The following is a 134,943-nucleotide window of genomic DNA, read 5'->3' as shown; positions in this document are numbered from 1 at the left end:
TCCTAGAAATTTGACCATTATATTTTACACTTTATTCGCTTACAAATAATGTATTGTACATGTCAAGGGCTTCCCCAAACTGGCCCCCAAAAGTCCATGTTGCAAAGAGGCTGCAGGATGTCTGTCTGATTCAGGCAGGAGTTGTAGTTACCCACCTGTATTTCCCACACCTGGGAGGTAGACGCATGGTCAGTAATCCTGCTGCTCAGCCCCCCACGGGCACCTCTGCTTCTCCTTGTTCTGATGCTCCATCACGGCTTCCAGCCCCGTCCCCTGTACGAAGCTCTCATCCGAAGCTTAATCCCTGAAGCACAGCTACTTCTTTCCTCCTTCTTAGAAAGTTTATCTCTCTTCCTAGCTAATTCAAACAGCACCTTAAAGATAACTGTCAACCATTCCTCTCCCAATCTTAGAATCAAAACTGTGGATCTGGGTACACCGAATAACACACTATTCAGAAGCAGCATTTAGGGTTCAAATCCCAGCTCTGCAATTTAGCCACAGTCTGATCCTGGACAACTGATTTAACATCTTTTTTCAGTTGTTTCATCTGAAAAATGGAGGTGATGCCAGGCGTGGGTGTTGCTCATCTTTGATCCTGGGACTTGGAGGCAGAGGCAGGTGGATCTTTGCGAGTTCAAGGCCAGCCTGGTCTACACAGAGTTCCAAGCCAGCCAGGGTTACATAGTGAGACCCTGTCTAAGAAACACACACACACACACCCCCATACATATCACCAACACAACAGTCTCCACCTCAGAATGAAGGGGTGACCAAGAAGCAAGGGATCACATGATTTACCATGAAAAGTCAATTGTGAGTCCAAAGAAATCAGCTTAATTTAGCAGTCAAGAGTAGGCACTCTTTGGAGATGTTGACCTTTTGGGTCTTTTGGGTCAAATTAAGGGAAAGCCAATCCCATGTAGAGGGAACCTAGGGGTAAAACACTGAGGCACAAGGTAACATCCCTGAGTGCACACATCTGCCCCATGGGTGGGGTTGAGGGTCGGAGAGGAGTCGGCTGCAGGAAGCAGACCTTTCCCACAAACAGCACTTTAACATGAGAAGCCCTGGGGACTACCAAGTAAGACAGGAGCAGAGCTCTGGTGAAGGAGGCTCACTCTTAGAGCACACGCCAGGAGGGAGCACCCAGAGCAGCACTCTCCAAAACACAGGCTGGGACGAAGCCCAGTGGCAGGACACTGACACAGCAAGGCCTTCTACGAGAGAATCAGTCTATAACCTATAAACTGTGCTGCTTCGTGACATCCACTAACCGTATGTGGCTGCTGAGAACTCAAATGTGGCTAAATTGTATTTAATACTGATCTAAATTCAAGCTGCTACATGGCTACAGGCTACTACACAGGAAAGAGACTTAGTCCAGGTGATGGGGTAGGACAGAGGCGTGATTCCCTGGTTATGTAGGACACAGTAGTGTGTCTCAGTGGGTAGCGAAGGGAGAAAATGCTAAGATTCTGGTGGATTTAAAGCTATGAGAAAGGGCAAGGACAGCGCTCCCCATTCCAGGCCTATGACTCGGAAGCTGCCATGTTTAACCCAGGAGCAGGTCTAGCGCACTGTGCGCCCACGTCATTCTGAGCATGCTCGGGTTATCCAAGCAGGAATTCTTAATGAGTTCTGCTCAAGAGAACTGTCTGAACTAACGGTGGAGTTGAAAGGCTTGTCATTAAAGATGACGGTATGGGTGGAAACCTGTCAAACCCGCAGGCAAGAGCTGCCCAAACGGCTTAAAGGCAGACGGGAGACGGAGCACAGGCAATGCAGAGGGAATCAGAAGTCAAATGAGAACACTCAAGTGGGTCCTGAGGTTGCCAGGCAGGAGGTCCTGGTAAGGTGGCCAGAATCCCACACACAGAAGTTGAATGAACCAGGAAATGAGGAGGGAGCTGGGAAGAGACAAGTCCAGATCCCCGCTGTTGAGAAAGACATTGTGAATGCTTACTGTCAGGGTACAGTATTGAATGGGTGTTCTTTTTGGCTAAGAAACTAAAATAGACAGGCAAAATAACTTTAGGTTAACAGAGAAGGCTGATCAGGTCAAAAGCAATTTCCTTAAACCGAGAACCCCCTGGTAAAATGAGAAACATGCTCCAGTATACACATGGAGAATGCAGGTGGTCTGTCGGTGGGAAGTGGAAATCCAGACCATATTTTGAATGGAAAAAACAAAAAACAAAACCCAAAACGACAGCGCACGCTAGAGATAAAGGTGAGCTTCACTTTTTAAGTCAACCACATTACATATTTAGTTAGCACCCTAAATTTTAATAGGATAAATCTAAGACTGAGAAGAATTAAAGAAACTGGTAAGACTGGCCGCAGAAACTGAGAGCATGGCCAGTGAGTGTCGGGAAAGAATCGTGATTAAAGCAGGCAAAATCTTCGCAGTGGGGGCCTTGCTAAATGGTCTACCTGCACAAGATCAGGGAAGTAACCCGGCGGTAAACTTGGTAGAAGGCAGAGCTCAGGTATCTGCAAGTCTCACCGAGAGCAGTTTAAGGGCAGGGAGAGCCCACAACTCCAGATGTAAACGTCCAATGGGGCGCACCCCACCGCTGCAGGGAGGGGCGCCCCGCAGCGGCGGCCAGGCCCCGCGTGCCCCCGGCGCGGACTCCCGCAGGAGTCGCCAGGCCCCGCCTCAGGCCGGAAGAGCCGACTCCCGCGGCCGCGGTGGCGGGGAAGAGGCCGCGGAGGCAAAGGCCGGGCGCCCCCGCCCCACCCATCGCGCGCTCCCAGGACACCGCGGCGGCCCGGGCAGCCCGCGCCTGCGCACTACGGCTCTCCGCGCGGCCCGCGCCTCCCCTCCCCCAGGCCAGGCACACCCTTTGCGCAGGCGCGCTGTGTGTGTCGGAGGCCGTGGCGGCCATGCTGAACCCGTACCGAGAGGCGAGGGAGGGGGGTGGGGAGGAGGACGCGGGACGGGGGTCGGCCACAGCCGCGCAGGAGGCCGAGAGTTGGGCGAGGCCGCGCGGCCGTCAGCGAGGGCCGGGGTCTCGGGACACGGGCCCGGGCCGCGCCGCCCTTGGGACCCCCCCCCCCCCCGCGCGCGGCCCTGGGGAAACGTTCGGGAGCCCCGCCCTCGCGGCCGCGGCGCCGGCGGGCACGTGACCCGGGCCGGCCAATCCGAGCGCTGCTGACGTGGCTGCGCGGCCCCGATGCCTCCCCCACCCCCAGCGGCCAGGGAAGGGAGGGGCTGGGGGCGCCGCCCCCTCCCCCCACGCCGCCTCGGCTTCCGGGGGGGGTTGACACCCCGGATCCCGTGCTCTCCCCCCCGCCCCCCGGCCGGGCCGAGGGCGACTCTGAAGCTCCCCCCGCCCCACCCCAGCCCAGCCCCAGCCCGCCGTGGCTCCGGGACCCAGGTGAGCCGGGGGCCCCTGGGGCGGGGGCGCCGCCCGTGGTTTCCAGGCCTAAGGCAAAGGTGGGGAGTGGGGAGAATTCTCGGGGTGCAGGGGAGCCTCCGGGGGAGGGGAGGCTTGTCTTTCAAACACCTGGCAGCCAATGGGCGCGTGGACCGGGGCCAGCCCGAGGGCCACCGGGGGTGGGGAGGGGGGGAGGCCGGCCTCGTGCCCGCGTCCCCTAACGAGGGGCCAGGGGGCGAGGCTGCCGGGTCCCCCCTTCCGCCCGTCCCCCGGGGGTGCAGGAGCCAGGTGAGAGGGGGGACGGCGTGGACGGGGGTGGGGGCAGCGCTGCCGAGCCGGCGGGCCCTGGCCGCGAACCGACGGCGGCCCCGGGCGCCGAGCCCGTCCCCGGGGATGGGTGGGTGGTGGGGGGACCCGGCCGGCCGGCGCGCCTCTGGGCGCCCTTGGTCGTGTCGAGGGCAGCGGGCGGGCGAGCCCGCGGCCCAGGGCGCGCTGCAGCGCTGCAGGCCCGGGCGCCGCCGCCGCCGCTCTGTGCGCCTCCCTGCACCGGGACGCGCGGCCCGTGGGGGGCCTGCCGGGCCCACCCGCGTGGGCTCCGCGCCGGGGCGCTGCGGCGTGCTGCAGCCGGGAGCCGGCCTGGCCAGGGCTCCCCGGGACGGCGCCCCCCCCCCTCCCCTCCCCTCCCCCTCCAGTGGCCCGCGCGGGGGAGGGGGCGGGCGGGCAGGGCGACTTCTCCAAACCCCGGAGCGGCCGCAGCCTCCCCGGTGACTCATGCGGGGGGCAGGGAGGGCCGGCCCAGTGACTTTCCGGAATGCCGGGACGGGGCCCGTCCCGCCGCCGCCCCCACCCCACCCCCAGCTGCCCCACCCCCACCCGGGGCCTGCGTCCCGGGTCCCGGCCCGGCGGGCCGCGCGGTGCAGGACCTCGGGGTGGAGGCCGGCCGGGCCTCCGGGGGCAGGAGGGGAGGGGAGCAGCCCGCGAAGGTGCTGTGTCATCGCCCCGCACCGGGCGGGGAGCGCAGGGTCTCGGGTGTCCCCTCGCGGCGCAGAAGACAGGCGCGTGGCCCGCCGCGTCTGAGTGCAGTGATGGAGGTTCGAGGCCGAGGGCTGACGCGGAGGGCGGGTGGCCTGGCCCGGTGGAGCCGGGGTCCGGGGAGGGGAGCCTGCCCTACAGCCCCTCGCCCACCCTTCGCTCCCCCTGCCCCGGGGGCGCGGCCCGGAGTCGCCCGGCCGTCTGACCTTGGGCTCTGGCTTGTTCACCCCTACATGAGTCTCGGGTTCCCGGAGTCCCGTAGACGGGGGAGGGGCGGGGGCCAGCCCGCTCCCAAAATGGCTCCTGCCCCTCCTCGGAGGCGCCGGCTGGGGGAGGGGAGGGAGGGGGAGGGCTGCAGAGCGCCGCCGCCGCCGCCTCCTCGGCTCGCCCTCCTCCCTGGCGCTGACCGGTGGCACGGGCGCTCCGTGGGGAGGATCCCCGGCCCGCGGGGGCCGCGGAGACGGGACCGAGGAGCGGCGCGCTGCTGCCGTCCCCGCGCGGCGCCGGGGCCGGGCCGAGGTAGGTTCTCAGGGCAGGTGGACGGACGCCCCGAGCGTGGTGTGCGGCAGGCGGGGGCGTGGGGAGCCGGAGTGGGCAGAGGCCGGGCCCCGGGGCTCGCTAGCCGCGCACCCGCGGGGTGGCCCTGCTGTTGTGCGCTTGGTGTTTACAGCGGTTCTCGGCCTTCGTCCTGGTGCCTTTGCATCGGCGGAGGCCAGGTGAGCCGTGCACGCTCCGGAGTCGTGTGTTGTTGGGTCATGGAGCCTAGCAACGTTAGCCTGCGTCGCGGGGGTGCGGGGGAGCGCCCAGACTCGGCTCCCGGGAAGCAGGCCGCGGCTGCTAAGATGGCGTCTGTCTTCCTCATTTCAGAGTCTCGGCTGCGGCGGCCTCACTGCCAACACCACCCTCCCGCCGGCCCCGCCCGCGCGAGCCCGCCCGCGCCGCCGCCCCCGCCGATGGAGGAGGTACGAATGGCGCGACCGGCCCGCCGCGGGCCGTCGGCGGCTGCCCGGTGCCTGCAAGCCCCGGAGGACTCCGTGGGACCCGCAGATGGGGAGAGGCTCGCAGGCCCCGGGGAGATGGCGCCTGCACGCCCTTCGGCCTCCTCCTCCTCCTCCCGGGACTCGCCGAGCCCCCGCGCAGCCAATCGGCTAGGAGACATGGCGGGCGGCCCCTTCGCCTGGGCGCTCTGCGGCACTCTGCCGGGCCATGGACGCCGTGGAAGTGGAGCTCGTGACGTCACCCTTTAAGCGGACCAATAGGAAAAGCTCCCGCGAAGAGGCGGTCCTGCCTCCTAGGCTTCGCCTCTTCACGCGCGTGAGCGAGCGAGCACGCGCAGAGGGGGCGGGGGCAGTCGCGAGCAGGGTGGCGCGCATGAGCAGCAAAGCTCCGCCCCTCCGGCTATATATAAAGCGCTGGCGCGGGGCTCGGCGGCGCCATTTCGTGCTGGAGTGGAGCAGCCTCTAGGACGAGCTGGAGGAGCCTGCCTAGCGATCAGAGCCTTCGGGGGCCGCCAATACAATCCACGTCCATCCGCTTGGAAATGGCCTCCGTCTCCGCCTATGGCCGGCCCCGGCGGACAGTGCAGACCCCATAGAAGCCCCTGCAGCTCCCCTTTTCCGGGCCCCGCCCAGTTCTCGGAGTCCGTCCACCCTCTACTCCGCCCTCAAGAGGATTTCAAAGATGGAGGCGGCGGCTCTCTGAAACCCCTTTTGGTGTTCATCCGCCCCCATCGGAGATCTGACGCGGTTTTCGTTGCCCCCGGCGGCCGGGGCAGGAAGCGGGGACCCCTGTAGACCGGCGGCGGGCGGAATTGACGACGGAGTCCAGGATCGGGCACGGTCGGGGTTTGCAGACGACGTTCTCCCGTGGCTCGCCGGCCGGCAGAGGCCGCCGCCATTTTCCTGCTGTCGCCGCCTGCGGAGCGCGCCAAGCTGCCGGCGTCGTGCGGAGGGCGGCGCAGGAGACCGCGTTCGCGCCGGCCCGCGGCGAGGCCGCCGTCTGGAGGGCCAAGGGCAGCGGCCTCACCCCCCACTCCCCGGGTTATGCCTGGCCCGGCGGTGAGGGGAGCCGAGGCCACCCGGACTGGACGCAGCTGAGCGGCGGCGGCGGTTCCCCGAGGTCAAGATGCTGCAGAACGTGACTCCCCACAAGTACGTCTCCGCCGGCCGGGCGGGCGGGCGGGGAGGGGGCCGGGGCGGCGTTCGGGGGCGGCGGGCGCGGCGCGCTTCCGCGCCGCAGCTGTTGACGCGAGCTCGCGGAGGGGCCGCGGCGGTTTTGAAGCGGTGGCGGCGGCCCAGGTACTGCGTCTGAGCGGCCTGTCGGTCTCCGCGGCGCCGGGGCCCCGTCGGCCCGGCGAGCCTGCACCGCGGGGCGGGGGAGCTGCGCACCGGCAGCCTGGATTTGTCATCGTGTTTGTGGGGGGTCTCGGCCACAGCAGTGTCGGCAGGGTTGCCATGGTGACAGCTGGAGGGTTGGCGAGCGGAGGTTCCCACGGAGTATAGAGGATCCCTCCCAAGGCTGGGCTCTGGGTTTGCCTTTGAGCGTCTGCTCCTTTGGCGACGGTGGGTGTGTTTGCATAGCGCGGAGCGAGGACTCGGGCCCGTTCACCTGCAGATGTAAACAATGAGATCTGGGGCTGTCTCGGGAAGCACCTGGTCTGAGGACCACCACGGGGAGCCTAGATGAGAGCCACGGTTGGCCTGTGCGCTCTCCTACCTGGCAGTTGCTAGCGACACTGTTGTGTGGCGGGGCTAGTATCGAAATTTGGACTTGCTGACCTTGACTGGAGGATGTGTGTTGAAGGGGACTTTTAGAGGATACTTTTGTAGGTCTGGGAGCTACTGTTGAAAGGAGTCTGACAGATGGTTGCTGGTCTTACTTTGGGTTAGGGTTACTTTTTGTCTGATTCCTACTGTGGCCTTAACTCAAGATTTTGAAAGATGCCAAGATGAATCCTTAGATTTTTGTGAAGTTTATTCCCACCCCCTTTTTTCCTCTTCACTGGCTTCTCTGTCTCAACCACCATGGCAACCATTAAGTCCCTAGCGCTTTCTTAGCTCCACCCATTTTTGCTTTAGATTCCTCCCCAAAAGGCTGGAGTTGTCATGTGACATCTTGGGGGTTTATTTATTTTAACCAAGCAGCTCATTGAACTCGAGGAAGTAGGAGCTAGATGAAGATGGGCAACCAACTGCTGTTGAGTTTAGTTGATTTCTGGTTGCGATTCATTTTCATGTGGACCTCATGACAGCCAAAGCCTGAGTTTATAGGGTTGCTTAGTGCAAGTTTGCAACTTTCTTTGATCTTTCACGTTATTACCACATCTAATTCCGGCTTCCCCTTTCTGCAGGCTCCCTGGGGAAGGGAATGCAGGGTTACTGGGGCTGGGCCCAGAGGCAGCAGCACCAGGGAAAAGGATTCGAAAGCCTTCTTTGTTGTATGAGGGATTCGAGAGCCCCACAATGGCTTCTGTACCAGCTTTACAACTGACCCCCGCCAACCCACCACCCCCTGAGGTGTCCAATCCTAAAAAGCCAGGACGGGTGACGAACCAGCTGCAGTACCTGCACAAGGTGGTGATGAAGGCGCTCTGGAAGCACCAGTTTGCATGGCCGTTCCGGCAGCCTGTGGATGCTGTGAAGCTGGGTCTGCCGGTGAGTGAGAGCCTGGATTGGGGGCAGGTATGGGGGTGAGCAGGAACGTGTGACTGGGGGTGTGGGCTCCTAGTGTAGGTGCTGCGGCCCCTAGGGAGTTCCCATTCTCTTTAGGGCAAATAGCCACCAGAGTTCTGGATTCTTGGTCCTTTGTGCTTGTTATCTCTATCTTGGCATCTCTCGTTTTGCCCTCCATGTGTCCCTTCCTTAACTTTTGTGCCCTGGCTCCATTTTACAGATTCCCACCCCTGGTTGGGAGAGGACCACGGTGGCCAAAATTCTTAGCTTCTTCCTTTCCCTCATGCAGCCCATGGATAGCCATCCCCAGAGGTAATGTCACAGGATGGGAAGCGTCCAGAGTGGGCGGGAGGTGGGTGGCTAGAGCAAGGTCAGGGACCTCCTAGTGGGAGTTTAAAGAAAACCTTACTCTTAATTTTTCCTCACCCATAGTTCGATTGGGGCCGCAGTGTGGGGAGTACTCCCTTAGTGGCTAGGGTGTGCGTGCGGGTGTATGTCTTTCCTGTCAGTGGTTGCCCTAGCAGAGGCATTTCTTGTGGCTCTGACCTAGCTTCTCTCTCTGTAGGATTATCACAAAATTATAAAACAGCCTATGGACATGGGTACTATCAAGAGGAGACTTGAAAACAACTACTACTGGGCTGCCTCGGAATGTATGCAAGACTTTAATACAATGTTTACCAACTGTTATATTTATAACAAGGTAAGGTTTTTGGCTTTTTAAAGTTTTTTTTTTTTTAAACTCATACTAGCTAGTGAGAAGCAATGCTGTTTCTGGTAGTTTTTAGTTTTAGCACTACTAGAAATGCTATCCAGCTAGTCATGGTCTAAAGAGCCTGACCTCCAAATGCTGCGATAGACAGATGAGTGCTCCTCTGATTAAAGGTTATTTAAGTAGAGCACGGTTCATATTTGGGGATGGTGGCCCTGTTTCTCAGAAAGCTCCAGAGGCCTGAGAAGCGCAGGATCTGTAACTCTTCTGCTGTTGTGTTTTCCAGTGGTGGCAGGTCAGTCAGTGACAGGAACTGGAGGGGAGGGATGCCCTGGGCCTGGGGATAACATACCACGGGAATTGACCCTGTGTGTGTGTGTGTGTTCGTTTGTGTTCCTGCAGCCCACCGATGACATTGTCCTCATGGCTCAGACACTGGAAAAGATCTTCTTACAGAAAGTGGCCTCAATGCCACAAGAGGAACAAGAGCTTGTGGTGACCATCCCTAAAAACAGCCATAAGAAGGGGGCCAAGTTAGCAGGTAGGAAGAGGTGGAGCTGGAGGGTGGCCTAAAGAGGAGAAAGCTGTGCTGGTGATCTGCAGACAAGAATGATTCAAACCTACACTGCTGTTTTCTCTTCCTAGCACTCCAGGGCAGTATTACCAGTGCCCATCAGGTGCCTGCTGTTTCTTCTGTGTCTCATACAGCCCTGTATACACCACCGCCTGAAATACCCACCACTGTCCTCAACATTCCCCACCCATCGGTCATCTCTTCTCCCCTTCTTAAGTCCCTGCACTCTGCTGGACCCCCGCTCCTCGCTGTGTCAGCCGCTCCTCCAGCTCAGCCCCTTGCCAAGGTAGTAGAGGATGGTTTGGGGTGCCTGGGAGGAAAAGGTGTTGATCGAAATGGACCCAGAGTGACCCCTCCCCCTACCTTTCTGCAGAAAAAAGGCGTTAAACGGAAAGCAGACACCACCACCCCCACACCGACAGCCATCCTGGCTCCTGGCTCCCCAGCCAGTCCTCCTGGGAGTCTTGAGCCCAAGGCAGCACGGCTTCCTCCTATGCGCAGAGAGAGCGGCCGCCCGATCAAACCCCCGCGGAAGGACTTGCCTGACTCGCAGCAGCAACACCAGAGCTCTAAGAAAGGGAAACTGTCGGAGCAGCTGAAGCACTGCAACGGCATTCTGAAGGAGCTGCTCTCTAAGAAGCACGCTGCCTACGCCTGGCCTTTCTATAAGCCAGTGGACGCTTCTGCTCTGGGCCTTCACGATTACCATGACATCATCAAGCACCCCATGGACCTCAGCACTGTCAAGGTACCCACTGCATGGGGCAGATGGGTGCTCAGGCAGTGATGCATGTAGTAGTAGATTTTCATTCTGGGTGTCTTGTTTTTTAAAATTGTACAAGGCAGCAAAGGTCAAATACTTTGAAGTCCTTGTTTTTTACGGTAAGGACAAGATTTCAGCAGTACTAAGAGTTGGGCTAGGGAAGATGTGATGTGGGAGAGATGGCCTTGGTCACTTAGAAATGTTTTTTTCTAGACATAGATATCTCTTCAAACCTACCCCAAATACTTGGACTTCAAACTTGAACCCCAGGGCACAGATCCTTAAGGTCATCCCCACTTGTTCCAAGAGAGGGCTGCTCTTGAGTCGGGTTGGCAGGGAAAGATGAGTCTCTGCCTGTGCAGCTTCTCATGCTGCCTCCCTCTGCAGCGGAAGATGGAGAATCGCGACTACCGGGACGCACAGGAGTTCGCTGCTGATGTGCGGCTCATGTTCTCCAACTGCTACAAGTACAATCCTCCTGACCACGATGTTGTGGCCATGGCACGCAAGTTACAGGTGAGTGTACACCTTGAAATTTACACAGTGTCACGGCGTAGGGAGAGGTTTAATTTGTGCTGAGCATTCAGAACATGGAAGCCTTTCTTTCCCATTCTTTATCCTGAGTTGGAGCTAGTGTGCTGGGTGGCTGGGCGTTAACCACAGTTGTGAATCCACCTATCTTCCTAGGATGTGTTTGAGTTCCGCTATGCCAAGATGCCAGATGAGCCACTGGAACCAGGGCCTTTGCCAGTCTCTACCGCCTTGCCTCCTGGGTTGGCCAAATCATCTTCAGAGTCCTCAAGTGAGGGAAGTAGCAGCGAGAGTTCCTCTGAGGAAGAGGAGGAGGAGGATGAGGAAGATGAAGAGGAGGAGAGTGAAAGCTCAGACTCTGAGGAGGAGAGGGCTCATCGCCTGGCAGAGCTGCAGGAACAGGTATCTATCTCACTAACTAGGCTTCGGGCTTTAATTGGGTAAAAACCACAGTGCTCCCAATTGTGTCTCTTGCTCTTGATTTCCTGTTTTGTCTTTTTCTTGCTGTGTAGCTTCGGGCAGTACACGAACAACTGGCTGCCCTATCCCAGGGCCCAATATCTAAGCCCAAGCGGAAGAGAGAGAAAAAGGAAAAGAAGAAGAAAAGGAAGGCAGAGAAACATCGGGGTCGAGTTGGGATCGATGAAGATGATAAGGGGCCTCGGGCACCTCGCACACTTCAGCCCAAGAAATCGAAGAAAGCGGGTGGGGGTGCCAGTGCTGCTGTGCTAGGCCACCCTGGCTTTGGAACTTCAGGAGGAAGTAGCAACAAGTAAGTATTTGGACTGTCTTAGGGTGTTGTCTAGTCAGCTCTGCTCTAGTGAACTCACCAGCGATTGTTTTGTTTTGTTTTTCTATTGCCCATAGGCTGCCTAAAAAGGCCCAGAAGGCAGCCCCACCTGTCCTGCCCGTGGGTTACGACTCAGAGGAGGAAGAAGAAAGCAGGCCCATGAGTTACGATGAAAAGAGGCAGTTAAGCCTGGATATCAATAAATTACCTGGGGAGAAGCTGGGTCGAGTTGTACATATCATCCAAGCCAGGGAACCCTCTTTACGTGACTCCAATCCAGAGGAAATCGAGATTGATTTTGAAACACTCAAGCCATCCACACTTAGAGAGCTTGAGCGATACGTTTTATCCTGCCTTCGAAAGAAACCACGGAAGCCCTATAGTGAGTATACCACGGCTCCACAGAAGTTGTGAGGACAGCAGAGAAGGAAGGTGTGGGGCAGTGTTGAAGGTGGGCTCCCTCAGTTTAGGAATGGAACTTTGGCGGTCTTGGATAAGTGAAGGAGGAGGCAGGGTTGTGTAGTGAACCCTCTGACATTCTTCCCTCTCTAGCTATTAAGAAACCTGTGGGGAAGACAAAGGAAGAGCTAGCTCTGGAGAAGAAGCGGGAACTAGAGAAGCGGTTGCAAGACGTCAGTGGACAGCTTAACTCCACCAAAAAACCTCCCAAGAAAGGTGAGTGTTTCAGACTGCTGACATTGTGCAGCCTCCCCTCTCCTTAGGTTGAACCCTGGCTAGCCCACCTTGGGACTGCTCCTCAAGTGTCTGTGGACCTCATTAACCTTCAACCTTGTTGTGCAGCGAGTGAGAAAACAGAGTCATCTGCACAGCAAGTCGCCGTGTCCCGGCTCAGCGCTTCCAGCTCCAGCTCCGACTCCAGCTCCTCGTCCTCATCCTCCTCATCTTCAGACACCAGCGATTCAGACTCGGGCTAAGGGGCCAGGCCAGATGGGGCAGGAAGGCTCCGCAGGACCGGACCCCTGTACCACCCTTCCCCACCTCTTCCCCCTTGCTGTGACACTTGTTCATCTCACCCCCCTCCATAGGAGAGCTGGCTCTACAGTGGGGAGGAATGAATGCAGGGACATGGACAAGACAAGACTGACTGCCGAGCCCTGTTGGGAACCACCTCTGGGGTGTAGTGTCCCTGTTCAGGATGATGGGGTGGGGCAAGGGTATGGGTGGGAGTGGGCATAGGCCTGGCACAAGGCCACCTGAGGCCGTAGCTGTCCTGTTCACTTCTAAGGGCCCTGTTTTGAGGTTTTAATTTATTTAAGCTAGGTAAGGCTGTGAGGGGGAGCACTGCGGCCCTCCCTCCAGCCTCCATGGGGAGGGAAGAAGAGGGAGCTCCTTTTTTTACGTTGACTTTTTTTTCTACTCTTCCCTTTTCCTTCCACTCCATTTGGGGCCTGGGGATTTTAGTCACCTCTCCATTTGGCCTCCCGGACTATCTTTTCTTTCTCTTGATTCTAACTTGTAAATAAAGAAAATATTATTGAAGTTTTGAGTTATCTTAGATTTGTTTCTGAGTTCAAAGTGGTTCAGAAGGAATAAGATTGTCTTGTTTGTACTAAGTCTTAATACTTGGTGCTGAGAGGATTGTTGTGTTTGAGGTGTGCTGGGCACTACCATTAGCTGGAACCCCCAATTAGCCCCTTTGTCTATCTTTGGAATGCTAGGAATTGAACCAAATCTTGTTCATGCTGAGCAAGGACTGGCACTGAGCAGGTCCCTGTCTGCTGCTGTCTGTAGTAAATGTCATTGAGCTCATAGGTGAGGGCATTCTTACTTGGCATAGATGACTCATTCACACCTTGACAGTTTAAAACTAGATAAGGTAGGCCGGGAAAGGCTTTAACACTGTCTTCTAAACAGAACGAGCACTGGGGTGGTGTCGTTGAGCAGGCCCTTTTGACTAGGTTATAAGGCAATTCTGACTGCCTCATTGGGTTTTGCTGAGCTGGCCTCACCTTCTAATTTTGATGTGTTTCTAGTCCATAGTCCCAAGCTGAGGAGCTGTTGTGTGGCCTCTGGAATGGGCTCCAGCAACAGTTTGCAGATGCTCAGGGTGGAGGTGGTGGAGAAAAACAGCAGTGGTTAGTTACAGCTTGTAGGAGGAAAACCAACTATAGTAAAGTTAGCCAATGAGAAAGCTCTGGTGGCTTTATTCCTGTTGAATCGTAAGTCAGGAGTTCTGCGTAGTGATGATGAGAATTTTACTTGGTAAATAGGACAAAGAATTTCAGTTGAATTTGTGAAGAGAGGGTAGAATTTAAGGTTTAAAACAGTTTGGGGGAAGGCTAGAAATGGCTTGTTGGTGCCTTCATTCCCCTACTCTGCTCGTAGACTGTAGTGTAGGTTAAAATGAACCCCAGTCTGGAGAGATGGCTCAGCAGTTAAGAAGAGCATTGACTACTGTCCAGAGGTCCTGAGTTCAATTTCCAACAACCATCTGAAATGGGATCTGGTGCCATTCTGGCCTGCAGGGATGCGTGCAGACAGAATACTGTATACATAATTTTTTTTTTTTTTTTTTTAAAGACGGTTTCTCTGCATAGCTTTGGATGGAGCCTTTCCGGGGTCTCTAGCCCAGGCTGGTCTCGAACTCAGAGATCCACCTGCCTCTGCCTCACGAGGGCTGGGATTAAAGGTGTGCACCACCATCGCCCAGCAATAAGCCTTATAAAAATAAGAAAAAAACTGAACCCCAACCACCTTGAAGTGCTTAGAACAGAGCTAATAAAGGGCTCCAACCCTGTGCTGCAGTGTTGGAGTTTGGGGTCAGTTTATCTCCTGATGAACATTACCTTCCTGACTGGTTAAAGGTCCTGCTCTGCCTCAGATGTCATGTGTCAGGACTTCATCTTGTTTCTAAAGCACTTGCCCTAGATGTGGGGGGCAGGAGGGGCATATTTACTTCCTTAGGCTGCTGCTGCTGCTGCTCTGGATTCAGCCTGGCACTGGGAGGGAGGGGTGAGTGCTTGCTGTCCCTAGATCCCAGTCCTGCCTTCCTGGTCTGCACAGGAAAACCTCATGACAAGGGCCAGAGATGGTTGGAATTGCTAGTGCAGACTAAAGGGCAGGTTGGCCTGAAGGGGAAGGTGGGTGTGAGGGTGGCTGGGGTGGGGGAGGAGGAACTGATGTCCAGAGTCTCACAAAGGCCCAGCATACTCGCCTGCAGCACTATGAGCCTGTTGCCAGTGTATACACAGGACAGGGTAACAGACGGCTGTAAACAAGATGTAAGGGGTGATGGCTTTTTATGGCAGAAGAGCAGCCATAGTCCTAAAGCAGCGGAAGTGAAAGGGAAGTGATTGTCCACATTGCCAGAATGGGAGCTCAGTAAAGACAGGCAGTAGCTAAGGCCAGTGCTTAGGGTTTGCATCTTTCTCCTAAATACTCATAGTTCACAGGGAGCACTGATTGTGTGCCAAGTACTGTGCCCAAAACAGTTTGGTCATCATGGTAACCTTACGTGAGTCTGTAATCTTTCCCCAAGTCAACTCAGTGGAGGTAAGGTTTGATAGGGCAGCCTGGCTTCAGCATTGACATTGATAGACACTGCATTGGGCTTACTGCTGTGCACTGAAAGTGAGCTAGGAGATGGTAAATCCCAGCTACTAAGGTAGAGGCTGCAGGTCAAAGCTAATTTCACGACATTAGAACAGCATATGTAGGTAGAAAAGCTCCAGCAGTTTGAGGGGACACCAGACTGGCAGGTTGAATGGCATATAGAAGAGGCAGGCCTGAGGTACTTACCTGAGACTACAGGATTTTTGGTGCCATCTGTTGGCCATGCCTGTGACTTCCATTTGGATTTTTCATCAGTAGGTTCTTGCTCCCGTTTCATACCCTTTAGCTTTTGGCAGGATCCTTGGTGCTCTCATGCTGTGGCCGTAGACTTTGCCTTACCTGTGCGAAAAGAAGTCCCTTGTGAAACCTTGCACAATGCTCAGGATTTCTGAGCAACTACCCAGTCTGTCTCTAGACCTTACAGTAGAGCTCCAACTGCCTGATGGTACTGTGCATAGGGCTGCTAACACTCAACATGTCCAGAAAGACCTGCTTTCCAAAAATGTCCTCTTGATATGTTGAGCCCTCACCCCTGCTCCTCATGTGGCTAGGCTGGGTCTGTAATAAACAGATCCACATGTTTGCACACAGGAGCACCTCTGTCAGTTAATCCTAGGGGAGGTACTCATCCTGTGAGCTGGAGCATGGTGGTCCCGCCTATCTCCTCCTTTCCTGATAGGCCGGGCCTTGCTCATCCAAGATATCCAGCTGTAAACCCAGTCTCATCTCCTTCATTCCTGCCATGCCAATCTGTCTTCTCTTCCTGGGATACCAAACCTGTCATTTCAACATGGTCAAAACAATTCCCCACCTTCCCTAGTTAGACGTAAACCAGACTATAGACTTTAAGTGCTTTTGGTCCGTGTGGCATGTAAATACAGTAAGTATTCCTCCTATTTGCCAAGTGAGAATGTCCTCGAACAGTGTGATGCTTTGGGAAGTAATTGGGGGAGGGGTAGTATTAAACCCTGTTCTTTATAACAGGATCTCTGCTATGGACACAGGGCTGGCCCTGAGTTTGTGCTGATGTTCCTTTCTCATGAGCTGGAACAAAATGCTGCGGTTAGCTGCAGCTGTCACACCTCGGAATGAACTGCTAGATCCAACATGAGTCAGTGCTGTTCATTTATGAAATAGTTCTGTAATATTAGTTCTGGAGCTGACTGGCTTTTCCTGAAAAGGTGGATTGTGGAGAGGGCACCTGCAAGAATGGCCATCTCCTTGTCCTATCTGGTTTCTGATGCACGATTAATACTGAACAGAAGACATCCTCTCCCTGGTTTGAAAGGAATTTTAATTCAGGGTGTTTTCAGGTTTTTGAGTTGTCTTATTTGCATTCAGCTGAGATACAGCCACACAGGACTGAGAGCTGGAGCAGCATGTCTGGCATCTTTACCAGTGATAAAATGATGGCTAATCCTTCCAAATCCATTGCTACCTAAAATATAAGGCTTTCCTGGAGGGGGGGGGGGGCTCCTTTGAGATTTCTGTAGCTTAGGATGGCCTCAGATTCCTGGGTCCTCCTCCCACTTCCCAAGTGCAAGTGTAGGATCACACGTGTGCCACTCAGTCCTATATTCCTGATTTGAGGAGCATAATGCTCATCAGTGTCTGTGGTTCTCGCATCCGGTTGTGCCTGTGACTTTCCAAATAAACCCTCCTTATCCAAGTCCCCGATGTCAGATCCGTGTGCCAGTCCTGAGATTGTCCCTAAACATCTGCTTACGTACACTGCACTTTGCTCTGGACCTGTTCTCACCAAGTGGCCTTAGTCACAGATCTGTTGCGGACTCCATCACCTGCCCCTCAGGCTAACCTCAGCACAGCAGAGCCCGACTGTGATCTCCCCAATGTCTTCCCAGCTGAGTGTCCAAGAGGAAACTCAGGGCCAGGGTCAGACACTGGTTCAGAGAGCAGCCGTGTAGTGGAGGGCGAGGGTAGTTAATGCAGCAGCAGGCAGGAGGAAGGCTCCTGTCCTCATCATCAGTGTGCAGTGAGATCACAACAAAGGGTGGTGTGTCCAGGAAGCTGGGTGGCAGAGAAAGCTCTAACAGTGCTGTTGCTAGGTATTTTGTCGGGTAGGGGAGACCGGGGGTTGATCTATAGCCTCGTGTGTTCTAGAAAAGAGCTACCACTGACCTTCAGCCCTAGTTTATTTTGGAGCAGGGTCTCAGTAAATTTCCCAGGCTGTCCTTGAACTTGTGATTCTACTACCCCTGTCTCCCCAGTAGCTGGAATTACAGACCTGGCCACCAGGCCTGTGGTGCTCACTTTCTCTATAGCTAACCTCATTGATTGTGCATTGCAGGCCCACTTTAGAGATGAGGGGATGCCTACTTCAGTGGGTAAGACAGGATGAGACTGACTTCAAAGTTATGTTCTGTATCAGAACTTTCTGGTGATGCTCTAGATATGAACAAACACTTAGACAAGGCAATTGGAAAAAACACCGGGATTCAGGGTAGGGGAGGTTGTGAGGTGGTATGGGGGCTAGAGAGACACACAGTCCACCCTTTTATGTATGTGTATATAATTTAAAATTATATTCATGTGGGGGTGGGGGTTGGTGGAGGTTGGAAGACTTACTTGCAGGAATCGGTTTTCCATGTGTGGGTCCCAGAGATAAAGGTAGCAGACTTGGCAGCTTTACCTTCATGCACCATCCCGCCAGCCCTCTGTAAACACACGGTTTACCAACAAGTGTTGTGTGTGGTCAGGATTTTTCACTAAGCCCAGTGAACTGGATTTAGCTAACAAGCTGTTAAGAAGCGGGAAGGCACAAACAGAAAGAGCCCCTTGATGCTTCTGCCCAGCTATAGGACAAGCTGGACAGAGTTAGGAGTCCCAGTAAGATTTGGGGAACATTGTGTCTTTGCTATTATTTTTTAATCCTGTTGGTTTTCTAGTTGGAATTGACAATATAAATCTCAAACATAGAAAAGGAATTAGGCCAGGCGGTGGTGGCACACATCTTTAATCCCAGCACTTGGGAGGCAGATCTTTGTAAGTTTGAGGCCACCCTGGTCTACAGAGCTAATTCCAGGACAGCCAAGGATATACAAAGAAACCCTGTCTTGAAAAACCAAACCAAACAAACTAGAAGAAACAAAGAAAAGGAATTAGAAGTTAGTTGCAGAAAAAAATGATTTGATGTGTATATCTAATATCTAATGGAATTAAACGTGTTTCCTCCTGATTAAGGCAAAAGAATAAAATTATTACGAAATAGCTAAAATCAACATCATATGTCTTCCCCCCCAATTTATCTCTAATGAGAGCTTACATAAATTAAGAGTCTAGACAGAGTTCAAAATGGTTATAAATCTACTCATGGATTTAAAGGTCAGGACTGAACTGGTGAATGAATTCCCAGGGAACATAAACAACCGAATAGTCAATTAGGAAATGAGAACAAATCACTAGAAAAACACTGAAGGAAAAAACGAAGTGGCATGAAATCGACATTTCAGCAAGTCAGAAGCCCAGTGGGAAGGCTCACACAGGACAGGACACCAGCTTTGAACATTCAGCAGAGGGTTTTTTCCATCAAGGAAATGATAAATGTTGAGAAACACCTCAGTGGAATGTGTGAGATCTTTGGGACACCATGAAAAGACCTAAAGTGTGGATATGGAGGAGAATTCCATGCCAAAAGCATAGAAAATAAATTCAACAAAATCTAAAAGAAAATCCCCAGCTCTGAGGAAAAAGATCCCCATTCAGATACAACAGAACACCAAATAAATGAGAAAAGAAACTCCTATGTCAGTGTAGTCAAATCACTAAATAGACCACAGAATGAATATTGAGAGCTGGAAGAGAGATGGGTCACACCACACACTGTCAGAATAACAGCTGATTTCTTTTCCAATGGTGGTAAAGCCAGAATGTCTCAGGACATTGTGAGAAACCGCAGCTGCCAACCTAGACGACTATACCAAGCGAAATTACAATGGAGGAGAGAATGAAACAGCCCCCGTTAAAAACAGGCTAAAGGAATTTATGAGTACACAGCCAGCTCTACAGAGGGCATCTAAGAGGCCACGGTGCCCTGCTAAGAACACAGCCTACAGAGCCAACTAAGTAGGACTGCAGCAACCATCCTGGACCCTATATGGGTCTGAGCTAGGTCCTCTGCCTATACATTACGGCTGCATAGCTTGGTGTTCCTAACAGTGGGGTTATCTGATGTTTTTTTTTTTCTTTTTTTTCCTTTTTGGCCTGTGTTTAGGACCCTTCTCCTACTGGATTGCTTCATCCAGCGGTGACGTGAGGGTTTGTGCCTAGTTTTATTGTGATATCCCTGGGAGGCCTGTTTTTTCTTTTTTCTTTTTTCTTTTTTTTAAGGGAAATGGAGGAGGAGTGGATGGGGGAGAACGGCAAGGGGCGGGCGGGAGAGGAGAGTGGAGGTAGAGGAAACTTGGTCTGGATGTAATGTATATAAAGGATTAAAAAGGGGCTGGGGATTTAGCTCAGTGCACAAGGCACTGGGTTCGATCCTCAGCTCCACATTAAGGAAAAAAAAAAAAGATGATAACGCCCTTAACACTGGTTAAATGAGGATTAGGAAACATTGTACACAGCAAAATGACATCTGGTGTACACCTTTAAATAACTGGATATTATGGTCTCGGTTCTCCAGTCAAAAGACACGGACTAGCAGAGGGATCCAAACACAGGAGCTCCTCCCACTTTGCTGCCTCCAAGGAACACACCCCAGCGTCAAGGATGAAGGATAGGCATGGCTACCCCAAGCAAAGAGCCCGGAAGCCGGCTTGAGTTGCTAATCTGACAAGACAGAGTTCAAACTAAACTCATCAGAAGAGATGAGGACGTTACAGGCATACATGCAGGCAGAACATTGTATACATAATAAATAAATAAATCTTAAAAAAGGAAAGAAAGAAAAAAGAAAAAGTCACATAGAAAACCACTTTATGGGTGGGGTGTGGTGGCTCATGCCTTTAATCCCACCACTTAGGAGGCAGAGGTAGGATCTCTGTGAGTTCGAGGCCGGCCTGGTCTACAGAGTGAGTTCCAGGACAGCCAGGACTACACAGAGAAACCCTGTCTTGAAAAACCAAACAAACAAACAAAAAACAAACAAACAAAAACAAAAATTAAAAAAAGAAAAACCAAACAAAAAAAAATCCCAACTACTTTATGAGCTAACTAAAAGATATAATTAATTTTTGAAAGTTTGGATATAATGGTGCTCTCAGAAACCATAGTTAAGCCAAAATCATTGACAAGTGTGGGTTATCTCCGTGTGTTGATGGCAAGAAGCCCTGAGAGGCTCTGGGGACAGGGTGGCTCTCGTCATTGCTCTTGTCCCTGCTCTGCTGTGGGACGTCTTTCTGTATGCTGCAAATATGTGTTGCTACAAACAGAAATACAGGGCGGAGAAAGGCGGGGTCAGGGGAGCCGGTGCGAGCCACAACCCGGAAGCGAGATGTAATGGGACACAGGTAAGGCCACAGACTATGTGCCGATGCATAGATGAATAGAAATGGGTTAAGTTGAAAGAGCTGGCTAACAAGAAGCCTGAGCCATATACCGAACAGTTTGTAATTAATACAAGCCTCTGTGTGTTTACTTGGGACCCAGAGGCTGCGGGACACAGGAAAGCTTCCGGCTACACTGCCCTACTTTGCTTTCTGTTACTGTGATGAATCACTGGTCAAGAGCAGCACAGGCTTTGTTTCAGCCTGTACTTGAGGTCACTGTCCATCATTGAGGGAAACCATCATTGAGGAATGCTGCTTGCTGGCTTACAGGTTCATGTTAGGCTAGCTTTCATATATATCCAGGACCACTGTCTGCAGTGGGCATCCTCCATCAACTAACGGCCAACACCATCCCCCAAGACATGCCTACAAGCCACTCTGATCGAGGTAATTGTCACGGGAGGCTTTCCTCATGGGTTAACTAGACTACGTCACATCCACAATTAAAGCTAACTGGGACAGTCACCCACCAGAACTAGATGCAAGACCACATTGCTGAAGACCCCATTGCTGAAGATACTGTGCACTTTGAATGCAGCATGCAAGAAGATCGAGTGAGCCGAGCTGAACACAGCCTCCCTGCTGGCTAGCATTCATAATGCCAAAAGGTGCTGTTCGAGCTGCTGGGAAGGAGAGAGCACCTTGCCTAGCTTGGGCCCTCTGTGGCACAGTCCATACTTTCTGGACAAGATGCGCCCTCTGGTCCAATAATAGCATAGCTGTTTAAGGGGTAACCAACAGCTTTCTGACTGAGTCTGAGGCTTGGGAAGGTATACACACCTGGTACAGTATGTCTGGGTGAAATCTGATGTCCAAGGAGGTCACAAGCCCTGGGGGAGGGGGAGGCTTATTGCTGATGTCAGCTAAATGGTCATATAGCAAAGCTGCCTTCTAACTGCATTTATGTCCCCAGACTAGCACTGCCCTGCCTGCAGCCAGAGGAGATGCTGTTCATAGCAGACAGAGGTCAGGACAGACTCATAACTGGTCAAAGTTCTGGAATGAGTGACTAATGGCTCAGCCCTGAGTGAGACATAGATATTAGCCTGTACAAGGCCTAAGAGACATCACGGAACAGAGGCAGAAAGTCTGTAAAAGCCTGAGGCTGGGGTGGAGGGAGTGCTAAGAAACACCGCCCCCTGGGTATGACATGGTGGATGCAATCTTGAACACGCAGCAGCTGTGACGACCATCTTGACCATTTTCCAGGTGTTATGTAAGAGGGGGACTTGGAGCAGATCCATATGCTAAAGGCCTAAGGGAAGGATGCGGTTATATTTTATTTGTGCTCTAACAAATAAAGCTTGCCTGAAGATCAGAGGGTAGAGTTAGCCACCAGTTAACCATAGAGGTCTGGAGGTCTGTACAGACAGGAGGTGATAAGGTGGAGACAGGAGCTCGGTCCCTTCCGGTCTGAAATAAGAGGTGACTTTGGCTGCTCCTTTGCTTCTCTGATCTTTCAGTATTGACCCCAATATCTGACTCTGGGTTTCTATTATTAAGACCAATTAAAATTCGTGTTACAGAGGAATAAATGGCAACTAGGAAGTCAGTAGGGCTGAGTGGTGTAGTACCCTGGGGGTGGAGGGAGGCAGCAAGCAGTTTTTCAAAGAACAGAAGTCTTAAGAGGTCCCTCCCAGTCAGGCTTCTGCCTACTTGGAGACAGTCAGTGTATGAGGTGATCTTGAACCACAAGATGGAGCCAAATCCCAAACTGTCCAAGCAAGTGTCCTAAGCTGGGGTGAGGTGACAGGCAGTGATCAGGCTTGCCTGTTTGATATACAATTTCACTAAATTGTTCAGGCTCCATTCCAACTTGTGATCCCCCTGCCTCCACTTCCTGTGTACTCAAATTCCTTGTGTTCTCAGGAAGCTAGAGGAAAAACCTGAGGAGAGAGACCTGCCTGTCTCTAAAGACCCACAGGACATCAGGAGAGTGAGAGTCGGGACCTGAAGTAACCAGCATTGGCCATCGAAGCCAATAAGAATCAGAACCACGGACGTGTAAGTAGATGGCGAGTTGCGGACGTTGGTGTTAAGATCTTGGTGGGAGGCTTCTGAGGGAAGTGTGAGTGAAGAGAGGTGAGAGGCAGAACCATGCAGTGCCAGGTCACAGCCTTTTTGGCCACTGTGGGATTCATGTGACACAGGAACAACATGGATGAGGCAGATTTCTTCAGTAACCCCAGAACACAGCCATTTCCAGCATCACCCCACTTCTTCCTGTCCATTTGTGCTGAGTCTGCCAACAGAAGTCATTTATGGAAAGGGGTAAGCATCCTGGGCCTTGGCCAGCACTGTGCTGTCTGTCTGTCCCACGGGGATGGCAAGTCTTCGTTTGCTTTGGGCAGCAGAGGTGCAGGAAGGAATCAGAGCTTCCCAGACACCTCAGGCAAACCATGTAATTTGAATGGTACTTTCCTCCTACGTGAAGTGGGGATGGTTGTAAGGATGGGGAGTGGGGCCTATAAGGCAGAATAACACTTGTCCCTGATCTCTCCTTGTATTTTGGTCTGTGACACAAGGCAACAGTGATGTCACCTCAGAAACCCTCTTTCCTCTTCTGGCTTTGAATTTTCCGAAGCCTGCTTACTACTAACTACATCAGTTGTCCTAAACATGGGTGAAGGCACCTTGGAATGTAAGGCAGAGAGGGAGACCCTCCCAACCCAGAGTATACCGTGGTCTGTAGCTGGAGTTTTCTCCAGTCCCACCCGGGCCGCAGCTGCTCAGACCCAATTAAATACACAGAGACTTATGTTGATTATAAACTGTATGGCTGTGGCAGGCTTGGTATCTAGTTCTTATATCTTAAATTAACCCATTTCTATTAATCTGTAAGTTGCCACGTGGCTCATGGCTTACCAGTACTTTACATCTTACTTCTCATGGTGGCAGCAGCTGGCAGCGTCTCCTCACTCAGCCTTCCATGTTCCAGAATTCTCTTCTCTCTTGTCCTGCCTATACTATACTTCCTGCCTGGCTACCGGCCAATCAGCATTTTATTTATCAATCAATCAGAGCAACACATTCACAACATACAGAAAGACATCACCCATCATGGGTCCTAACAGCCTGCTCCCCCTCAGCACCCATGGCAGATGGGGAGGCCCCAGGGGAGAGGGAGGGCAGAGGCTGGTGCATCTTTGCAGGCACTAGAAACCACTGCTCACCAAATGCTTTGCCTGCCTCGAGTCCAGGAAATAGTGGCCAAGAATCATGCAGGTTTGGACACAGCACGCCCCTGCTTGGAATAAGTATCAGCATCCTGGAATAAGCTCTGAGAGGCAGGAAGAGAGACTTCTGGGGGCCTCAGTACTTTGTGAAAATTGGGGAACAGACCCTTTAAATAACCATGGGCAAGAGACAACCCAATAATGAGAGCCTCATGCTCTAAGATTTAAAGATGTTTCCAAATTCTTGACTTTATGAATAAGATGTAATGTCACTACATATGAAGAACACTCACCATGCTGAGCCTGGAAACCCAGCTACTGGAGGCTGAAGCCAGATTTCAAGTTCAAGGCCAGCCTGGGCTGCAGTGAGCAAAAGCCAGCCTGAGCAACTAAGGGAGACCTTGTCTTAAAATAGAAACGAAGACAGAGCTGAGTGGAAGAGTATTACCTAGTGTGGCTCCGTCCCTAGTGAGAGACTCATTCATCACATGGCCTAGACTGTGTCAGTCAGCATGATGAACCAGTGCAGGCCAGTGGAAGCAGGCTGAGTGGGAATGAGTAAAGCCGAGTTAAGCAGACTGTGCCAAGGGTTGGGAGTGCCAGGCACAGACCTTCCTTGTTCTAGAGGAGCAGAAAGTGTTGAAAGGCAGACACACCAATGTGTTACGTTCCACAGAGAGTCAGAATAGGGTGCTGGGCGGGGAGAAGGTTTCACAGTACTGACATTTAATCTGGGCCTGGGGACCGCCAGGCGGGGTCTTGGCAGAAGAAGGTAAATCTGCTGTACAGAGTAGCAAAGTCAAACAGACAGGTGAGGGTTGTGGCTTATGCAGCGACTATTTTGGGGGGAGTTTCTGGAACTAAGGTTAAAGCTGTGGCACTTCAAGAAGGATCTTCACCCCATGGGGAGGGGGCGCCCGTGTGAATGGGAGACAGGAGGAAAGTGCTGCTCACACTCACACCGAGTTCCAGAACTCTGTCCTTTGGCTTTTCAGCCAGAAGCTGAGTGGCCAGAGACACGGCTTAGACGATCTCATGGGAATTATTTCCAACCTTGACCTTTATACTGCTCGAGGTACTGTCCAAGGGTGAGAGTGGAAGGAGACCATGTTCCTCCACCCACATCACACAGAGCTGGCCTCCTTTGCATGCACTCTCTGAAGCGGGGGGGGGGGAGGGGTGGGGGGAGCATGTGACCCGACAGAATGAGGCACCAGCCCCTAGAAGGTCGGTGACTGGAGACAGGAATGAGAGACCCTGAGGCGATGCCAAGGTGATGGCTGTGTCACCGAGGACTAATTAGTAAGAGCAGGCACACTTCTGGGAGTTGTCTTCACCTGATCAAAAGTTGGGAGGGCACCTGATGTGTCTGAACTTTGATTGGTTAACGGCAGGCACACCCAAAATCGAACAAAAAGGAAATGAACCAAGTCCCCAGGGAAAGGGGAAATCCTCCAGAGGAGAGCTGGCGGTTGGCTCTACAGCTTACTCCTTGTGGGCAGTGATCTAACCGGTGAGCCCTGAGCCAGCCAGAGTCACAGAAAACTGCTGAAAGTCAAGGTTGGAAGGGGGAGTGTGAACCTGGACGATGGTGAAAGCCAAGCAGGACTGTCTCCAACCCTACCGTAGTAGATAGATGTAGCAGGCTTTTTCTTTGGGCTACTACCCAGCTCCCAAATACAGACATGGGGGACTTATTCTTAGTTATGAATGCTGGGCCTTAGCTCAAGCCTGTCCCCAGCTAGTTTCTCTACTTTAAATTAGTCTGTTTCTCTTCATGTTTTGCCTCAGGCCTTTTTACCTTTCTTTCCTTCTGTATGTATCAATTTCCTGCTTCCTTCAGGCCCAGCTGACTGGTCCCTGGCATCCCCCTTTCTTTCCCTTCTTTCTTCTCTCCAGCCTAGATTTCTCCTCCTGTTTATTCTCTCTGCCCTTCAGCCCTGCCTATCCCTTCTCTGCCTAGCTATGGGCCATTCAACTCTTTACTAGACCAATCAGGTGCCTCAGGCTGGCAACACATCTTTACATCATTAAACAAATACAACATAACAAGTGTACACATCTTCACATGTTTAAGTAATATTCCACAGCAGAAACAAATGTACACATCTTCACATGTTTAAGTAATATTCCACAACAGAAACAAATGTAACACCATTACATAGTTAGAGTTTACATAGTTCCACAGCAGAAACAAATGTAACACCTTTACATAGTTAGCGTTTACAAAGTTCCACAGCAGAAACAAATGTAACACAGTTACATAGTTAGAGTTTACATAGTTCCACAGCAGAAACAAATGTAACACGTTTACATAGTTAGAGTTTACATAGTTCCACAGCAGAAACAAATGTAACACGTTTACATAGTTCCACAGCAGAAAGAGAACACACAAAACCTAAAGCTAAAGAATTGAGATATATGCTGATGTACCTCTGATCCCAAAGGAGGCTGACAGGTCACTGTGAGTTCAAGGCCAGCCTGGTCTACATAGCCAGTTCCAGGACAGCCAGGCTATGTTTCAAAACAAAAAGAAAATCCATCAAGATGTAGTAATGCATCCATCCCATGTGGTGTGGACAGGAGATCATTTCTAACTGCTGTAGTCTGCTTCCCATTAACCAAATGCTATCATCCTTTCAAAGATTTATTTAGTTCATAGTTCTGGAGCATCAAGGACATGATGCCAGGCTCTGGTGAGGACCCGAAGACGAGGAAGAAGGGAGTGTGTGGGAGAAGGAGAGAGCACACTGCTGGAGAGAAGTCGGGATCAGGCTGCCCATTACAACCCACTGGCCAGAGTGCCTTCAATCCTTCCCTGGGGCAACGTCCCCAGTGACCTAAGAACTTCCCCTTGACCTCATGTCTTAAAGGCCCCTCTACCTCACCGTCACCAACTCTGAGGACCAAGTTCCACACCATGGGGTGGGGTGGGGGGCAAACCACACCCGAATCACAGCAGAGTCTATTAGGACAGTTGAAAGTTGTTGTCTCCAAGGGTGAACCCACAGTAAGAAAGGGGGCGTGGTGGGGTTTGGTCACAAATCCTGTAGAGCTTTTAGACCTTTAAGCTGTGCCCAGAGGGGCTCTGAGGAAGCCATTGCAGAAATCTCAGTGAAACTGGGGGGGGGGGGAGGACAGGACAGAAAGGGGGGTTGGTGCTGTCATTATGTGGGTTTGTTACCTATAGGAAAGCACCCTGTGTGGGGGAGCTGGAGCCACAGGAAGAATGAGCCCAAAGGGAGTCAGTGAATGAATATGGAGGGCAACTGTGCCGTCTTCCAAGAGCTAGGCTATCTGCTCTTGCTGCAACCCACCCTCACCTCAGCCCAATGGGTACATTTGGGGCTGTGCGATCTTATCTCTGCTCTAAGTAGATTGGACCAGGTTGGATGCCCACCCCAGGTTTGGCTAGTTGTTCATTTTCCAAGTATTTGAAAGAATGACTGGGAGTTAGTCCTGTGAGTGGTAATGACAGGTGCGGATTGTGACCACCATGCGGGCTGAGCACAGGGGACAGTGGCCACCATGTTGGCTGAACACAGGGAACAATGGCCACCATGCGGGCTGAGCACAGGGGACAGTGGCCACCATGCGGGCTGAGCACAGGGGACTGTGGCCGCCATGTGGGCTGAGCACAGGGGACTGTGGCCGCCATGTGGGCTGAGCACAGGGGACTGTGGCCGCCATGTGGGCTGAGCACAGGGGACTGTGGCCGCCATGTGGGCTGAGCACAGGGGACAGTGGCCACCACGTTGGCTAAGCACAGGGGACAGTGGCCACCATGTGGGCTGAGCACAGGGGACAGTGGCCGCCACGCAGGCTGAGCACAGGGGACAGTGGCCGCCATGCAGGCTGAGCACAGGGGACAGTGGCTGCCATGTTGGCTGAGCACAGGGGACAGTGGCCACCACGCGGGCTGAGCACAGGGGACAGTGGCCACCATGTTGGCTGAGCACAGGGGACAGTGGCCGCCATGCAGGCTGAGCACAGGGGACAGTGGCCGCCACGCGGGCTGAGCACAGGGGACAGTGGCCATCACGCCGGCTGAGCACAGGGGACAGTGGCCACCACGTGGGCTGAGCACAGGGGACAGTGGCCACCACGCGGGCTGAGCACAGGGGACAGTGGCTGCCATGTGGGCTGAGCATAGGGGACAGTGGCCACCATGCGGGCTGAGCACAGGGGACAGTGGCTGCCATGTGGGCTGAGCACAGGGGACAGTGGCCACCATGCAGGCCATGTGGCCCAGCAAGAAGACAGGCTGAGTTCTGCCAGCCTGTCGGGTCCCAGCTCTGTTCCCAGGAGACAGGACCAAACCCGCCTAGGTTTGGTGTGCCGCCCCCGTGCCTTTATGGTAAACAGCTTCTCCTTGGGTGTAGAAGATCTTGCTGTTGCTGGCAAACAAAAACTTTGACTTAAGACAACTTTGCCCACTTCCTTGGCATTTTTTTGGTAGTCTTCTCCTAATCTGCTCTCTCCTGGACAGCTACAAAGTCTTTCCTCATCAACCCTTTCCTTCCCAGAACCAAACTCACAGTTTAAACCAGAGTTTTGATTCTATTTATATCTTCATCAACTTCGATGCTTTAGCAAACCATAAACCAAGTTTCCCCAGAAGGATTGGTCCAACTCAGACCTCAGGGGGCCCTGCCAATGGCCCCTGGTAGCACCTATGTCAGCCTAGGATCGGGACAGTGACGTTAGAGTCATCTGGAGTGTGTTAAGAAGTACAGAGTTCCTGTCACTACTTTCTTAACCCGAGACCCTAATCCAGAAGATCCCAAGAGACTCCTAATGACTCCTAATGCTTGGAAACCCCAAATCTGTGTCACTCATTTGGTGACTGATATGAATGGCCTGTATGTTCTTTGTATGTTCAGGTTTGCTCATGGTTAAAATCTTCTGTATCACATGGTTAGAGAGAGCTGGTCTTTTTGTTTGTTTTTGAAGATTTATTTATTTATTATGTGTACAGCATATATGACTGCAGGCCAGAAGAGGGCATCAGATCTCATTATAGATGTTTGTGAGCCACCATGTGGTTGCTGGGAATTGAATTCAGGTCCTCTGGAAGAAGAGCCAGTGCTCTTAACCTCTGAGCCATCTCTCCAGCCCCCTGTTTGTTTGTTTTTTGAGACAGGGTTTCTCTGTGTAGTTTTGGTGTCTGTCCTGGATCTCACTCTGAAGCCTGGGCTGGCCTCGAACTCACAGAGATCCTCCTGGCTCTGCCTCCCAAGTGCTGGGATTAAAGGCATGTGCCACCACCACCCGGCTTGGTCTTTTTTTCTTTTAAGATTTAATTATTATTTCAATTTGATACACATTAGTAAAGTTTTGCCTGCATGTATGTCTGTGCACCCCATGTGTACCTGATGCCTGGGGTGGTGGTGGCAGAAGGGGACACAGGATCCCCGGAACTGGAGTTACAGATGGTTGTGAGCCACCATCTGGGAAGTGCTGGTAGGTGCTGGGCAGCCAGTGTTCTAACCATTGAGCCATCTCTCCAGCCTGGGACCTCCTACCTCCAAGTATCTTGCAGACCTACTACTCTGCTGTCCTCCTGCCTAATATGATGGACACCACTGAAGGACACGGCCATCCTAAATCTTGGGCAGCTATTTGTTATTCACAAGATGCCATTGAACTTCCAAAAGGGAGGTGGTGTTCATGTAGGAGCCCAATCCCTGTGAGCGCTCCTCTCCCAGGGCCTTACAAAGCTGTCATTGTTTGTGGGAATTGCAATAGTCGGATACTCTGTATCCCTCTCCTTGAAGTATGAACCAGGGAGATGAATTTCCTGAAGCCCTGGAGAAATGGCCCACTGACAAGGTATGGGCCAAACGAGGCACAGATGGGCTGGCGATCACGAACGTGGCCATGCTGGGTGGTCATCACCCAGAACTCCTCCTGGTACTCAGTATCCCTCAGCTGTAACTTTTGCCCTAGACCCCAAACAAAGGACAAACGGCAAACACCGTAAGAGAATTTAGTGCGACTGCCAGAGGTTTGGATGAATCAGAGCTGTGGGTGCACTGGGTAGGAAGGCTGCAGACTGTGCCCCACAAGTTCCACCCGGAGCTTCGGGGCCAGAAAATGAGGGACCTATAGAAGAGAGGTTGATGCCACTGGAGGTCAGCAATGTAGACGGCTAGAGCTGAGCATGCAGAAGCTTCCAGAAGCTTGTCAGGAATCCACAGGGCGTCTCTTACGGGTTTCTCTTAGAGGAGTAGTTACCTAAAGTAGCAAAACCCAGATGGCCAAGGCCGTTCACGTTCATTTTCCCACTTTGTCCAAACCCCGGTTTTTCTTTTTCCTATTTCCTCCCCTCCCCTCCCCTCCCCTCCTCTTCCCCCCTCCCCTCCCCTCCTCTTCTCTTCCCCCCTTCCCTTCCCTCCTCTTCTCTCCCCTCCCCTCCTCTTCCCCCCTTCCCTCCCCTCCCTCTTCCCCGCTTCCTCTCTCCTCACCACTGCTTTTCACAGTCTCTGATTTCCCCTCTCCGACACATACATGCCCTCCTCCCTTCACCCCCACACTCCCCCGCTTCTGCGCCTGGGGATACTGGGCAGGCACGTACCTGTGATGATGAGAACGGAGCCCAGAAGGAAGCCCACAAAGCCGATGGCCAGGCCCAGGCCCCAGACCAGCGTCTCTGTGGTGTCTGGGGGTGGGGTAAGCACCTGGGGCTCTGGGAGAGGAAGCAAGGGTCAGAGGGCACAGGAAGGGATCTGGAGTAGAGGAGCCATGGGCGTGAAGAGGCTAGGATGGGGCCCCATACCCCAGTGCTGGAGGAGCGGTGCGTCCAGGCCCCAGTGCTGCACCCTGCAATCGTAGGCATCCTCGGCTGAGGGCACGAAGGTCAGGTAGAGGAACTTCCGGAACCTGTGGTTAGGCTGGGAGTAAAAGCTGGTCTGGGTCACTCCCTTAGTGACCGGCTGGTTGTTGCGCAGCCAGGTGATGCTGATCACAGGGGGAAAGATATCTTCCACGATGCAGATGAGGACGTTGGGCTTTCCCAGCTCCACGCGAGACTTGGGGAGTACGGTCACCCTGGGAGGCACTAGGAGGAATGAGACCTTGAGTCCCAAAGTCCCATCCCTTACAGCTGGGCCTCATTAGGGGCAAGATTAAGGGACACTTCCTCCCATGTGGCCACCTGCAGAGGCGCTCTGGGGTGGTACCTGCTGGGGCAGGAGGACACTGGAGAGGGATGGGGGATCCTGTCCAGTCCCCTCCCCTGCCTAGTTAGGGGGGCAGAGGGAGGGCCAGGTACCACTGATGGCTCTGGTTCGGTTGGAGCGTTCCACCAAGATGTCCAGATGAGCTGCAATCATGGCAATGCTGGCCAGCCCACTCTGAAAGTCTGAATATAGGAAGTCCCCAAACTCAGGCAGACGCCACACGACCTCCCTGGTCTTCAGGTCCACAGAGAAAATTTGTTCCCCATCAAATTCGTGTGTGAACTGTCCAGAAGCATCGTAAGACTGGTAGAAGGCCGGTCCATAGGAGCCCATGTGGTCAGCTGTATTGGGTGAGGGCAGGATGGGAGGGAAGAGAATCGTGTGTCATCCAGGTATATGACCTGCCGAGTCTCAGCCTGGCCTCGTCCTGGGCTGTGTGTGGGGACAGTCCTGTTATGCCAAAGCAGACCCTTGAAGAGTTGCAGAGAGACGGGAGACAGAAGAGAGAGGACCGAGGGGGCGTGGCCAGTACACACATGGGTGGAGCTAGCAAAGCAGGCTGGGAAAGGGGGTAATGTCTGGGGTTTCCGTTCCTCCATCATCTACTGTAACTGTAGTCACAGCCATGAGGTCAGGCCTTGTGTGTCAGATGGTAAAATTGGGGTTAGAAGGAAATGGTTAAGGGGAAGTACTGAAGGGGAGCTGTTGGCAAAGAGAGGCAGTGTAGGAGTGGGTAAGGGACAGACAGGGGCATGAACGCTCCACCCATGTGTGTGCTGGCCACGCCCCCTCCATCTCTCAGCAACTCTTCAAGGGTCTGCTATGGCATAACAGGACTGTCCTCACACACAGCCCAGAGACTAGCGTGGGGGAGGATAGCTTTCCACAAGCCAGGCATGGTGACATAATCCCGCAACCACAGCACTCAGAAGGTAGAAGGCAGGAGGATCATAAGTTCAGGACCAGGCTACATAGTTCAATAAAATTCTGTCTTGTAAACACATGGAGGTGGAGAGGGAGAGAAAAGAGCCCAAGGCACTGTAGGATACACTGGACATTAAGTCAGGAGTTCAAGCAATGGTGCCAGTTTCCATCTCAGAGAGTGGTCATTTAATGGGTCTCACCCCATGGCAGAGTACTCAGTGTCCTGGATATCTGGGCTACATCTTAGCCCTTCCAGAGCTCTACAGTTATGAGCTGAATGTGAGGGGCTGTCATGTGCCCAGCATGGTGTCGAATGGAGGAAATCAGTCTTTGGTGTGCAGGTCAGCAGCTCACGTATAGACACAGTGGAGAATGCTTCCGTGAAGCCGGACAAGAATTGAATGTTGCAGGCCAGGAAGTGGTCGAGGAGCCAGGGTGCTGTGAGGTGAGGCAGGTGAGGGCATGGGTCTCAGAAAAGAGGAAGGGACGAGGAGGACTCTGAATGTAAAAGGAGCCCAGAGGAGACCCTGGCACAGCCCGTAGCTGGTTCCAGAGTGGATGTGACAGAGTGGCCAGGATTTATCTGCAGGTGGAGGGAGTTGCCCACATACCAGAGACAGAGGGAGACACTCTCCCCCTGTGCTGTCTCCCCACATCTCCTCCCACCCTCAGGTGTTCCCACCACTTACCCTTGATGGCCCATACTCCCTGGGGACTCAGGAAGGTTATCAGGGTGTGGAGAACCAGGACCAGCTCCACACGGAGTACCATTGCTCTGGGGAGGGGGGTGCTGCTCTAACAACGTCTATTTGGGGAGCGAGTGAGCAAGATGGAGGTAAGGAGAAACAGATTCTAGGTTAGGGGAAGACCCTTGCTGTAAGCAACCAATCAGAGCAGTTCTCTGAGTTAACAGGTCTGTTGCTAGGTGAAGAAGCCAAGAGTCTGGGTGGGAAGGTGGAGGATGAAGGCCATGGGTCACCTGTTACTTCATCCTTTAAGAAGGGGCTTCAGGAAGGAGCAGGGAGGTCTCAGAGCACCCAACATCTGTGCTGGGACAAAGCCTCCATTTGGCCCATCATAGAAGGAACCTGATTTTTTTCTGTAGGTCCCTCAGGACAAATTTGGGGTAAAAATGTGAAATAAAATGCACTAAGGGGCTGGAGGGATGGCTCAGAGGTTAAGAGCACCAACTGCTCTTCCAGAGTTCCTGAGTTCAATTCTCAGCAACCACATGGTGGCTCACGACCATCTGTAATGAGATCTGGTGCCCGCTTCTATATACATAATAAATAAATAGATATTTTTTTAAAAATGCACTAAGAAAGGCAAATCATTGGATAAAATAAACCATAGAATAAAAACCCTTTAAACCTATAAATTGTTTTCCAAAACATTATTTTATTTTATCCAGTTAGAAAGAGTGTGAAATGGTTGGAGATGCTTCACCTGAAGGAAAGCTTCAGGCAATTTCTACAACTGATGTGTGTTGGTAGTCTCCATTTGTCCCTTCTGGTCCCCAGGTACCCTCTGTCATGCTGGTCAGTGTAGCAGGCTTTTTTGGATCACCAGCCCCCAAATCAAGACAAAGAGACTAACTATAATTATGAATGCTTGGCCTCCGCTTAGGCCTGTTTCTAGCTAGTTTTTTAAACTTTAATTAACCCATTTCTGTTATTCTATGTGCAGCCCCAAGGCCCATTTACCTCCTCTATGTACTGTCCATGCTGCTTTCCTGCTTCCTTCCTGTCGGTCTGGCCTCTGGCTGGCTGACTCACCTTTTCTCTCTGCCAGCCAGCCCTGGCTATTGGACATTCAGCTTTTTATTAGAGCAATCAGGCGCCTTAGGCGGGCAAGGTTAAACAGCAACACATCTTTATACAGTTAAACAAATATTCTATTCCACAACAGGCCAGAGGCTGACTGGTGTGCCCATGCCCCTGGCTTGTGTCTCTTGGTGGGCTCTTCCAATGGCTGGCACTAGAAGGACTCAATACAGAACAGAGAGATGTTGGGCATGGTGGCACACACCTTTAATCCCAGCACTCTTGAGACAGAGGCAGGTGGATCTCTTATGAGTTTGAAGCCAGCCTGGTCTACATAGGGTGTTCCAGGACAGCCAAGGGCTGCACAGAGAGACCTTGTCTCAAAAAATAAAATGGATAACTGTCTATTTATCCATAAGAACTCTCATCAAACTTCTGAAGGCCATTTGCCAAAGATGCTGAAGTAAACGATTTTCGAGCTTGGCTACATCTAAGAAATCTCCTGGGTCTTTGATTCCAAAGAGTTGCCCATGAGGTTTGTAACAAATACAAATTTCTGGGGCTGGGGAGGTGGCTCTGTGGGTAGAGAGCATGCCTGGGTGTGGATTCCCAGGACACAGTAAAAGCCACATGTGGTGGAGCATGTCTGTAACCCCAGCCCTGGTGGAGCATGTCTGTAACCCCAGCCCTGGGAGGGCAGAGACCAGCAGATCCATGAAACTTGTTGGCCAGCTAGTCTAGCCAAATAGGTGAGTTCCAGGCTCAGTGAGAGACCCCATCTCAAAAAATTCGGTGGAGTGTCTTAGTTAGGGTTTTTGCTATGACGAAACGCCATGACCAAAAAGCAAGTTGGGGAGGAAAGGGTTGATTAGGCTTACACTTCAGCATTGCTGTTCATCACTGAAGGAAGTCAGGACAGGAACTCACACAGGGCAGGATCCTAGAGGCAGGAGCTGATGCAGAGGCCATGGAGAGGTGCTGCTTACTGGCTTGCTCTGCATGGCTTGCTCAACCTGCTTTCTTACAGAACCCAGAACCAGCAGCCCAGGGGTGGCACCACCCACCATGGGCTGGACCCTTCGTCATTGTTCACTAATTGAGAAAATGCCTTACAGCTGGATCTCAGGGAGGCATTTCATCAACTGAGGCTCCTTCCTCTCTGCTGACTCTAGCTTGTGTCAAGTTGACACACAAAACCAGCCAGTACGTGGAGGTAGGCTGGGAAACGGCTCAGCGGGCAAAAGGACACCCTGCTCTGCCAGAGGACCAGAGTTTGGATACCAGCACCCACATGAGGTAGCTCACAATAGCCTGTCACTAATGGCTCCAGGGGGACCCGATGCCTCTAGTCTTGGTGGGCACCTGTACTCTCATGCATACACACACACACACACACACACACACACACACACACACACACACATATGCATAATTAAAAATTAAATAAATTGGAGGCTGGAGAGATGGCTCAGTGGTTAAGAACATCTGCTGCTCTTGCAGAGGATCTGGGTCAGGTTCTCAACACCCACAAAGGCGGCTCTCAACTATCTGTAATTACAGTTCCCAGGGATCTGATGCCCTCTACTGGCCACTATGGGCACTGTATACATGTGGTGCATATACACCCAAACAAACACTCGTACATATCAAAATAAAAACACATCTTTTAAAAATTCATATCAATTCAATTTATTGGTTATTTAACAAATACAGGTTCCTGGATTTCATCCAGAACTGAATGGGATTAGCCCAGGGTGGTTCTTGAGCAACCTGCATGGCCCTACCTTTTGGTAAAACAAAACAAAACAAAACAAAACAAAACCCTTCAATGCCCTTTCCTAGGGACATGAGGGTTTCTGCTCTGAGGGAGCTGCTGACCACAGCTTCTGGCTGTGAATCATGGCCCTCAGAGGGCTGTGTGCCCTAGCTGATGGGATCCTCACCTGTGTCCTTCGTTTCTATCCCCCAGTGTCCACAACAAGGCCTAGTGCACAGAGTTTCCTCAGTAGGTGTCTGCCACAGGAGGGCACCTCCTCTCAGCCTTGGCCCAGTCTGCACAGGTCCTCCCCGCACGGGTCCTCCCCGCACGGGGTCCTCCCCTCACTGGTCCTCCCTGCACGAGTCCTCCCCTCACTGGTCCTCCCCACACGGGGTCCTCCCCTCACTGGTCCTCCCTGCATAGATCCTCCCCGCACAGGTCCTCCCCGCATAGGTCCTCCCCATCTTAGTGTCCTTGCCAGCAAGGCTGGAGCGCTGGGATGGCAGGACAAGAGATGGATGGGAAAGCCTGGTAACCATGGTGGCTTCTCTGTTTAGTAATGGCTGAGTGAAGCTGAGTGGTTTTTGGGATGGGAATCTCCCGGCAACTCATCAAGAGAGGCCTCCCAAGTGCAGCTGTGGTTTTTTGTTTGTTGTTTGTTTTTGTTTTTCCAGACAGGGTTTCTCTGTGTAGCTTTTCGCCTTTCCTGGAACTCGCTTTGGAGACCAGGCTGGCCTCGAACTCACAGAGATCCGCCTGCCTCTGCCTCCCGAGTGCTGGGATTAAGGTGTGCGCCACCACTGCCCAGCTCAACTGCATGTTTTTATTTCTGAACACATGAAGACTGGCGGTGACAGCTTAGTGGCATCTTAGCTCACACTGTAATCCCACCACCGAGGAGGCTGAGGAAGATTGCATAAATGTGAGACTAGATTCTGCCTCAAAAATTATCAAGATGGGCTGGAGAGATGGCCCCAAGGTGAAGAGCACCAGCTGCTCTTGTGGAGGACCCAGGTTTGGTTTCCAGCATCCACAAGGTGAGTGTGGCTTCACTGTGGCCTTGCTCATGCTTTAAACCACTCACTTTCTACCATGGTGACAGTTGTGATATTGTCATGCTGTGCTCTAATGATGGTGCCACGGGACATCCTACCATCCTACAGCTGTAGCCAGCTCCCAGCCTTTGACAATCGAGGTACTAAACAAGTAAGTGTTGGAGTACATAATATTTCCAGCAAATTGACAGGTATTTATGGAGAAATTTCTAAATACCAAGGGATGTGCTAACCTCTACAGATAAAAATCATTAAGAAGGGGCTTCTAGCCGGGCTAGGAGGTGCGTGGCTTTGATCCCAGTGTTCGAGAGGCAGAGGCAGGTGGATCTCTGTGAGTTCAAGGTCAGCCAGGTAACATAGAGAATTCCAGGACAGCCTACAGGGCTACATAGTGAGACCCTGACCAAAAGAAAAAGGAAGGACAGACAGACAGGCTTCTCGTCATAAGACTCTAAGCTAGGAGAGGTCCCAGCCTCCTCGCCTCACACTCCATGGAAAATTATAATAGTCTAAAGAAAACCTGAGTCTGAGGGACAATATAGAGACTCAGGAAGTATCCAGAGGGCTCTATGGAAGTTCTGTGCAGGAGGCAGCAGGTGGTGTGTATGTGTGCATGTGTACATGTGTGTGTGTGTGTGTACGTGTGTGTATGTGGGTGTGTATGTGGATGTGTCTGTGTGTGTGTATGTGTGTCTATGTGTGTATGTGTGTGTGTATGTGTGTGTATGTGTGTGGGGGTGTGTGTATGTGTGTGTATGTGTGTGTGTATGTGTGTCTATGTGTGTACATGTGTGCGTGTGTGTGTGTGTGTGTGTATATGTATGTGTGTGTATGTGTGTACATGTGTGTGTGTGTGTGTGTGTGTGTGTGTGTGTGTGTGTATGTATGTATGTGTGTGTATGTGTGTGCGTCTATGTGTGTATGTGTGTGTATGTATGTATGTGTGTGTATGTGTGTGCATGTGTGTGTCTATGTGTGTATGTGTGTGTCTATGTGTGTATGTGTGTGTATGTATGTGTGTGTGTGTGTGTGTGTGTGTGTTCTTATCACACACCACCCCACCCCCTCATCCTGTGAGAAACCTGTCTTTCCCAGCGCCTCTGTGACGGAGTCAGCAGCACATAAAATGTCTCGGCTTGCAGGGAACCATCAAGAGAGAAATGAAGCCCTGCCAGGCGGTGATGCAGCAAGATGGCAGAGGAAACCCCAGCCCTCAGCTTCCCACAGAAGCACTCATTCCAAAAAGTGGGCAAAGGATGCAAGCCAGAAATGACCAGAAAAGAACAATGGAGCCCAAAGAGGCCACAGGCGAAGATGGTCACAACTAGAAGTGACTAAAGGAACGTGAACAGCAGCAGCGTGTTCCTTTCCACTCATGAAAGCGGAAGAGCAAGGAGACATGATGGAGACACAGCTGTGGACACTGCAGGAGACGGGACAGGGCCGGGGTGGACGTGGCTGTGGACACTGCAGGAGACGGGACAGGGCCGGCCGGGGTGGACGTGGCTGTGGACACTGCAGGAGACGGGACAGGGCCGGGTTGGACGTGGCTGTGGACACTGCAGGAGACTGGGAACTGAGATCAACACAGCTGTGGCGATGGATGGGCAGCACACAGTCAAGGGGAGGGCTGCATGCCCAGCTCCCTGCACCTGCTTCCTAGGGTCCATGCATCCCAGAGATGCATGTCCATGTGAGAATAATGAAAGTTATTGGGACATAACCCAGGTATCCCAGAGGGTGTAGAGACAGATGGCTAGAGCAGAACCACATTGAACAGCTGAGATCAATGGACCAGAGGTTCAAGTTAGATGTGGAGTGGGAGCCATCTGAGCTCACTAAAGCCGCAGGTACAGTGAATACTTACACACATTGCACACCAGTAACTGTATGTAAGGGAAACTCCCTGAATACATGAGCGTGTTTACATGTGGTGTGGGGGAAGAGGTTAGTCCTGGGAGTAAGGGAACAGGGGAGCAGATAGAGGAGTCAGAACAGGGGTGCCCTGATAGTCTGTGGAGTGGTGACTTAACCTTGGCCCTGAGGTTCAGAGTGAATAACAGTTAACAATGAAGGTGAGTGAGAGGCGCCGTCATCATGGGGAGATCACTATCCAGTGGGAGAAGTTAAAAACGTAAGTATTTGAAATATAATTGTTTTGATAAATACAAGGCCATAAGGGAATTTTTATGTGAGCTTTGCCATCAATGGGTCCAAGGAGAGATGAGAAACTGTGTATCAGTCCCCCATCCCAACATCCCATAAGTGTGTGCATGCGCAGGACAGACTGAATCCAAGACTAGACTGTGGTTGAACTTGGTCTCTTTCTTCATAAAAGGGAGCATAGGACAGTGGTGAAGCAGTTTTGGATCCAGACAGTCTGTGTGGCCTTGGTGAAGGTGCTTAATGTTCTTATGCACATAAATGCTGTAACCATCTCTCAAGCATCAAGCCACAGTGATGTTAGTACCATTACATAGAGGAGGGAGAACACTGGGCTGTAAGTCAGATGTTCAGGGTGGTGCCCGAGCCTTGGGTTCTCTGGGTTGTCTCACATAGCTCTGCCTGCTAACTCTGGAGAGATCTGTGTCCACTTCATCAGTGTTCCCTCCTTTCTGGACAGCAGGTGTGAACTCCCTCCTCTGCCCTCTGCCTGCACCCTAACATCCCCACCTCCACAGTTACTCACAGGAGTCCCTGGGTTGGGGGCTCATGGCTGGAGTACAGAGCCTTTATGATGAGCACACTGCCAATGATGATGCCCACCAGCCCCACCACCAGGCCCAGGGCGCAGACCGCAGTCTCCATTGTCTCCGTCACCTGGACGGCCTCCTGCACTTCTGAAGGAAATGAGGAGATGCAGTTAGGACAGTGGAATGCTGGGCACGAGGTCCCCAGAGCAGAGGCATGGGGGCGGGGGACACTGCTTACCCCAGTGGCTGAGGCTCGGCTTGCCCAGACCCCAATGCTCCACCTTGCAGTCATACACATCCTCGGCGGTGGGAATGAAGGTCAGGTAGTGGAACTTGTGGAATCTGAGTTCTGTGCTGGGCAGAAAGACTGTCTCAGACGTCCCTTCAGTGACCCGCTGCCCGTTACGAAGCCATGTGACGTTGAGCACTGGAGGGAAGAACCTGTCGACGTGGCAGATGAGGACGTTGGGCTGGCCCAGCTCCACTGGGTTCTTGGGGAACACAGCCACCTCGGGAGGCTCTGGGAAGAGACAGAACCTGGTGAGTTCTGGGTGAGTCACCAAGCTCCCATCCGGCATCTTCTGTCTCAGAATTCAAGTCACCTCTGGGGTCCAGAGTGAGAACCGGGAGACTCCTTCCACTGAGCTACCTCCGTCAGCTCAACTTCTCATGAGTGGGAAGAGAAGACAGGCTGCCAGCCCCCCACTTACAGCAGGGAGCCCAGGCCATTCCAAGGAGGGTCCCTCAGCAGAGGGCATCAGTGACTCCCATTCTGAGTGTGGGCAGGGTCCTCCCACCCCTCCCACTGCATGACAGAGGAAGAGACTAGAGAACCCTCACCACTGGGGACCTGGGTGACGTTGTGTCTCTGGATGAAGGCTCTGAGATTGTTCTTCAGGCTGATGATGTAGGGCAGAGCCTCCTGGGCGTCAAAGGCGTAGACTGTGCTGAACTCTGGCAGGCCCCAGACCGTCTCCTCCCTGTCAGGATCCACATAGAACAGCTCATCGCCGTCAAACGCGTACATGCAGTCACCCGACGGTTTCTGTGTCTGTGCAAAGATGTCATACATTGCTACGTGGTCCGCTGTATAAACAAGAAAAGTGAGACAGATGTAAGAACTATTGTGTAAGTGGTGAGGCAGGGGCATGGCTGGATTTATTAATAAAGTCAGAAGCGGCCACCTGGGGAAATGGGGGGAGAAGGAGCAAGAGCAAACAGTGGCGGGGTGGGGATTGTTACCAGGGAGAAGGGGAAAGATAGAGAGACTGCCCCTGCTCACTCCCAGGTGGAACCCTGTGACTCTGCCCGGGTCCTGAACCTCTGCGGAGAGCTCGCTGAGCGCCAGGCATCTGCGAGTAGCCTCATGTGGATGTCACAACACCCCACCCCACCGCACCCCCAGAAGCAAGCAAGGAAACCGGAGAGGAGAGGTGCCCTGTTGCATCCGGTCACACAGAGATGCACAGCTAGGAGGGAGGCTATCTTCTCCCCACAGCTCGAGGCTCCGGAGCTGCAGATGTGAAATTAGGTTTACACGGACGGAGCTGGAGGGGCAGGTGTGCGGGTTTCCTTATTACAGAAGAGGCAGAAAACAGAAAGTTGAGGGGAAAGCTCGCTGCGTCGTAGGGCTCTTGACGGTCTCCGTGTTTCTGTTTTGGTTCATGAGTTCACATCTGCAGTGTGTGTTAATATCATGACTTCATGTTGTTTGTTTGTTTGTTTGTTTTACCTTGGGTGTATTAAATCTAACAAGATGGATTTTGAAAATGGTTTCAAACTATTTTTTAACTTTTTAAAAAATATTTTACTTTTGTTTTAAATAGAATTATATTATAGAAGTTGTTGAATTTTAAATCCTTGTGTGGTTTGATTTTTGGTTTCTTAGTCTTCATTAGTTGGTAATAAATAGCATACAAACACAAGACAAGCTGCCATCATTAGCAATAACGTGATGAACACATGAGTGTCTGAACTTGGAATGGTGGGGAAAGAGAGTGCAGAGGACTGGGGGTCCCCGCCTCTTCCTGTGGGTCCCCGCCTCTTCCTGTGGGTCCCTGGCCACAGCAGGTCTATTTGTGGGCTGCACAGCAGCAGTGAGAATGTTCTCTCAGATGGATTTCAGGTTCCTCATGAGCCAGAGGAATCATCTTCATAAAACATGGTGAAAAAGAAGATAAAAACCATCAAAGCACCATTTAAAAGTAGCTTACGCCTTGGTGTGGTGGTGGACGCCTTTGATCCCAGCACTCAGATGTCAGAGGCAGGCGGATCTGAGTTCAAGACCAGCCTGGTCTACAGAGTGAGTTCCTGGACAGCCAGGGCTACATAAAGAAACCCTGTCTCAATAGATAGATAGATAGATAGATAGGGCTAGAGCAATGGATCAGCAAGCAGTTAAGAGCACTGGCTGCTCTTCCAGAGGACCCAGGTTCAATTCCCAGTGCCCACAAGGCAGCTCACAACTGTCTGTAAGTCCTGTTCCAGATGATCTGACACTCTCACACAGACATACATGTGGACAAAGCACCAATGTATATAAAATACAAGTAAATAAATTGTTTTTAAAAACTGGCTTACACTTTTTAAACATTTTCACAGATTCTGAGGTCCAAAGATCTGTCAGATATGACACAACTTATTTTCCTCCAAAAGTTGCTTTCATACTCACCTAGTATCACAGGCCTGTAATCCCAGCTACAGCTGAGACAGGAGGATTTCAATTTCAAGGCCAGTCTGGACAATTTAGTACCAGACTATTTTAAAAATAAAATTACAAAAAGCTGGAGGGGCCTCAGATGGCTCAGAGGTGGGGTACTTGATCAAAATGCATGGGGTTCAGTCCTCAGTACTTCTCACACTAAGACATCATTGTCATCCAGAAAAAACATACTAAAAACCTACTTACTATAAGCCAAGGCATGGTAGCTCAGGCTTGCAAGTCCAGCATTCGGGAGGCTGAGGCAGGAGGATAGCTCACAAGTTCAAAGCCATTCTGAGCCAGAGTGAGACCCTATATCAACACACACACACACACACACACACACACACATACACAGAGAGAGAGAGAGAGAGAGAGAGAGAGAGAGAGAGAGACAGTCCAAACAGAAATGTGACCTGGTTCCTGTCCCCAACACTTACACCGACTGCAGGGGACAGACAGAGGCTGGAGAGGACAGACAGTGCAGAACTTGAGGCAGGCACCGGATGCTGCCCGGAAGGCCCAGTTCCCCGTGAGTGCACTGCTTGGACTGAAGCTGTGGACAGAGGGAAACGCCATTTCTCACTTTGGGAAGCATGGTCAAGGCATTTGGAGAGCCACAGAGGCTTCTGCGGTGAACCTCAGATGTGGAGCAGGAGACAGGCCCATGAGGGCAAGGCAGACTTCTCCACCTCAGGAGTTTATGTCAGCCGGAAGTGAGGAAATTTCCGGAAGCTTGGACAGGGGAGCGACACCAAACTGGAGATTTAGGAGGGTCTCGGTGGCGCCAGTGTGCAGCCTGAAAGGCAGGTGGCTAAGGAGGCAAGACCTTAGCGGCAAGAAGGGACGAAGTGAGCAGTGGAAAAGAAGAAAAAAATCCATTTGATCGATACCAAAGACCCTGATGCTACAAGAAGTGAGGGAGAGAGACAGGAAAGTGCCAAGTAACTTTCAAATTAATCTTTCTACCTACTATCTGCCTGTCTGTCTGCCTGCTTGTATGTCTATTATCTATCATCTATCATTTATCTCTTTATCATCTATCTATCTATCTATCTATCTATCTATCTATCTATCTATCATCTATCTATCATCTCTCTACCTTGCTCTCTCACTCTCCCTTTATTTTTGTCACTTTTAAAAAATGTCTCACTTGGGGCTGGAGAGATAGCTCAGTGGTTAAGAGCACCGACTGCTCTTCCAGAGGTCCAGCAACCACATGGTGGCTCACGTCCATCTGTATTGAGATCTGGCGCCCTCTTCTGGCCTGCAGGCAGAACACTGTATACACAATAAATAAATCTTTAAAAAAAAAAAGTTTCACTTGCCAGGCAGCGGTGGCACATGCCATTAATCCCAGCACTCAGGAGGCAGAGTCAGGGGGATCTCTGTGAGTTCAAGGCCAGCCTGGCTTACAAAGCAAGTTCCAGGCCAGTCTGTTACACAGAGAAATCCTGTCCAAAACAAACAAAACAAAAGAAAACAAAACAAACTATGCATTTATGGTGTATAACTCATTATTTGGAAACACTGTAGAATGCCTAAATCACACTGATTACCAAACTGCTGCCTCTAATGTGTCACTCTTGTGGTGAAGTTGCTTAAGATCCATTCATTGAGCAGTTGGTCTTGCACCCCGTCTAACTCACTGTGTCCTGTGACCAAAATCTCCCTGGCACACAACAGTCCCTGATTCCATTATGAGGGACCCAACCTGAGTGAGAGAAGACACCGGCTCCACGTGGCACTTGGGGTATGACATCACCTTAGTGGAAACGGCACACAGATAGTCATACATTAGGGTTGGTCTTACGGGGAGAGTTTGGGCCGGAAACCTGAAGGGTTTGTGCTGATTTTGTTCTTGTTTGTTTGTCTGGTTTTTGTCAATTTGACACAAGCCAGGGTCATCTGGGAAGAAGGACGTGAAATTGAGAAAACACCTCCATCTGATTGGCCTGTAAGCAAGCTGGTGGGTAATGATTGATGTGGAAGGGCCCAGTCCACTGTGGGTGGAGCCATCCCTGGGCAGGTGGTCTTGTACAAAAAAACCCAGGCTGAGCAAGCCTTGAGGAACAAGCCAGTAAGCAGCACTCCTCCACGACCTCTGCCTCAGCTCCTGCCTCCAGGTTCCTGCCCGGGGATGGATCCACTGATTTCTCTCAGTGATGGATTGCAATCTATAAGGAGAACAAAACCCTTCTTTCCCAAGTTGCTTTCAGTCATGGTGTTTATCACAGCGACAGAAACAGGAGAGACCCCAAGGAGAGTGTGTAAAGTAAGACCTGGAAAGAGCTGAGGCCACAAAGTTAGCGATGAGATAATTAAGCAGTCAATTCAAAGGAAGACGAAGATGCAGGGAAATGGGGGTGGGGATAAGTACGTTAACAGAGGATTCTCTTTAAGGTCCAATAACAGACAAACTTGGATTGAATTCAAGTAGTCTGGACTTGGTGGCACAGACCTGAAATTCCTACACACTCAGGAGCCTGAGGCAGGAGGATTGAGAGTTCAAGGCCAGCCTGAGCCATATGTCACATGCTCTAAACCAAAAAGCACCCACTGGGTTGACTCTTACATAGAGGTTACAGGCATCCAACGTGGGAGCTTACAAGAGAGCTCAAAGAGAGCGCCCCGGGTGAGAGGGGGGATGCTGTGCACAGGCAAGGACAATTTTTCTTTCGTAGTTCATGTTTTTAAAGCAAAGAATCTATCTGCATGTTGAGAGAAGCCAGAGAGAAGGGAAACCCTGCAAAGGCAGTGGTGAGGGTTGGGGCTGTAGCTCAGTAGGAGGGTGCGTGTCCAGCATCCATGGGGACCTATGCTCAGCCCCCGGTGCTCACACACACACACACACACACACACACACACACACACACAATCGTGATGAGTTAATTTTCATATTTACATGAAAATGTGTTTGTTAAGGTATTTATTACAATGCAAGACTTAAAATAACCCAGGTGACCATTGTGGGGGACTGGGTACCACGTTTCTCCCCAGTCTCATCCCCTTTTGCTTCTATCTACCCCTGAATTCCTGCCTTAAATTAAACTCTGTGGAGCTATGCTGGTTAGTCTAGTCATCAACTTGACATAACCCAGAACAACCTGGGAAGAGAATCTCAATGAAGAATTGCCTAAATTCCACATGTGGCAGGCAGAGGCAGGTGGATCTCTGTGAGTTTAAGGCTAGTCTGGCTTTCATTGAGAGTTTCAAGCCTGAGCTACAAAGGGAGACCCTCTTCAAAAAGAAAAAAAGAAAGGAAGGAAGGAAGGGAGGGAGGGAGGAAGGGAGGAAAGGAAAGGAAAGGAAAGGAAAGGAAAGGAAAGGAAAGGAAAGGAAAGGAAAGGAAAGGAAAGGAAAGGAAAGAAAAAATAAGTTATCCAGAGTAGCAGAGGCAAGGCGCTGTGTGGCAGTTCGGGGTCCTAAGGGGTCACTACTGAAGATGAAGTCTCAGTTGCACCGGACCCTGGGATGTTGGAGAAAGAGCCATGTGACCTCTGCTGTGAAAGCTCCAGGTGTAGAGTGGAGCTGACCTAAGAGACAAGTTGAGTGTGCTGTGACTGGAGGAGCTGGAGAGCTGGGACTACTCAAGGACTTTGGGGCCCAGAAGATTATGAATAAGTCCAAGATTCCAGATACAAAGCTATTGGATTTGGAATCATACTGCTGGATTTTGGTTTTGCTTTGGGCTGATAATTTTTATGCTCCAGTTCTTCCTTTTGGGAATAAGAATGGTTAGTGCATAACTTTATTTTTATTATATACATATAGATTTTACTTATAAAATATGTTGTATATATGTAAACATACTTGGTTTTTCAAGATGGTTTCTCCATGTAGCCCTGGCTATCCTGGAACTTGCTCTGTAGACCAGGCTGGCCTTGAATTCACAGAGATCCACCTGCCTCTGCCTCCTAAGTGCTGGGATTAAAGGTGTGCGCCACCACTGCCCAGCCCTTATTTTATATTTTATAGAACCTACAAGTTAAAAAAAGTTTAAACCTTTGAAGCCTTGAAAAATTTAAAGATGTTGGGCCTTATTGTATATTAACATGAGACTCTTAGGACATGGGTGGAAGGTTTATGTATTCAAGGGAGGCGTCTGTGTGTCAAGTTGACAAGTCACAGGTTGCACTGATTAATCTCCCCAGCAATTTGACACATTAGGATCACACAGGACAGGAGTCTTGATGAGGGATGTTTAGATCAGGTTAGCCTCTGGGCATGCCTGTGGGGGATTGGCTTGATTGATGACTGATGTAGGAAGACCCAGCCCACTGTGGGTGGCACCATTCCCTAGGTAAGGATGCTGAACAGTTAAAGGAGAAAGTGGCCAGGCATGATAACACATGCCTTTAATCCCAGCACTTGGGAGGCAGAGGCAGGGGATCTCTATAAGTCCAAGGCCAGCAAGGACTCTCTGGCCTTCAACGAGAGATCTAGACCAGCAAGGACTACACACATAAGACCTTATCTCAAAACAAAAATCAAAACAAAATGACAAACAAACAAACACCACTCATCCAAAAAAAGAGAGAAAGGAAAACTAGCTGAGAACATCAAGCAAGGGTGTGTTTATTCTTTGGATATTGTCTGTTGGTTCTGAGACGGGTTCTTACCATACAACCCTGGCTGTCTTCAACTCTGTAGACCAGGCTGGCCTTGAACCCACAGCGGTCCACCTGCCTCTGCCTCCCAGGGTCTTATTCTTTGTTTTTGACTGAGGGTGTGATGTGACTAGCTCATTGAGTTCCCACCTTGACTTATTTGGAATGAAGGACTAAAACTTGCAACTCTCCACCTAATGCTCTGCTAGCTTCCACACTTGGTGTCCACACCTGTGAGTTCTTGAAGGCAGCCACACAGAGTGGGGCTTGAGGATCTGAGCTGTGGGGTCCTGGCCAGGTTCAGCTGTGAAGTCCTCGTGGGCAGAGTCAGTCTGTCATCAGAGTTGTGTGTGGATTTTAACCTTGACCCCTGACTGAGGGAACAACTTTGGGACACGTTTTAGTCTTTTTAGCCTAGTGTTTTCCTCTCTCAGAGAAAGGCTAAAATATTCTCACAGATGGTTCCTGTGAGGTGTGAATGGTGTTTGTGGCTGCTGTGTTTTATAAGACTCATTATTTTTACTTTACATATGTGGAGTGTTTGCCTGTGTAAATATAAGTGCACATGTGTGGGCAGTACCTACAGAGGACAAAAGAGGACATCAGCTTCCTCGGAACTGGAGCTACAGACAGTTATGAACTGCCATGTGGATGCTGGGAATTGAACCCAGACCCTCTGGAAGAGCAGCCAGTGCTGTTAACCACTGAGCCACCTCTCCAGCCCTGCTGTTTCTGTTATGATTATTAGAGCAGGATGAAACCAAGTGAACTTCACAGACGGGAATGAGGAGAGGAGAGGCGTGAGGGAGATGGATCGAGTCCTGCAAACTCTCTCATTCTAAAGAGGGTGAATAGCTGTCTGTTCCCACCTTGTGCCCCCACCATCCTCCTGACCTTTGACGGCCCCAGATCCTGGGAGACTCATCAGGAAAGCCAGGAAGGAGGCTCTCAGGACCTCGGCTTTAGTCTGGAACATTCTCTCCTCAGAGCTCAGGTTGGGGATCTACAGCTGAAGACTGTGATCACAGGACAGTGATGAACCGAGGCAGAATGTGGACAGGTGAAACCCTGAAACGGGGCTTCCTATCCTGACTACACAGATACAAAAATAAGGGCTGGGTCAGCCAATCAGAGAAGCCGGAGAGCTGACCTGGCTGTTGCTGGGTAAAAGGGGCTAAAAAGGAGGGAGGGTTTTCAGGAGCTGACAGGGCCATGAAACTTCAGTCATAGTTGCTGCCAGGGGTAGAGACTTGAGAAGATAAGATGGTGCCAGATGGTCATACTGGGTTCTACTATTTGGTAGAAATAGTCTTCCCAAGTTCCCTACATCACCGCCACCCTCAACATCAGATTCTCTCTCATGTTTTGTCCACTGTTTTTAATATTTTTCATCTTATTTTACGTGTCTGAGTGTTTGGCCTGTGTGTATGTATGTCTGTGCATCACACACATGCCTGGTGCCCACAGAGGCCAGAAGAGGGTGCTGGAGCCACTGGAACTGGGGTTCCTGACAGTTGTGAGTTGACATGGGGTGCTGGTGGCTGAACCCGGGGTTCTCTGTAAGGGCAGCAAGTGTTCTTCACCGCTGAGCTCTCTCTTTAGTCTCCACCTTTGAGCAGGGTTCCTTAACTCGTTACCGCCTAGACTGATGTCCAGCAAGATCTGCCTGTCTCGGCCTCCCTGGCTCCGGGATTACGTGTGAGCCAGGGATCCAGGCTCAGGACGTTATGCTTTCATGGCAGGCTCTTTACGGACTGAGCCGTCGCCCTAGCCCCTCTGACTGGTGAACTCCATGTGGCCGTGTTTCCCCAGCTTCAGGAGCTGTGCCTTCCTCAGTTACGCTGTCTGTCTGTCTGCTGCTGTCTACAGCAGCGCTTCCTCCCGTCTGTCAGGGGCTGGGGTGGGCATGATTCCAGTCAGGTCAGGGTGCTCCCCGCATCAACACTCTGCCTTTGCTTCACCTCCAACAGACACCTGGCATTAGGAGGTCGTTGGGGTCATGTGGCTGCCCTCGACTGGGTGACAAAGAAGCTCATGTGTGAGATCAACGTCATGGAAGCCGTGCGGGACATCCAGTCAGTGTTTGCGCCACTGGTAGTTGGTGGGAGTGGGTCGGCCAGTTCCCAGTGGATGATGCCCTGGGGTCCCGGCTCCCATGAAACTCCTCCCCCTTCTCCAGCTTCCTCCATTCTGAGCCCCTGGGGCGTTAAGTGTCTCTCTGTCTATAGCAGATGAGTGACAAGGAGACTCCAGCCAGGAACCCCGGCGCCTCCAGAGAACTGAAGTTTTCTTTCCCAGACTCTATATACCTAATGGAAGCTTCATGTTATGTGATTATTTTCTTCTCTAGATGGTGATGTTTTGTTCACATTTTAATATCAATATAAGGAAACGATGGCAACATAATGTTTTCTTTATCAGAATCTGTGGCCTCACAGGATTTAGCTATAAATTGTAAAGGAGGGAATGATCCCCTTTGGAGGTTGGTGAAAATATTCATGATAACCACGACACAGTCAGATCTTTTGCGGGAAGGTTGGGCTTTGGTAGTTGTTTCGTCTCTCACCTTTTTGCCTGTCTGTCCTTATTCCCTGGGGGTTGACTGTCTTGAAGCACTTTGAGCTCTATTTCTGTCACGTGACCTTAACAATGTTGCTATAAGGTGGTCTATACCAGCTCCATTCTGCAGACAGTCCAAGTTCCCAAAAGCAATCCCTAAAATCACATATTTACATAGTTGTAGGTGTGGCAGACTCCCAGGTCGGAGGACCCTGTAAGATGTCCTGCCAATGCCACCCACCCCATCAAAGTCCTCGGGAGGTACCCTGGGACTCCTGTACCCTCCAGAACCAACAGACCTCTGAGAGAAATACAAGAGGGGTAGGTGATCTCCTGAGCATGCCCTTGGGCAGAGGCAAAGTGTGGAGTATTATTTTAAGATGTGTTACTTTTGTTTATGCTGTGGAACCTTTATTTTAATGATGCAAAGATGTGTTACATTCTTTTATGTTGCATTTGTTTAACTCCATGAAGCTGTGTTCCTGTGCCTGTCTAACACATCTGGTGGTCTAATAAAGAACAGAACAGTCGATAGCTGAGCAGAGAAAGGATAGGCAGGGCTGGCAGACAGAATTAAATAGGACGAGAAATCTGGGAAGAAGGGATCAAGGAGCAAGAAAAGGAAGAAGAGAGGACCAGCCACCCAGCCACCCAGCCAGCCACACAACCACACAGCCAGCCACACAACCACCCAGCCACACAGCCACACAGCCATACAGCCAGCCACACAGCCACACAGCCAGCCACACAGCCACCCAGCCACCCAGCCACACAGCCACACAACCACACAACCACCCAGCCACCCAGCCACACAGCCACCCAGCCACCCAGCAACACAGCCAGCCACACAGCCACACAGCCACCCAGCCACACAGCCACACAACCACACAACCACCCAGCCACCCAGCCACACAGCCACACAGCCACACAACCACACAACCACCCAGCCACCCAGCAACACAGCCAGCCACACAGCCACACAGCCAGCCACGGAGTAAAAGTGAATGTAAGATACACAGAAGTAAGAAAAGGAAAAAAAACAAAACAAAACCCAGAGGCAAAAGGTAAACAGGATAACTTAAGAAAAACTTGCTAGAAACAAGCCAAGATAAGGCTGGGCTTTCATAAGAAATAATAAGCCTCCATGTGTTTTATTTGGGAGCTGGGTGGTAGGTCCCCAAAGAGCAAAGAGTAAAAAAAAAAAAAAAAAGACAAACAACAGCAAATCAGACAGATCCAGGACTCATTCTGAATTCTGGGATGCTCACAGAAAACTCTATACAGGTCATGGCAATGAGTGACCGTTCACACCCTAAGACGACACTTGCTCCATTTCCTGTCCTGACAATGTGCAAGAGGTGGTGGGATTGGAGGCATGATAGTCCCAGAGATGGGTTAGCAGGATGTCTGATGTTCTCAGAGCAGAGAACACATTCTCCCCCCCCCACCCCCAGTCTCACAACAGGTTGTTAAAGCGAGCATCACTACCCTCTATCCTCAATGTCATCTGGCCTGCATCACCTCCTAGGTGGTCAGGCCTCTCACACCTTCTGCCCAGTGACAGATGACTCATAAGAAGCTCAAGCCTGATTGGTTCTTTGCTCAGACACTGTCTAGTTCTGGGGTCATAGCCGACAACTTTAGTCATAGTCTCTGCTGTTCATCCAGGAGCCCAGCTTAGGGAGTCCTCCATCCCCTGGTGGCTACATTCCTCATTCACCCACCCTGCCAACTCCATGATGGTCCTGTGGGTCCCCGTGGCCCCCTGGATAGCAGCTCTGATGGTGTTGCTGAGCAGAGGGATCCAGGGTGGGTCCCCTCCAGGTAAGACTGAACACAGCGGCGACTCTGGAGGGCCTGGGCTCAGGAGCATCCCCTTATAGGACCACACTTGGAGAACTACAGGGGGGCTTCCCCCACAGCCTGTGTCCTCCCTTCCCAGCTAGAAAAGCAGGCTCACCTCCCCACTGCTGTTCATCCAGTTTTCCCACTCTGAACCGGGCAGAGGTGTAAAGGGGTTGGCATGCATGTCCCTTGGACAACAGGCCTAGAGTTCTAGAATACATTTGCAGGGCAAGGTTTACAGAGAGGTCAGAAGGCTCAGCCTCCTGTGTTTCCTTCCCTACATCTCCATCACAGCCTTGAAGGGACTCAGGTCACCTGACTCAGGGGTGGGGGAGAGATGGGGGGCTTCTGCTCCCCCAGGGAGGGACTGGAGCCTGTGCCCTTAAACAATCAAGAGATAGCGAGATGGACTGTGGTTCTGCCGCTATAGTGTTCTTGTCGAAGTCTAACTTCTGAGGTCCTCACTAGTCTTGGAGTGGGTTAAGAACTGTAGGAGAACAAGATGAGGGTGTGTAGGCACAGGAGAACAAATGAGTGTGGATGACCAGGCAGGCCGCTAATGGAAGACCTGCCTCATGTCCCCCTGGCTTGTGTGATACTGTGGCTGAGGGGATCCAGCATTTCTCAGGAAGCTCCTTCCATTTCCAAAGTGGCACTGAGCTGTCAAGCCCTAAGTTTACCACATCCTAGGGTGGACCTAAAATACAGTGTCCTTGTTTTGCCTTGTTTCCCTGGAATAACTATATTTGAACCCCACCTCACCCCACCCCACCCCACCTCACCCCGGGTCCAGCCCTGGGTTTCTCCTGTGACATCAGGTGCACTTGAGGAGGAAGAGAGAACCTGTCCGTGGTGGTCACAGAAGGCTGTGAGACCCAACTAAAGGAACTGCTCAGCTGTGGAAACTGTGCCTTCAGGGTCCTGGGAATCAGAGAGTGATGCCCCCAGGTAAGGGGCAGAGTTTCTAAATAATGACAGCGGGGAGGGAGACCACACATGTTTCAATTATACCTGCTTCACAGATAACTTCCATTTACAAAAGCTAAGTATGGCCAAAGAAAAGCTTTTAAGTTCTTTTCCTTGCTTATAAAAACATTACTTGTTGATGAACAAGGAGAAGTAAAAACTAATGAATTAAGATGACAAGATCCACATCCCTAGTGGGGCAAGCAGACAAGGAGAGTCAGGTGACCGGGGAGGGAGAGAGAATGTGCGGAAGGGGGTGGGGAGTGATGGACGGGGCCCTGGGCTCAGTGAGAGTCACCTGCCATGGAGGCAGGTCAGGACTTCTGAGTAGAGTGTCGATCTGGCTATTACAGTGCCCAAAGGTTTTCCCACCCTCCCCTCTGTCCTCCGGCCCAGCTGGGCAGGTCCTCCTGAGCCCACCAGGATGAGCCAGCTGTTTAGGCATCACTATGGTGATGGGGAAACACCAGAACATCCCATAGTCGTCTCTCCCTGCACCTGCACCCGCACCCCAGGCTCTGGACCTCAGGGGGCTTCCCAGTGTCTGTAGCTACAGCAAGCAGATTTGTCCGGGCTCTGGGCTCCTCTCTTCAGCTTTAGACCCTCCCAGTTCATCTCCATCACCATCTGACATGATAGGGGGAAAGTTAATTAATTAACAAGCATCATATGTCAAATGGGTTGGGTGTCCCTCCAGTGTGTTAATAGCATGGCCTCAGAAGCTGTGAGACAGAGTGGACTTGGCCCTTTAACTTCTGATATCCTCTTTTTCTTTTTCTTTCTTTCTTTTTTTTTTTTTTTTTTTTTTTGAGAGTTCAGAATGGCCTCCAGCTCTCCACAATGCCCCTGCCTCAGCTTCTCAGGCATATACCACCACACCAACAGCTGATATGCTTTTAAATGAAGCGATAGCTTCCTTAGTTTAGTTTAGTGTGTTTATTATCTGCGGTACTGGGAACGGGATCCAAGGCAAGCCTCCATCGCCAAGCTGCTCCCGGCCGCCCAGGCTGCTGGTTATAAAACACATTAATGGACGGTTTAGAGCCCCCTCTTGTGGTGGAAACACAGCCTTCCATTTTCTCTACGGATGGCTTGTGTGGGAGCTGGTTGTTGGAGTCAGAAGGAAGGCAGGATTTGCTTTGAGATGCTAATTTCAGCGGGTGGAACATGAAAACAACCACACCACCCCCATTTCCCTGCTGTGAGTAAGAACAGACAGACTCACAGAGGCTCACGCAGGGCAAACAGAAGGGACCCACACTGCTGGCAGCTCCTAGGAAGAGAGGGAGGGTTCCCACATCCCCTTTTTACCAGTTCCCCAGCCAGTGCCTCTAGGAACGAGGGGACCCACTGGAGCTCTGCTGTGGTGATTTTCAGTGATTAAGGTCCAGGGCAGTATCCACCCCCTCCACACCAAGATCAGGTTGTCCCAAGATTTGCAGCAATCCTCCTGCCTCTGCATCCTTAGCACTGAGACTTCAGGTGAGAGTTACCATGCTGCCATTCCATATCTTTTTAAAAACGACCTTCCTGTATTTTTTATTTACTTATGTGTGTGGGATGTTTTGCCTGTGTGTTTGTGTGCACTGTGTGTATGCCTGGGACCCACAAAGGTCAGAAGAGGGCACTGGATTCCCTAGAACTGGAGTTACAGGTGGTTGTGAGCAGCCCTATGGTTGCTGCGAACTGACCCCAAGTCCTCTTTGAGAGCATCCAGTGTTCTTAACTCCTGACATCTCTCCAGCCCTGATCAGTTTTTGAAGTTATCCTGCAAACCGGTAAATTTCATCTTGGCGTTTCTACACATACAGCCCATACCTTTTAAGACTAAGTCTTCCCACACGGAGACTTGAAAGGTGAAATATCACACTAATTTTTAGACTAAGAAGTTTCATTTTATATCTTATATTTACGAATTTATTTCTGCACTGACAGCACGTAGGAGTAGTCAAGACATTGGCACAGGCGGGCACACTTGCTACGGGAAAGAGAAGTGGGGAGGGGAGGCTCCTGGTGGAGATGACATTTGACTGTGTCCAAGGTGGCTGGGTCAGGCAGGAGTCCCCACCGAGAGAGGGGTCGGCGACTCCACGCCCTAGCCAGGACTTGGCTTCTGATGCCCGCAGAGAACCACCTGCTGCGCGCGCTGCACGAGTGCTACGCGGAGAAGAACGGGACGCAGCAGCGCTACATCATGAGATGCGTCTTGGACCGGGAGGAGTTCATGCGCTTCGACAGCGCCCAGGGCGAGTTCCGCGCGCTCACCGCCATGGGGCGGCCGTGGGCCTAGTCCTGGAACAGCCAGAAGGACTACCTGGAGCGACGGAGGGCCGAGGTGGACACGGTGTGCAGGCACAACTACGAACTGAACCAAGGCTTCACCGTGAAGCGCCGAGGTGAGGCCCAGGCGGAGAGCAAGGCCAGGCGGGAGCCGCTGCAGCAGCCCCGGGGACCGACTGCGTGCGGGCAGACGGAGCCTTGGGGAAAAGAGGCCAGGGCCAGCGGTGCAGAGCCAGACGCGGGCACACAGTGGGAGTAAGGAATAGCAAGAGCGTTGTCATGTCTGGTAACCGGTTTGCTGTCGGGTGAAGGGAGCCGGGCCATGGGACAATCGCAGTGGACTGTGGGGAGATGGGCATCAAGTGTCACCTCCCAGCAGCTCAGGCTGTGCAGGGGACACAGGGGGCCGTGGGGACTCAGGCCTCAGCCGGGTGAGGTCATCTAGGAAGACCAATCAGTAAAGAATAAAGCTGACCCCTGGGGACAGTGGAGCGGGTGCTGGCTAAGAGCAGTCCCTGTGAGGTGAAGTGAAGCAAAACCCGGGGCAGAGAAGTGTCACAGGTAGAGAGGGTGACAGGAAACGGTGGGGCCAACAGTTTCGGGAGGTAAGTCCGCAGAAGTGGCAGGGTCGGGAAACCAGAGAGAGCTGACATGGAGACTAGAGTGACCCGGAGAGGGGTGAGCTGTGCAGAGGCAGGAGGACTTTGCGAGGCTGGGAGAAAAGAGCCTTGGCTCCTTCCCTTCAGCTTTTGGAGTGAAGGAGTCTGGTGAGCATCCTGAGGAGACCCGAGGGAGCAAGAGGCAGGGGAAGAAGCGGGGAGCCTTCCGCGGGCACAGGGGAGAGTGTCGGGGGACATGCCTTTAACACTCTTTGGGAACCAGGATTCCCAGTTACCAGCTAAGTCCTGACTCCCGGGAATGAGTGAGAATGCAGACAGATTGGGAAGGAATCAGGACAGTGGCCTGAGCTAGAAAAGATGACACAGAGTAGCTAGGTAAGGCGGCGTCCAAAGCACACAAGGTTGCCCTCAGCGGCAGGCTGGCACCCTTTCTTCCAGTGTGCCAGGGTGAGGAGAGCCCTGGGTGAATCACTTGGGCCAGACTCGCTCTGCTCAGCAGAACCCCCAGAATCACCACCCAGAGACCCACACCTGGTGATGCAGAGATCTGAAAGGTTTTCAATTAGTGTCCCAGGGATGACAGTGTGACAGCTAAGTGTTGGTAGACCCTGAGGATGGTTGTTGAGACCAGTTCACTGTGTAGCCCAGGCTGGACTAGAACTCGCCATCCACCAGCCTCAAGATCAAAAGTCCTGGAATTACAGCTGGGTGTACACCACACAGAACTGTGGTTGAAATAGGAAACGTCAAGGTCGCAGCAGGGTTTTCAGAGTGTTAAATGAGCTGAAAAGAGGAAAGGCTGGAGTCGGAGCAGTGGGTAAGCAAATATCATCCTAGCAATAGTAATTACAGCATCAATTATGAGAGGAAATACCTTTGTAGCTTAATGTTAAAATTATTCAAAATAAATAACCAAATAATTAACAAGAAAGAAAACAGAATGATTAAGAGCCATGAAATCCCCCCCCCTTTTTTTTTTAAAAATTCATTTTATGTGTGCAGGTATTTTGCCTGCATGCCTGTCTGTCTGTGCACCACCATATCTGTTGGTGTCTGTGAAGGCCAGAAGATAGTGTCAGATTCCCTGGGACTGGATTTACAGACAGTTGTGAGCTGCCATGTAGGTGCTGGGGATTGAACCCGGGTCCTCTGGAAGAGCATCAGGTGCTCTTAACCTCTGAGTCACCTCCATCCCCTCCCCCTTGAGAAAGAATCTCTGTAACTCAGGCTGTCCTTGAGTCATGGATTTTTCTTCCTTTTACCCTCAGGAATGCTTAGATTCACAGGAGTGCATCACTGCACCCATCTGGATAACTAACAAAATTCTAGAAATAAATCATGTAAGACGTTCAGTGGCCATTCAGCATGCAGCCTTACGATGTGGGCAATTGATTGTCTTTGTGAAATATTTTTTAAAAGTAGTTGAGTCCCTTAGGCCTGAAGATTTAGCTCCAGAGCCCCCTAGAAGTCAGTTGTATACTGCAGGCAAAGAATCTTCGTGGAGCGTTCTGGCACAAAACAGACAAACTTGAAGTCCAGGATTCAAAGGGAGGGAATGTGTCTTAACTCATAAACCACAACTCAGGAAGGAGCTGACTGAGGAACTCTCAGTTTATAAAAGTGGCCGAAGTGGATCTAAAAGGGCATCACCTTGAGCTGCAGAAGGCCAGCAGTGTGGGCAGCCTGACCTGAGGCCAAGAGCTGCAGGAGACAATGGACATTGTGAGGAGCATGCCCCCACCCTCAGAGTGTTGGGATGGAAACTGGAAACTGAAAGGTCTTTGGGCCAGAAAGCTGTGGTGTGGAAACCCCCCTGCAACGGCCTTTCTGCAGAACAGACTGCTGTTTTCTGGCCTCTGAAGAGGAGTACAGCCTGGTGGCAGATGTCCAAAAGTAGCAACTCTCTGGAGAGCTGTGAGGCCACAGGAAGTGGACAGCAGCATGGGGGTTGAGTTTGAGCATCAGGGGAAACGAACAAGGAGAGAGCAAGGAGAGAGACGCAGAGACATCCGTCTTGTGGCTGGCTTCCCGAGCACCCAAAAACAGAGAGAAAGTTGGGGTGAGAATCCCCACACACGGAGCTCAGAGTGTTGTTTCAAAGGCGGTGTTGTGGAGAGCGAGATCTTGGGAGTTACACAAACCCGAGGCCATTAAATACAGAGTGACGTCAGATATGTCTCATGTATTGGGTGAGGGTGGGTGGGGAAGATGGCCCCGAGGTTGAGAGTGAGGACCGCTCTAGCAGAGGACCCAGGTTTGGTTCCCAGCACCCATGTCTGTGCCACAACCACCTGTAATTTCTGGCCTCCTCAGGCACTGTACTCTCGTGTGCAAACCCACACACGAACCCACTGCTAATTATTTTTTTAAATGTTTAAAAGTTATTATATTGGAAAGCCAATGAGTGTTTTCATCTGTACATTAACTTCAAGAAATTATTTGAGAGCTGGAGAGACGGCTCAGTGGGTAAGAACAGTGGCTGCCGCAGCTGGAGTTACCTCCAGTCTCGCCCGGGGTGGCCACTCGAACTCAAAAAAAAAAAAAAAAAAAAAAAGCCACACAGACGCTTATATTATTTAAACTGTTTGGCCTAATGTCTCAGGCTTCTTACTATCTAGTTCTCATATCTTAAATTAACTCATTTCTATAAATCTGTACCTTGCCACGTGGCTCGTGGCTTACCAGTACCTTACATGTCGCTTGTCATGGTGGCAGCTGGCAGTGTCTCCTGACTCAGCCTTCCACTTCCCAGAATTCTCCTCTCTCCTTATCCCACCTACACTATACTTCCTGCCTGGCTATTAGCCAATCAGCATTTTATTTATCAATCAATCAGAGCAACACATTGACAGCATCCCCAGCAGGCTACTCTTACAGAGGACCCAGATTCAGATTCAGTTCCCAGCACCCACATGGTAGACCACAACCATCTTTGACTCCAGTTCTAAGGGATCAACACTGTCTTCTGACCTCTGAGGGCACCAGGCATGCACATAATGCAAAGGGATACATGCAGGCAAAACATTCATGTACATAAAATAATATAAATAAATCTTTAAAAATTAATTTAAAAAAGAAATTATTTTAATGAATCCTGCATCCTTCTCACCACAACAAAGTGTTCAAAAGGTCTCATTGTTTTAAAAAAATTGTCTCACCATTTGTTCCTGGCCATCTTGGAACTCACTATGTAGACCATGCTGGCCTTAAACTCACAGAGATCCCCCTGCCTCTGTCACCTGAGTACTGGAATTAAAGGCATGTGCTACAGAATCACTATTGGTGAAATTATTTAGGCCACTCCACGTAGTTAAAGGGAGGTTTATTTTGTGGGGTAACTTACAAATGAAGGGATAGGTTGTAGGGTCTGGGAAAGGTATGACGCAGTCTGGCGGTGTTCTCTGGAGAACTCTGCTCGGTCTACCTCCAGTGTCCAGGGTCCTGGAACCAAGAGAGACCTCTCCTCTCGATCCTGGGTCTTCAGCTTCCTCCCTCAGCCCCGCCTTGTGGGCGTGACCATTACCGAAGCCTCAGTGGGGGTTGGAACTTCCAGGCCAAGGCTGGGATGGCTACCCACTACAAATCACTCTCACATGTCACTCCTTTCCTGCTCCTAGTCCAGCCTAAGGTACATGTGTCACCCTCCAAGAAGGTCACCCTGCAGCACCATGGCCTGCTGGTCTGCCATGTGACAGATTTCTACCCAGGCAGCATTCAGGTCCGCTGGTTCTGGAACAACCAGGAGGAAACTGATGGAGTCGTGTCCACCAACCTGATCCGAAACGGGGACTGGACCTTCCAGATTCTGGTCATGCTGGAGATGACCCCACAGCGGGGAGATGTCTACACCTGCCATGTGGAGCACCCCAGCCTGCAGAGCCCCATTACTGTAGAGTGGAGTGAGTCACCTCAGGGACCCTTCTCAGTCCACATTGTGTAGAGAAGGTAGCACCCTGGCTCCAGGTCCACGATCCTGCCCTAGGCATTTGTACGTTGGGTCCTGATCATCCCCTGATCATCCTTGTACTTCCTGGAGGCCCCCTAAGGCTGCTTCTGAGCTGGAGGCATGAGAGGAGAGCCTGTCCCTGGCCTGGGAATGTTGAGGATACTGGATCTACCCTTGTCAGGAGTCTAGGGAGGCAGACAAGCCCTGCTTTGTCCTCACATGGGCCTGACTCCCTCATTCTGTCTGTAGTCTGTCCTTGTTCTGAGAGGCAGCTGCCAGAACCCACACTCCTTTCCATTTAAGACACCAGCCTAGGTCTAGATCTCAGAGTCCCTCTATATATTCTTCCCCATGATGTGTCCCTCTCAGTGACCTTCATATTGATATTCCGAATACCTACCAGAGGGCAGTAAGGTGTGGTGTGCCTGCCGGACAGGACACAAACTCTGAGTTCTCCTTTCCAGAGGTCGGGTCTGACTCTGCCAGAAACAAGATGCTGACGGGAATGTGTGGTCTGGCGCTGGGACTCATCTTCCTGGTGTCGGGCATCACCATGCACCTGAGGAGCAAGAGGGGTAAGAAGTGTGTGGAGGAGCAGCCTCCAACCCCAGCATAGGCAGGAGGGTCACAGGTTCAAGGCCTGCCTGGGCTACACAGTGAGACTCGGTCTCAGCCCAGACACCAAAGATGTGAAATAAAGAATCCTGGCGGGTGCCTGGGGCCAGCCTTTCGCTGATACACCCTCCTGTCCACAGAAAGGCCTAAGGCAGAGAAGTGACACTGGAGAGTTCTAGAAGCCACTGGAACTGGTGTCAGAGAGAAGCTGTCCTGTAGGGAGAGAGGAAACCCCAGCCTGGGCTCTAACCATAGGGCTACACAGTCCCCAGGTTCCCAGGCTTATGTGGGGAACATGCAGTGAGGGAGATGGGGGTGGGATAGAGTGTCTCTCACCATCTCAGGGAATTTTAATGTCTGAATGCATTCCTTTCGTCCCCTCATTCAGCTCAGCTGAGATCTCCAGGATTGACATGAGCAGGTAAGATGCTGTGTCTGCCTATTCATGGTCAGAATATCTCAGGCCTGAACTCCCCTCTCAGGCCCAGCCCCTGAGGGAGTGTGGGGAAGAGTGGGGTTCCCACCACTGAGGAAGGAGGCTGAGCTATGTTGTCCTTACCAAGCTACACTCAGTCTTTTTAAAGACTATTTATTTAGTTTTATTTTGCCAGTATGTGCCTGTACACATGTGTATCTGTGCACCACCTGCATGTATGATGCCTGCTGAGGCCAGCAGAGAGCGCAGGGTCCTTTAGAACTGGAGTCACGGATAGCTGTGAGCCACCATGTGGGTGCTAGGAACTGAACCTGGGTCCTCGGCAAGAGCAACAAGTGCTCTTAACTCCTGAGCTGTCTCTCCAGCTCCGAACACCATCTTACAAGGTCATAATTTCTCTGTCTGAGACTTAGAGGAGGGGTCAGAGCCACAGTGACTTGTTTTCCCTCCACGGTGCCTAGAACAACGTTTGTTCTGTGTCACAGGCACACACACACACACACACACACACACACACACACACGCACAGACAGACACACACACACAGACACACACACACACACACAAAGATATACATACAGACACACACACACGCACACGCACACGCACAGACAGACACACACACACACAGACTCACACACACAGAGATATACATACAGACACACACACAGGCACACATACACAGACACACACAGAGATACACACACAGGCACACACGCACAGACAGACAGACACACACAGACACACACACACAGGCACACACACACAGATACACACACAGACACATACATGCACACAGACACACACAGATACACAGACACACACAGGCACACACAGATACACAGACACACACAGACACACACAGACACACACACAGGCAGACACACAGACAGACACACACACACAGACACACACAGATACACACACACACACACACACACACACACACACACACACACATGCACACAGTGGGGTCTGGGAACTAGTTACACTTTTCAAGGGCATATCCTCACCGACTCTCTTCCTCTGACTAGGTTCCACCTGCCATAGTGTCCACCAGTTCCCAACAGTCCATGAACTATAAATCCATCAACAGAGGCCAGAGAGACGGCTCGGCAGGTCCACACCTGCTAAAATCCCAGAGGGCCCCGTTCAGTTCCCAGCATCCGTATCTGGCAGCTTTCAGCTACCTGCAGCTCCAGCTCCAATGGATGTAAGCGCTCTTCCGTCCTCCATGAGCATACACACCGACACTTAAATCCAAATGGAAATAAATCCATCAAAGGGTGAATCCACTGACAAGTTCCAGGCCTCATGAGTGCCCACCTCTGAACAACACTGCATCAGGGACCAAGACATCAATCCATGAGCCTTTGGGGGAGCATTTCAGATCCAAACCATAGCCTCAAGCATGGCCTCAGAAAATGCAGAGAGCCGACTCCCCTACAGAAGTCTCTGCTGTCAAATGTCTGTCTGACAGCAAGGTGGTCAGAGGGTCAGAAGTTATCGGTTGTTCCAATTTAAATCACTTAAGTGAAGCCATGAATAATGCAGTAGCTGCCACAGTGGGCAGATGGAGTCTATAATCTTTGGCTATGGCTCTTCCAAGTGGATTTTATGGGAATGGGCGCAAAGACAATGCTAGAGAATTGGAAAACCGAAATCACTGCACAATGCAGGGCAGTTGGGGATGAAGCATCTCTGTGGCTCATTAGCTCTCAGGTTATCAATCCCCAAAGCACAACAGACCCTTTAGCAAGCTGACAAAGTCACAGAGGAGTGAGTCGCAGGCTGTCAGATTACCCAACACTGCCCCGTTCAGAAGACACCACAGAATCACTGTTTGGCTTGATTGTGAAATGTCCCACACGGGCTCATGTGTTTACACACTTAGTTACCAGCTGGGAATGCTGTTTGAGACTCACAGAATCTTTAGGAGATGGAGCCTTGCTGGAGGAAGTGGAGCGCTGGTGTTAGAACCCAGCCCACTTCCTGGCTGCTGTCTAGTTCCTGACTGCCATGGCAGTGTGACCCTATGCCTCATCCTATTGCCCTGCCTCTTCCGCCATGATGAACTGAATCCCTTGGAACTGTGAGCCATGATAACCCTCCTCCCTCATGAGCTTCTTGTCAGGGTTCTGGACACAGCAGCAAGAAAAGGAACCGACGGAAACACTGGAGCAAAGAACACCTAAGATTTAAGAACTCACTTCCTGGGGCTGGAGAGATGGCTCAGGGGCTAAAAGTACTTAACTGCTAATGCAGAGGACTTAGTTCAAATCCCAGCACCACATCAGGCAAATGACAACCACCTGTAACTCCAGCTCCAGGAGATCCACCCTCTGACTTCCACAATCGGCTGCATGCATGCGCGTGCACACACAGACACACAGACACACACACACACACTTTAAAAGAACACCCCTCTGTACTTCAGTGTCTCTTTGACATATCCTCTGAGGTCAAGGAGCTTTGCCTGAAACCTAGGATGAGATGAACCCCCAGATCCTTCCTCCTAAGTCTGTTTCAGCACCAGTGTCTGGGGACACTTCACACTGTAGTCAAAACATTTTAGACAAAAGGTAATACTGATGGAGGCAGATGCAGAGATCCATGGCCAGGCACCAGGCTGAGAATCCAATCAATGAGACAGAGGAGGGATTCTGCAGGTGGGGGACATCGAGATCAAGATGGGAAGATGTGCAGAGATGACCGGCCACACTGTGGACTGGTGGCTGTGGAGCCCCCATGGGACTGGACTAGGCCCTCTGGATTCAGAAGGTGATTGTTTGGCTTGAACTGTTTGGGGGCACCCAGGCAGGGGGAATTGGAATCTGTCCCTGGTGCATGGGCAGGCTTTTGGGAATCTGGTGTCTGTGGTGTGATGCCTTACACAGCCTTGGTACAGTGGGCAGGGGCTTGGACCTGCCTAGGTCCAGTGTGCCAGGCTCTGCTGACTCCCCATGGGAGACCTTGATTTGGGGGATGTAGGCATGTGGGGTGGCTTGGGAGAGAGGGCTAGGGGGTGAGAGGAGGGAGGAAGTGGGATCTGTGAGTGGTATGTGGAATGAGTAGAAAATTTCTTAATAAAGAAAAATGAAAAAAAAAAGAATTCTAAGCCAGGCATATTGGTTCACACCTGTAATCTCCAACACTTGGGAGACAGAGACAGGAGAGTCATCTACAGATTTGATGCCAGCCTGGGCTGCACAGTAAGACTCTGTCTAAGAAGAAAAGAAAAGCCGTCCTCACTGAGACCGAGGCAAACCTCAATGAGAAGAGCTGGCCTCTGCCTGATTTCCATGAGTCGATGTGGACACAACAGGAGGGTGTGTCACTGTTGAGTCCCACATTTGCCAGAGTGTTCATGGCTTTGGATCCCTTCAGAGATGAAGAAGCTGGGGCCATGGCCTTCACAGGAGCTGCTGGAATGTGGAATATGGCATGCATTCCTTCATCTCCTGTACTTGGGAAAAGCACAGACATCTTGGGAACAGATTAACACATAGTACAGAATAAGCTGGGGGCTTATGTAGATAGAGTTTTCCTGCCTGGCCCACAGTCAGGACAAATCTCTCTTACCCGCCAGTCCCACAGTCGCTCAGACCCAACCAAGTAAGCACACAGAGACTTATATTGTTTACAAACTGTATGGCTGTGGCAGGCTTCTTGTTATCTAGTTCTTATATCGTAAATTAACCCATTTCTGTTAGTCTATAAGTTGCCATGTGGCTCGTGGCTTACCAGTACCTTACATCTCACTTGTCATGGTGGCAGCTGGCAGTATCTCCCCTCAGCCTTCCTGTTCCCAGCATTCTCTTCTCTGCTTGTCCCACCTATACTTCCTGCCTGGCTACTGGCCAATCAGCATTTTATTTACACAGAGAGATATCCACAGCAAGCTTACGTGGTTGCATCCATGGAGGGAAGGGATATTTTGCTGCCTTTCATTGAGACTAAGACCTGATTTGTTCCCACATCTGGGCTGCTCAGGGAGGCATCATTTCTTCATTTAAGGTGTTGTGTGATACCATTCCTGATGAGATGTAAATAAACATCTACTCACCCCAGACAGGGAAACAACAGCCCAAAGTAAGGATGCCACCAAAGTCCAACTTGGGCACCAATGAGTTAAGTCTATTGGGGCCACCATGGAGTGTGGTCGAGGGGCTACTTACAGGAGTCAATGATAGCTACACTGTCAAGATCCCACTCCAGCACCAGTGATGGCTCATGAAACTGGAAACCTGGAGTGCATGGCACAACTTGCAAGCAGCCTGATATGTTGGGGAGTCTCTTCCAGCAGCTCAGCAGGCCTGAGTGTTTCCAAATGGTCCTTTCTGCTCATGTGCACTTGAAGGGAAGGACCTAGTAAATCTGGTCAGTTTCGGGGCTTCTGGGAGCTTCTGAGTTGTTCACTTCCTGAGTTTTAAGGAGTTTCCCCATGGGATGGAATGTTCCCTTTCCTTTAGATGAGTTTTAACACTTCCTTACAAGTCAGAATGTTACACAACAAAGGACCAGAGAGACAGCCCACCATGCTACTTCCCACTGAACTGCATTCAGTACCAACAGGACCACCGTGAGCATCCAAGGCTTGGTGGTGTCACCTTCCCTCAACAAACTGGAGGCTCTCAGAAGCCCTCCAGGAAGAAGGTGGCATGTGACTTTCACAGTCCTGCTCTACCAGGCTCACAGGAACAGGGGCCACACCCCTCAAACCTGGGTCTCTACCTGCCATGTAGAAACTTCCTTGGGAGGCATGTAGAGCCTTGTTCCCCCTCCCTTCCATCTCCTCTCCATTCCCACCCAGCCTGGTCCATCTGAAACTGGGCATGTACCCAGCCAAGGTAGAGAGCAGAGAAGGCCACGGCCTTCTAGGATGTGCAGTGGTCAGGGGCAGTGGTCCAAGTGTATTCATGGTTTTTGTTGTTTCATGTTGTTTGTTTGTGATAAGGCCTTACAGTATAGCCAGACTGGTCTCTAACTCACTACATAGCTCAGGCTAACCTCGAACTAAGCAATCCTCCTGCCTCAGCCTCTCTAGGTTCTGGATTTGCAGACATATGCTGCCACTCCTGGCTTGGAAGATTATTTTAACCCATAAGTCGGGGAAGCCCAAAGCGCAGCTGTGAGGGTGTGAGGCCGGGGACTGCCTCTTGGCAATTTCCTTCCTCTCCTCATTCCTCTCCTCTTCTCAGGCACCAGCAGGACGGTGCGCTGTGTGGCTGTGTGACCATCCACAGTTCTGTCCTTTTCTTGCCTGTTCGGGTGACACCGATGTCTCCCTCTAATCTGAGGTTTCAGTTAAACTTGGCGACTAAAATTTTTCTAGAACCATCACCCCCTACAGGAGCTGGTATGTTCTGTCCCAGACAGACGCACTGTGGAGCCTCAAAGCCTTTGATTACTTTCTTTCTTTCTGGTTCTCTTTCATCCCCCTTTCTCTCTCTCTCTCTCTCTCTCTCTCTCTCTCTCTCTCTCTCTCTCACACACACACACACACACACACACACACACACACACACACATGGAAACTTCCTCTGCCTCAAGCCATCAGAGCCTCTGTCAGCATCCACATGCCTCCATGCCAGGGCACCCACACTCCCCAGCCCCAGCCCAGAATATCACCTCAGAATCTCTGCCCTTCAACTCCCCCCACCTGCCTGGGAGCCAGGCTCCAGGTTCCTAGAGAGGAGGGCACAGCCACTGCAGGGAGAGGCTGGGAACCTGCCACTCAGCGGGTCATGAACCCTTAGATTGGGTTGGTTGGCACAGTAATTTAATAGCCTGCTGTGGGTTGGCCGGAGGACCTAATCTCCAAATGTAAAAGTTATTTGAGTAACTGTGTGGCATTGTTTCCATGGAGAAAAGCTGTCTGAGCTCAAAGCAAATGTGACCTTTGGGGATACCCCGCTTTGTGCTCTAGGGGTGACCTCTGTGGTTTAGTACCAGCTGCAGAGAGAGCCCTGGCCAAACCTCAGCTGGGAGTGAGTGTGGGTGTGGAGGGTGTGTCTCTGAGGCCAGGCAGAGGGAAGGAGAGGGGTCTCTCTCAGGACTTGACTATAGACATGGAAAGGTACACAGGACACCCCAAATCCCATCCTCTGTGACACTAGATAGATGAGATGATGCCAACACACACACACACACACACACACACACACACACACACACACACACACATATGGACACACCTCAGGTCTGGGGAACAGGGAATAAATTGATGAACAAAGAAGGAGAAAAGATTTAGTGATACTGTTGGGACTGAATTGTTCTAGGTTGTTGTTTGTTTTTGAGACAAGGTGTCTATGTCTAGCTCTGGCTGGCATGGAACTTGTGCAGACCAAGCTGGCTTTGAACTCAGAGAGCTACATGTCTCTGCCTCCCAACGCTCAGATTTTAAAGGCGTGTACCAGTATGCCCAGCCAGGACTGGATTATTCTGACTGCTTTGCAATGGTGAAGACATCCTAAGTAGAAGACAGCAAAGACAGAGAAAGGCAGAACTGGGGCACCCAGATGCAGGAGGGATGTCTGCACATGCACTGTCTGCACATGCACTGTCTGCAGCTGCACTGTCTGCAGCTGCACTGTCTCCACCTGCACTGAGGTCTCCACCTGCACTGGGGTCTCCACATGCACTGGGGTCTCCACCTGCACTGAGGTCTCCACCTGCACTGAGGTCTCCACCTGCACTGAGGTCTCCACCTGCACTGGGGTCTCCACCTGCACTGGGGTCTCCACCTGCACTGTCTCCACCTGCACTGGGGTCTCCATCTGCACTGGGGTCTCCACCTGCACTGGGGTCTCCACCTACACTGGGGTCTCCACCTGCACTGAGGTCTCCACCTGCACTGGGGTCTCCACCTGCACTGGGGTCTCCACCTGCACTGTCTCCACCTGCACTGAGGTCTCACATGCACTGGGGTCTCCACCTGCACTGTCTCCACCTGCACTGTCTCCACCTGCACTGGGGTCTCCACCTGCACTGGGGCCTCCACATGCACTGGGGTCTCCACATGCACTGGGGTCTCCACCTGCACTGGGGTCTCCACAGGCACTGAGGTCTCCACATGCACTGGGGTCTCCACCTGCACTGGGGTCTCCACCTGTACTGGGGTCTCCTCCTGTACTGGGGTCTCCTCCTGTACTGGGGTCTCCACCTGCACTGGGGTCTCCACCTGCACTGAGGTCTCCACCTGCACTGTCTCCACCTGCACTGAGGTCATGCACTGGGGTCTCCACCTGCACTGAGGTCTCCACATGCACTGAGGTCTCCACCTGCACTGGGGTCTCCACCTGCACTGGGGTCTCCACCTGCACTGGGGTCTCCACCTGCACTGAGGTCTCCACCTGCACTGAGGTCTCCACCTGCACTGAAGTCTCCACATGCACTGAGGTCTCCACATGCACTGGGGTCTCCACCTGCACTGTCTCCACCTGCACTGTCTCCACCTGCACTGGGGTCTCCATCTGCACTGAGGTCTCCACCTGCACTGGGGCCTCCACATGCACTGGGGTCTCCACATGCACTGGGGTCTCCACCTGCACTGAGGTCTCCACCTGCACTGGGGCCTCCACATGCACTGAGGTCTCCACATGCACTGGGGTCTCCACCTGCACTGTCTCCACCTGCACTGTCTCCACCTGCACTGGGGTCTCCACATGCACTGGGGTCTCCACCTGCACTGGGGCCTCCACCTGCACTGAGGTCTCCACCTGCACTGAGGTCTCCACCTGCACTGAGGTCTCCACCTGCACTGGGGTCTCCACATGCACTGGGGTCTCCATCTGCACTGAGGTCTCCACCTGCACTGAGGTCTCCACATGCACTGGGGTCTCCACATGCACTGGGGTCTCCACCTGCACTGTCTCCACCTGCACTGGGGTCTCCACCTGCACTGGGGTCTCCACCTGCACTGGGGTCTCCACCTGCACTGAGGTCTCCACATGCACTGGGATCTCCACCTGCACTGTCTCCACCTGCACTGTCTCCACCTGCACTGGGGTCTCCACCTGCACTGGGGTCTCCACCTGTACTGGGGTCTCCTCCTGTACTGGGGTCTCCACCTGTACTGGGTTGTCTATCTGTACTAAATTCTCCACCCATGCTGATTCTTCACCTGCAGTGAAGTCTTTACCTTTGCTGAGTCTGCACCTGCACAGGGGTGGGGAGCTCCCTAGTGGGGTCCGAAGTCCCTAGACAGTTCAGCAGGAACTGTCTAGGTAGTGCAGACTGGGACTCACCACAGGGAAGTGTTACCGATTAGGGTGGGGATAAGGCAAGTGTTGGATGTAAATGAAGGACATCCAGCCACGCCATCCATGGACTATAGACAGACTGGACAAGCACGCATACAGTCTCCCTCCCTTAGATGGGAGAGGCACCCAGTGGGATGAACTCTCAACCTTGAGTAACTCTCAACCTCCACCTGACAGACAAGAGCAACGTTGTGTGAGGACGGGAAGCCCCAGGAGAGCAGGAGGCCCCTAGGGGTGCCCAGTGCCCAAGGATTCCTAACCAGAGCAGACCTGAGCTACTGAACAAGCCCAGAGAAGCCCAGGGAAGGAAGGAGGTCAGCAGTCTCCAGGCAGAGAAACTGTATACATACACAAGACCAAAGATGCTTATACGTATGTGTATATGTGAAAACATGCACATGTAGGAGGCCTGACTTCAGTTCTGGCTTTTGACAACAAAACATCGCAAGCCTGGGGTACAGCATGTCTTGGAAAAGGTGCAGAAATCGACATCTTGGAAGTGGGCTTAGTTACCCATTTGCACAGACTTTAGGCTGAACCACCCAAAGTTCCTTCTAACCTTGCAGACCTGAGGCAGCTCTATTTGAGGGCAGATGGAGGAGCTGATTGAGGCAAAGCTCACAAACAGCGGCAGCCCTGTACTGGGTTGGAGCCCTGTGTACATGTCACGGGGGCATCCGTTTGGGAGTCTGTTCTTGCCACCCAGGCTGTGTGAGCCCTGGGACCTGCTGGGGACTCCTGTGTGTAGGATGAACCCCACCTTTTAGGGGGACAGGAGTGCTGTATGGAGCCTGGAGGAAATGACAACACACACCCAGGTGGAGACAATCACATTATTTAACCATCAGTCAGGAGGGACTTGGGCAGGAGGGCTAGAGGGCTCCTGGGGTCCCTTCTGGCCATAGGCTAGACATTAGCTCTCTTCAGGATCAGGGAGGTGAGGAGGTGCCCAGGGGAGGAACTGTGTGACTTCAGGCCCTGGAAGAACTTCAGTATCTCAATAACCGGCCGAGGCAGGCCCTGCGCAGCCCTACCATCTGGTCTGGCGTTCCCTGGAGAAGTGGCCTGGACTTAAGTGGCAGGCCATTCCTGACAGGGACAGTTGGGTCACAGAGATTCCACCCCAGGGAGAGAGAGCTGGAGCCCTGAGGCAGGGGAGTGTGTGTCCCAGCATTCTTAGTACCCCAGGTGGGATGTCAGGAAGGGGTGTTCTTCCTAGAAAGCCCCACCCACAGGCGCCATGGAAAACCCTGAGGGGAGGGTGGGGTGCTGGCCCACCCCTGTAGCACCTGTCCCCAATATCTTCTGGGGGTTTTGGCATTTCTCTCTTTATCTTCTTTGTTACTTTTTTTCACTCTTTAAATAATTAATATAATTACTTTTTTAAATATAAAATACACAGTGTCCTTTCTCTTCCACTTATTTGGGGTGACAGGGAAGTGTTTTAAATAAAGGTCTCAGCTCTCTAATGGGTCACAAGTGGGAGAGAGCTGGAGGCCCAGGTGCCACCTTCCCTGGGCTGTCCCAGCACCCCCGCTGGTTCACCCCACCCCTGGCTGCTGCCCCTGACTTGAGGCTTGAGGTGCCCTGGCCCCAGGCCCCCTAGATGATGAGGGGTTTTTATGGGAGGTGGCATGAAGTCCATGCTGTGTGACTCCAGGTGGGCTGGCTGTTGGTTGACAGGGTCAGAGAGGGCCTAGCCCATGAAGCAGACAGGCCCCAGAAGCACTCCTCCCCGCCTTGTGGGGGCCCCCAGGTCTGAGAAGGAGGCGTCCAGCACGGGCAGTTGCTCCAACACAGGTGTGCGCACCTCCAACACCGTCCGGCCTTGCTGGGTCTTGACAGAGAGTCGGGGAAAGAGAGCTGTGAGGATGGTGAGGCACCCTCAATGGCCCCCAACCCCAGCCCCAGGCTTGCCTCTCCTCTGAAACTCCTGACCACATCCAGATGATTCTGGATGTATGGACTAGGTATGTCAGTGTCAGTACAGATGTTTGTACCCTCCGTGGGCCTCTGCTGGGCATCGGAATGTCCACAACTGCATGGGCTTGTGTAACTCCATGCAGTGCTGGTGTGTGTACACAGGGCGCCACCTAGAGGGCTCACATGAGTTTGATTCCCATTTTCCCCTCCCTCCTCGTTAGCCTTTTAAGCTCCCTCCCCTCAGGCACATCTGACACCTGGAAATTGGACTCCTCCCCGTTGTTCCTAAGCGCCCTGCCAAATGCACCTCCTCATCTCCTTCGTGTAGCCCAGATCTGGGACCTGCCACCCAACCATCATTTCTGGTTCCCACCTGACAGCCGTCTCTGAACTCCTTGACGTAGGGGCTGGTCTCGGGGCTCAATTCATCCTCATTGGCCCCCCGGAGTCTCAGGGGGCCATCCTGGGGTACTACAGAGCAAGGGTAGGAGACATCCTGGTGGGCAGAGACGCTGAGCAGACGCAGGAAGGTGAGCTGGACCACGCCCACTGGGGAGCCCTCAGAGTCCACATAGGAGAACTGGGGAGAAAGAAGAGTCAGGATCAGGGAGCAGCCACAGACCAGGTAAGGAACAGCAAACTTCAGTCTTGGGATTTGAGGAGAGAGACAAAGAAACCATCAAAGGTCACACAAAAAGGAGAGGAGGGTCAGGATGGGCAAGGGCAGGCAGGCTGAGGGCCAATCAGCTCGCACCTGTGTGACGTCATCCCTAGGTGTAACACAAGTCTCCCCTCCTGCTGTAAAGTTGCAGAACACCCGGAAGGCATCCCGAGCACAGCCCTGGTTGGGGTCAACCCAGTACTCTCCTGTCAGGTGAGGAACATGGAGGTCAGGGTCACAGGTCCCATGCGCCACGATACCCGTCCATCCACATGCTTCCTCCCCTCCCTCTGTCCCAAGGCCCCCAGCCAGAGCCACAGCCCAGTCTCCCAGTGCTTTCCCACTCATAGCCCTGGCACATCTCCAGCCCTGCCTCAGTATACCCTGTCACCTTGCAGCCCACCCCAGTCTCTGGTTGGCGCCTGCATCTCCAGAGATGGGCTCTGGGCTCCCCTGCAGCAGGAGTGTGATGTGTAGCTGCGATGTGCAGCTATCTGTATGAATTCAGGTGTGTGCGCACACTCATGTATGTATGTCTACTCTTGTGGACGCTACTGATCACTGATGGAGCTGCGTTAGCTGCTGAGACCCTGAAGAACTTTTCACCCAGTTGGATGTTACAAACTTGCTACAGTTACAAACCTGTAAGTGTTACAAAGTTGCTGCAGTTACAAAGTTGCTACAGTTACAAAGTTGCTACAGTTACAAACCTGTACCTGATACAAACCGGTAACCAGTCCCTGTTACAAACCACTCCATATTCACCCGACTCCAGCACCTTCCCTCAGATCCCCACTCCCGGCAGACACTCTGCAGTGCCCTGAGGCTGGCGCTGACCATCAGGGAGCTCAGGGTGGCACAGCTTCAAGTCCTGGCAGGTTCGAGCAGGGCTGTCCTGGGTCCCTGTCGGCTTCCTCATCTGCTCGATCTCCTCCCGCAGAGAGTCCAGTGAGCCAAAGATCTCCTCCAGCCCTACAGGCGTGCCCGGGGCACCACCAGTGGGCTCAGCCTCATCGTCCTGCATCAGTTGGCTTCCGTCCACAGAGCGGCGGGTCTTCTTGGGCATCTGGATGGGCAGTGGCTGGATCACCTCGCCCGGGGGGCCCTGGGTGGAGACAGAGGGGGTGCAGTGAGGTCACGGTGAAAGTAAGCGGGGCGGGTACAACAGGGTGCTGCCCAGCCAGAGCAGGGTGCAGCCTCCTCTCCCTCACTCACCGGGTGTCCTGGAGGGCCCTGCACGCCCTTCTCTCCCTTGGGTCCAGCCGGGCCCTAACAAAGGAATTAATGAGGTCAAGGAGGGGGTCAAGAGATCGAGCATAGGGTCAAGGTCACAAAAGGGTCAAGTTGGTCTCTTGGCAGAAATGAGGGGTTCCCCACTGATAAGGGGGGGATGTGTGTGTTTGCCCTGGAGAGTCAGGGTTAGGTCCAGCACAGAGAGGACAAAGTCGAGGCTAACAGGTCATAGGTCACTCACTGTGGCTCCTTTGGCTCCTTTGGGGCCAGCGGGTCCCTGTGAATAAACAGAAGGGGTCAGCACAGGAAAGGGCACAGGAATGGGGAGACAAAGTCACAAATCCCCGGGACTCTGGGTGTCTACAGGAGGGACCTGGGGACATACAGGAGAGAACTGGGAGACGCTGAGGACCAGCCTGGGAGGTCTGCAGTGGGGTGAAGGGATAAAGAGGAGGGGTGGATGAGGTACTTACGGGCAGGCCAGGGGGCCCTCCAGGACCGATGGGGCCAGAAGCTCCTGGGATACCCTAGAACAACAGCATGGAAAGAGACTGTGTCCCTCAATCCCTCCACCCCACAGCCCAGTTCTCATCCCCACCTTCAGCATGAATGCCACCCTGCTCCCAGACCTCTGTACCCACCGTCTCTCCCTTCTGTCCGGGGGAGCCTTGAGGGCCAGGAAGACCCCGGTCACCCTTCTCTCCTTGCTCTCCAGTCGGCCCGATCAGTCCGATAAGACCTGGGTGGCCCTGGATAAGGGGGAAGATGGTCATCGGGATGCTAAAACAGCGAACACATGGAGAAGAGCAAAAAGACGGGGGACAGATGTGGGATCTGGAGAAAGCTTCAGCTGGGAATGATCCCATGAATAAGACCCCCAAGAGCTGGGAACTGGAGGCTGGAAGCAGAGCAGTGGGCACTGGCCGTCCTCGTGGGATCTGGGGCTGAGTCTCATGGTCCAGTATCTGCCACTCACCTTCTCTCCCTTGGCTCCAGCATCACCCCGGAGGCCAGGAAGCCCTGGGGGTCCCTGTGGGGAGACAAGAAGTCACTCTCTCCAGAACTGGGACCAGTTCACCTTCCACTTCTTCCCTGGCTCTGGCCACTCCAGAGCCACCCATATATCCTAGTCACTTACCACAGGACCTGGGGGTCCAGCCTGGCCTGTGGCTCCAGGACGACCTTGTTGACCCTAGAGATTAGAGAGAACACCCCCAGGGTCAGGAGGATTGTCCCCACATTACACACCACCCACAGCCTCCCAAATCCTTCACACTGCAACTCACCACTGAACCTGGGAGTCCCCGCAGACCATCAGGGCCAGGCTTTCCTGCCGGGCCTGCAGGACCCACAGGGCCTGTCTTTCCTGGGGCCCCGACAGCACCAGGGTCCCCCTGAAACACACAGAAAGAGCTTGTCCTCAAAGGCAGAGGAGGAGACGAAAGAGGTCTAAGGTGGAAAGGGTGAGGCAGGGAGGAGGGCGCCAAGCCTCAGGTGCCCCGGGGGAGGGACAAGTGCCCAGGGCCCAACAGGGAGGAGGTGGACGAGGGAGGAAGGAGAAGGCGGGTAAGTCCCAGCGCCCAGGGCAGCCTCTCTCACCTTGGCTCCCTTCTCTCCTTGTCGACCCTCTGGACCGGGGGTGCCAGCAGGTCCCTGAAGAAGAGGGCCGGGAGGAAATGATAGCAGAGACCAGGCTCAACTCAGCTCCCTTCTGTCATCTTACACACACACACACACACACACACACACACACACACACACCACACAATACACACACACACACACACACACACACACACACCACACACAATACACACAACACATATGCACACATGCGCACACACATATGCACATTCACATACACACACCACACATACACACAATACACCACACACACACACACACCACACACACACACACACACACACAACACACACACAATACACACAACACATATGCACACATGCACACACACATATGCACATTCACATACACACACCACACATACACACAATACACACCACACACACACGCACACACACATATGCACATTCACATACACAACACACACACAACACACACATATGCACATTCACATACACAACACACATACACACAATACACAGAACACACAAACACACACACACACACACACACACACGCACACGCACAAGCACATACAGAAAGAACCATTCACAAATACTGAAGACAGGAGCAACCACGCCCACTGTTCAAATAGAAGCTCTGTGCGTGTGGTGAAGAGCCACTGGGCCACTTTCCCTCACCCCACCTCCTGCTCCAGCAAACTAAGAAGTTAAGCCCAAAAGGAGGCTTCTCCAGAAGCCTCATCCTGTGTCCATTTTGATAGTTCAGTAAGTAACAGACCAAAACCCAGGGACACAAATACCCCATGTATCAAACACACTGAAGATGGCCAGCTGCGTGTACCACACACGAACCAAAGGTAACCGGATAACGGCATCCCCCTGCCCATCACTTGACATCACCTCACCTCCATCCACCCCACTCAAGGACAGACAGCTGAATCCACATCACTTACCCGTTTCCCAAGGGGTCCAGGGGGCCCATTCTCCCCGGTGGGGCCAGGGGATCCCTAGGGAGGGAGGATATGAAGGGTGAGTAGGCTCCAGCCAAGAGACCAAAGGCTTAGGCTCAGTGGGAAGAGAGGGGCAGTGGTCACTCACAGGCTGTCCTGGCTCGCCATCCTCTCCCCGGTCACCCTTGGCACCATCCTGGCCCTGAAGGGGTGAAACAAAGTCGGAAGGCGGTCCCCAACCTGGCTGGGATCCTAGCCAAGACTCACTCCTGCTATCTGCCTCTCACCCTGCCAAACCCTAGATCCTCGAGACCCAGGTGCACCTGCTAACAGAGGCAAACCCACAAAACCCCACCATCTTGATCCCTCCCCTTCCTCTACAAGACTTACCCGTGGGCCAGCTTCTCCAGGGGGCCCAGGGTCCCCAGGAAAGCCAACAGGACCCTAATCCAGAGGGAGAACAAGATCAACATCACAGCTCCCTAAGGCCATCCAGAGCCAACACAGGGCCCCACGGACATGTCACCCCTGCGGGAGGGTTTCCTGAGCCCCTCTTCCCTGCCTCATCCCCTCAACCTCCTTTATGCTCCCAAACTCACTGTGGGAGATGTCTCACATCCTCTGCACTGTTCCGCAGAAGACCACATTTCCACAGCCCTCCCTCCCAGGCATCACCCCCACTCTTGGGCTCCCCACATTCCAAGGTGCTGATGCCCACACACACAAGTATTCCAGGTCTCCCATTCCCAGAGCCCCCTTTCATCCCCAAACTCACAGGGTTCCCCTTGGGGCCATCATCGCCTGTCGGGCCTTTAGGCCCTGGTGGTCCAGCCTCTCCCGCCTGCCCAGCCTCTCCTTTCTCACCACGTTCACCACGCGGACCCTGCAGGGTGAGTGGAGGGAGCAGATGGTCTCAAGGTGGTCTGGAAGGTCAGGGAAATGGTCTACTCTCAAGACAGTCTCAGCCTCCCCTCCGTCACTTAGTGACCATGAGACAGAGGCAGGCCTATGGGGAGAGTCCTAACCCCTCCTCCCTTCAAGGAAATGGTGTCTGGGTTCCTTCAGGCCAGAGATCAGGCCAGGAGCAGACTCCTGGGCTTCGGAGGTCCCAGATCAAGAGACAGAAAAGGTGAGAGAACAGTTGAAGTCAAAAGGGGTCAGAGGGCGAGGCCTCAGGATTGTCACTCACCTTGACACCCGGTTCACCCTGGACGCCTGGAGACCCAGACTCTCCCGGCTCCCCCTGCAAAGAGATGAGCGTCAAGCTCCTCCCAAAGCCTGACAATCCCACATCTCAGGCAAAAATAGGCAGAAATCTAACCCCCACCCCCTGACAAGACTGGCCCATTCACCCCTCTTCAGCTACCTTGTCTCCAGGGGGACCCAGGTTCCCAACACCTCCAGGGGGACCTTGTGGGCCCTGGAAGAGGAAGAGAAAGAAGCCATTATGGAGGGAGACAGAGGCCTGGCTGAGCTCAGCAGGGAAGCGGTGGCAGCGGCCCCAGGGCCACCGGGCTTCTCTTGGTACCTGAGACGGGACTAGGGTTTATGGTCTAGGGGAAAGGAGGCAAAAGACTAACTACATTGGTCTGAAGGGACAGGGGACAAGGGACAAGATGACTCACGTCAGCACCATTGGGTCCAGCGGGGCCGCGAGGTCCTGGAGGGCCAGGTGGTCCCTGGGTGGGTGGGGTATGAAAACATCAGGATGGGGAAGGATGGCAGAGAAGGAACTCCAAGGATGAGCAGGCCGGTAGGGCTGTGTGAGCAGAGGTCCAGGCAGAGGGCAGATGGCGGGACTACATGCAAGCCGGGAGGCTGGCAGTGGAGTGTCAGGCTGGGGACAGGCGGGGTGGCTGGCGGGTTTGGGCCAGTGAGGGTCACACTTACCATAGGCCCCACATCTCCTGTTTCTCCCTTCTCCCCAGAAGGTCCTGGCAGGCCCTGTGCACAAACCCAGGTGACCAGCCCATTCGACACCCAGCCCATCACTCAGCCCCGAAGCAGGCCCAGTCCTCTGTCCCCACCTCCCAGTCTTCATCAGGGGCTGGCAGAGTACTCACAGACCCATGCAGAGCCTTGCTCTCAGACCCTGTCCCCATCCCAGCTCACCTGGAGGCCAATGGGTCCCGGGGGCCCATTGAATCCTCTCGTCCCTTCATCGCCTTTGGCTCCAAAGTGTCCCTGGGGCCCCCGAGCTCCAGGCTCCCCATCAGCTCCCTGAGCAGGGATGAGGGCAGAATGATAGGTCACAGGTCATGTATCCTCCATCCATGAACTCACACAGACCTGAGCACCAGGGACGGAGGGGAAACTGAGGCAGGCTAGACCCAGAGGCACTCACCGCAGCTCCGGGCTGCCCCACAGGACCGATGGGACCAGGAGGTCCAGGAGGGCCCTAGGGAAGAAAGGAAGTCAGAGACGCCAGGACAGGTGGAGGGGAAGGGAGCGTATCAAGGGTGGGATGAGGTCAAAAGCCAGGAGGTCAAAAGTCAAGGTCACGGATGCTTACATGCTCGCCTTTGTTCCCTTTGGTACCCTTCTGTCCTGGGTCTCCCACCTCACCCTGCAGGAGAGGAGATATGCAAATTAGATCGAGGTCAGAGGTCAGCAGTCTCAAGTGGCGAGAAGACTGGACATATCTGTAGGTTCACTCACCTTGTCCCCATCTTCTCCAGCCACACCTGGGGGTCCTGCTGGACCAGGAAGCCCCACAGGACCCTGCACCCCATCACGGCCAGTGGGACCGATAGGGCCCTTCTCACCCTGCAGGAAACAAGGGAAGAGGTAACAGCCTCTTGGACGCAAGCAGCCTCACTGTCAAGCATCTCCACAAACCACCTTGGTAGCCATCAGCCATCAGTTCACAGCTCAGCCTCCTGCCCCATGCTCACCGGGACGCCTTTCTCTCCTGCTGCTCCAGGGGGACCTTGTGGGCCTGGACGCCCTGGGGGACCAATGGGGCCTCCTGATCCTGCTGCACCTCGCTCCCCAGGGGAGCCCTGAGAGAGAGAGATGGAGTCAGATCCTCCAGGAAGGAGACCCCAGGACCCCTGACCCCGGATCTCAGAAAAACAGTGAGTCAGTCTGATGCATCCTGGCTGACCCCAAAGCCCCTCTGCCCAGACCCGTGGCTCCTGCCACATCCTGCCCGGCTCCTCCCTCCCCATCCCCTTTCCAGTTCCTGCCCGCTGCCTCCCAGGGGCCCCAGACTCACTGCAGGGCCAGGAGGGCCAGCTGGACCTTCATTTCCCTTCAGGCCAGGTCCACCCTATGAACCAGATTTAGGGCAACAGGTAAGATGGGAAGGGGAAACTTCACAGGCATGGGACCCCAAAAAGGCATGCTGGAAAGTACGGGTCAGTGAGATGAAAACAGAGAGTAATAGTTTTGGGGTTACACTCACAGCAGTGCCTGGGAGGCCTCGCTCTCCTGGGAAGCCTCTCAGACCCGCGGGACCATCCTTCCCTGGGGCGCCAGGGGGGCCAGGATCACCCTGACATGAAAAGAGGGGTACAAACTATCATTTGAGCAGAGATCTCTGGCCCCTCAGAGCCACACTGGCCCCTTTCTTGTAGCCTCCCAGCCCCCCAACACCTCCCCGCTGGCCAGCCCCTCACTGACCTTGGTCCCTTCCTTTCCAGCTGTTCCAGGCAGTCCTTGCTCTCCAGGAGGTCCTGGGGGGCCAGGGTGACCTCTCTCCCCCATGGGACCACTTTCCCCAGCTGCTCCCTGGGAAAAGCACAGTCTAAGCTCAGCTCTGTCACCCGGAGACCCCACTCTGCACCCCCAAAGTGCCAGTCTAGGGTCCCTTTGTCTGCCCCAAGAGTCTCTGGGACAGTGATGCTGCTCTCCTGGCTGCTGGGGCTTACCATCCCCAGTGTGGCATGACTACGCCACCTTGTGTCACATCTGGGAAACTCCTCGGAGAGAGAGAGCGCAGCCACCAAGGAGCAGAAACGCAGGCCCTCAGCCCAGGGTCCCTGCCCAGGCCCTAACTCAAGGTCTGGGGTATGCTCTCTCCTGGGGGAAACATACCTGAGGTCCCACCACTCCAGGAGGGCCTGGGGGGCCTGTCTTCCCTTGGAATCCCTGAGGGGAAACCGAGAGAGTGAAGTCAGAGCAGGAATGAACAAGGGTGGGTGACCCTGGGACAGGAAGTGCCAGGCTCCTGGGGCAGCTGGCTCAGCAGGATCCAAGCCCCTCCCTACCCTGCACCCCTGGAATCACTTACCACTTCTCCCCTCTGGCCTGGGTGTCCCGGCAGCCCGTCCTTCCCTGCGGGGCCCTGGAAAAGATTTGGGGTCAGGTGAACTCTTGACAGGGAAGAGGAATGGGGGAGAAGGTAGTGAGGTGGGTCAGAAGTCAGCAGTCAACTTACGGGAGGGCCTTTGGGGCCAGGAAATCCATTGGGGCCTTGAGGGCCAGGAAGACCCTAGAGACAGGGATGGGTGGGTGAAGCTCAGACTCTGGACGAATTAGCACAAGTTTCTTCCCCGGGGACACGGGGACAGAGCCACACTCACCCTTTCTCCGGGTGGCCCGTGGGGACCGTCACCACCTGATGTTCCCTGTGGGGGAGTGAGATGGACATTAGCCATCCCCCAAGGGAAGGCAGTGGAAGGGGGTGGGGCTCAAGGCCCAGCATCAGGGGACAACAGCCTTGCAGAGTCCACTCACCTTGGCTCCAGACTTCCCAGTGGCACCTCGAGGTCCCCGTTGACCCCTTGGGCCCTAGGAAGACAAAGGGGGGATGTTAGAAATATCCTTGAGTCTTGAGGAGCCCTCCATGCTGCTGAGGGTGACCCTGAGCATCTGATCTTCTTGCTTCTAACTGAGTCTACATTGCCGTGCTCAACTGATGCAGAGCTGGGGATGGAACCCAGGGCCTTAATGCGCACATGCGGTACCTTACCCACTGAGCTACCCACCCAGCCCACCTCTCGGATCTTGTGTCTGCCCACTGCACTCACCGTGGGGCCCCGTTCTCCCCGAGGTCCTGATTTTCCAGACAGGCCCTGGTGGGAATGAAGCCAAGCAAACATTAGCCGAGGAAAGACTCCCACAGTGGCTCTCCCACCCTCCAGCTCCGCCCTCTGCACCCTCCTCCCCCAGCTTACCCGAGCTCCCTTCTCTCCACTGGCTCCAGGAAAACCAGGAAACCCCAGGGAGCCCTGTGAGGATGGAGAGGGAAGATAGTGAGGAGAGGGGCTTCGGGAAGGCCAAAGAGGGTGGGAGAGGCCACAGAGGCAGCAGCGGTGCCACCCGGAGCTTGCCAGCAAGCCAACAGCCTTGGACAGACCCCACTGCTCCGTAGGCCTCTATTTCTCATCTATACAATGGGAGTCAGCTGAACCCACTCTAGGGAACCCACACTCTGCCAGTGTATGCTTCCTGGGGTCAGAGGTCAAGGAAGGGACAATGAGGAGGGACAGAAAAGGGGCATCGCATCACCTTGGGACCCTGGCGTCCGGGGTAGCCAGGCAGCCCAGGAACACCTAGCTTGCCCTGTGGAAGGACAGAATGCAATTAGGAATGAGGGGAGCCACAGACACCTCCAGCAACACTCCCACAGAAGCCCCACAGGCTTCCTGGCTTCTTTGGCGCCCCAAGAGCAGGCTCGCCCAACCCCGTCTCTGTCTCCTCAGATTAAATCTGCAGCTCTCCTGAGTCCTGCAGTCTGTGGTCCAGCCGTCGCCACCCCGTTTTCAGTTCCACCACCCCCCCCCAGCACCCACTGCTGTACCACCCAGCCACAGCAGCCTCTCCCTTCCCTGAGGGGGAACACCAGTCCAGCTCCCCCCTCGGCCCTTTCCTCCTAGTGCTTCTCAAATCATCCCGAGGAGGAGGCTGCAGAGCTGAGGTAGGAGACAAGCATCCTGCAGCTCACAGCCTGGCTCTGCCCGTCATTGCCGGGCTCACAACCATCCCAGTGTCCCCACACCTGCCAAAAAGCTTCATCTATGAAACGGGATTGTCGTGAGGCTACCTGCAGGACTGACAGGACAAGGCCTCAGAGCTCCCCTCCTCCTTGACTCCCCTCTCCATACGCTCACCCCAACTCGCATCCCCATGTCCTCCGAGTCTGTCCTACCAAAGATCTTTCCTTGACGTCTTATGCACCTGCCTCAAGGCACTGGTACCCAGCAGGTGCCGTGCATAGAGGCACAACTGAGTCACCGACTTCCAGGTGGTGCCCCTGTCCAGCTACCCCAGGGGCCGAGTCACTACCCCCATCACCTTCTCGCCCATGAGCCCAGTGGGTCCAGGGTCCCCAGTAGGTCCAGTGCGCCCTTTCGGCCCTTCAGGGCCATCTTCTCCCCTGGAACCAGGGACTCCAACCTCACCCTGAGAGGAGAGTGGGGACAGAGGTGGGTCTAGGCCCCAGATGGAGAGGGAGGCTCCAGCGAGGCTGGGGGTGGGGGTGGGGCTGGCAGGTGTCTGATACTTCAGGACAGCAATTCCCACAGAGAGAGAGAGACTGGAGGGACCGGTGGCCCACTGTGTGGTTGCCATCTCACGGGGACACAGCTCTAAGGGGCCAGCAATGGAGAAGTCTCCCACCTCAAAAGAGCACAGCAGGGCGGCTCAACAAGGAAGAGCAGTGGGGTGGGGGATGGGAGCTGGGTGGGTAGAATCTTTCACTCACCCTGTCTCCTTTCACGCCTGTGTCACCTTTGAACCCAGGAAAGCCATCCTCGCCCTGAGAAAGACGGAGGTGAGAGGGCACCGCAGAGGGCAAAGGTTGGGGGAGTTGGCATGGGTTCAGGGAACACAGATAAAGGGGTGCATTTTTGAAATGGGAGGGCAGGTGGGCACTGAGGGAGAGGGGAGCAGGTGGGCACTGAGGGAGAGGAGACAGGTGGGCACTGAGGGAGAGGGGGGCAGGTGGGCACTGAGGGAGAGGGGGCAGGTGGGCACTGAGGGAGAGGAGGGCAGGTGGGCACTGAGGGAGAGGGGGCAGGTGGGCACTGAGGGAGAGGAGACAGGTGGGCACTGAGGGAGAGGGGGCAGGTGGGCACTGAGGAAGAGGGCAGGTGAGCACTGAGGGAGAGGGGGCAGGTGGGCACTGAGGGAGAGGGGGCAGGTGGGCACTGAGGGAGAGGGGGCAGGTGAGCACTGAGGGAGAGGAGGGCAGGTGGCACTGAGGGAGAGGGGGGCAGGTGGGCACTGAGGGAGAGGGGGCAGGTGGGCACTGAGGGAGAGGAGGGCAGGTAGGCACTGAGGAAGAGGGGGCAGGTGGGCACTGAGGGAGAGGGGACAGGTGGGCACTGAGGGAGAGGAGGGCAGGTAGGCACTGAGGAAGAGGGGGCAGGTGGGCACTGAGGGAGAGGGGGCAGGTGGGCACTGAGGGAGAGGGGGCAGGTGGGCACTGAGGGAGAGGGGGCAGGTGGGCACTGAGGAAGAGGAGGGCAGGTGGGCACTGAGGGAGAGGGGGCAGGTGAGCACTGAGGGAGGGGGCAGATGGGCACTGAGGAAGAGGAGGGCAGGTGGGCACTGAGGGAGAGGGGGCAGGTGAGCACTGAGGGAGGGGGCAGATGGGCACTGAGGGAGAGGAGGGCAGGTGGGCACTGAGGGAGAGGGGGCAGGTTGGCACTGAGGGAGGGGGCAGATGGGCACTGAGGGAGAGGGGGCAGGTGGAGGAGCCCAGGTACTTGGAAGCCAAGCGCACAAGGCTTACCTTTTCACCCTTGTGGCCCTTCAGGCCCCGAATTCCATCCACACCCTGGAATTAGAGGAGGGCAGAGGTCAAGTGATCAGCTGAGTTAGAGTACTGAGCCCCCCACCCAGTCCCTGGTAGTCGGTTACCTTGGCACCTCGAGGGCCTGGGTATCCTAAAGGACCCTGTGGTCCAGAGGGCCCCTAGAAGAAGGAAGAGAGGGACTTATGAAGGTCCTCAGGATGTCACTGTGGGGGCCTTAGGGGGCAGGAGAACACAGTAACAACACCGTGGGGCTTAAGACACAGAACACTGTCAGAGCCGAGGGAAGGGTGGCAGGAAATCCCGAGGACTCTGAGCCCCTTCCCCGAGCTGAAGACACCTCAGAGGGAAAAAGAAGTGTGGGGGGTCTCACCTGGTTCCCTTTGGTCCCAGGGGGACCTTCCTTCCCTGGGTGACCCTGCAAGAAGGCGGCAGAGAATGTAACAGCTGAGCCTAGTCGTCCCCAAATTGCGCTGTGCGCTAACCAAGCCAGTCCCACAGGCAGCCGCCATGAGTGACCTTCCGGCAAAAGGTACACGCTGACAGACAGTGACTGAGGGGACTTCCCTGTGACATGCTGGGCAGAGTAGAGGTGAGGGGCACTCACCGGGAGTCCGTCTGACCCAGGCATGCCAGGGAGCCCTGGTTTCCCCCGAGGGCCCTGCAGGAGGATGGGGAGGATCATGGTCACTAAAGAATTAGGTTTTCACGGCCAAAGCCCAGGAGAGAGGGAAGCACTCCTTGCCCATCCCCTGAACCCGACACCCTCAGGTTCAGTCACCCACCTTCTCTCCATGAGGACCGATGGCACCCTGGGGTCCAGGGAGACCCTGCATGTGGAGAAAAAGAAGTCACATGAGCAACAGGGCTGAGAGCAAGAAGGCCCGATGACCTGCCCCCATCTAGCGTGTGACCGAGGCGAGGCCTAGGTAGCAGTCACTACGGTTGGGAAGAGGGCAGGACCACTCACCTGGGTCCCAGGAGTGCCCTGTTGTCCAGGGGGCCCTGGCTCTCCTTGAGGTCCCTAGAAATAAGCAGCCAGAGAGGGCCAGGCCAGGGCCAGGCCGGGGTCAGGCAGAGGTCAGACAAGGGTCAGGCAGGGGTCAGAAAATAGTGACAAAAGAGAGGATAGAAAGCCTCAAGGGCAGCCAAGAGGACAGGGTCAGGAAACAGGAAGGGGTTCAAAATGGCAGCCAACAGGTCGGGGGTAGGGGACTTGCAGGGATAAGGGGCGGGGTCTCTATGCCAATCACTCACCAAACTCCCTTTGGGGCCATGGGGACCATCCATGCCTCGAATTCCCTGAAACACAAGACGGGGTAAGCAGGCTGGAAGCTGGGGCCAGGCCAGGAGCTCTGTGGTTTCTGAGAAGCCGGGCCTGGTCATCCCAGAGGGTGGACAGCAGAAACCCGATCAGACCACCCATTCATCTCAAAGCCAGGCTGGCGTAGCCTGTCCAGATCTGCAGGGCGTGGGCCTGTGGGTTTGAGGGCTTCTGTTCTGTTTTTCTTGAGGAGTTTCGCTGTTTGGGGCTACAGCCAGAGCCCTGGTGCACTGCACCACACGGTCCACAGGGACTTCTTTTGGGGAAGCCGGAGCAGAAAAAAGTGGGGTCCAGAAGTGGAAAGCTCGTGGGCAGCAGAGGAAGGGAGGAAGGAGGAACACAGTTAGGAAGGGTGGGGAACTGGAAAGGTCAGGGGTAAGGTCAGGGCTAGAAGTCAGCGTGTCACTTACCGGCGGCCCCGGAATTCCAGGTGGACCTTTGGGGCCAAGAAGTCCTCTGGGTCCCTGTGTTCAGAGTTGACAGGGACAGCATGAGTGAGTGACAGGGAATGTGTCCCTTCGTACCCACTGCTTCCTGTGGCTTCCCCAGGACACTCACCGACTCTCCAGGCAGCCCCCGGGGCCCAATGTCTCCATCGTCACCCTGGAGAAGGAAGGCGTATTAAGTGAATCACTCTTGCCTTCGAGACTTCTGAGTGCAGCCCCTACCCTGACCATGGCACTTACCCGCTCTCCATCTTCGCCAGGAGGCCCAGGAAGGCCCTGAGCACCTGTATCACCCTGGAAAAGGAGGGAACAGTGAAGAGGGGCCTCAGGTCCTCTCATACAGGCAGATACCACTCCCTTCACTGGGCTGCTGAGCCCTCCAGCCTCTTACTCTGAGGTCCCTACTTCCCCCTACAGATCTGTCCTATCACTGCACCCCGCCCCCACCATACCCACCCTGTGTCCCTTCTCTCCAGGTAGCCCTGGAAGTCCGTCAAAACCTCGGTCACCCTAGGAGGAAGAGGGAGAAGAGAGGTGAGGTGAGCCCTGGCAGGGCAGGCCAGGCAGCCACAGGCGTCAGAGGAGAAGCACACTACCTTCACACCGGGTTCTCCGGGCATCCCACGGGCTCCATCAGCACCTGCCCGGCCCTGGGGGTACAAAGCATATGTCAGAAGAAGTAGGGACGTGGTCCTCTCTCTATCCTCCAAGCTCATATCCATCCCTGGAGGACTCACCCTTCGCCCAGCCTTGCCAGGAGGGCCTGTGAGGCCCTGAGGTCCTCTGGGGCCCTAGTAAGGGGAGAGACAGGGATGGTCAATGGGCATAGACCAGAGGGACACTGGGCTGCAAATCAGATGAGGGGGCTGTCACCTGAGGGCCCAGGTCTCCAGATTCTCCTTTCAAGCCAGGGCTCCCAGGCTGACCCTGCAGAGACAAGATGGCCATATTGGAAGACACAACCAACAGTGATCTCAAAGGGTCCCCCAACCCCGGCCGCATCACCCCTCCAAAGAAGCAAAACGACCTTTGACCTGGTTCTCTGACAAACTACCTACAACTACCCACACAGATAAAGAAAGGCTAACACCCAACCCACTCACCAAGGGTCCAGGGCGGCCCGTGTATCCCATGGGGCCAGGGGGTCCACGGAGTGCCAGCTAGGGGAGCGAAAGGGTCAGCAGAGATGAGAGGGGGCATCTTGAGAGCCCCAGCACACCCCCACATTTGTCCTTTCCCAAATCCTCATCCCGTGACCATTGCTCTCCATCCCCAGCCTACGCAAACCCGGGCTGCCCCCACCCTCCTTTCACACCTCCCTATAGCCCCCCCAAGCACCTTCCCTTCCCACCACACACCCCCTCTACCGGGACCCCTCTGTCCCTGCTCACCCGTGCCTGCTGCAGAATGGCCTGGGCCTGGGCCTCCTGGGCGGCCACCACAGGGCCCTTGTCACCCCCACTACTGCCAAACCGGAACTGGGGGGCACAGAAGATACACGTTGCCCTCCAGGAAATCCAAGTGCCCTCCAAGCCAGAGACACCCTTCAACGTCTCGGCCATGCCCCTGGCTCTGGCTAGGCACTCAGAGGTTTCTAGAGTCTCACTTCCTCCCACCATAGCCACCCAATACTCTCCCTCTGGTTCATCTCCCCAAATATGAGATTTCTCTGCCCTCTTTTAGATGACCCATGTTTGGTTCCAGGTCTAAAGAGTCTGTAATCTTCCCTCCCCCCAAAAGATCAAGTGCATCAGTTGACGCCGGGAGCTCCAGGTCTCCCCACGGCCATCGTCCATGTGCTGAGAACTCAGGCATGCCCCGGCATGCCCAGCTTCTCTTCCACAGCCTTCTTGGTTAGTTCTTGGTGATACAAGTACTCCCCCTTCCCCGATCTGTTTCGAAGCCCAGAAGATAACTCACTGGGAGCATCAGAGACGTGCCTGGAGGACCAGGGGCTCCATCCGATCCAGGGAGCCCTGCCCGGCCAGGGGGGCCCTGAGTGGGAAAGAATAAGAAGAAAGGGAGCCAGGAGCATGTCAGAGATCATTCTGAAATCCTTCACTACAGGCCATCTCTAGAGTCCTCCTGAATGCTCTACCCTGTGAAAATGTAGAGAGACACCAGCTTGCTGTTCTCTCCAGCTACAGTGTGCATCCATACTCCAGATTATGGGGAGCACAGTCAAGGTAGAGTGCACCCACATTCTAGGTTATGGGGAGGACAGTCAGGGTAGAGTGTGCTCCCACACTCCAGGTTATGGGGAGGACAGTCAAGGTAGAGTGTGCTCCCACACTCCAGGTTATGGGGAGGACAGTCAGGGTAGAGTGTGTTCTCACACTCCAGGTTATGGGGAAGACAGTCAGGGTAGAGTGTGTTCCCACACTCCAGGTTATGGGGAGGACAGTCAGGGTAGAGTGTATGCTCTCACACTCCATCCAGGTTATGGGGAGCACAATCAGTTAATCTTCAATTAGCCAGCTGATGACGGATTACTGAACACAGCACCCTACAGGGTACAAGAGGCTCCCTGCAGCTATCCCCACCCCTAGAACATTCACTTACCCTCTCACCAGGGTCTCCAACTGGGCCTGGGTTCCCCTGGATACCAGGGGGTCCAGCCAATCCCTGAGGGACAGAAAGAAGGAACATCAGATGTGGACAGAGAGAGACACATGGCTGAGGGGTACACATCAGACAGAAGAGGGGCATGTGGCTGGGGTGCACATCAGACAGAAGAGGGGCATGTGGCTGGGGTACACATCGGAGAGAAGAGGGGCATGTGACTGGGTGCACATCGGAGAGAAGAGGGGCACGTGGCTGGGGTATACATCGGACAGAAGAGGGGCATGTGGTTGAGGGGTACAAATCGGACAGAGGGGCATGTGACTGGGGTACACATCGGACAGAGGGGCATGTGACTGGGGTGCACATCAGACAGAAGAGGGGCATGTGACTGGGGTACACATCAGACAGAGGGGCATGTGGCTGGGGTACACATCGGACAGAAGAGGGGATGTGACTGGGGTACACATCGGACAGAGGGGCATGTGGCTGGGGTACACATCGGACAGAGGGGCATGTGACTGGGGTACACATCAGACAGAGGGGCATGTGGCTGGGGTGCACATCAGACAGAAGAGGGGCATGTGGCTGGGGTACACATCGGACAGAAGAGGGGCATGTGGCTGGGGAGTGGTCTCTACAGCAGAGCTGTTGGAATCTGGCGCCTGGTTTGGAAGCACTCTTCAGAATGGAGATCTGGACATACTTAGGCAAGCTACAGAAGTACTTGCAGGAAATGTCTCTAGTAAAAGAAAGGCAGTTTATACAAAACACTCACCGCAGGACCTTCTGGGCCAGGGGGGCCCTCAACGAACACACCCTGTGGGGTCAGACATGCCAAGTTAGAGGCCACAGGGCCAGCACCCACTCCATTACTTCCTCCTCCCATCCACAGTGTGACTCACAGGCTCCAGCACGGCAGGCTCTCCTTTCTCTCCCTTCAGCCCCCGGGGTCCGTGGGCAACCTGAGGGAGACACACATGTAACCCCCAGTGGGGCCCGTGAATAGCTAGGCCAGCACAACTGACCCATCCCAGCTCCAGCCTCACCTGCAGGACCTCCTGGACACTCCAAACTCTAAGCCCGTCCCCTGGCCCACCAAAGCAAACACATGCTGTGTCTCTGAGAGCCGCTTACCTCTTCCGGGACCCTACCCTGTCACCAAAGGCTCCTTCTGACCCCAGAGATCCTGAGAACCTAAAGAGATGTCTACTTTCTCATCCTAACCCCACCTGCTGAGTAAGTAGGTTTATTTCTTGGGAGTGAGAGTAAGACACGGAACTGGATGAGAATCTGATTTTATTTATTTATTTATTTTTTTGAGACAGGGTTTCTCTGTGTAGCTTTAGTGCCTGTCCTGAAACTTGCTCTGTAGCCCAGGCTGCCCTCAAACTCAGTCCCTCTGCCTCTGCCTCCCAAGTGCTGGGATTACAAGCGTCACCACCATGCCCATTTCTAATTGTAATTTCTAGCTGTAAGGGGTTCACAAGTTAAAAAACACCCCAGAGGGGCTGGGAAGATGGCTCAACAGTTAAGAGCACTTGTTGCTCTTGCAGAGGACCTGGGTTTGGTTCCCAGCACCCACATGAAGGCTCACACCACCTGTGACTCTACTTCTAGAGATGTAATGCCCTGATCTGACCTCTACAGGCACCAGGCATGCATGTAGTGGCACTATACATAAACACATACACACACGTGTGCGTGCGTGTGTGTGTGTGTGTGTGTGTGTGTGTGTGTGTGTGTGTGTGTACAGGCAAAACACACACATGAAGGAGATTTAGAAAGCTGTTGCCCCTGATATCCCACATTCTGGCCCCTCAACTGGATATTGGGAAAATGCAGCTCTTAGATTAGTTACCCAAACCTCAGAAGTAACCCTCACAGACCCCTGGTTCTCTTCCCTGTAGGGAACTTTCCCTACTCCCATTTCTACCCCAAATCCACCAGCCCCTCCCTCCCACTCCCACCCCAATTCCCTCTCCAAGCTCTAGGCCAGACCAAAGACAGTGAGAGAGGGGATGGAGGTCATCTGCTACCAAGCCCAATTCTCCCCACAAAGACCTTCACAATCCCCACCTCCACCCCTATCTTGGCCAATGAGACAAGATCAGTTCCCAAATCCCAGCTCAACCCCAGAGACTCAGAAAGCAGCATGCAGCAAAAACAGCAGTGGTGGCAGAGTCAAGTAAGCCGCATAGTTCAGCAGCAGCAGCAGCAGCAGCAGCAGCAGCAGGGGACAGCCATAACAGACATGCCGGCAAAGGACGAGGTGGAGCCACGGGAAGCAGTCCAATGGAGAGGGACGTTTGAAGACCTGGGACGCCACTAAGGAGACAGGACAAAAGGGATGCACACTTGGAAGCAAGACTGACGCCAGAGCCAAGAAAAATTAAACACCGCCAAGATGGCTAGAAAACACACTGAACAAACAGGAAGTGGTTAGAGAGACAGGAAGTCCCCCGAGAAAAAAGAATCCAGGAAGTGGACCTTCAAAAACAACATGGCTACCATGACCAAGAGAGAAAAGAAATTCACAAAACAAACAGAAAGTGACTCTTGCAAAGAGAATTAAGAGGATGAAAGGCAAGATCCAGAAAAAAAAACCAACATCTAGGCTAGGACACACAGGAAATGGCCATGATAAATATCCAGGTCCATCCACAATGGATATCCGTATAATTTTGATAATCAGAGGTACCCAGGAAGTGGCTTATTGTCAAAGAAAATTGCCACAAGACAGCATGAGAAATCAGGACACAAACAAACAAACAATCCCCTTTAGCCTAAACTCACAGTCAACAAGAGGGACATCAAGGCTACGGAAGACAGAGAAAGACACCTCAGAAGTGGCCCGAAGGTTAGAAAACGTCGTGTGGGAAGTTAGGAACTTTAGCATCAACATAGATACGAAGTTGTTTTGGGCAAGAGGAGATGGATGAGACAGACAGAAACTAGACACAAGGCAGTTGCTTGTTGACAAAAAGCTTTATAACATCTATCTCAATTTAGACAAGCAGTGGCCAAAAAAGACAGGAAGTGGCCATGGTATTGCAAAAGTCCTGTTGCCACAGACAGAGGGCCTACAGGGAGGCACGAGGTAAGATATTCGGCAAGAGAAAGCAGGAAGTGATCTTCTCAAGCAACACAGACATCTCTCGTGAAGAGAACACGACAAGCCGACAGGAAGTAGCTCACAGCCAACAAGGATCCAACAGGAAGCCATCCATGTAGCGCCCCGGGATGGTGAAGGACGGACCAGGAGCTGCTTTCACTTACGGCTCCTGAGTGAGCAGTCTCCGCAGAGAGGGCAGGGCCAAGCTCTGTCTCCTCATGATAGTCCTCATAGCCATAGGTGTAATCGTAGAGCCCTGCTGGGGGGTCTGTGCCACCCTCCCCATACTCCTCTGCCTGGAAACTGTCGACTGTTGGGGGAACCTGGGGATCTGTCTGCTCCTTCCCAAGGACAGGGGAGAAGAAGGGGTAGATGGGGGTGTTAGGCCTGAGAGGAGGTATCCTCTGGACCCCGGGGTTGACAACTTGTACCCCAAAGAACCTGAGGTTCATTGGGACTGGAGTTTTCTCCCCCGGTGAGCAAGGGAGGGACCAAATAGAAGAGGAATGGCAATTGACCACAAAATGGATGCTTGGAAATGGATGTGGTTGGGGCAATAGTGGAGAACAAGGGTGGCCGGAGGGCTGGACACAGGACAGTCCATGGACAGAATGACAGATGAAGACTCTAAGACCACAGAGAGAAAGACAGAGAGAAGAAAAACGTGAGAATGTTGGACAAACAAACAGACCCAGGAATGGCGCCGTGACAGGAAGGGAGCTCGCTTAACACCAACATAGAGAATCTACTGTAGAGTCAAATAACGATGAGACCGTGACACCAGAAGTAATGGCCACACTTAGACAGGCAGGTGGCAGGTCTGGAGTGACAGAGAAGTCTTAAGTGGGTACATGAAGAGCCCTCCGGCCGGGGGTGGGTGGGGTGTGTGGGGTGTGTGTGCTCCTGCTGGGTGAAGTTACCTCTTCAAGAAATGGCAAGGGGCTGGGCTCCGGGGCTCCTTCCTCTTCACCTGGGGTGGGGTACTAGCCCCAAGGGGAGGAGGGAAGGAGTGAGGGGAGGTGAGAGGTTAGCAGGAAAGAAAGCAAAGCAGCAACCTGTCCCCACCACAGGCAGGCTCTGGATGGGGGATGGGGAAATCGCAGATCTTGCAGCCCCTTTGAGGAAGACAGTTTGAAGAGAGTCAATCTCCAGTGTCTATAAGTTGGGGGCAAAGATCTGGATGCCCGTTCTACCTGCCGATAACTGTTGCCTCTGGTCCTGGGGAGGGCCTGGGCAGTGGGGGAAGCTGCCCGTGGAGCTGGGCGTCGGGAGGGGGGAGGCTGGCCGAGGGCTTTGCCAGAGCCTCCAGCTGGAGAGAGCCTCCTGGCTGGTGAGGGGAGTGCCTGCCTGGCTGCTGACCTCTTGGCAGGAGGGTTAGGCTTTCGGGGAGGGGTCCGACGCCCCCTAGGGGGAGGGGGAGCCCTGCGATTGGAGCTCTGAGGACGCTGCAGTGGAGAGATGGGGAGGGGTGGGCAGTGAGCAAGTGAACCTCCATAATTTAGTGTCTCCCAGAAACTGGGGCTGATGGGGACTTAGCCTAAGAGATGTTGATAGGAGGTGTAGGGAGAAAGGGGAGATGAAGGAGGTCCTCAAGTTTACCTGGTAATCAGGGGCCGTCCCTGTAGTCATCACATCATAATAGGGGGGCTCGTAGTCATAGTAGAGAGACTCAGTGGGCTGGGAGCAGGGAGGCGGACAGACAGGGCAGGGTTGGGGACATTGAAAGTGGGAGATTCCGGAGAGGCAATAAGGAGATGGTGTGGGGTTGGGGGAGGAGGGTGACAGTGAGGAAGGAGAGGGTGACAGTGAGGAAGGAGAGGGTGACCACAGTGAGGAAGGAGAGGTGGGAAAGAGGAAATGGGTTCCCCATGTGGATAGAAGCAGACATGATTAAGAGATTGATCCTCAAGTCTTCACATCACTGTCCCCAGAACACATCTGTCACCCCAGCCATCCAGTCCCCCCCCCAATCTAGACCTTCACCCCTCTTCCCACCCTACCCCCACGGCACTTGGTGAGCCAGAGACTCAGCTCCCTGTCCCCACACTTCCACAGACCACCCATCCTGGAGATGCCCTCCCCCAGCCCCTCCCTGTCACTCCCCTGGGTATCACATCTCAGTTTCATTTCCCTGTCCCCCTCCTTAGGGCTCACCTGTCCCCTAATGTCTCCCAATCTCTTAATTCAAGAAAGGGATGGGAAACCCAAGGTGGACAGGAGAGGACACCACACAGGCAGGGTGCATAGCTCCCGCCAGGGTTTCTTCATAATGACTCTTTTTATTTTTAAATGAAAATAAAAAGGTTGATGACTGAGGACTGGGAGGGAGAGGTGCATGCTGGGAAGAGCTAAGGGGAGGGTGGGAAGGAGCAGTGGGGAACTGCCCTGGACAACCCCAGGGTCCTCCCCACAACGCTACAGTTTCATTTTGCCCGACCCCCTCACCTGTCGCTGGGGCTCCTGGCTCTGTGGCTTATGAAGTCTTGGTGGCTGCTTCTTTGGAGATCTCTGGGCTCTGTGAGGCTTCTGGATCTGAGGTCCATCTCTCTGTGCCCTCTCACATTCCAGATCCTTCTGTCCACAAGACTGATATGCAGCTTGGACGCCTGGGACAATGACGAGCTCCTGAACATCACCCTGGAAAAGATACGAAGAGGGAACAAAAATGGAGAGACAGACAGAGGGACCCGGAGAGACTAAAGGAATTGTCTGGAACGAAGTGACTGGGTAGATGATCAGGCGAGGAAATGGATAAACAGGTAAGGCGGTGTATGCATCCAGAGGTAGGTCAGTGGGTGTCAGCTGGCCGGTGGATGAGTGGGTGGTGGACTCATGAAGAGGGGTTGTCTGTGGTAACTGGGTGACATGTGAATAAACAAGCAAATTTGGACATGGGGTGAGCGAATAAACAGCTATAAGCTACATCTCTACAATGGTCTGGGACTAAGCTATAACACGGGAGAAGGTCACAATCAGCTTCCTACAGGACAATGACAGCAGTCAGGAGGACAGGGACTTTCATCCCTCTCACTCAGAGTAACAGGTCAGGACTAGAACTCAGGCCTTCCAACTTCAGATTCAACACAGATCATCTCCTCCCTGCCCCTATGGGCATTCACAGGCCTTTCCACATGGCTTCTAGAGACAGGGACAGCCTCGAGTGCCTTGACCTTACAGCATCAGTGATGAGGGGAGTTGTCTGGATGGACCTGTAGAAACGAAGGATTTGTTTCCTTCTGAATCTCAGTGGTAATTACTCGAGTCTGTATATGACAATTACACACTGGTTCATCTCAAAGCAAAATGAAGAACCCCCAGGGCTGGGATGACAGAGAACTTACACTATTGTACTGTGTTTTCCTTTCCCAGTAGGTAGTCAGAAAATCCGTAGCTGGGTGGGTAGATGGATGAATGGACAGATGGGGTGGAAAGGTAGATGGGTCAATAGGGGTTTAAGTGCAGTAAGAATGATGGTGGATGGATGGACGGATGGACAGACGGATGGATGGATGGATGGATGGACGGACGGACGGAAGGAAGGAAGGACGGATGGACGGACGGATGGATGGACGTGTGGGCAAATGAATGAGAGGCACAGTAAAGGTTACACACTGCTGCCTAGATATGTGTGGGTAAATGAATGGCTGGCTGGGGAGTTGATGGTGAAATCAGTGGGTGACTGATGCAGGCGTCCATGTGTGTCAGGTAGATGGAGTGAGCAGGTGTGTGCATGAGGGGACAGATGGGTGGAAGGCTAGCGAGGATGGGTAGATGACTGGGTGGGTGGTTTGAAGGAGGGAGTAGCGGTGCAGGGGAAGAGAGGTGAGTGGGTCAACATAAGCCTAATGCACAAGTAGAGAGGTGACTGGGTAGATAGATGGTCAGGCGAGTAAGTGGATGAACAGGTAAGGCCGTGCATGCATCCAGAGGTAGGTCAGCAGGTGACAGCTGGCCAGGTGGATGAGTGGGTGGTGGACGCATGAAGAGGGGCTGTCTGTGGTGGCTGGGTGGCTGGGAGGTGAACAGGCACGTAAATCGGTTGAAGGAATGGATCAGTGATGGACAGGAAAAAGGATGATTTAATAAGTAGCTACAAGCTGTGTTTATGTAAGAGGGCCTCTTGCTGCCCATTGGAAAAATCAGCCTGAAGACCAGAAATGGTTTGGGAAAATAAAAAGTCCTGGGAAGAAAAATGAAGGAGGGCTTCAGCACAGGAAGACAGAGAGCTGGAGCCAGAAGTGTGGCCATGAGATACAGAGCCGGAATCACCCTCCTCAGACCACTGCCATGCTTACCTCAAAGACTTCGTCGTCTAGGATGTGGGCACCAAAGATCACCACCCCACGGGTGTCCAACACTGGATGCACACTTCGGGGAAGGGGCCTGGTGACTCGCTTCTTACAGTCGATAATGAGGGTGACAGACTGGCCCTTCACAGCCACAGCCACATGGTGCCACCTAAGCATGGGGTAAGAAGTTCACGTGACTGGCTAGTGAAAGCGGAGTCAACGGGGCTGAGAGACAGCTCACAGAAGGGTTGGCAATGATAATGGGTTAAGAATTACAATGGTGGGGCTGGAGAGATGGCTCAAGGGTTTAGAGCCCTGGCTGCTCTTCCAGAGGGTCCAGGTTCAATTCCCAGCAACCACGTGGTAGCTCACAACTGCCTGTAACTCTAGTCCCTGGGGATCTGACCTCCTCTCCTGGCATCTTTGGATAGGCACGTACTTGGTGCATAGACATAAGTGCAGGCAAAATACCCACACACATAAATCAAATTAAAAATTTTTAAAGAATTACAAGCAAGGGATACTACGTATCAGGTGTGCACAGCATGGGTGCCCTGCAATCATTTTCTAGTTGGGGTGTCATGCTTGATGATCTTTGTCTTATACACACAGAAACTAAGGCTCACAAAGTTAAGTACTTACCCGTGTGCCAGCAGGTACTTTTTATTCCCATTCCCAGACTTTGTGACCCAAACCCTGACCAAGAAGCGGCAGGTTCAAGCAGCCGCTAGTGTGCCCAGAGGGGTCTGAGATACTCTCTGCGGGCAGTGGGGATCGGGTAGGACAAAGGGACAAACTGACTCACTTTCCATCTGCTAGGCTGAGGCCTCGGAAGACAGGCTGAGCGGGGGCTTGTGGCCGTCCCCTCTGGTCCTCATACAGAAAGCGAACAGGGCGACCGAGCTCCAGGCCCAGCTGCTGGACTCCCTGGGCACTGTACAGAGTCAAGAGGGGAGCCTGGAGGCCAGGGCGGGTCCGGACAACAGTCAGCAGAGAGAAATCTTTGGGAAAGCCTCCTGGCACCCCAGAGAGAGAGATACACAGATGGAGTGAGAGGTGAAGAGATGCCAAACCTCACCCCCCACCTTCCCATCTCACTGCCCAAACCTGGGAAGAGCTGGCGGGTGGGTGCACTGAGCTGGGCAGGTCGCGACACACGGTAGGCCACATCAGCCGGACAGACCCCTTTTGATTTCCGGACACCATCAGGAAGGGAGGGGAACCTCAGGGCACGTAGTACATCCACAGAGGGTGCACCTGGGAGTGTCAGGGTTAGAGTCAGGGGACAGAACATGTCCCAGGGAGGGTCTAAATAGGGAACACCCAGATCTCCAACTCAGTCTCCCTTACCTTCTCCTGAAAGGACCTATATGGATGGTAAGCAAAGTGACCCAAAGGGGAAGCATGGCTAGCCCTGGCTGGCATGCAATGTGACCCAAGGCTAGCCCTGGCTGGCATGCAATGTGACCCAAGGCTAGCCCTGGCTGGCATGCAATGTGACTCAAGGCTAGCGCTGGCTGGCATGCAATGTGACCCAAGGCTAGCCCTGGCTGGCATGCAATGTGACCCAAGGCTAGCCCTGGCTGGCATGCAACTTTATCCCTCGCACCCTCCCTCTCCCAGCATGCTGTCTTGAAGCTGTGAATCTCTGCTAAGCTCTCTCTCTGTCAATCCTGCCTCCACCGGCCTTGCCTTCCTGCTCTGTGCTCCTGTGTGCACACCTGTCCCACCCTCCCATCCCTCTTCTGTTTCCAGTCTCCCCACACCCTGCCCATCCTTTTCTTTCTCTCCCTCTCTCCCTCCCTTTCTGTATCTCCCAGTTTCTGGCTTCCTGGCATCTGCTTGGTCTCTAGCACAAACAACATCTGGGCAATCGATCATCCTGGGCACAGGGAGGCAGAGAGGCGGCTGTGTAAGAGAGATCTTCCAGCTGCTTAAGACTGGGTTGAAGTGGGGGCAGGGCTAGCTCTGACCGGGTTAAGGAAGGAGATAGAACAGGGTGGCCCAGAAGCCTATGCCCCCAGTCCTGGAGAAGAGGTTTGGAGAGGGGAGAGGGGAGAGGGGAAGCTGCCACACGGAGCAGGAGCAGGTCCAGGGCCCCAAGCCACACATCTGTAGATGCCATCAGAGTTCTTGTCCAAACCCCAGACAAGTTCCCCACACCTGGAACCTCAGTCTTGCCACCACCTCACCACCATCTGAATCCAAAGATTCAAGTCACAGGCCATCAGCCAGGTGTCCTTTAGATTTCAGCTCCCTGGAAACTGAAGGGAGTTTGCAAAGCACACACTTCTCACACCATCCACTCCACACTGGAGAACTCCCACAGAGAGTGTTTGCAAAGTGTTGGTAGAAGTGTGGGGCGGGGCAGAGGCCAGGGCAGTCAGGAGAGCAGAGCTGGGTGGGGTGGATGAGGTGGGGCGGGTAGGAGAAAAAAGGCCCTTTGAGTCCAGGAGCTGAGGAAACCACGACCTTCCCTGAGGAGCCTGGCCCCCAAGTGTGGCAGCTCTGCAAACACTGACACACAAGGGCAGCTTTGAGAGACTAAGGTGAGGGAGACAGAGAGACAGAGACTCACAGAGACCCCAGGCCTAGGAGATCTCGGAGGTCCCCACCCTCCACCAAAGCCCAATGGAGGACAGTTCCACATCATGCTCACTACCCACAGGCCTGCCCCCATCAAGCCATATACTAGCCCCACTGTCTCAGACCAACTGAACCCCATTAACTGCCCTGAGCCCCCAAATGCCCTGTCCTCTACTCTCAGGAATTCTTAGTCACCCATCTCCCTGGATTTCCTCCTCCACCCACTCAGCTCCCACATAAGAGAGGTCAGCCTCTGCCTAGACTCTGTAAACACCATGTACTTCACTTTCCTCTGATTTCTTTGGTCTAATCTATATCCTTACACTGTCGTTCTGCCTATTTTCTCTCCAGAGAAGAGAAAACACGAATAATGGAGATATGTACAAAATCAGCCCCTGCACACACACACCCCACATTCTGGGAGCAGGAAGCTGGTTCCATCCTGCTTAGAACCAGAACTCCCAGACTCTGCTCTGATATCGAATTCTCTTTTCTAGGAGCCTTTCCCTTCTAGAGGAAAAAGGGGGAAAGATTGGTCCTGTGGACACCCGGGTCCCAGAGGAGCCCGGCTGGCCAGAGGAGGAGGGGAAGAGCAGGAATGCAAAGAGCTGGCTCTGGCCTCAGACACCTGATCCTGGCCTGTCCAGCGGCCGTCCTGTTGGCAGCCAGCCCCAGTGCTCCCTAGAGCCAGCCGCGTGGCAGCATCCAGGGCACAGGGAGGGGTTGGGGGACCCAAAGAGGACAGGACAGTGGAGGTAACCTTCTTCCCTAGCCTTCTAGGCTCTGACTTACAGATGCCCATCCTGCTTCCTTTACACATCAACCCTGGTATTCACTGCCCCAACATCAGCAAAGCCTGGACAAGACTGGCTTTGGCAATCCTGGGGTCTTTCTAAGGACTCAAACCACCAACCCAGCCTGCCCAGGCTCTGGGCTGTGGTCCCCATCCATTGGTGTTACCTGCCCTCCACCAGTCATTTCAAGGAGGGAGACAGTCCTATACTGGCTCCAAGGAACTCAAGTGTTCATCCTTCATCCTAAACCCTAGTCACCCCAAATCCCTTTCTTAAGACTCAGACGCTGCTACTCCAGGCATCTGTGGTCCCTTCCAGGCAGATGTTCCAACCTCTAGCTGACTGACACCCAGGCAGGACTCCTCTTACCTGCCCATCCCGGGGCAGCATTCAGCCCCAGCACCAGAGGTAGGAGCAGGAGGAGGCGGTGGCAGGGGCTGCACCGCTCCATGGCCCAGAAAGCCGGGTCCGCTACCCAGACAGCCCTGGTGCGGACAGTAGACAGAGCCTGCTGAGCCTTGGAACCGGGACCCAGGGATGTCAGCAGCTTTCAGCGGTCAGCTCCATGCAGCAAGGTGTTGGGGGTACCTCTGCTTGCTTGTCACTGCTGCTTGCTCCTCGGTGGCCGCTACTGTGTGCCCCTGGCCACCCTGGCAGCTCAGAGACCCCAGCTCGCCCCCGCCCCTAGGTCCGGCCCCCGCCCCTAGACGCCCGCCCACAGCCACCAAGGGGAAACCCCACCCCCATCTCCACCTGGGCAGGGGAGTGTGGGGGCGAGAACCGCTCCTCGTGGGCTGGTCCTGGAACGGTGCACTCCTGGAGGGATTAGGTGGCCTTTGTGCACCCTCAGATTGTCTTTGGGAGAACTTAATATATCTTCTCTAGTCCCTTCCTTTTGGGGACCCTACGGTTCTGTCACACACACAACAGTCCCCGCCCTTGGGGGCCCAGAGCCCCTCTGCAGAGTCCGGGGAGGGACTCAGGGCACAGTGGGACATCAGGGGCGGACCTACAGGCGGCCGCCCCACGCCCACTTGTAATCAGGTCTCCATAATTACCTCCTTCGTCCCGCCCCATGTAATTACAGAGCAGTCCCGGGCGGGGTGTTTACAGACCCAGCTATAGATAGCGACCATGACGTGGGGGCCGTGGGGTGGCCTTGCGGAGCAGAGGGAGGCCAGAGACCGGCGAACTGGCTAATCGCCCGAGAAGATAGAAATACTGGGCTAGGCAAAACAGTGCCACCGGACAGGATTGTGACGCGGGAACAGGAGATGCTGCTATAAGGGTCTGGCAAAAGGGGGTCACTCAGGGACGTGGCCACTCCAAGAGGGTAGCGCTGACAGCAGCGCACCCCTACATGTGGGCACGGCGCCGGGTCTGCCCGGAGCCTGCGGCGCAGCCGGGGAGAAAGCTGGAGCGAGCGAGACGCCGCCGCCCGCCGGCGCTGGGAGGGCACGCTGGCGCTGGGAGGGCACCCGCGAACAAGGCGCCTTTGAGAAGCAGCGGGTCTCCCTCCTCCCTGGGCAGCCCCGCCCCCAACCTGGCACACCCTCTCCCCCTCCCGACAAAGCACGCCTTGTGTCTCCCACCCTGCACCGCCTCTGCAGCCCCAGGGAACCTGGGGCCGCTGCAGCAGCACCCAGGGAGCGTGTCAGGGTTTCTCACCGAAGATCCCCACAGCTATAGGATGCCATGGTGCCCATCACCCAGTTACCTCAGTCCAGAAAACAGCTATTTTAACTGGAAAGCGATTTTATGTGCGAGTGAAAGAGGGGGAGGGGCCCTCCCCCCAAAAAGAGACCCAGGGCAAAACCATGCAGCCCAGCACCCATCTCTGAAGGCTGGCCACCCCTGTCAATTCTGTCCCCAGCCTGTGTGCTGAGGAACAGGGACAGCTGTAAAAGGAAAGGCCACCCAAACCAGCACCCCTCACAGCCCAGACCCTTCCAGGAGCCAGTGAGATGGGGAAGGCAGCACCCACCGGGAGAGCCACAGGGGCAGACCACCTGAGGGGCCTCCTTGCCCACGCACCACTCTGGCCCTGGCATTTGAGCCAACCTGGGGATGTACAGTACTTCTTTGAGTCTAACCCCCAGCCTCTCCTCACAGGAAATTAAAAATAGCAGTCGGTCCCCATCTCCACCGGCCCCTTCACCACCGCCTTTATTCCTCGGTCTGACTGCAGGAGACAGGAGGATGCCCCTCCCCCTGCCCCCAAGACCATCAGCTTGGGGGGCCTGCCCCGCAACACCCTTTCTAGGGGAGCTCCATTCCACTCTTCAGAAGGGAGTGAGGCAGGATGAGGAGGGAGCGGAGCCCCCGGACCAGGGCCAGTGCTTTGTGCTGGGGGAGCCAGGATGGCCCACATCATGGGCGACCCCGGCCAATTCAGAGACTCAAGGCCACTGAAGGTAGACGTGCAGTCATCACAGGGATCTGGGCCCCCTCTGACTTGGAGACCAGGCCAGCCCTAAAGGGTCGCCAGATGCCGTGCAGGCTGCAGGGGTCCCCTCCTCTGCACCATCTGCCCCGGCTCTGGCTGAGCCCCTGGCCCCTCCCACCCTGCGCAGGCTCAATCAAGTCCTCTTCCACGGTGCTCCCCACCGCTGGGGAGCACATGCGTGGTCTGTGTTCAGGCCAGCTGGTGGGGAGCCTCGAGCATCTCCATGAGGAAGGTGTCAATGGGGGTGTCGCCAATGAGCTTGAAGAAGAACAGGTGCTCCAGACACTTGAGGCCGATGGAGCGCAGGGCAGGAAGACGTAGCAGCAGCTTGGCGAACCTGCAGTGGGGGTGGGAGGGAGTGAGAGGCGGACCACCCTGGCCCTGGCCATGCCCCAGCCTCGCCCTCTGTGGGGTCCACAGCCCTGAGGCCTCTTACCGGCCTTGCTGCTCGGGGTACTTCTGCTTGCAGTAGGTCTCCAGGGACGCATAGACCTTTTCCCGCAGGACCTCCACCTCTCCAGGGTTGGAGAGGCCCTTGGCATCTGGGACAGTGAAGGAGGAAGAACAAGAAGAGGGCAGGTGAGTCAGGTCAGGGCGGACGTGCAGACGGGCCCTCAAGATGCCCCTCAGGGAAATGAAGCACATTAGGATTGTGAGACCCAGTCAGAAGGGGAGGCATCAGTAAACTGGTTTTTTAGGGTCAGCTAAGAGATTTCTGGGCTGAGGGTCTTACTGGGGGGGACCGCTGGAGAAGAGGAGGCTCCAGGGTTGCCTTGGGCCGAGAGGCTGGGCAGCCTCCTCTTACCTGGATTAAACAGAATGATTGCCCGCAGGCAGCCAAGCTCTGTCTTGTCCATCCTCATGTCACGCATTTTGGACACTAGCTCTGTCAGCACCCTGGAGAGGGACCTGCAGGTCACTCAAAGGTCACAGCTCAGCCAGCCTTGGACACGGACCAGCCTATAGCCCCACCCCCTTCTAGCTACAGGACAGCCTGGCCAAGGGCCACTGACCGATCAAAGATGGCTCCCACGCCTGCGGAATGGGCTGAGTTTCTGTGCACGTGAAGACCTGTGGCCAGGAGGATGCCATCTCGGACATCGATGGACCGGTGGGAGAAGGAAGCAATGAGGAGCTCATTCCAGCCTAGGGGCCAGAGGGCACCAAGGGTCAGCAGGCAGACGCCAGGCCATGAGATCCAAAGCACCAAGGAATAGGGGCAAGTCAGCAAGCCAAGCTCCCCAAATATATAAGAGGAGGCTACGGGGCCACTGAAGGTCAAATGTCAAGTGGTCAAAGAGATTCAAGGTCACTGACCTGCCCGTAGCAATATGACCTGGTCATCCAGAGGTAGGGAGGAGAAGTGTGGGATCCTCTTCGCCCACTCAACGAGTGTGAACAGCTGTTTGTCAGCTGCCTGGCAGATGTTAGTCACTGGGTCATTGGGCTGCAGAGAGCAGAAGATGCAGGGGAGGGGTGGAGACACCTTCCTTGTAAGAGGTTTGGATACTCCCCTGTATTCCTTCCAGCCCCGTCTGAACCCCTCTCTGCAGCTCAGGCTCCCCTCTGCCCTGGACTTTCTAGTGGGAGCACAGAGAGGGCGCCCTCACCCCACATCAGAGACACACAGTCTCACGATGTAGTCCTGACTGGCCTGGAGCTTGCTGTGTAGACCAGGCTGGCCTTGAACTCACGGAGATCCACTTGTCTCTGTCTCCCACTACGCCTGGCTCCCGTCAGATATTGAAAGGCCTCCGAGTTCAGGGCAAGGTGCAGAGGGGTTGAAGGAAGGGAAGGGAGAGACGGAGCACCCCCGACTCCTCCCCACCCCCTATCTGAGGGGGGAGGGCCCACCCCACCACTCACGCTGCTGCCGCTGCCGCCGGTTCCCCCAGGGCCCTCAACGCCTTGGTCGCTCTTCTGCTCCACAGCAAGCTCTGCCTCCAGGATCCTGTCCACAGGCATCTCCTCAGGGGCTGTCCCGGCCCCGTCCCCATCCCCGTCTTTGTCTTTCCCCCGCTGCCGCTCCTCCTGGACCGCTGTGGGGTGGGGAGAGAAAAACAACGCCAGTGAGAAGCCGGCTGGGAGGGTCTGAAATTCGCTCAGGGCCTTCTCGGGGCTGACGGCCCTCGGGAGATGTGGCGACTAGAGGTCACTGGGAACGGGAGGCCGGGGTAACCTGCAAGCCAAAGGGCTCTCAGTGAGGGTGCCTGCCAAGCACACGCAAGAGCCCGGGCTCCAGCCCCATCCCCACAACACACACATACAAGAGCCCGGGCTCCAGCCCCATCCCCACAACACACACATACAAGAGCTCGGGCTCCAGCCCCCATCCCCACAACACATACATACAGGCAGATAAACAGGTCCAACTGGCAATAGAAGGGTGAAAGAATCAGGGAAGAATCTGAATTTAAATAGGGCCGATGATAGGCTAAACAATATGCCAACAAGCGTTAACATGCACTGGAGGTCTTAATGGCCTGGCGGGTCCCTGCCCCCATGTTTAAGGATGAGGAATTTGAGGCTAAAGACATTCAATAGCCTCCTAAATTCATGCACCACACGGCCAGTTACACGTTTGACTCCAGACATGCCTGATGGCAAACCCTATGCTCTGCTGACTTAAGATGGTGTCATGATCGTGATGACCCTGACCCAGGTCTTCGGAGGTGTGTGTTCTGATTTTGGCCCTGCCACTTTGCTGTTGTGTGACTTCGGGGAAGTCAAGATTCATCTTCTCTAAAGCAGGGATCGGACCAAAATAAGCCCTAAAGTGTTTCTTAGAAGTCCAGGAATCAGGCTTAATTAGACAGACAGACAAGAGGGACGCCAAGTCCTGACCTCTTCAGCGATCCTGTAACTTAACAAGGTAGAGTCTCGGGGGTCCAAGGATAGACCAGAGAAAGAACTCAGGATCAAAGTGAGAAAGGGACTGTGTGAGGTGGAGAAGAGAGAACAGAGGCCCATCCTAGCTAAGACCAAAGCATGCTGGGAGGGTCTACAGCATCACAGGATTAACCCTGAGGCGCAACCACTAAGAAAGAAACTTGGAGACAGAGTGAGGTACCAGGACCAAGGACAGGAAAGAGACATCAAACTTCGCCCCCTGGAGGAAAGAGAGAGAGCGGTCCCACAGATATGGAGGCCGCGGGGTGGGAGCCTCCACCCGGCTCTCCCACAGGGGACCGCAGGCCTGGCTGGGGCAGGTCCTCACCCTCCCTCTTCATGCCGGTGGCCAGGCACTTCTGGTAGCGGCAGTACTGACAGCGGTTCCGCTGACGCTTGTCCACTGTGCAGTCTTTGTTGTCACGGCAGGAGTAGGTCAGGTCCTTCCGGATGGTGCGTTTGAAGAAACCCTTGCAGCCCTCACAGCTGTAAACTCCATAGTGCTTGCCTACAAGGGGAAGAGAGCCCACGAAGACCTCCCATGACTGCGTCTCTTGACCATCTGCCCACTGGGGGACAAAGTCTAGGTCCCTCCAAAACAGAGCAGCACACCAAAGGCGAGAGAGAATTCAGCCTACTCCTCAGAGCCCCTGTGCCGGCCCCCTTTCCCTGACTGCCCTTACCTGAATCTGATATGAATCTAAAGGTCCCAGGCCTCCTTGCTTTGACCAACCTCGGGAACCCCACAGGCCGTGGTGGTAAACAGCCTGTCTCTCCTTCCTCCTTTGCACTGCGCTGAGCCCCATACCTGAGCTCCGGTCCCCGCAGATTGCACATAGCCGTTTGCCAGCCCCAGGGCCGCCTGGTGGGGGTGGACAATGCAGGCCTCGGACCCCTAAGACCGGTGGCTTCACATCTTCAGGGGGGCCAGACCCACCCCCAGGGAGCGACACCGTGGAGTTAATCTGGGGTGGGGGGAAACAGGGAAGTCACAGGAGGATCATTTGGAAAGAGAATCTCTCAGATGTCTGGGAAACCATTCCCTATCTCTAAGCAGGTCCTGTACCCACTCCAGAGAGTCCTAGTGATACTGTGGTGTAACATAAAGAGCCTTCCCTGAAGCATAACCCCAAGAATGGATATGCATCTTTCTGTAACTGTGCAACACAGCGGCCCTGAGGGGCACACGTCTTAGATGGGCATATAGAACCAAAGAGCAGAAAGTCACTGTGAGCTGAAAAGGACATCAAAAATATTCCCTTTGAGCTTAGGGATTTTGTTTTTGTTTTCAAAATAGGGCTAGGAAGAAGCATGCACCAAAACAAGACCGTCCACTTCAGGAAGAGCAAGGGGTCTGAGACCACAGGCCTGCTGGGACTGGAGAACCAGAAGTCAATGGGTCATGGGGGAGTTCACGAAAAGATGGTGGGGAGAGTTAGAAGGTGGGAATACGGAAATGAAAGCAGAGAGGCAATAAGTAGGTCACAACCTCTCACCTGAGGACTGCTGACAGGCCCGGAGAATCCTGGGGGAGCCGGAGGGGGCAGACCGGGGGACCCCATGGAAGAACTGATGACTGGGAAGGGGGAGCCCAGTGGAGGGGGTGGCATTGGAGGTGGAGGTGCTGAAGGGGTAAGAGGTGGGCCAGGAGGAGAAGAGGGAGGGATCCCCTGGGAAAGGGGATTTGGGGATGAGCTGTCTGGGCTTCGGGAATCTGAGAGGGAGGTACACACAGGCAGACACACAGACAGGAGAGACAAGAAGAGAAAGTTGAGTCTTTTGATCATCCAAACGCACACTTTAATTCTCCCCGACCCACCCCCAGACCCCACCACCCCAGAGTTCAGAAATACCAAGCTGTCAAACAACAACAACTTCACTCTCTGGAGAGTCGCGAGAGGAGGGAGTTGACAAGGAGGGGGGCAGCTCAGGCGGAGACTACTGGGTCATCGCAAGCTGACCTCGGGGTGGAGAAGCACGTGGGGGTGGACCCGTGAACTCCTCGTTCCCAACTTAGCACATTCGGGCCAAGGAGTACGGAAGAGACAGCGGGTCCCAGGGCGCAGGCTCAGCCTTCCCACGCCCGGAGTCCTCCGGCCCAAGGGGACCGGTGTCCTTCCCACGCCCGGCACCGCGCACGCAGGCCCGGCGCGGCCGTACCTGGAGGGCGGAAGCTCCCCCGCCGCGCCCCGCCCCGGGGGAGGGCGCTGGGCCTCGGGAGGGCGAGGGCGCGTGTTTACAAACAAGGGGGCGGGAGCGCGGGGAGGGGGCGCGCGGTGCGCTGCGCCGGCCGGGACCCGGGGACACTCACCCCGCCCGCTGTCGCCCATCCCGTCCCGGCCAGCCTCCCCCGGCTCCGGCTCCGGCTCCGGGCTTTGCTGCTCTCCGGCCGCCGCCGCCGCCGCCGCGGGATCCAGCCAGGGCCGCCGCCGCCGCCACCGGGACGCGACCCCACAATGCATCTCTTTTCTCACCCCCACCGGCCCACACTGCCCCGCGGCATGCCGCGGCGGGAGGAAGGGCGGACGGGCCGCCCAAGACATGACGCCGGGGCCGAGGACCGGGCGGCCGGAGAGGCGCCAGGGACGCGCAGGGGGGCTGAGCGGGGGGCCCGGGGCGCGCGGGGACGCGGCCGAGGCGAGCGGGCTGCGGCCGGCGGCAGCGCGACTCAGGCGCCGCGCTCGGCTCGGCACCCCGGTGACAGCCCCGAAGCGGCCGCCATCTTTGTACAGACGGGAAGTCTCGTCGCCAGCTCCCGCCCCCTCGCCGAGGTGGAAACGGAGGAGGAGGCGGTCTCCGCCCGCCCGCCCGTCCGTCAACTCCCTCGCCCGCCGTCCCCTCGGATGACCCCGGCTGTGCGCATGCGCGCTGGGGGGCGCCTCCCGGCCGCGCCGTCGCCGGGGCGCCGCCATGTTGGTAAAGGGCAGCGGGGCGCAGGCAAAAGAGGAACTTCCTGATCTCGCGGGAGCTCGAGGCGTGACTGCCACGTCCCCGCACACCGAGAACCGAGGGGATCCCGGAGCCGGTGAGCACTGCCTGCTGCTCCCCTTACGGTGCTTTCCAGGCTTTCCCTCCCAACTTGGGGGTCATAGAGACGCGGGCCCAGAGAGACCGTCGAGTGGCGGGTCGGAGGCTAGAGCGGCGTCGGTGGTGGGGGGGCGGCGCCTGCATCCGGGTAGGGTGTTGGGGGTAGAGAGCCCGCCTTGGGAACAATGTAAGAGGGGGGCGAGCCACGCAGAGGTGGGCCCGGGGCACGCGTGGAGCGAAGCGGACCCCGCGTAGGTGGAGCTGAGAGCCTCTGCCCCTCTGGTCAGCGTGATGGCCCTGCGGGCCCCCCCCTGGGCGGCTGTGGGGCTGCTGACCTGGGCGGCTGTGGGGCTGCTGGTGGCCGGACACGGGGGCCACGGTGACCCGCACAGAGACGTGGAAGAGGACTTCCACCGTGGACACAGCCATGCCCACGGCCATGGCCACACTCATGAGAGCATCTGGCATGGGCATGCCCACAGCCACGACCGTGAACTTCCCCACGAGGATTTGCACCATGGCCATAGCCACGGCCACTCCCATGAGAGCCTCCACCACAGAGGACACGGACATGCCCATGAACATAGCCATGGAGCCTCCAGGGAGGCCGGGGCTCCAGGCATCAAGCACCGCCTGGACACTGTCACCCTTTGGGCCTATGTGAGTCCCCAGGGGATGTGGGGAAGAGGGACTGGTTCTGAATCATTGGAAAACTCGATGTTTGACTCCTGACTCCTTCCCCAGGCCCTGGGGGCCACAGTGCTGATCTCTGCGGCTCCGTTCTTGGTGCTGTGCCTCATCCCAGTGGAGTCAAACTCACCCAGGCATCGCTCTCTGCTCCAGGTCTTGCTCAGTTTTGCCTCTGGGGGGCTCCTGGGTGATGCCTTCCTGCACCTTATCCCTCATGCTCTGGGTAAGTTAACTTCGGGACTACCACAAGCGCTTCAGCTGTTTATGGTTCTTTAGAAGGAAAGGGGGCTCTTCCCCTTTGTGATCCCGGATTCTCCAGTAGTCCCCTTTTCTCCTACTTCCTGCAGAACCTCATTCTCCCCACACTGTGGAGCAGCCTGGACATGGACACTCGCACAGTGGTGAGAAGGCGATGATGGGGACGGGATTGATGGGGACGGGATTGGGATGCTGGGGAAGCTCACCTCTTACACCTTCGGAGGAGTCCGGAATCTGCATCTCCCTTCATGCTTCAATGCCTCTGTTCCCAGGCCAGGGCCCCATTATCTCTGTGGGGCTGTGGGTGCTCAGTGGCATCGTCGCCTTCCTTGTGGTGGAGAAGTTTGTGAGGCACGTGAAAGGGGGACACGGACACAGCCACAGCCATGGACACGGAGACGGTCACGCACACGGGAGCCGCGGACACGGGAGACAGGGTGAGCCTACCTTGCCCTCCACAGAATACATTCAGGCTCAGGATGAGGTGGAGCAGGCTTCCTGTGGAGGACACACCAAAAGCTCTGTCCCCCACTCTGATCATCCACTCCTTTTCTCCCCCAGAGTGTCCTTCAAAGGAAAAGCCCAGCTCTGAGGAAGAGGAAAAGGAAGCGGGGGCTTTGCGGAAAAGGAGAGGAGGAAGCACGGGGCCCAGAGACGGGCCAGTGAAGCCTCAGAACCCTGAGGAAGAAGAAAAAGCAGGTTCAGGTAAGGGATTAGTGGGTGGGTCACTGAATCTCAGTGTGCTGCAGGTGACCGGTGTCCAGAAAACCCTGAGGGTGTCTATGAAGCGGCCCTGGGACTGGGGGTGGTGGGTGCCGTCAATCATTTTGTCTTGTCTCTTTGCAAAAGACCTGCGTGTGTCCGGGTACCTCAATCTGGCTGCTGACTTGGCACACAACTTCACGGATGGTTTGGCCATCGGTGCCTCCTTTCGTGGGGGCCGAGGGCTAGGGATCCTGACCACAATGACAGTCCTGCTACATGAAGTGCCTCATGAGGTCGGGGACTTTGCCATCTTGGTCCAGTCTGGCTGCAGCAAAAAACAGGTTGGTGCCGACTGCCTGTCATTAGTTCTGAACGAGATCTATATACTACCATCGAGTCTTCTAGAAATGGGGTAGTTGTCTCCGTCAGCCCTGCTCTGTGTTGTTGCACTGTGACCCTCATACGCACAGCCTGTTCTGGTGCTCTCAACCTTCTTATCTGGCTCTTTGGGGCTGGGGGTCTTGGGTGTGGTTCCTGGGGCAGAGCCTCACTGACTGGGCTCTGTGCTGGTCAGGGAGCCTCAGGAAGCCCTGCCTCTGCTTCCCGTGCTGGGATCGCAAACCCCTCCACCGCGCTTGCCTTTCTGCGCAGGTGCCTGGGGTCCAGATTCCTGCCATCAAGGCTGTGCAGCAGACACCGATGGCGCCATCTCCCCAGCCCCTTATCCCACTTTCACCTGTCCAGAAACGTGGACACCTGCACAGCTGTACCCCACCGGTCACGCCTAGTCCTTAGCTGTTGGTGATCATGTCTTTCTCTCCTGCCCACCAGGCGATGCGTCTGCAACTCCTGACCGCAGTAGGAGCACTGGCAGGCACAGCATGTGCCCTTCTCACCGAAGGAGGGGCAGTGGGCAGTGAAGTGGCGGGCGGTGCAGGCCCTGGCTGGGTTCTGCCGTTCACCGCAGGTGGTTTTATCTATGTAGCAACAGTGTCCGTGTTGCCTGAGCTGTTGAGAGAGGCATCCCCATTACAGTCACTTTTGGAGGTGCTGGGGCTGCTGGGGGGAGTTGTCATGATGGTCCTGATTGCCCACCTTGAGTGAGGGGTGGGGTAATCTGTCCTGCCCCTGCCCCAACTCTACCCCTAACTCCCAAATAAAGACAGTTGGGAGTCCTGGCCAGTGCTACTTGCCAGAGGAAGGAGTTTTAGCCTTGGCGAAAGCTGCTTTGAGTATAAGGTGTGGCAGTCATACAGAGCATGAGCGGTCAGAGGGACCAAAGCGTTGGACACTGCCCAACAGTATTGTTGGCTTTGGAGGAATAAACGGGGCCACGAAGAAGACTGGGATGACAGTAGCCTGGTGGCCCTTGTTTTCCCAGCGCCAGCATGCCGCACAGGGCCCTCCAGGGCCCACCTCCCTCTGAACTGGCCAGTGGTGGCTTCAGGGAAGACCTGGCAGGAGTGGAGTAGACAGCAATCGTGTGTCCTGATTTGGAGGTGGCAGGGTGGGAGAGTGTCCCTTGGTAAAATCTCACGGCCTGATTTATTTTTGTTTCTATTCCTTTTATATCACTGTTTGAATGGGTAGGGAGAAACGGCGACCAGAAATAAAGTACTTGGATCTTCTGCCCCACATGCAGTCTTTGTTTTGGGGGAGGGGGCTCTTGTCTCCGGGGCTCCCCAGGTCCCCGGGGTGGCGGGTGGCCACGCCCCCGCAGTGGGAGGTCGTCTGGGCTGGTGGCTGCCGAGGCCTGGCGGGGTTCCCATTGGGCCGGGTCCGGCCCTCGCCACGCCCCCGGGGTGCTCGGATTGGCTTGGTCTCGGGTCCGCCCACCTCACCGCCATGGCGTCTCAGCTCCGGCTGCGCTCCGCGCTGGCCCTGGTCACAGGTTCAGGGGTCCCTCCTTGGGCGGGTTGGGGGCCGGGGCCATGTCAGCGGGCGCCACCCCTGGGGTCCCTGGCCCTCTTGTCTGAGTTTCAGTAACTTTGTGCCCCGTGACCTCTGAGCTCGCCCGGCTCCTCCATCTCAGGTGCGGGGAGCGGCATCGGCCGGGCGATCAGCGTGCGCCTGGCGGAAGAGGGCGCCGCCGTGGCCGCCTGCGACCTGGACGGGGCAGCCGCCCAGGACACCGTGCGGCTGCTGCGCGGCCCGGGCAGCGAGGACGGGGCGCCGCGCGGGAAGCACGCTGCCTTCCAGGCGGACGTGTCGCGGGCCCCCGCGGCCAGGCGCCTGCTGGAGCAAGTGCAGGTGAACCAGGCGCCGCGCCGCACAGCCCCTCGGCCCGGCCCTTTGTGGCCTCTGGAGTTAGCCCCCCTCCCTCCCCTAGGCCTGCTTTTCTCGCCCGCCATCTGTCGTTGTGTCCTGTGCGGGCATCACACGCGATGAGTTTCTGCTCCACATGTCAGAGGAAGACTGGGACAGAGTCATAGCTGTCAACCTCAAGGTGGTGTCAACCTCTGAACCTGGGGAGGAGTCGGAGGAGGGCTGCCACCCCAGCTGACTCTGCTATCCTTGTGACCCTCTCGTGGCAGGGCACCTTCCTAGTCACTCAGGCTGCAGCCCAGGCTTTGGTGTCCAGTGGCTGTCGTGGCTCCATCATCAACATCAGTAGCATCATCGGAAAGGTCAGGTTGAGTTGGGCCAGGACAGCTAGCCACGTGGGCACCGGGAAGCGACTCCCTTGGAGACTCCCGACTCATCCTGGGTCTCTGACTCACCGCAGGTGGGGAATATTGGACAAACCAATTATGCCTCCTCCAAAGCGGGAGTGATTGGGCTCACCCAGACTGCGGCCCGCGAGCTAGGACGGTGGGTCAGACTGTGGGCACCCTGCTGAGGGAGGGGGTCAGTGTCCTTCCCAGGGTCAGCATCCACTCTTCCTCCCACAGACATGGGATCCGATGTAACTCAGTCCTCCCAGGGTTCATTGCAACGCCCATGACCCAGAAAATGCCCGAGAAAGTGAAGGACAAGGTAGGCTGAGGGTGGAGGGCAATCAGAGGAGGTCGTTGACATTGCTGGGCAGAGTGCAAACAGTATTCCAGACATGAACTTAATGAGGGATGAAGGAAAGAAGAAAGTACACAAAAGAAACTTTCAGCCACATGAGTGTTTCCTTACAGGTGACTGCAATGATCCCGTTAGGACACATGGGGGACCCTGAGGGTGAGCCTGGGCTGGGGGAAGGCTCTGAGGAGGGCACTTGAAGAGATCCTTAAATCTGTAATATTTTTGAAAAGCTCGCATAGGGATTAATGATTGGTGTGGGCTTGGGGTTTTGCCAGAGCAGAGCCACTCTGGAGCTAAGGAACTGAGACTGCCCCTCCCCCGCCGTCCCCCTAGATGTGGCAGATGTGGTTGCGTTCTTGGCATCCGAAGACAGTGGATACATCACAGGGGCCTCAGTGGAAGTCACTGGTATGAGACCTTCGCGGGGAGGGCGGACAGAGAAGCGGAACCCAGACTGAGAAAGTGAGGGGACCCTGCAGCCTGGAGGGCAGAGGTCCTTCTGACCAGGGACGGAAGTGGCTGCCTACCCATATACCTCGCCGCCCATGCACCTGTCCCGACGTTTCTGCCCTCTCAGGAGGTCTTTTCATGTGACTGCCTCATGGAAGCTGGACTCTGCTCGCTCCCCCAGGCTGCCTGGCCTCCTGCTGATGAGGACGCCGAATTCCCAGGCTACAAAAGGGGTGGTAGTGTGTGGCTCAGGCTGAATGTGGAAGGCAGGGGTGCTTGTGACCCTAATAAATTCCAAATCCTCTTCCCTGCCACCTCCGGTTCTTCTTGTGTCCAAGCCCTCAGACCCTTCCCCACCTCCCCCTCTCTCCCCTTTCCGAAGGATTGCTCCCTTTCACTGCCTGGTCTCCCAGGGCAACCCCCGCCGCCGGGTGTGAGAGGAAAGAGCGTGTGTCACTGTGTGTGCGTGACACTCTGAGTCTTTTGGGAGGGAGGGGATTCTGTCCCCACCCCGTTTCATTGGCTCTGCAGCACCAGTCATGCCCCCACTCCCCGGGTCCTTATGGCCCCCAAGGGTGATTTGTTCTTGGCCCCATCCTGGTGTCCAGTCTGGCCTTGGAAGGGGGTCCTGGAACAGGTGGCCCACCCCACCCCTCCTTTCTCTGTTCCCCTCCCTTCTCTCCACCTTACAATAGCTGCAGCCGGCCTGGGGTCGGATGGGGGGGATTAGGGGAGGGGGCCAGGATTAGGGGAATGGACGAGCCCATGAAAGGGGCTGGAGGAGAGCAGAAGGGAGGGGGCTGGGAGAAGGAGGAGGAAGGGGAGGGGGTCCGCGCTAATCGACTCTGGCGCCCACATAAGGACTGGCCACCGACCCAAGGAGAACAGGGAAGTAGGGGGTAACTGGGGTTGCGGGCGAGGGGACCCACTGCTAACTTGTCCCAGAGACAGGCCACCCCCTGGCAGCCGCAGCGCAGGCTGGCGGGGGACGGAACGCCCGTCACGGTCTCTTCCCCCTGCCCCTCGTTCCCTGCCCTCCACCGGGATGGCCCTGCTCCTTCCTCTCCTCTCCGTCCGCTTCCTTCGCTCCGAGTCCCTCCCGGAGGGGCTCTGCCCACTTCCCCACACCGCACATTGCACTCTTGTGTTCCCGACTCCCCTACGGGGGTCCATCTGGTATCCCCGCTTCCGCGTGGCGTCTCCATCCCGGGTGCCTCCGGTGCGCCTCCCTCCCCGCCCCGGGCCGCGGCTCCTGATTGTCCAAACGCAATTCTCGAGTCTCCGGCTCCGGCCGAGAGTTGCGTCGGGACGTCCCGAGCCGCCGCCCCCAGACCTCGAGGGGGAGAGGCCGGGCGGAGCGCGGGCCGGTCCCCGGACACCCGGGACCCCGCCGCAGCCCTGGGAGCTCAGGGCGCGCGCCCAGCAGCGGAGGTGCAGCTGCGGCTGGCTTTCCGGGGATCCCAGGCCCGGCTAGAGGGAAGTTGGGGGACCACCGTCCGCGCCGCGGAGGGGAGCTCCGCCCTCGGGTTCCCCACGTGCACCAGCACCCCCAGCCCCCGGCCGGCTCCGCGCGCCCCGCGGGGGAGGGGGAACCCGGGTCCACGGCACGCTCCACGCGCGCCGCGAGGGCGGTGACGTCTCCGCCGCGGGGTGGGGTGCAGGGAGGGCGGAAGTGACGTCGGGCCTGAGCGCCCGGGCCATGGCTGCGGCGGCGGCGGCGGCAGCAGAGAGAGCCGCGGCGTGAGTGGCAGCTGCGGACCGAGCGGACCAGGGCGGCCGAGCCCGGGAGTCCCCGGGGAGAGGCCCGCGGCGGGGCAGCGCGTCGGCCGGAGCCGGGTGAGGGGCCGCGGGGCGCGCGCTCAGGGCCCGGGGGCGGGGTCTGCAGAGGGGCGGCCCCGACAGCGTCCCCTTCCCCCTCCGCAGACTTCTCTCGGCCGAGCCCTGCCTGGAGGGGGTCCGCGCCCCGTCACCATGACGACGCCGGCGAATGCCCAGAATGCCAGCAAAACGTGGGAACTGAGTCTCTACGAGCTGCACCGGACCCCGCAGGTGACAGGGATCTTCCAGTCCCAACGCGCCCCCCTCCCGCCAACTCGCCCTTCCCCCATCACGCTGTTCTCTGCCCGACTCTGCGTTTGAATCACCTTTTATCTTTTCAAAGCACGTCTACACTTCCCTCATTTAATCCGAGTTAACCCCTCGAAACAGAGGTGCCAGAGAGGTACAGCAGATATTACTGTCTCAGTCGGAGCACGGTAAACAGACCGTGAAGTTACCGTCTCTGCCTCATCTCAGCACGCACATGCCAGTGTACACAGACTCGTCCTGCGGGTTTAAATAGAACTCTCTCTCCACCGTTCTGACTCCAGCGCAGTGGGACACCGGAATCTGCTCTGACAGGCACCTGAAACTCTAGTATAGGTAGTCTTGCTCTCAGAGTTTTAAGAAAGCCTGTTGAGGCAGGGTGTGGCGGCAGACTTGAGAAGCAGAGGCAGGTGGATCTCAAAAGCTTGAGGTCAGCCAGGTTCTACACATAGTGAGACCCCCCACATAGAGTTACACACATAGTGAGACCCCAAAAAACAAACAACAACAAAAACAAGTTTGTTGATAAATATTCACCAAGCCATAGACCTGTGCTATCCAGCCCTAACCTTAGTGTCTCACCAAATGTCTGCTCCTTCTGTTTCAAAACTCCTTGTGAATGAGTCCTCAGTCCCTTCTGGGCAATTTCCACGTGGTTGGTCTCCTCCATCCCAGAATTCCCATCTTCCTCAGTCGGTCAGCATGGCCGTCTAGATTCTGCCACCTCCCTTTTCTCTGAGCTTTCTTCTGAAATTCCTTTGTCCCAACCCTCTGCCACCTGCTGATCACCCAGGAAGCCATCATGGATGGCACAGAGATTGCGGTTTCGCCTCGGTCGCTGCATTCAGAGCTCATGTGTCCCATCTGCCTGGACATGCTGAAGAACACGATGACCACCAAGGAGTGCCTCCACAGATTCTGCTCTGACTGCATCGTCACTGCCCTGCGGAGCGGGTAACAGGAGGGATGTGTCTGCAACGGGTCGGGGGCCAGCCTGGGCATCAGCGACGGGAACTGACCCCACAGGGCTTCCTTTCTCCCATCCCAGGAACAAGGAGTGCCCTACCTGCCGGAAAAAGCTGGTATCCAAGCGGTCCCTACGGCCAGACCCCAACTTCGATGCCCTGATCTCCAAAATCTACCCCAGCCGGGAGGAATACGAAGCCCATCAAGACCGAGTGCTCATCCGCCTCAGCCGCCTGCACAACCAGCAGGCGCTGAGCTCCAGTATCGAGGAGGGGCTTCGGATGCAGGCCATGCACAGGTGTGGAGGTCTGGAGATGCAGTACCTGTGGGTCTTGTCTCTGATGTGAACTGTGATGAGGTCTGGAGCAGGGGCCTGGCGGTCTGCACTCTTCCAGCTGCCGGTGTCCACCACGCGGCTGGCGTTGGGCTGATTTGAGGGCCAGCGCCTGTGTTCTCAAACAAGTGATGGGAACTGACCCTGGCCCTCTCTGTTTCTTCAGTCATCAAATAGAGATAAACACTGTGCTTGGTGCGTTGTTAGAGACTAGTGAACACACAGCATCACCATTAGGATTTCCAAGGCCTCAGAGCCAGCTGAAGTTTAACCCCTGAGGGCCCGAATCCTCTTTCTAACCTGGACTGTTCGTTTCTACAGGGCCCAGCGTGTTAGGCGGCCGATGCCTGGATCCGACCAGACCGCCACGATGAGTGGGGGGGAAGGAGAACCTGGGGAGGGGGAAGGGGATGGAGAGGACGTAAGTTCCGACTCCGCCCCTGACTCGGCTCCAGGCCCTGCTCCCAAGCGACCCCGTGGAGGGGGTGCAGGGGGCAGCAGTGTGGGCACAGGGGGCGGTGCTGCGGGTGGGGTTTGCGGGGGTGCTGGTTCTGAAGACTCTGGTGACCGGGGAGGCACCCTGGGAGGGGGAACCCTGGGCCCCCCAAGCCCTCCAGGGGCTCCCAGTCCTCCAGAGCCAGGTGGAGAGATCGAGCTTGTGTTCCGGCCGCACCCCCTGCTTGTGGAGAAGGGAGAATACTGCCAGACTAGGTGAGCAGACCTGCCTTTTGCTGCTAGACCACCTGGAAACCAAAGTTCAGGAATCTGCATCAGAAGGGAGCTTCAGGCCTGGGGGTGCAGCTCAGTCGGTGGGGAGCTTGTCAAGCAGGCATGAGACCCTGAGTTTCTCTCCCAGCCCCACGTAAACCAAGAGGCAGGGGGATGAGAAGCTGAAGGTCATCTTCAGCTACATAGCAAGCTAGAGGCCAGCCTGGAGTACCCGTATCTCCAGCCAGGCCCGTTGGAGGGACTCTGCTGTCCTGACCTCCCCCATCCTCCCTCCAGGTACGTGAAGACCACTGGGAACGCCACTGTGGACCATCTCTCCAAATACTTGGCCCTGCGCATTGCCCTGGAGCGGAGGCAGGAGCAAGAAACCATAGAGCCTGGAGGGCCCAATGGGGGTGCCTCGGACACAGGCGGACCCGATGGGGGGGGTGGGGAGAGCGGGGTTGCCGGAGGAGGCGAAGGTCCCGAGGAGCCTGCCCTGCCCAGCCTGGAAGGTGTCAGTGAGAAGCAGTACACCATCTACATTGCGCCCGGGGGCGGAGCATTCACGGTGAGCGTCGGGGGGCGGGGCAGGCAGCAGGCCGGGTGACCACCGTCTCAGCCCTGCTCTGTCCCTCTCCATGGGGCGGTCACACACACCCCCATTTCCCCCCCCCCCCTTTTCTTTCCTCTCTTGTCTCTTCTCCATTTCCTTTTCCAACTTTCTCTCCTCCCCCGGCCTCTCTCCTCTCCTCTAGACGCTGAATGGCTCGCTGACCTTGGAGCTTGTGAATGAGAAGTTCTGGAAGGTGTCCAGGCCATTAGAGCTCTGCTATGCCCCCACTAAGGACCCAAAGTGACTTCATAAGGAGACGGCCAGAGGATGGGGACACAGGGTATCCCTGTGTCCCGGCTCACCCTGCCAGCTTCATCTCCCAATGCCTGCCAGACAGACAGCAAGAGGACAGACAAGGACAAATGGCTTGTATACAAAGTATCTATAGCAGATTCTTCTATATTGTACAGCACAGGACCTGTGCCCACTACTGCCTTTTCTATTGACCCTAACTGCCCATCCTGCAGGTGACAGGGAAGGTGGCCCCGGCCCCCTCCCCGCCCTCCTACCCACAACAAATTTGCTTACTTCTTTGAGACGCGCAGTCCTCTGTGTGTGTTTATCAAGGGTGTATAAAAACGGGGGTGACGGAGAAGTGCCTCGGATGCTGCAGGCGGGGCTGGATGGCCTCCCTGGATCCCTTGGATTTTCTTGTGTGATCCCTGGTATCACCAATTACAGCCCGTCCATCCTTCAGCCCCCTTGAGTATGGTGGACCGGTCGATGTGCCTCCATTGTCCCAAAGTGGTACAAGGTGCTCTCTCACTCAATGCAGTCCCATTCTGCAGTATTCATCTTGGGGATAGCCCCCCCCCCAACACACACACACACACACACACACACACACACACACTCATACTCTAGTATTTTAGAGTCTCACTATGTCCCCCCTGGCTGCCTGATCAGGCTAGCTTTGAATTCGCAGAGATCTGCTTGCCTCTGCCTCCTGAGTGCTGGTATCAAAGGTGTGCACCACCATGCCCAGGAGCATTCCCTTAATGTGTACCCCAGCAATGCACAGGTTGTGGAGCAAGCCAGTGGGCCTTGCCCCAGGAGAATTGAGGTAGACAAGTAGGGAGGAGCCTAGTGAGACACGGGGGAGGAAGCCCCCTTCAAGCAGGGCATGAGCTCTCCCCCATTCCTGGCGGCTTCTGTCCGGGTTGTTACCTGATTCCTTTCTCACTCTCCTCAGCATTTCTCAGATTTTCAGCCTCTTCCCACCTCCTCTGCCTCTGTAACTATGAACTTCATAGACATGGCTCCCTACTTTGGAGACACCATGTGTGGGCCTGCTGCAGGTCTCCCTGGGTATGTGTCCCCCACCTCTGCCAACAGACCTTCCCTGGTGCCGAAAGGAGGAGGCATATGAGGGGGGTGCTAGTTCTCCATCACCAACCCCAGATGGGGCATTTTCTCCCCACATTCTCCGCTGTCAAGGCAGCATTACTGACTGAGCAAGAGGAGAGATAAAATGTGTACACACATACACACGAGCAGCTGGACTTGTGTGGAGGATGGAGGTAGGGAAGGATGAAGGAAGGCAACCAGGGACAGGAGCTTCACCTGCACAAGCCATTGATCTGTCTGTGGTGTCCTGGACTGTAGAATGGGGACAATAGGTGAGTGACACAGGCCGTGATCCCAGCTCTCAGGAGGTAGACAGAGAGGGACCAGGATTTCTCAGCCTGTCCACTCGGCAAGTTCAAGGTCAGCCTGTGCAAGACTGTGATGGTTAATGTTTCCAAAATCACCCAGCAGACAAGCCTCAGTGGCACTTCTCAGATACTATCCAGACTAGCAAGCCATGGTGAAACATACCTTTAATCACAGAACCCAGAGGCAGGGGGATCTCTGGGAGTTTGAGGCCATTTCAAGCTACATAGTGCGTTCCAGGACAGCCAGGGCTATGTTAAGAGACCCTGTCTCAAAGCAAACAAATTAAAAACAAAAACAAAATTATCTAGACTAAGGTTAGCCTCTGAGAATGTTCATTAGGGGTTATCATTGTGTTAATTGATATGGAGGCCCATCTTAACTGTGTGTGGGACCATTCCCTGGCAGGGGATCCTGGGCCATATAAAGTGAGGACAATTACCCATCACTCTCTGCTTCCTAACTGTGCCTATGATGTGACTCCCAGGATCGTGACGGCCTGTACCCTTGGACTGTGAGCCAGAATAAGTCAGTTCCCCCTAATGGTGCTTTTGTCGGGAAAAGAAACTAAGATGTTTTGTCTAAAAGAGAGGAGGCAAGGTGGCCTTTCCCACAGTGCAGCTCTCGGGGGCTTTGGGGACCACCATGTCACTAGTCGTGGGTCACCTAAGCAGAGCCTTATGAGCCATGTGGTCATTCCTCCAGTTGAGGAAGAGGATGTGTGTGAAATTCGGAGTTAGAATCAGGAAGGTCAGATCTAGGACAAGACCGGGCTATGGCTTCTTCATGTCACGTTGAGATGGTCACTGTATCTCCAAGGGTCACACCCTCTTCCCTAGACTCCTGGTCCTGGGCTAGACCAATGGAGTAGCACAAGAAATAGAGAGAAAAGGAAATCCACACTGTTTAGTAAAATGAGCAAACAGTGGGTCCCTAGACAGTGTCCACCTCCTTGTCCTCTCTCTGAGGAATTTAACATTTCTTTAGTTTTGTGTCATGAATGGATCAGACTCCATGGGATTTCCCCAATAAGGTCATTTTAAAGAGATATCTGTCTCCATGTCTCCATGGCAACCACGTCCATCAATCCTAGTCTCTAGAGGCCATGGGACCTGGGAGAGGAGCCTGACAATGAAGAGGACTAAAGCCTCCAGCCACGGCCAACTTCATTCAGACAGTTTGTACTCTGAGGGTTAAGACATGTCAGGTGAGGAAAGTGTTCTGAGAACAACTCCATGTTGTGAAGAACCTGGGGAATGTTTCATGGAGTTTCCTCACAGCACTCAGAATCTCCTCCCATGACTCCATTCTCAGACCGTGTTCAGACACTAGTCCTCTACTGACCCAGCTCTTTAGCCCAGAAGCTGAGTGCACACAAGCTCCTCCACCCAGGATTCCACCACCTTTGCCCTCCGGCCTGCCTCACCTGCCCTGGAAGGCAGAGGGGGTTTTCTCAGGACCTTGGAGAACCTCACCTACCTTAGCCAAATCAGTGGGCCTTCTGGCCGTTGCACGGAGACCTGCCATTAGAGTCTGGCAATAGAGGGACAGATGCTCCCTACCTTCCGGGGTATTTGGGTCCCAGGTTGGTCGTCTTAGTGGGAAGCGCTCATCAATCAGGGTGGGGAGTTGAGTTGGTCGCCCATCTGGCCCGGGGACTAGTTTCCTGGCTTCCAGGAGAATGCACTCTCTCTCTTCTGTAGTGAAGAGGATCCCCAGGAGCTGCTGGCAGTCGTCCCAAGTAGGTTGGTGGGAAAACATGATGGAATCTAAGGGACCTGTTAATCTGGAGGGGTCCTCAGAAAATGGAGGGTTATTATTTTTCCAGTTATACAAGTCAGAGGAGGAAAAGGGCCAGTATTGGAGAGCGGGCATGTCACCCCCGGCCCCATCATCGACCGTTCCCCCAATGGGGCGCAAAGGCAGTGTGATAGCCGGGGGTGCCTCATCTGGGGGCCTTGCTCTCCTCTGGCGAGTTCCCTGTGCTGGACCCGACGGAGAGACCAAGACAGACTCGGGCCCAGTCTCTGCCGGAGGTCGTGGTTCAGGCCGATAGGGAGGCAGTCGTGCTGGTGGTGGGCAGTCTAAGGAAAATGAAATGAGGTCATTCTGAGATTCAGGTAAGGGGGGTTGAGGAGGGGATGGGGTCGGTAATGGAGTCGATTGGGAAGGTTTTGTCGGGGCAGAAGTTAGTGAAGGTGCTGTAGGAGCAGTCAGGAAGGGTTGGACCCACTTAGGAGGGTCAGTCACCAGATCCTCCCATACCCAAATGTAGGCCTGCTGGTCCGGGTGTCCGTGCGAACCTGGAATGAAAATCTTTTGTTTGACTGCCCTAATTATATTACGATCAAAAGTACCATCTACTGGCCACCCGACTCCGAAGGTGGGCCATTCAGACGAACAGAAAGTCTGCCACTTTCCCTTCCTCACCCGAACCGCCAGGTTCGACACGTGGTCAGTCACTGCCGACCAATGAGAGGGGGTTAGGGACAAAGGGGTGGAGGCAGACTGTCCCATTCCAAACAAGTAGAAACAGACACAGAAGGACACAAAAATCGAGACACAACACACAAACAAGACAAGCCGGCAAAATGGTAGGGAAAATGAAACCAAAAGATTGTCTATTGGCCCGGGCCGTCTGAAAAATCTCCTAGACAAAAGGGAATCAGACGGGGCCCCTGTCTCAGGGTCCCCACACTCCAGAGCGTCCTCCAGAGCTGTAGCCTGTTGGTTCAGGACACGTCTGTCCCCCACCGTCCAAGGGTCCTCATGGGCCACTTGAACAGCTGCTTCCCTGCCGACTCACCACCGTCCTTACCAATCTCGGTGGAACCTCCAAATGTTAGGGTTGGCATCCAAAACAGAGAGCTTCACTCTGATATTGGGTCACAAAAGAAGCTTTATTAGCACGAGCTTGTGGGACACCAGTGCGAGAAGTAGCTGGTGACCCCGAGTTTAAGGCTCGCAGGCCTTTTATGAGGCAGTTCCATGAGGGCAGGGGAGCGGAGTCATCCAGAGTGCAGAGATCTGGAGGCCAGATGTCTCCGCGGTTTTTCTCAGGGTAAACGAATTCCAAGCTTATCTCGCAAGGGGTTAGTTTGCAAGCATTCTTCTCAAGCAATTTATCTTGCAAGCACAACCGCAGGCGGTTATCCTGCAAGCATCCTGTTAGCACAGCATGATGGGCTAACTTTCTGGTATGGGGCGTGGGCAGAGTGCAGTATTTTCCACTGAATCTACAATTAGCAGAGCTAGTGGGGGGGGGGGGCTTGTTTCCCTTACAATGGCCTTTCAATAAGTGTATAAAAGTCTGATTACTGGGAATGAACTTGTCTTGACCTCAGTCTTCCTGAGACCTGTCCAATCAGGTGGTTTTATTCCCACCAACCATCCAGGAGACCCTGGTTTGGTAAGTGCTGGTGCTGACATTCCGTCCCCTGTCCTGGAGAAGACTGCAGCTCCTCTCCACAAGCCCTCCACAGTCCTCTCTCCAGTCACCGCTCGGGTCCTAACCGGCTCCTCACGGGTTCTGTCCCACTGGGGAAATACTTTGTCCTGTGTAGACCTCAAACCTGCTTTGTCTTCTGAGAAGTGGGAAGATGTTTTCACCAATGTCCTAATCAGCCCTGATCTCCAGGTGACCTGGAACAACCAACTTCTCCTGCTGCCCATTGTGGGGTCTCTTAACGCTAAGAGCGTGTCCATCTGCTGCCCCCGCTGGCCTTCTTACCCTCATCATAGCCTATTGGCTGAGTTAGCTATAGAACTCGGCCATAATCAATGGCCCTTAAGTCAGTTAGAGGGACCCCTAAGGAGTCAGGAGACTGTGGGTGTTCTGTGTGTGCAGGTCCGTGAAAAAAAGGGTCACTCCAAGATGAATTTTAGGTGTAGCTAAAAAATCAAGGGAATCAGCTTTTGGTGAACTGACTGACCATTGTTTCACAAAAAGATTTTTTATTGTTTACAATTTACACCTCTTGGAAAGTCAGTTTCCCAAACCAAAACCTCTTATCTGGGGTTGTTTGAAGGAACCATCTGCCCAACCAATTCTCAGCTATGAGACCTAGTGATTTTCAAGTCCTCTCATAACTAAGCTTTGCAAAGTCTCTGACTCCTTCAGGAAGAGCTCAGGTAAGAATCAAACACTTTAAACAAAGGGTAACAATTAGAAAAGGTAGTTCAAGCCACGTTCAACCTCCAGAATTCAAGTCAGATGCAAGGCTCTGCAGGATCTCCAGCTACAGGGAACATGGTTGGAAGTCACCCAAAGTGCATGATCAGGTTGGTTCCTTGCCTCAGTAGTACCACAGAATCACCAGCACTCACCACTGAGCTCAGCATGCTTGTAGCAGCCTAAGAGTGTAGCCACCTGGTCCTGGGGAAGAAGGAGCTAATTATGCCAGTGATTTGAGGATAGTTCCAGATGCACCTGAAAGACTAAAAGAACAGACACGTGACTATGAAAGCACATGTGGGGCAGGGCTGCTGTGGAGAACACCTGGGGCAGGGCTGCTGTGGAGGCACATCTGGGGCAGGGCTGCTGTGGAGGAACATCTGGGGCAGGGCAGCTGTGGAGGAACATCTCGGGCAGGGCTGCTTTGGAGAACACCTGGGACAGGACTGCTGTGGAGGAACATCTGGGGCAGGGCTGCTGTGGGGGAACATCTGTGGCAGGGCTGCTGTGGTAAAGCCTCCAGGGAGGCAGCTGTCATGGTTCCTACTTCTCCTGTGTTCCTCACAGCCTAAGTCTGCTTTTCAGCCCCTGAGTGCACAAGCACTTAGTGTGACAGTGTCTTCCAGGTCACAGACCATTGATTCCAGATGGCATTGTTTCCTCAAGATCAACCATTACTGTAAACACCGGTGTAGCATCTCACCACCTAGAACCTATGGCTGGCGGCTCCCATGCACTCTGAAGATCACACACTGACACTGGGACAGAAGGGCTCCCATGACTCTGCACATCACACACTGTCACCTGGGTCCCCTTTCCCCTTCCTGTCATATCTCAGGCTTCCACACCCCACACCGGCCTCCATTGCAGGACTCTCCCTCAGCAGAGTGTGTGCAAGTCTGCTTCCTCCTGGACTTGGAGGCAGTGTTCTCATTCCTGTCCCTGTGGCCTCCTCTCCTGTGTGTTCACACCTGTGAAAGCTTCCACACCTCGGTCTCTGATCCACTTTCAGCTCAGGACAGAGCAGTGGAGGCTGCCTCGCTCTCTTGTAGCTTGGTGATCTGCAGTCTGCACTGGAACACTAACCCATCACCTCCTCGCTGGGGGCTCCGTCTGTCTGTCTGTCTGTCTGTCTGTCTGCAATAATCAGCACTTAATGTACTGTGATAGCGTCCCTTCCTTCGTCCTGCCGCCTTCGAGTTCTCTGGCATTTCTTTCCTGTAGACCTATCCAGTTCCCACCCTGGGGGGCATCAGGAAGAAGGCAGGGTGGTAACCTCTGGTCTGTCACTGTTTCTGACCCAGGGTGGCTGGGTTGCTCAGGAGGGGACTGCTTTGCAGCTCTCCAGGAAGGTGGCACATGCCACAAGGCCTGGGAATGTGACAGCTCTGGGCCCTGTCCTGAGGCTACCGTGGGAAAAGTCCACATGACTCTGGGATTGTCTCAGCCCCTAAGTGGTTATCACAGCCTCTCTGAGGGCAGAGGACCTACTCCCTGCACCCACACATGGGGCCTGGTGGACCTGGCTCCAGACCACACATCTTGTCATTTACATTGGCCCTTCCTGCTGTCCTGCTGATGTGCTCAGTGAAGACTGTAGAGTAGAGATTCTCAATCTCCCTGATGCTGCGACCCTTTGATACATTTCCTCTCGTTGTGGTGACCCCAACCCCAAAATGTTTTCATAACTACTCCGTAATTATTTCTGCTACTGTTGTGAATCCTAATGTAAATATCTGTTTTCTCTGATGGCCTTAAGCAACCCCTATGAAAAGGTCTTTCGCCCAATCAAGAGCGGCTCTCAGAGTTTCTTCCTTCCTTCCCCTCCTCTGGGCTTGAACACTCCAGACCCTTAGGTGCACCTTCTCAAAGACGCCACTGGCCAAGGACCTGAACGTGACGGGGTGGAGGAAACGATGCTTCTTCCACCTGAAAGATCCCCATTGTCTAAGGAATCTATAGACTGCCATCTGCCTGCAGGCTTCCTGCCACTGAACGACATTCCCCACCCTTTCCTTTTTTAAAATTTTTTAAAGATTTATTTATCTCATGTATATGGTGGTCTAGCTGCACACACACATTCATGACAGAAAAGGGCACCAGATCCCATTATAGATGGCTGTGAACCATCCTGTGACGCTGGGACTGGAACTCAGGACCTCTGGAAGAGCAGCAGTGCTCTTAACCACTGAGCCACCTCTCCAACAGCACTTTCACTTTTAAGACCTGGTCCAGGCTGGCCTTGAACTTACTCTGTAACCCAAGCAGGTTTTCCATCCCTGCCTCAGTCTCCCAATTAGCTGGAATTACAGGTCTACAAACCATACTGGCTTTATGGCGTGGTCAAGGTTGCTGGATGGTGGTGGCACACACCTTTAGTCCAAGCACTTGGGAGACAGAGGCAGGTGAGCTCTGAGTTCCAGACCAGCCAGTGCTGCTCAGAGAAACTGTCTTGAAAACCCCCAAAAGACTTGGCCAAGGATGTGCCTTCACTCTAGAGCAGTGGTTCTCAACCTGTGGGTCACAACCCCTTTGAGTTTGAAAGGCGTCTTGTGGGCCGAGTCAGTGCTGTCCTTATGGACCTTGCCCTGTCCTCCTCCATTTTCCCCCTTCTTTGGGCTTAGTCCCAGTGTTTACAGTCTTGCTCTGGCTTCTAGGTTCTTTGAGGTTTACCCTGCACAGTACTAGGCAGTATGGGGTGATGGTGGGGTCACAGGGGGCACAAGCTCACCCCAGACCCGGCCCTGGAATCCTTCATGGTCACTTCTCTCTTGCCGCACCTTATCACCTACTCCAGCCCTCTCCAGGTGTCAGTCTTGGGGATCCCTGTGTTCTGATCTCACCTGGCTGTGCTGGAACTTCCTATGTCAATCAGGAACTCAGGGATCCGCCTGCCTCTGCCTCCTGATGGCTGGGATAAAAGGTGTTCCCAAAGAAACCGGGGACCCTTTCTTTGGGTGAGTTACATCAAACTAAGTTAGAGGGCTGAGGTGTGGTTCAGTTAGGACGCGCTCAACATGCAGGAAGCCCTGGGTTAAATCCCGGGCAACGTCAACAGCTAAAGAGAAAGAAGCCAAGGCTGTGATGTGAGGGGCTGTGCAGAGGACAGGCTGGGAGGCTCTGCAGCCTGCAGGCTGATGGGACATTGAACTTTGCCCTGCGGGTCCCGGGACCCTGGGAAGCCGCGATGCCGCATATGGCCGCCAGGGGGCAGCAGGACCCAGGATGGGAGCTGGTCAAGGTCCCTGCTCACCTGAGCCACTGTGAGCTTTGACTGCTGGGGAGGCAGGGAGGTGTCGCCTATGCCCCTGCATCCCAAAGCAGAGGGGGATCTTCCCTTCAGCCCTGAATCCTCTGTTTTGCGGTTTGTATGAGTCCTTGTGATCTCCGGGCTGAAACTGAACTTCTGAGGCCGATCACACCTCAAGCTCCTTCCCCCGATTATTGTTACTCATTGTCAGTTGTGGTCACACACACACACACACACACACACACACACACACACACACACACACACACACGATCCCGACATTTGGCATGCTGAGATGAGACAGGAGGATCAAGAATTCAAGGCCAACTAGGGCTACAACAAGAAAAAACAAACAACAGAAATGAACTCACAGGCTTCACAGGTCAGTAGCATCTGGGGCCACTCTGCAGGGGGAGTTATGTCAATTTCCCCTTCCCTGGCTGAATCCCTCAGACCAGTGTGTACATCTAGTGCAGGGAACACAGAGGGACTTGGAGGTGACCCCTCGTGCAGTAACAACCCCTAATGCTGTTCAGGGGGGTCTTTCTTTAGAGAACTCTCATTTCCCTCCATTTTTCTTTCTTTCTTTCTTTCTTTCTTTCTTTCTTTCTTTCTTTCTTTCTTTCTTTCTTTCTTTCTTTCTTTCTTTCTTTCTTTCTTTCTTTCTTTCTTTCTTTCTTTCTTTCTTCCTTCCTTCCTTCCTTCCTTCCTTCCTTCCTTCCTTCCTTCCTTTCTTAAAGATTTATTTATTTATTATGTATACAGCATGTATGCCTGCAGGCCAGAAGAGGGCACCAGATCTCATTATAGATGGTTGTGATCCACCATGTGGTTGCTGGGAATTGAACTCAGGACCTCTGGAAGAGCAGTCAGTGTTCTTAACCTCTGAGCCATCTCTCCAGCCTGTAGTTAGAGTTTTACTGCCTGGCCCAGTCAGGACAAATCTCTCTTACCCGCCAGTCCCACAGTCACTCAGACCCAACCAAGAAAGCACATAGAAACTTACATTGTTTAGAAACTGTATGGCCATGCAGGCTTCTTGTTATCTGCTTCTTCTATCTTAAATTAACCCATTTCTGTTAGTCTATACTTTGCCACATGGCTTGTGGCTTACCAGTGTCTTTACATGTTGTTTCTCATGGCAGCGGCTGGCAGTGTCTCCCTCCAGTCTTCTACTTCCCAGAATTCTCTACTCTCTTGTCCTGCCTATACTTCCTGCCTGGCCACTGGCCAATCAGAACTTTATTTACACAGAGCGATATCCACAGCACTTCCTCTTTTCTTTTTTTTTTAAAGGAAGGTTTTAACTTTTACATAGTACAATTACATATAACAAAACAATTATCAAGGAAGAATTATAGTTACAATATTAAAGAAGATATCCTATCTATCTTATATTTGTGAGTCTAAGGTTTTATATCTAACTTATCTTTTATCATAATTGAGGAAATTATAACTATCTAGTCTTCAACCACATCAAAGCCCTCAGAAGGTTATAATATTACCTGAGAACCAGGAGAAGGATGCAAGCATTTTTTAGGAGTCTTGTAATAGTAGACAGAGACAGCTGGCAGCCTGGACAGTCACCTAATGTTCCTTTGTAAAATTGGGGTATTTGTCTTCAGCCCACAGGGCTAGAGTCTCTTGATCACTTCTCTCAGTGTCCTGTAGAATGTCTGGCATGTTCCTCTGCGAAGCAGGAAACCTGAAGGACCATTTTGTCAAGCAAAGTTTAGTGGTCACCTTTCTATGGGTCCTGTATGTCCAGTCGAACAAGCAGTCCAGGCAAGAACAGTTTCTTGCTCAAATGGCTATTTTTGCAAAGGTGAAGATAAGATATGAAGTGTCTTCAATGCCCATCCTCCTCTCTGAAGTAAATTGGTGCTGCCAGGAGCAGACATGTCTCACTGTCCAGAAAGTCTAAATTTTAAAAGTATTTTAAATGCCATATTCTGTAGGTCTTTAAAGTATTTGAAGATTACCTATCTATCTGAAATATCTCTATGTATACCTAGAAGACTTAACTAACATGGCTATGAGTATGATTATCATAGATGACTAATTATTAATCTATTTTTAATTATCTATTACAATTTAAATGAGCTATACAAACATAATACCTTAAACATGAGTAGAAATATGCATACAGTATAACAAAATTAACTTTAAGTTTGTATCAATAGACTAAAGTCTATACCAATGTAAAACATTTTAAACAAGTTGTTGCTCTTTAGAAGTAAGTTCCTTAATCTATCCTTTTATCCTATTATATCTATATCATATCCCCTTTTATTCTTTAGAAAGAGATCATATTTATAATCAAACTGCTTTAAAGGAAAATATTGGTTTTTCTCTGTCCCACACCAGAGGGCTCTTCTGATTTGGGACATAAGAATCTCTTAATCTTTTTTTTTAGCAATATGTCTGGGTTTAGAGAAGGAGTGAGCCAATTCCATCTCTAAAGCCAGCTTGATAATTTTGGGAATGTGGGCATAGTTTTTTTTACTACTTTCTGCTGGAGGGGGGCGCTGTATCTTATGGGGACACAAAGAAAATTTTAGGATTATGGAGTAGTTCATTAGGGTGAACCTCTGAGCCAGTTGCCATGAAACCATTTTGGATGTTGGATCATCTGGCCATGGTGTCATTGGAGATCTTTCAGGTGGTCTTGGCTGATCAAACCTGATGTATCTTAATCTGGAACAAATCCATAGCCTCTGGCTTTCTGTGGAAACAAAAGCAGAGACTCCTTTACAAAGCAACATATCCTTATATCTAAATTTTGAAGTCAAGGTACCTTTAAAATTTACATATTTGTTTAACTCAACAGCTTTTATGATCAAATCTTTTTTTATAGTTAAAAATCCCAAAGACAACATAAACCAGATTCTCTGTGTAATATCCATCTTTGCAAGACTGAAGTGCCGTTGTGGCTGCTGGCTCCGCCCACCTCAGCTTCCCAAAATGGCGGTGGTACAGTTTACCCGCCAGCTCTGGGTCTGGAGCCATTTGTACCATCAACTATCAGAAGCAGTTCTATTAAAGCAGAGCATAGCCCAGAAAACTTTTTTTTTTTTTAACTAGCAAAGGCTAAATCCACCATACAGCAGAGTAAAGTGCTGCTTGTAGACTCCTCATTCCCACTGCACTGTAGGTCAGACTCACATGCCAGAAACCTGCCACAGTAGCTCAAACCCGCAGGCTGCCACTAACTTGAGAGAGACAACTAGGAAGCTGTTTTTAGCTCTGTTTTAGAATCTTTTTTCTCAGGTTTTAGGTGGAAATCCTTGCCCCACGTTGGGCGCCATTTGTAGTTAGAGTTTTCCTGCCTGGCCCAGTCAGGATAAATCTCTCTTACCCGCCAGTCCCACAGTCACACATACCCAACCAAGAAAGCACATAGAAACTTACATTGTTTAGAAACTGTATGGCCATGCAGGCTTCTTGTTATCTGCTTCTTCTATCTTAAATTAACTCATTTTTGTTAGTCTATACTTTGCCACATGGCTTGTGGCTTACCAGTGTCTTTACATGTTGTTTCTCATGGCAGCGGCTGGCAGTGTCTCCCTCCAGTCTTCTACTTCCCAGAATTCTCTACTCTCTTGTCCCACCTATACTTCCTGCCTGGCCACTGGTTCGATGTAGTGGATAGCCATCCCAGCATTGGCCTGGAAGTTCCAACCCCCATTGAGGCTTCAGTAATGATCACGTCCACAAGGCGGGGCAAAGGAGGGAGCAGAAGACTGAGGATCAAGAGGAGGTCGCTCTCTTGGTTCGGGGTCCCTGGACGCAGGAGGTAGACCAAACAGAGTTCTCCAAAGAACACCGCCACACTGTGCTATACCTTTGCCAGACCCTGCAACCTACCCCTTCATTTGTAAGTTACCCCACAAAATAAACCTCCCTTTTAACTATGTGGAGTGGCCTAAATAATTTCACCAAATACCAGCCCCATCCCTATTTTTCTTTCTTTTAAAAAATATTTATTTCTGGTGTCTGTGTGTTTTAAAAAATATTTATTTCTGGTGTCTGGGTGTTTTGACAGCATGCGTGTCCCTGCACCATGTAAAACAGTGTCCCAGGAAACCAGAAGTGGGCAGGGTATCCCCCTGGGGGGCGGGGTTAGAGTTCCAGGTGGGTGTGAACTGGGAACCTAACCCAGGTCCTCTGCAGAACCAGTGAGCTCTCTCTACCCCGGAGCAATCTCTCCAGGTCCATAATTGTCCTTGGAAGTGACACCATCTTCATTTTTATACTGACTTTTCTGTGGTTCTTTTCTCTGCAGGCCAGGGCCTCACCCAGGGCCTGAGCCACCAACACCCCTGTGCAGAGAGGGTTTGAACAGGAGATGCTCTGGGTTCTCAGGGTCACAGAGTCAGAGCCATGTACACACGGATCAAAGAGAAGGAGTCCCCCATCTATCTGCACTGTGTGCACTCTACAGGAAGGTCTGATGTCTTCCAGCACCAATGCAGCATTAACACAACTCACACATAGAACTTTCCAGATGGCCTGGCTCTCCTGGAAGGTCCCCAGCTCAACTGGGTGTGTGGACAAAGAGCTTCTTATACTCTCCCATGTCTATGTTTTAATTTGTGGTCTGTGATTACGTCTTTATCCCAAAGCTTTAGTACTAGCCTTTGAAATAACCACAAAACCTTGTCCGTTGAGATCCCCCCACACACACCCAGACATTGGGAATATGGCTCAGTGAATAGAATTCCCACCTTGTACACCCCAGGCCATGGGTTTGATTCCTCAACACCTCCAGAACTAGGGTGGTGGCATACAGACTGGGCAGGTGAGAAGACTCAGTAGTTAGAGGTGCACCTTCCCTTCTGCCCTCCACCTCCTGATACACCTGTCCTTGTTTATTCCCTTACACTGTATCACAGGCATCTTCCCGCCACAGCGCTTGCTCCAGGAGACCAGCAACTCTGTATCACTTCCCAGTGTGTCTTAGAAACAGGACTTACATCTCACATCTGGAACAGACTCTGTGGACTGATCACAATGGACACAGCTGTGTCCCCTGCTTGAGGAGTGGATTTCCTCCATCACAGATGGAGACAGTGACAGCAGACCGAGAAAAACATCCATCCAGGGTCAGATTGCTGAACCCTGAGCTCACTGGTCACTCACAGGATCGTGGGTGTTTCAGGAGATAACCACTGAGGTGCCCACCCAGTGTGCATGTCCACTCACCCAGCTGCATCACTGCAGTCCCCTGCACAGCTCCCAGCAGCTCCACTCAGGAGCTGCAGCTGGTTTAACTCTGAGAGGGAACCGCTACATTGTGTCAGCTCCTGAACCTGTAGCTTCTTGTGTTTCCTGAGCCTCATCAGCTCCTCCTGGCTCCAGCAGGAATGTTTCAGTCTAGAGGGAAACTCACACACTCACCTCCCTCTTCTACAGAAGCTCCCTTGATTAACACAACCTCAGGCCAAATGCTGGTGTGTGGAGTGAAGCACCAGGTCCCCTCACACTGAGGTCAGGGTCACCTGAGCTTTCCCTCAGCAAATCCCTTCCTCCCTCTCCACCTGCCTTTCTGTCTTTGATCCATGATCCTAATTATATTTTTATTCATTCATCAAACATTTATTGGGTCTGAATGTCTGCTGGATCCCAGGCACTGAAGTCATCATCCCTCACAAGACAAAGATGGCAGCATCGTGACAGAGATTGTCACCTTCTTGGGCTTCAAACATCTCAGCTAAACTCCTGGAGCTCCTGACTCGAGGTCACAAAGCTAGAAGAGAAAACTGCAGGTTCTGGATGAAAACCAGAGCAGGGATGAAGTAATTTCATCTCTGGTGTTCCCACAATCTATTTTTTAAAGATTCATTAATTTTATGTCTGAGTGTCTCTTGCCTGTATGTTTTTGTACCATGTGCCTATCTGGTGACCACAGGAGCACTGGAAGTGTGTGTGGATGGTGTGAGTCAAGGCGTGGGTGCTGGGGTTCGAACCCGGGTCCTCTGCAAGAGCAGCAAGTGCTGTCAACCGCTGAGCCATTTCTGCAGTCCCTGAAACACTTCTTTTTTTTCCAGAGCTGAGGACCGAACCCAGGGCCTACTCTACCACTGAGTTAAATCCCCAACCCCTGGACCACTTCTTTTAAATACACTAAAATCTCCAGCAAACTCAGCCTGTAAATCCCTGAGTCACCCCTGGAGGCAGCACGAGGATTCCCAGAGCCAGGGAGAGAGAGGGGACCTTGGGCACAGATCCAACAGGACCAATCTGAGATGAGACCCTGTGGATCCCTCCTCTCTGCCCATCCTACAACCCTGGTTAGAGTCTGAAAGATGGAAAGAAGGAGAGAACCTCCAGGGAGGGGCCTGGAAGGAGGCAGGAGCTCAGGTGACTGAAGTTCATGTTCTCAGCCCACAGTCACCTGAGTACAGTGGCTTAGTTGGGCCTTGGGGGGACAAGGATGGACAAACACCTCTTAATGCTGTCACTCAGGGACCCCAAAGGGGGATGAGACAGGCACCACTCACAGGAACAAGAACAGGCCTAGTCCTCCACACAAACTAAAAAGACAAGAAATAAACAGAGAAATGGGGTGAAGAGCCATGGTGAGGTCAGAGCCCAGGCTGACCTGTCACAGCTGCCCTGGCTGCTCACAGTCCTGGGGACAGGACAAGGCTCTGTCATCCCAGTGTCCCTGTGATCACAGACTCTCAGCATGTGGTTCAAGTGATGAAGAGAACAGACCAGGAGGTGACAGAGCTGAGGAGTGACCATGTCACAGCCAACAATGGACTGAGCTCCACCTGGGCACAGCCCTGATCACACTCAGCTCCCACAGCCTCATCTTGTCCACCAGATACACACAGCACAAAGAACACAGATTCTGACAGGTTCTCCATGATGCCATTTATTTCCTCCACAAACTCTAAGTATTTCAATCATTTAATTTACCCGCCAATCAATCTGTCAGATCAAGGACGTGGACAATCAAGTTGACACTCAGGTTCTTATTTTCAGTGGGGAGTCAGGGGCTGCAGCTCAAGGCAGCATGGAGGTGACAGGATGCAGATGTCCCCTCCTGTCTGCTGGACAAGGAAGGTTGTCTGTGGAAGGGAATATAACAGTGCACGGACAGGGTCCTGGTGTGCATGGGTGGCTAGGCTCCCAGGTCTTCACATGGAGCCCCTAGGGTCACAGGGAACATCAGACTTGTTGCTGAGAGTAAACTGAGGGGCTCAGGACGACACAAGAGAGACCTGAGCACATCTCTGTCACTCTGTCAGGCCGGGCAGCTGTCTTCACGCTACAAACAAGAGTCATGAACAATCACTGTGAAGACAACATCCCAACAACCCACCACTCACTCAGAGGGGATTCTGGGAGTCCCTGAATCCCAATCACGTCCACTTGGCCCTCCCCAATTCATAACCCAGAGTGTCACCTTTACAGTCTGGGAGAGACACATCAGAGCTCTGGGCACTGTCCCTGCCTGGGTAAAATTACATATAGTCACAGGAAGGTGCAAACATGGCCTCTAGAAGATTTCTCTGTAGGAGTATTATGGGTTGGCATACTCCAGCTTCACCCCCTGGGCCTCAGGGACAATCCCGCTCCCCACATTTACCTGGAGCTGGAGTGTAGATCCCTCCCTTTCCACCTGTGAGAAGAAAAGCTGTGAGAGACCAGGGAAGACCCCGACCCTAGGAAGGTTCCAGAACTGACAGCAGACCCAGGTCAGAGACAGGAGCAATGAGGGCTGTGGATGTTCCCCTTAATGAGGCAGAGCACACTTCTGAAAGGGGCTGAGAGAGAACCAGACCCTGTCCTTTCCTACCCGTGATTCTCTTCCTCCTCCTCACAACAGCCACCACAGCTCCAATGATGGCCGCAGCTCCAAGGAGACCCAGGACAGCAATGATTGTCACGATGGGGACAGTGGACTGAGGCGGCTCTGGAAGGGAAGGACAGGAGGGGAAGGTGAGGGTCATGATCCCAGCTCTCAGCCCTGACCCTGCTCAGGGTCTCCAGAAGCCTCCAGCTTACCCTGACCCCAGCTCTGCACCCACACCCTCCTTACCCCATCTCAGGGTGAGGGGTTGTGTCAGCCCCTCATGGTCCACATGGCATGTGTATTTCTGCTCCTCCCCAGAAGGCACCACCACAGCTGCCCACGTCTGGAAGGTTCCATCCCCAGAAGGTCTGGTCTCCACCAGCTCCATGTCCTGAGTCAGATCCTCCCCATCCCTCTGCCAGGTCACAGAGATCTCAGCAGGGTAGAAGCCCAGGGCCCAGCACCTCAGGGTGCCATCTCCTGTCAGTATGGGGTGATGGGTCACATGTGCCTTTGGGGGATCTGTGTGGAAGATTTAAGAAATCCCACATTTAACAAGATAAACTGAAATCTGCAAAGACAAAATTAAACAAACGATGACACTAAATTGTGTCTGTTTGGACAATTCTGTCATCACACTAGTGACCTCAGGTAGAGCTGGTCCCCCATTACAGAAGTGCACATTTTCCTGGGGGGACTCAGTAGCTGAGAGAGAATCCACATGAGCCAGCAGGTCAACAGGGCCTTCCTCATGTGATGTTCTATAGTGTAAGGTAGGTGGTAAAAGATGAGAAGGAATGGAAAGTAATTAATATGTTACTAATTCATATAAAAATAAGAAATCAGGTACAAGAGCTACATGAAGGATGTTACCAATTACTGCTGTCAACTTTGAGGCACAACCACTGAGGCCATCTTGCTGACCAGCTCTGTCTGTCCAAGTGAACAGCCATCACCTAAGTGTACAGCACACATGTGGTGAACCTCTGACACTCTGCCAGAGAAAATGACTCCCCAAGCCCTGCCTCTGGGGGACAAGATACAAGGTATAGTCACCAGTACCCCTGGAAGTGTGCTGTGGGGCCCAGTACAGCACTCACTGGGACACAGTGGTGCTCACAAGGGTGTGTGGATCGTCCATCACTCCTGTCCTGGAGCTGCAGAAGACCCTGTCTCTGAGGAAGTTCAATTCCTAATCCACTGGGGAACACTGTGACTTTTTGGGGCAGAGGGAGAGCAGGAGGGCTCTGGATGTTAATATGACAGGAAATAGTCTAAGCTCACAGGAACCTTTCTGGTTTAAAGGAAACACTGATGTGTCTAAGTATCCACGTTAGCAGTTCCCCCTGGCTCCTGTGGAGACTGATACAAATAACATCAGGGGAGAGAGAGAAGCAAGATCACCCCAGTGAGGAGAAAACAACCTGACTAAAAGCAAGATGACAACTTCAAAAAAACAAAACAAAAACCAAGAAAGAAAGAAAAGAGCCGGAAGGTGGTGGCACACATCTTTAATCCCAGCTCACAGGAGGCAGAGCTGGGCGGATCTCTGTGAGTTTGAGGCCAGCCTGGTCTACAGAGTGAGTTCCAGGAAAGGAACAAAGCTAGAGAAACCCTGTCTAGAAAAACAAAACAAAACAAAAAGAAAAAACAAACAAAAAACTTAAACGAAAGAACAAAAGAAAGAAAAGAAAACACACACACAATTTAGTATTTGTCCAGGGTACTCCATAAGTGCTCACGTGACCATTCTGTGAATAGACGGAATTGGGGTGCAGAAGGGATGACCTCACCCACAGGAACCTGGGAGAATGTATCTTTGCAAAGTTCTAGAAACTGGGTGAACCAGCCCAGGGTGTGCATGTCTCCCATCAGGTAAAGGAGACTCCCTGTCCTGCTGTGTAAGGCTGACACACTCAGAGGACAGGACTCAGTTTCCACAGCCACTGGTGTGGGCAGAGACCCCGGTCTGGGAGCGGCCATGGCTGACAGCGGCTGCAGGAGACCCAGGGACACCTTCTGCCCTGAGACAGGGGCATGACCCCAGCTGAGGGCTTTCTTCTTCCTCAGGACTGAGCCCAGCCCGAGGCAGAGGGAGGAGCTGCCCGCGGCCCTGCACCTGTGCGCTGCAGCGTGTCCTTCCCGATCTCCAGGTATCTGCGCAGCCACTCCACGCACGTGCCCTCCAGGTAGGCCCTATGTCCCTCTGCAACACCAGCCTGCTCCCACTTGCGCCGGGTGATCTGCGCCGCCGTGTCCGCCGCCGTCCACGTCGTCAGGTCGGCGTTCAGGGCGAGGTAATCGCGGCCGTCGTAGGCGTACTGTTCGTACCCGCGGAGGAGGCGCCCATCGGACCCCACGTCACAGCCAGACATCACCTGGATGGTGTGAGAGCCTGCGGGGACCCCGCAGTCAGCCCCGCCCACCCGCCGCGGCCCCGCCCACCCGCGGGATCCTCCAAACCGAAAGGGAAACCGAGTCCCGGTCCCCGACTCTCCTCCCGAACCTCGGACCCGGAACCAGGGGCGACTCCGGCCCGGACCTAGGGACGTGGAGGGGTCGTGACCTCCACCCGCGGTCACTCACCGCCCTCGCTCTGGTTGTAGTAGCGGAGCAGGGTCCTCAGGTTCCCTCGGAAAGTCTGCTCGGTGCCCTTGGCTTTCAGTGTGTTCCTCTCCCAGTACTCCGGCCCCTCCTGCTCCACCCACGGCGCCCGCGGCTCCATCCTCGGAGTCTCCGCGTCGCTGTCGAA

General features: G+C 53.8%; 12 protein-coding genes across 21 annotated transcripts in view; 6 read left to right on the top strand and 6 right to left on the bottom strand.

Annotated features, from left to right (window-relative positions):
• Positions 1–693: 693 nt before the first annotated feature.
• Positions 694–5,623, bottom strand: LOC118569441 (basic proline-rich protein-like). Its single transcript, XM_036167187.1, has 3 exons — positions 5,606–5,623; positions 5,283–5,563; positions 694–4,934 (listed from the first exon to the last, which is right to left on the bottom strand). Exons 1-3 carry the CDS (start codon positions 5,621–5,623, stop codon positions 2,663–2,665), a joined length of 2,571 nt encoding a protein of 856 aa, XP_036023080.1. The 3' UTR covers positions 694–2,662.
• Positions 3,559–12,967, top strand: Brd2 (bromodomain containing 2). 2 transcript variants are annotated; one of them, XM_036167815.1, is made up of 14 exons: positions 3,560–3,671; positions 5,283–6,565; positions 7,765–8,068; positions 8,307–8,398; positions 8,652–8,789; positions 9,201–9,339; positions 9,444–9,658; positions 9,746–10,120; positions 10,523–10,651; positions 10,823–11,068; positions 11,179–11,438; positions 11,534–11,838; positions 12,009–12,131; positions 12,258–12,967. In XM_036167815.1, the coding sequence occupies exons 5-14, from the start codon at positions 8,679–8,681 to the stop codon at positions 12,389–12,391; spliced, it is 2,037 nt and encodes a 678-aa protein (XP_036023708.1). In that variant the 5' UTR covers positions 3,560–3,671; positions 5,283–6,565; positions 7,765–8,068; positions 8,307–8,398; positions 8,652–8,678; the 3' UTR covers positions 12,392–12,967. The 2 variants fall into 2 exon arrangements, with proteins under 2 accessions (XP_036023707.1, XP_036023708.1); XM_036167814.1 differs by lacking the exon at positions 8,307–8,398 and having other exon boundaries at positions 3,559–3,671.
• A 14,783-nt stretch (positions 12,968–27,750) lies between these two features.
• LOC118569440 (HLA class II histocompatibility antigen, DO alpha chain) lies at positions 27,751–32,663 on the bottom strand. Its single transcript, XM_036167186.1, has 5 exons — positions 32,507–32,663; positions 30,986–31,234; positions 30,491–30,772; positions 30,247–30,400; positions 27,751–27,919 (listed from the first exon to the last, which is right to left on the bottom strand). Exons 1-5 carry the CDS (start codon positions 32,586–32,588, stop codon positions 27,751–27,753), a joined length of 936 nt encoding a protein of 311 aa, XP_036023079.1. The 5' UTR covers positions 32,589–32,663.
• Positions 32,664–39,079: 6,416 nt separating this feature from the next.
• LOC118569682 (RLA class II histocompatibility antigen, DP alpha-1 chain) lies at positions 39,080–47,386 on the bottom strand. The gene is made up of 4 exons (XM_036167822.1): positions 47,293–47,386; positions 39,928–40,173; positions 39,326–39,607; positions 39,080–39,234 (listed from the first exon to the last, which is right to left on the bottom strand). The coding sequence occupies exons 1-4, from the start codon at positions 47,372–47,374 to the stop codon at positions 39,080–39,082; spliced, it is 765 nt and encodes a 254-aa protein (XP_036023715.1). The 5' UTR covers positions 47,375–47,386.
• A 3,310-nt stretch (positions 47,387–50,696) lies between these two features.
• Positions 50,697–64,901, top strand: LOC118569439 (HLA class II histocompatibility antigen, DP beta 1 chain). The gene is given in 5 exon segments (XM_036167184.1): positions 50,697–50,781; positions 53,895–54,164; positions 58,286–58,567; positions 59,079–59,189; positions 64,867–64,901. Coding segments are annotated over 5 exon segments (783 nt in total).
• A 3,847-nt stretch (positions 64,902–68,748) lies between these two features.
• Positions 68,749–98,518, bottom strand: Col11a2 (collagen type XI alpha 2 chain). Of its 7 annotated transcripts, XM_036167807.1 has the most exons (67): positions 97,875–97,929; positions 97,491–97,606; positions 94,849–94,998; positions 94,547–94,757; positions 93,748–93,910; positions 91,898–92,089; positions 91,052–91,129; positions 90,373–90,435; positions 89,617–89,793; positions 87,243–87,302; positions 87,116–87,157; positions 86,338–86,400; positions 85,696–85,770; positions 85,167–85,253; positions 84,879–84,935; positions 84,649–84,702; positions 84,513–84,566; positions 84,372–84,425; positions 84,232–84,285; positions 84,016–84,069; positions 83,888–83,932; positions 83,740–83,793; positions 83,263–83,307; positions 82,976–83,029; positions 82,791–82,835; positions 82,613–82,666; positions 82,379–82,423; positions 82,113–82,166; positions 81,985–82,029; positions 80,953–81,006; positions 80,544–80,651; positions 79,758–79,811; positions 79,424–79,477; positions 79,277–79,321; positions 78,984–79,037; positions 78,830–78,874; positions 78,685–78,738; positions 78,538–78,591; positions 78,342–78,395; positions 77,928–78,035; positions 77,710–77,799; positions 77,521–77,574; positions 77,198–77,305; positions 76,962–77,069; positions 76,816–76,869; positions 76,648–76,701; positions 76,416–76,523; positions 76,194–76,247; positions 75,929–75,982; positions 75,670–75,723; positions 75,493–75,546; positions 75,079–75,186; positions 74,694–74,747; positions 74,452–74,505; positions 74,307–74,360; positions 73,346–73,399; positions 73,033–73,140; positions 72,885–72,938; positions 72,723–72,776; positions 72,388–72,495; positions 72,220–72,273; positions 71,988–72,023; positions 71,729–71,782; positions 71,351–71,618; positions 70,607–70,719; positions 70,226–70,432; positions 68,749–69,766 (listed from the first exon to the last, which is right to left on the bottom strand). In XM_036167807.1, the coding sequence occupies exons 2-67, from the start codon at positions 97,570–97,572 to the stop codon at positions 69,626–69,628; spliced, it is 5,208 nt and encodes a 1,735-aa protein (XP_036023700.1). In that variant the 5' UTR covers positions 97,573–97,606; positions 97,875–97,929; the 3' UTR covers positions 68,749–69,625. The 7 variants fall into 7 exon arrangements, with proteins under 7 accessions (XP_036023700.1, XP_036023702.1, XP_036023701.1 ...); XM_036167809.1 differs by lacking the exons at positions 97,491–97,606; positions 97,875–97,929 and adding an exon at positions 98,180–98,518; XM_036167808.1 differs by lacking the exon at positions 97,875–97,929 and having other exon boundaries at positions 89,617–89,787; positions 97,491–97,775.
• A 338-nt stretch (positions 98,519–98,856) lies between these two features.
• Rxrb (retinoid X receptor beta) lies at positions 98,857–105,254 on the bottom strand. 2 transcript variants are annotated; one of them, XM_036167816.1, is made up of 10 exons: positions 104,768–105,254; positions 103,953–104,170; positions 103,265–103,421; positions 102,785–102,964; positions 101,434–101,606; positions 100,885–101,014; positions 100,581–100,713; positions 100,373–100,476; positions 100,004–100,109; positions 98,857–99,904 (listed from the first exon to the last, which is right to left on the bottom strand). In XM_036167816.1, exons 1-10 carry the CDS (start codon positions 104,997–104,999, stop codon positions 99,757–99,759), a joined length of 1,581 nt encoding a protein of 526 aa, XP_036023709.1. In that variant the 5' UTR covers positions 105,000–105,254; the 3' UTR covers positions 98,857–99,756. The 2 variants fall into 2 exon arrangements, with proteins under 2 accessions (XP_036023709.1, XP_036023710.1); XM_036167817.1 differs by having other exon boundaries at positions 100,373–100,464; positions 104,768–105,253.
• A 406-nt stretch (positions 105,255–105,660) lies between these two features.
• Positions 105,661–108,771, top strand: Slc39a7 (solute carrier family 39 member 7). The gene is made up of 7 exons (XM_036167818.1): positions 105,661–106,143; positions 106,228–106,396; positions 106,521–106,574; positions 106,704–106,868; positions 106,993–107,136; positions 107,281–107,477; positions 107,968–108,771. Exons 1-7 carry the CDS (start codon positions 105,775–105,777, stop codon positions 108,238–108,240), a joined length of 1,371 nt encoding a protein of 456 aa, XP_036023711.1. The 5' UTR covers positions 105,661–105,774; the 3' UTR covers positions 108,241–108,771.
• Positions 108,772–108,919: 148 nt separating this feature from the next.
• Positions 108,920–110,912, top strand: Hsd17b8 (hydroxysteroid 17-beta dehydrogenase 8). 2 transcript variants are annotated; one of them, XM_036167821.1, is made up of 9 exons: positions 108,929–109,027; positions 109,169–109,386; positions 109,466–109,582; positions 109,671–109,763; positions 109,862–109,947; positions 110,028–110,112; positions 110,262–110,304; positions 110,482–110,556; positions 110,726–110,912. In XM_036167821.1, the coding sequence occupies exons 1-9, from the start codon at positions 108,982–108,984 to the stop codon at positions 110,740–110,742; spliced, it is 780 nt and encodes a 259-aa protein (XP_036023714.1). In that variant the 5' UTR covers positions 108,929–108,981; the 3' UTR covers positions 110,743–110,912. The 2 variants fall into 2 exon arrangements, with proteins under 2 accessions (XP_036023712.1, XP_036023714.1); XM_036167819.1 differs by having other exon boundaries at positions 108,920–109,027; positions 110,482–110,912.
• Positions 110,913–111,351: 439 nt separating this feature from the next.
• On the top strand, positions 111,352–112,248 carry LOC118569438 (nascent polypeptide-associated complex subunit alpha, muscle-specific form-like). The gene is made up of 2 exons (XM_036167183.1): positions 111,352–111,426; positions 111,544–112,248. The coding sequence occupies exons 1-2, from the start codon at positions 111,352–111,354 to the stop codon at positions 112,231–112,233; spliced, it is 765 nt and encodes a 254-aa protein (XP_036023076.1). The 3' UTR covers positions 112,234–112,248.
• A 14-nt stretch (positions 112,249–112,262) lies between these two features.
• On the top strand, positions 112,263–115,845 carry Ring1 (ring finger protein 1). Its single transcript, XM_036168469.1, has 7 exons — positions 112,263–112,434; positions 112,522–112,647; positions 113,477–113,637; positions 113,732–113,947; positions 114,305–114,694; positions 114,989–115,262; positions 115,450–115,845. The coding sequence occupies exons 2-7, from the start codon at positions 112,570–112,572 to the stop codon at positions 115,549–115,551; spliced, it is 1,221 nt and encodes a 406-aa protein (XP_036024362.1). The 5' UTR covers positions 112,263–112,434; positions 112,522–112,569; the 3' UTR covers positions 115,552–115,845.
• Positions 115,846–131,600: 15,755 nt separating this feature from the next.
• LOC118569572 (RT1 class I histocompatibility antigen, AA alpha chain-like) overlaps positions 131,601–134,943 on the bottom strand; it is a 3,762-nt gene continuing 419 nt past the window's right edge. Inside the window, exons 2-8 of the mRNA XM_036167546.1 lie at positions 134,778–134,943; positions 134,311–134,586; positions 132,438–132,713; positions 132,195–132,311; positions 131,985–132,017; positions 131,802–131,849; positions 131,601–131,663 (exon numbers count right to left, since the gene is read on the bottom strand). The exon at positions 134,778–134,943 is cut by the window's right edge and continues 104 nt beyond it. Of these exons, the coding sequence (XP_036023439.1) occupies positions 131,659–131,663; positions 131,802–131,849; positions 131,985–132,017; positions 132,195–132,311; positions 132,438–132,713; positions 134,311–134,586; positions 134,778–134,943 (921 nt within the window). The 3' untranslated portion in view covers positions 131,601–131,658. The remainder of the gene's footprint in view (positions 131,664–131,801; positions 131,850–131,984; positions 132,018–132,194; positions 132,312–132,437; positions 132,714–134,310; positions 134,587–134,777) is intronic.

The sequence above is a fragment of the Onychomys torridus genome, chromosome 18 (genome assembly GCF_903995425.1).
Source record: "Onychomys torridus chromosome 18, mOncTor1.1, whole genome shotgun sequence".
NCBI lineage: Eukaryota > Metazoa > Chordata > Mammalia > Rodentia > Cricetidae > Onychomys > Onychomys torridus.
The sequence above is the reverse complement of the archived record's forward strand: the minus strand, read 5'-3'. Positions and strand labels throughout refer to the sequence as shown.

Bases quoted from the DNA above. Each gene is read 5' to 3' on its own strand.
- Rxrb (XM_036167816.1), bottom strand. From the start codon at position 104,999: ATGTCTTGGGCGGCCCGTCCGCCCTTCCTCCCGCCGCGGCATGCCGCG. The intron at 102,965-103,264 runs GTATGGGGCTCA...TTCCCCTTGTAG, and splicing joins CTGCGGGGACCGGAGCTCAG to GCAAGCACTATGGAGTTTAC. The intron at 100,110-100,372 runs GTAAGAGGAGGC...TCACTGTCCCAG, and splicing joins AATCATTCTGTTTAATCCAG to ATGCCAAGGGCCTCTCCAAC.
- LOC118569682 (XM_036167822.1), bottom strand. From the start codon at position 47,374: ATGTTCCAGACTAAAGCCGAGGTCCTGAGAGCCTCCTTCCTGGCTTTC. The intron at 40,174-47,292 runs GTCAGGAGGATG...TTGTTTATACAG, and splicing joins AGGATCTGGGGCCGTCAAAG to CGGACCACGTAGCAATGTAT. The intron at 39,235-39,325 runs GTAAGCAGTGTC...CATTTCCTTCAG, and splicing joins GCCGAGCCTCAGCCACTGGG to AAGTGCAGGAGGCCGTCCAG.
- Col11a2 (XM_036167807.1), bottom strand. From the start codon at position 97,572: ATGGAGCGGTGCAGCCCCTGCCACCGCCTCCTCCTGCTCCTACCTCTG. The intron at 77,800-77,927 runs GTCAGTGAGGGG...TTTTCATGTCAG, and splicing joins CTGGAAAGGAAGGGACCAAG to GGTGATCCTGGCCCCCCTGG. The intron at 74,748-75,078 runs GTGAGTTTGGGG...CCTCTGGATTAG, and splicing joins ATGGCCCCAAGGGGAACCCT to GGTCCTGTTGGCTTTCCTGG.
- Brd2 (XM_036167814.1), top strand. From the start codon at position 6,540: ATGCTGCAGAACGTGACTCCCCACAA. The intron at 10,652-10,822 runs GTGAGTGTACAC...CTATCTTCCTAG, and splicing joins CCATGGCACGCAAGTTACAG to GATGTGTTTGAGTTCCGCTA. The intron at 12,132-12,257 runs GTGAGTGTTTCA...CTTGTTGTGCAG, and splicing joins CAAAAAACCTCCCAAGAAAG to CGAGTGAGAAAACAGAGTCA.
- LOC118569441 (XM_036167187.1), bottom strand. The intron at 4,935-5,282 runs CTGAAATGAGGA...CTGAGAACCTAC, and splicing joins AGGCCGCCGCAGCCGAGACT to CTCGGCCCGGCCCCGGCGCC.
- Hsd17b8 (XM_036167819.1), top strand. From the start codon at position 108,982: ATGGCGTCTCAGCTCCGGCTGCGCTCCGCGCTGGCCCTGGTCACAG. The intron at 109,028-109,168 runs GTTCAGGGGTCC...CCTCCATCTCAG, and splicing joins CGCGCTGGCCCTGGTCACAG to GTGCGGGGAGCGGCATCGGC. The intron at 109,948-110,027 runs GTGGGTCAGACT...TTCCTCCCACAG, and splicing joins GCGGCCCGCGAGCTAGGACG to ACATGGGATCCGATGTAACT.
- LOC118569438 (XM_036167183.1), top strand. From the start codon at position 111,352: ATGGACGAGCCCATGAAAGGGGCTGGAGGAGAGCAGAAGGGAGGGGGC. The intron at 111,427-111,543 runs GTCCGCGCTAAT...AACTTGTCCCAG, and splicing joins AGGAGGAGGAAGGGGAGGGG to AGACAGGCCACCCCCTGGCA.
- LOC118569440 (XM_036167186.1), bottom strand. From the start codon at position 32,588: ATGGTACTCCGTGTGGAGCTGGTCCTGGTTCTCCACACCCTGATAACC. The intron at 31,235-32,506 runs GTAAGTGGTGGG...CACCCAATACAG, and splicing joins GGGAGTATGGGCCATCAAGG to CTGACCACATGGGCTCCTAT. The intron at 30,773-30,985 runs GTACCTGGCCCT...CATTCCTCCTAG, and splicing joins CCGAACCAGAGCCATCAGTG to TGCCTCCCAGGGTGACCGTA.
- Ring1 (XM_036168469.1), top strand. From the start codon at position 112,570: ATGACGACGCCGGCGAATGCCCAGAATGCCAGCAAAACGTGGGAACTG. The intron at 113,638-113,731 runs GTAACAGGAGGG...CTCCCATCCCAG, and splicing joins GTCACTGCCCTGCGGAGCGG to GAACAAGGAGTGCCCTACCT. The intron at 113,948-114,304 runs GTGTGGAGGTCT...TCGTTTCTACAG, and splicing joins CGGATGCAGGCCATGCACAG to GGCCCAGCGTGTTAGGCGGC.
- Slc39a7 (XM_036167818.1), top strand. From the start codon at position 105,775: ATGGCCCTGCGGGCCCCCCCCTGGGCGGCTGTGGGGCTGCTGACCTGG. The intron at 106,575-106,703 runs GTGAGAAGGCGA...CTCTGTTCCCAG, and splicing joins ACATGGACACTCGCACAGTG to GCCAGGGCCCCATTATCTCT. The intron at 107,137-107,280 runs GTAAGGGATTAG...TCTTTGCAAAAG, and splicing joins AGAAGAAAAAGCAGGTTCAG to ACCTGCGTGTGTCCGGGTAC.